Genomic DNA, 141,269 nt, shown 5'->3' with positions numbered 1-141,269 from the left:
TCCATACCAACATTCCAATCATGTATATTATCCCACCAAGTTTCGGTTGTATTTACTTAGCACTTCCAGTTCTTCCTGCTTATTACCCATACTTCTTGCATTTGTATATAGGCATCTATATAATGTTGGTGTGGATGGGTACAGCTTGCTCAGGAAGGATAGACAGGGGAAAAAGGGAGGTGGTGTTGCCTTATATATTAAAAATGTACACACTTGGACGGAGGTAGAGATGGACATAGGAGACGGAAGTGTTGAGAGTCTCTGGGTTAGGCTTAAAGGGGCAAAAAACAAGGGAGATGTCATGCTAGGAGTCTACTACAGGCCACCTAACCAGGTGGAAGAGGTGGATGAGGCTTTTTTTTTCAAGCAACTAACAAAATCATCCAAAGCCCAAGATTTGGTGGTGATGGGGGACTTCAACTATCCGGATATATGTTGGGAAAATAACACAGCGGGGCACAGACTATCCAACAAATTCTTGGACTGCATTGGAGACAACTTTTTATTTCAGAAGGTTGAAAAAGCTACTGGGGGGAAGCTGTTCTAGACTTGATTTTAACAAATAGGGAGGAACTCGTTGAGAATGTGAAAGTAGAAGGCAGCCTGGGTGAAAGTGATCATGAAATCATAGAGTTTGCAATTCTAACGAAGGGTAGAAGGGAGAACAGCAAAATAGAGACAATGGATTTCAGGAAGGCAGATTTTGGGAAGCTCAGAGAGCTGATAGGTAAGGTCCCATGGGAATCAAGACTCAGGGGAAAAACAACTGAGGAGAGTTGGCAGTTTTTCAAAGGGACACTATTAAGGGCCCAAAAGCAAGCTATTCCGCTGGTTAGGAAAGATAGAAAATGTGGCAAAAGACCACCTTGGCTTAACCACGAGATCTTGCACGATCTAAAAAATAAAAAGGAGTCATATAAAAAATGGAAACTAGGACAGATTACAAAGGATGAATATAGGCAAACAACACAGGAATGCAGGGGCAAGATTAGAAAGGCAAAGGCACAAAATGAGCTCAAACTAGCTACGGGAATAAAAGGAAACAAGAAGACTTTTTATCAATACATTAGAAGCAAGAGGAAGACCAAAGACAGGGTAGGCCCACTGCTTAGTGAAGAGGGAGAAACAGTAACAGGAAACTTGGAAATGGCAGAGATGCTTAATGACTTCTTTGTTTCGGTCTTCACCGAGAAGTCTGAAGGAATGCCTAACATAGTGAATGCTAATGGGAAGGGGGTAGGTTTAGCGGATAAAATAAAAAAAGAACAAGTTAAAAATCACTTAGAAAAGTTAGATGCCTGCAAGTCACCCGGGCCTGATGAAATGCATCCTAGAATACTCAAGGAGCTAATAGAGGAGGTATCTGAGCCTCTAGCTATTATCTTTGGAAAGTCATGGGAGACGGGAGAGATTCCAGAAGACTGGAAAAGGGCAAATATAGTGCCCATCTATAAAAAGGGAAATAAAAACAACCCAGGTAACTACAGACCAGTTAGTTTAACTTCTGTGCCAGGGAAGATAATGGAGCAAGTAATTAAGGAAATCATCTGCAAACACTTGGAAGGTGGTAAGGTGATAGGGAACAGCCAGCATGGATTTGTGAAGAACAAATCATGTCAAACCAATCTGATAGCTTTCTTTGATAGAATAACGAGCCTTGTGGATAAGGGTGAAGCGGTGGATGTGGTATACCTAGACTTTAGTAAGGCATTTGATACGGTCTCGCATGATATTCTTATCGATAAACTAGGCAAATACAAATTAGATGGGGCTACTATAAGGTGGGTGCATAACTGGCTGGATAACCGTACTCAGAGAGTTGTTATTAATGGTTCCCAATCCTGCTGGAAAGGCGTAACGAGTGGGGTTCCGCAGGGGTCTGTTTTGGGACCGGCTCTGTTCAATATCTTCATCAACGACTTAGATATTGGCATAGAAAGTACGCTTATTAAGTTTGCGGATGATACCAAACTGGGAGGGATTGCAACTACTTTGGAGGACAGGGTCATAATTCAAAATGATCTGGACAAATTGGAGAAATGGTCTGAGTTAAACAGGATGAAGTTTAACAAAGACAAATGCAAAGTGCTCCACTTAGGAAGGAAAAATCAATTTCACACATACAGAATGGGAAAAGACTGTCTAGGAAGGAGTATGGCAGAAAGGGATCTAGGGGTTATAGTGGACCACAAGCTAAATATGAGTCAACAGTGTGATGCTGTTGCAAAAAAAGCAAACATGATTCTGGGATGCATTAGCAGGTGTGTTGTGAGCAAGACACGAGAAGTCATTCTTCCGCTCTACTCTGCTCTGGTTAGGCCTCAGCTGGAGTATTGTGTCCAGTTCTGGGCGCCGCATTTTAAAAAAGATGTGGAGAAATTGGAAAGGGTCCAAAGAAGAGCAACAAGAATGATTAAAGGTCTTGAGAACATGACCTATGAAGGAAGGCTGAAAGAACTGGGTTTGTTTAGTTTGGAGAAGAGAAGACTGAGAGGGGACATGATAGCAGTTTTCAGGTATCTAAAAGGGTGTCATGAGGAGGAGGGAGAGAACTTGTTCACCTTAGCCTCTAAGGATAGAACCAGAAACAATGGGTTTAAACTGCAGCAAGGGAGGTCTAGGTTGGACATTAGGAAAAAGTTCCTAACTGTCAGGGTGGTTAAACACTGGAACAAATTGCCTAGGGAGGTTGTGGAATCTCCGTCTCTGGAGATATTTAAGAGTAGGTTAGATAAATGTCTATCAGGGATGGTCTAGACAGTATTTGGTCCTGCCATGCGGGCAGGGGACTGGACTCGATGACCTCTCGAGGTCCCTTCCAGTCCTATAATCTATGATTCTATCTAAGATAGTGATTTGCTCCTGCCTCTCAGTTTTGCCCTGACACTCCTTGCTCTCTGCCATTATAGCCCATGCTCTCTCCTATTTCCGACCCATCTATCAGGTCCCCATGTTTTCGAATTACCTGTGAGATTTGCTCACCTTTCCCCGTCGAACCTAGTTTAAAGCCCTCCTCAGTAGGTTAGCCAGTCTGTGTCCAAATAGGGGCTTTCTGCTCCTCGAAAAGTGAACGCCATATCTGCCTAGCAGTCCTTCCTGGAATAGCATCCCGTGGTTGAGGAAGCCAAAGTGCTCCTGGTGACACCATCTTCGCAGCCAGGCATTCACCTCCACGATGCACCTGTCTCTGCCCGGGCCCCTACCTTTGACAGGAAGGATCGAAGAGAATACCACCTGCACGCCAAACTCCTTCACCCGTACTCCCAGAGCCCTGTAGTCACTCTTGATCCACTCAATGTCACACCTCGCAGTATCATTTGTGCCCACATGGATGAGTAGCATGGGGTAGTAGTCAGAGGGTTGGATAATCCTCGACAATGCCTCCTTAACGTCTCGGGTACGGGCCCCCGGCAGGTAGCATTCCTCCAGAGATGAAATGTCAGGGCGACAGATGGTCGCCTCCGTTCCCCTCAGAAGACAGTCTCCAACCACCCCCACCATACGTTTCCTATTCTCAGTGGTGGCAGCAGACCTCCCAGCCTCAGGGGTACGAGGCTTCTCCTCCTCTGCTGTAGGGGGTGATTCTTTCTCTCCTGTATCAAGAAGAGCGTAATGGTTTCCTATTACCACGGCGGGAGGGTTTGGAGCAGGGGTGGAGCACTGCCTGCTGCCAGCAGTAACCAGCTGCCAGTGTCCACCCTGAGCCATCTCCTCCTCCACCAGTGGTGTGTCAGCAGTGCTGTGTACTGGAACAGCTACCTCAGCTATCTCCTCATGGACACTGTCCAGGAATTGCTCGTGGATTCAGATGTGTGCCACTGATGTAAACATATTAAGTGTGGGCCAGAAACAATCACTTGTAAATGGCCCTAGTTACTTGAAAGCCTTCCTGTGTATGCGTGGGCCAGCCCATGGGGAATTGAGATGAGGGGTCTTACAGTGACATGTGACCATGTCACCTGATAATAAAATCCATCTTAATTCTGGTACTTTTTCATTTCCATTTAGACAGCAGGGTGGAGACCCAGAGAGACAAAAGATTCCCGCCTTGTGCAAAAGCTATAAAAGGTGGTGGGAGCAGGGCAAAGGCGGCCAGTCATGAGAAAACCCCTGCTTACCACCTGAGATGTCTGCTGAAACTAACAAGGACTGTACCAGGGGAAGGATTGGGTCCAGACTAGGAAGGAGCCTAGCCTATAAAAGAAGCTTATTGGAACAGCTCTGAGAATGAGCTATTACCTGTAATTAGTTTCTTAATGTATTAGGCTTGCATGCTTTTGCTTTATTTTGCTTGGTGACTTACAGGCAATAGGAAATTCCTTTCTCACCTAGCTTATCTCCTCCTGGCCATTGTCGTCTTTAATTTCCCCTCACAGGAGATGCACATGGAGATGCAGCTGAGAACTGGTTGCAGAGAGCCCTAAGTTATCTCCACTGCTCAGTTCTTCTGTGCAGCGAGATGACATTGGAGGGATTCTGCAAACTCTGTGGCCCAAAAGGGGACTCAGGATCATGCTGCCCTCCACGTCCCTGTTTCCCTATCAGAAGACAACAATCTCTGGCTGGGTGTCGGGACTTTTCCCAGGATCTCAAGGGAGGAAGGCAGGGCAGCCGCATCCTATTTCCAGAAGAATGTGAAGAGAGGCCAATATCGGCTGAAGGCAGAGCTCAGCTCCATGAAACAACGGAGAGCTATAGGGCCCTGCTAGCTATTGTTGTGAACTGTTGTGTTACACAGCCAAACGACTGTTGGAGGGATTGACTCTCTGAAATAAATAGCCAGGCCTCTTTCCCAGAAGATGGTTAGTCCGCGTGTCTCCTGTTGTGTGGGAGGAGCATGGCACTAGGCTTTTCATCCCAATTCGAGATGGGACGAGGTTTTTATTTATTTTATTTTTTTTAAATCATGAAATTTTTTGTGAGATGAAAAATCTGTTCTCCAAACAGGCTCTGAAAATAAGTTTTGGGAAACCTAATGGACCGAAGTCCATCTCCACACCTGGCTAATGGGAGCGAGTGGCCCAGACAGGTCATCTCCTTTCCTAGGGGTGGCTCTGCGCCTCCACTCTGCTTTTCTGACCCTGACATCAGACATGATGCCTTGCCTCCATCTTTTCTTCAATCCTACTTCTTACCTCTGGAGGGACTACAAACACAAGCTCTACACAAAGGATGGGTCATCAGTTGAGGATGGGTCATCAGCCTTTTTATAGTCTTTGCCAGGTGTAAGAACACCCTTTGTCCTTACTGTGGAAAATTACAGCAAAATGGAGTCTGGAGTCACATGGGCCCGTTCCTGCATACTTTGTTGAGTCTCAAGGCATAGTTGCCTTCTCTCAATGGGTTCATTGTATAGCTGATGGTCCTTAATGGGCCATCAAGCAGGCTAGGCAGAGCTAACCCCAGCTTGTTTGGGATGTCACCCAGAAGCATAGCATAAGTTTGAAATACAGATATTATAGAGCCAATATTTACAACTTCAACTACAAAATTGATACACACATATAGACAGCATAATCATAACCAGCAAACCTTAACCTTGTCTAAGACACCTCATTTGACCCCCTTTATACAAGATTTGGTGCCACTACAGGACTTTGGTTGCAACCATGTTCTATATGGTCCCAGATTATGTCAATAACGTCACACCTTCCCACAGCATGGATAAATCCTTCTCCCAGCTCAGAGCCCCAGGGGAGGCAACGCGGACAGACTGAGATCTCTGCTGTGGTCCATTTCTAACGCTGCCACTGAAACTGCAGCCTGAGAAAACCACTGAGCCTCTTTCTTTGTCAGTTTCCCCAGCTCTACATTCTGTCATTTCCATCACACAGGGGGAGATCCTTGTGAAAGCTTCAGGCAAAGTGCATACATCAATGAAGTCTGCTAGGAATCTCATTACGCCAACCTCATTAACATGGGTGGTGTTCAGATCAGGTGGGGATGGGCACCAGAATTAACCCTGAGCGAGAAACGGAGAGAGTGCGCGTCTCACGAAAGAAGGGTCACAGCCAGACGGGTTTTAAAGGCCAGGGTTTTGGGTGAACAATACTCCGCATAATCCATGTTATGATTTTATTTTACCTGTATCCATTTATGTCCAATACTGCACCTTGAACTCTCTGCTCTATTAGAAGGTCGTATACTTGCTTTGGCTAGAGAGGAATTTAAGCGCTGTGAGTTAAGCGGAGCGGTGATCCCAGGTGTAACTGGTAAATTAGGGTGTGTTCTTTCCTTAAGGAGCAGTGAATCTGTGACCAGGGGCTGGATATTCCACACAGATGCTCGGGGGGAGGGAGTTGGGCCTGCAAGACCAAGAGGGGAGGGCGTTTGTTGCCGTGGCCAGTGGACTGGGGAGCTATTCGATTACTGGTACAGACAAGGCTCCCCCTCATAAGGGCAGGTGTAGCCAGGTGCCCAACAGCCCTGGAAAGTGTCACATGCTCCCATCGCAGCTCTGCTGATGCTCCTCAGATGCAATCTGCTGTCTCACACCGGGCTCCCCTGCACCCTACAGGCTGCTAATCTCCCCTCATTCCTGACCTGCTGGCCTTGTGCTTAGCAGCCTCCCCCAGAGTTTCCCCTCCTTTAACTCGGGGTGTGTGATGGGCACGCACGGGTACTGAGACCTCCAGCTGCACACACAACCCATTTCCTCCCCAGAGGGTTTCACAGGCAATAGGAAATTCCTCTTTCTCACCTAGCCGGCAGCTGGGGGCTGGGCAGAGGAAGGCAGGACCTGGTACCATCTGCCCTTCCCCTGGCCCTGCTGGCCATCCCTCCTGCTGCAGCAACTTGTGTGCATCAGTGCCATTCACCTGGCGACTAGCACAGCACTTCACATTCTGCACAGCCACCTCTCCTGGGACGGATCTGGGGGGATGGGGGAGCAGTGTCTCAGTCAGGGTGTGCCAGGGTTGCAGAGGGAGCTAAGGAGATGTAACATTGGCATAAGGGCCTGGCACAGTGTGCTGGGTGCAGGTGCTGTTGGGTGGGTCAGAGAACCCCACGCCCGTGGGCCGGGCAGCAAGCGCCATCTTGCAGCCGTGGCAGCGCTGCCCCAGCACAGCGGCTGTCGCGACCTCCAGCACCTCCAGCACCACATGCGGTGGAAAGGGCTCTGTTGCCATGGCAACACCACAGTACCCAGTGCTGGAAAGCTCCTTTACTGGAAGAGAGCGACGGGCTCATTGGGGTAGTGCCCAGGGCATGGTGCTCAGCTGCCAGGCTTCCTCCTCCCATTCCCTGCGGCCTGTCATCGTCCCAGGAGCTTTCAGGGCCAGGCGTGGATAGGGTAGGGACCCCCAACCAGCTGCAGGTAGAGATAGATTAAAGCCTGAAAAGCTGTCTCTGCATGGGGCATGACAGCTCCACGCAGCCTCGGGGCTCAGGCACTCAGCACCCTCTTAATCACAGTGAGCTTTGGGTCCCGAGCTCTGCCCAGCCCCTGCCGAAATCCTCCCTGAGGCTGAATGTCCCGGGGCCCTGAGCATGTGTGAGCTTTGTGAGCATGTGTGAGCATGTGTGAGGACTTCGCAGTGTCATTCTTCCGGGGGGGGGGGGGGGGAGGGGAAGCGTTGGGGGGCAGGCCTGCTTTTGTGGGAGTGCCTATTAATCAAAGGTGACCGCTCATTGAGATGAGGTGGAGGGTCTCAGGCCAAGCCATAGACACAACTGTCTCTCTGCCCAAATCCACCACCAAATGCCCCCCCCCACTTGGGCCGCCCCAGCAGAGAGGCCAGGGGCTGAATGGGCCACAGAGACGGAACTCCCTTCTCCGCCCTGCAGCTGCCCCTCTGGGGCAGGCCTGAGGCTCAGTGGTGGGCGATGGACCAGGGGAAGCTGGCCCTGCCAGTGCCCATGCTGGCCCTGATGTGTGAGTACAGGATTTCAGGCTCCCAGGGAGCAGGTAGTGCCAGTGGTGGGGGAGTCAGTGTTTCTGGCCAGTTTCCAAGGACGCAGATGACATTATCCAGCAATCCAGCTCTTCACAAGTATTCCAGCCCCACCTTTCCCTGACTAGCTGTGGGACTGGACCTCAATGGGCAGCTTTGCCCGAGAACATTTCCCAGGCTAGAAGCCCAGTTCCAGCCCTCCTGGCTGCTGGAGAAAGGTGGGTGCTGGGTTCTACCCCTATTTGGGGGCTCAGCATTTCACACCTATCAGATGAGCTGAAGTGCCACCCAGCCACTAATATTATAAGGATGAGGCCTTTGTCTGCAGCCACATTGTAAATCCTAAAGCCTAAAACCTTTGTCTGCAGCCAGATTAAAAGAGCAGCAGCCATTAGCCGAGAAGCAGGAAGTCGCATCCTCCCATTCACATGCCGGATCCTTGTAAACTCATTGCAGATGTGGGGTGGGTGGGGGTCAACTCCCCAGGCCAGTCCCAATCCCATCCCACCCCACGCAGCTGCTGGGTGTGTTTGAGGATCACTCTGGATTTACACTGGGGAAGTTGGGAAAGCAGGATCTGGTTCAAAGGGGACGCCTTAAACACCCCCCCTTGTCCTTGCAACACAATGAGCCCTGTGTAGTGCCCTTCAGCCAGGACTGAGCTGTGACTCATAGAAAGAGGGCTGTGTCCTGAGGCTTCTGGACACACACAGGCCCTGTCATCCATCCAGTGCCCAGCTTCCAACCTGGCATCACCACACTTCAGAGCGCACTGGGGCCTAACGCTACCAACCCGAGCCAAACAGCTCAGGCCAGGCCTAGAGCTCAGTCCTGTTGCGTGGGGGTGAAACTCTCTTGAGGTGCCCAGAACCTTGAGCCAATGTTCCCCCCTGCCTCAGCAAGAGAGAGCTTCGCTGGAGTTTAACCTGTGTGTCAGATCCCTGCCATGCCTGTCTCTCAACCTCCCCAGCAAACTCCTTGAGACTCTGCCAGACTTCACTGTGCCTTGCAGGGACCAGTCAGCAAAGCCCAGTGCCTGTAGGGTGACCAGACAGCAAGTGTGAAAAATCGGGATGGGGGGGGGGGGGTAATAGAAGCCTATATAAGAAAAAGACCCAAAAATCGGGACTGTCCCTATAAAATCGGGACATCTGGTCACCCTAAGTGCCTGAGCTCCTCCAAGATGTCTCTCTGCAGCGCCAGCCCCATCACTGGACACTCACAGGAATTCCCATTGCCGCTGCACAGCCTGTTAGTCTAGCTGAGAACCCATGTGGTACTTTAATACACAGCACTGCGACTGTTTATAGTAAAACTAAGATCACATTTATTAACCAAGGGCAGAGATTTCAGTCATACTGGGCTGGTTACAAACAAAACCAAAACAGCTCGCTTTCTAGCAACTGACCCTTAACTCCAGTGATGCCTCAGCAGCATTCTCACTCATCCAGCTACCAGCAACTCCAGCCCCTCAGGTGGGAGGATCCACCGTTCCCAGACCCAGGGGATGCTGATCCCTTTCTCCCCTCAGCGATGGACCCAAGGAGGCCCCTTCCTGCCCTTGTATTGCCTAGCAAACCTTTGAACTAGATCCTTTGAAAAGTAACCTCAGACAGAGCTCATCTCCCCTACAGCTTGTTCTTTGGGGTGCAGGCGCCAAACCCCTTTTTCAGCCTCTCGTCAATTGGCTTGATCACTTTTCTTATCTTAAATGCAAATGTCCCTTCACTGTTCTTTGCTGGTGACCAAACCCTGCTGTTTACTCATCCGCCTGTTAGATCAAGCCAGGCAGACAAGTAGATCCACATCCCTTTGTCTAGGCCAGGCTTGTTGATCAACTGTTGTAAGAAGATATTTCCACACATACATAAGTCTTTGTACACCCAGTGTACGTACACCATGCCATGCTATTCATGACTGGCGTGTGACCCATTCATATGATACCTTACCAGACACTGTCTGGCTATGTATTCTTAGGGTTACCATACGTCCGGATTTTCCCGGACATGTCCGGCTTTTGGGGGCTCAAATCCCCGTCCGGGGGGAAATCCCCAAAAGCCGGGCATGTCCGGGAAAATCGGGAGGGAGGGAGGGAGGGCTCGGCTGGGGCCTCTTTGTCTGGGGTCGGCGGTGCGGGCCGGGGCCGGTGCGGGGCCGGGGGCATGGTGCCGGGCCGGGAGCCGGGCCGGGCACGCGGTGCCGGGCCGGGGGCCAGGCCGGGCCAGGGTCGCAGTGCCGGGCCGGGCTGGGCGCGGGGCCGGGCCGGGAGCCGGGGGCGCGGTGCTGGGCCCCGGGCCCACGGGGCCGGGAGCCGGGCTGGGGTCGGGGAGCCGGGCCCGCGGGGCCGGGAGCTGGGCCGGAGTCGGGGAGCCAGGAGCCGGGCCGGGGTCGGGGAGCCGGGCCGGGGTCGGGGAGCCGGGAGCCGGGCCGGGGTCGGGGAGCCGGGGGCCGGGAGCCGGGGAGCCGGGGGCCGGGTCGCCGGGCCCGCGGGGTCGGGGAGCCGGGCCCGCGGGGTCGGGGAGCTGGGCCCGCGGGGTCGGGGAGCCGGTCCGGGCCCGCGGGGCCGGGAGCCGGTCCGGGGTTGCCGGGCCGGGAGCCGGGGCCGGCACCCCAGGGCCCGAGCCGACCCAGGCTGGAGCCGCCGGGGGGCCAGCCTGGGCCACGCCTCCTCCCCCCACACCCCCGTTACCTGCTTCAGGCTTCCCGCGAATCAAATGTTCGCGGGAAGCAGGGGAGGGGGCGGAGTTGGGGAGGGGGTGTGGGCGGGGCTGGGGGCAGGGCCGGGGCCCCATGGAGTGTCCTCCATTTGGAGGCACAAAATATGGTAACCCTATGTATTCTGACAGCAGTGAGCTGGGTGCGCCCTTTGCCTGCTGGCATAAAGGGGCTTCTAGAGGTGCAGTGAATCCAGGCAGTCAGGGAGCAAAGCCTGTGAAGGGCAGGGTCTTAAGAGCGGCTAAACCCGAATGGACCCAGGCCCCAAAACAGGGACACAGACATTGTGCTGTGTGGCCTCTGCCACTCCAACTGCACCTGTGCCACAGCTTGGCCCTGTGCACTGGGGCTGCACTCCTGTCACTGGTGGGGGCGGTGGCCCCTCTAGCCAAAGTGACTTGCACCAGCAGGAGCCCTCAGATTTCAAGCCGAAATAGTGTTACGCTGACAGTGGTGCAGCACATCCGCACATGGGGTGTGCGTGGGTGTAGCTACAGAAGCGCAAACACAGCCAGACCCATAGTCTCTGTGAGTCAGGCCAGATCCTCAAAGGTATTTAAGTGCCTAACGCCCATTGGGTGACGCACCTAAATACATTTGTGGATCTAGATCTTACTTCCTACCCGCTCTGCCAAACTCATCAGCCTTTCACCTGCATCCTTATCCCATTGCCACCTAGGCCAGAGCAGGGTGCCTGGTCTCTCAGGCTGCTCCAGGCATCAGATGTTGTCTCTCCATCACTGCAGGGAAAACAGGGACTCCTGAACTCCAGGTGCGGCAGAGCAGGGCCACGACTGCAGGAACAAAGCTCTCATGCAGGCCTCACTTCTCTCTTACAGTGTAGACAGACCCTCATTCAGACATGAGTCAGAAGAGTCAGGAGCCCCCATTACTGCCTGGGCACCCACATTGCATCTGCAGCCCTGAAGCCGAAATAGTGTTATGCTGACAGTGGTGCAGCACATCCGCACATGGGGTGTGCGTGGGTGTAGCTCTCATGCTGCTCCAGGCATCAGATGTTGCTCTCACACAAGAAGTCAGTGCCATGTCGCAGGCCATTGCTGTAGCCACTGGACCATGATATCTCCACCTGGCATTGCATCTCCAACACTGTATCTCACAGAACACATGTGCAGGGGGCTTCTAACCCAGCACTGGATTGGATTGAATTATTTGTTTGCAATTGAGCCCATTCGTCTGATTGGAAATCCCCATCAGATGTGCTAGTGAGAGTCACCAAAGTGTTTGGACTAACAATTCTCAGACCACCAGTTGTTGGTGAATTCTTTGTGACAATCCTTTGCTATTCCCTCGACATTAGCCTGCAAAGAGTTAGTGCTAAGAAGGAGCCAATTAATCTGATAGGCCATACCTGAGGGGAATTAAACTGGCTAAGCAGCCCCAGATTGGGAATAGAGCCCAGCTGAGAAGGAGCAGGCAGGGATATAATAAAGCCAGCCTGTTGGCAGCAGACAGGTAGAGGCCTGTAGCCATGTTCTGGGCTTTAGAGAGAAAGGTAGAAACCCTGGGAGAGAGAAGCTGGGGGACCCTACCCCTGAGGGAAGGGCATACTCAGAGGAGAAAAGTAGGAAGGAGCACAGGGAAATAGCAATAGGATCTGGGAACAAGCGGACTGTGTGTGCTGGAGTGAGGCCCCTCTGTGCAAGTTTCCTCCTGCAAGTTTCCCCCTTCTAAGCTATCCAAGTCCTGTAGGACACATCACTGGGCTTACTCCAACAGAGCCATGAAGTTACAGCCTGGGCTCCAGGGGTGAGGGGGAACATAGCAGCATTTTCTCTGGCTTGTTTCACCTGGGGCTATACCTCCCTGGGCCAGGCTTGGAGGGTAACAACATAACAGCAAGATCAGCTGTCTGACCAAAACGGTGCTACATCTTGATCATCTGCCCTGTGATTTCTACCCCATCAGCTCCAGGGCTGCAGATGCAGTGTGGGTGCCCAGGCAGTAATGGGGGCTCCTGACTCTTCTGCCTCATGTCTGAATGAAGGTCTGTCTACACTGCCATCAGAGATGTGACTGCAGCACGTGTAGCTAGAACCAAGCTAGCTTGGATCTAGGTAGCACTGGTAACACTAGTAGGGTTACCATATTTCAGCAAGCAAAAAAGAGGACGGGAGGAGCCCTGCCCTAGCCCCGCCCCTGCCCCTCCCACTTCCCGCCCCCCCAGAACCCCCAACCCTCCCCCCGTTCCTTGTCCCCTGACTGCCCCCTCCTGGGACCCCTGCCCCTAACTGCCCCCCAGGACTCCACTCCCTATCTAAGCCTCCCTGCCTCTTGTCCCCTGACTGCCCCAACCCTTATCCACACCCCCACCCCCAGACAGACCCCTGGGACTCCCACGCCCCATCCAACCACTCCCCACCCCCTGACAGCCCCCCCTGGGACTCCCACGCCCCATCCAACCACTCCCCACCCCCTGACAGCCCCCCCAGAACTCCCAACCCATCTAAACCCCTCTGCTCCCTGTCCCCTGACTGCTCCGATCCCTCTCCGCACTCCTGCCCCCTGACAGCCCCCCCCAGAACTCCCAACCCATCTAAACCCCTCTGCTCCCTGTCCCCTGACTGCTCCGATCCCTCTCCCCACTCCTGCCCCCTGACAGCTCCCCCCCAGAACTCCCAGCCCCCCACCCCCCCCGCTCCTTGTCCCCTGACTGCCCCCTCCTGGGACCCCTGCTCCTAACTGCCCTCCAGAACCCCACCCCCTACCTAAGACTCCCTGTTCCTTGTCCCCTAACTGCCCCCTCCTAAGACCCCCCCCAACTGCCCCCCAGGACCCTACCCCCTACCTGTACCCTGACTGCCCAAAACTTTCTCCACTCCCCCCAAAAAGCCCCCCCCGTTTCTTGACTGCCCCCTCCAGAACCTCCCTGCCCCTTCTCCTGCCCCCTGGCCCCCTTACCCTGCTGCTCAGAACAGGGTGTTGGGCTCTGTGCGAGCCGAGCCGGACACGTGGCTGCGCTCCCCAGCACAACAAAACCCGGCCCTTTGCCCTGCACAGTGCTGCTGGACCGGGCTGCAGGGGAGAGCTGCCGGCTCAGAATGCAGGGCGGATCCGGCTCCTCTACAGCTGCTCCGGAGTCCAGCCCGGGACTTTCCTGCAGCCCTCCCAGCTGCTCGCTCTGCTCTGCTGGGGGAGGGGGGAAATCCCGGACATTTTGAGTGCTTTACAAATTCCCCCTGGACGCTATTTTTAGAACAAAAAGGAGGACATGTCCGGGTAAATCCGGACGAATGGTAACCCTAAACACTAGCAGTGAAGTTATGGCAGCATGGGCTAGCCAACCAAGTACATACCCAGGGTCCCAGAAAGGCTGGGACAGCCTGTGGCTTTGGCTTCACTTCTCTTCTTGGAGCTGAGGTGAAAGATAGCTCAGGAATGTCTACAAGTGCTGCAGTCACCCCGCTGAGGCAGTGTAGACAGGCTCATCCCTGCTTTTGCTGGAGCCTCAGGTCATTATATGTAAGTGCCCTGACATTTTGCTGAAGCATCCAAACTTCTTATTGGCCTATTTGAGACGCTAAGTCCATGGCTCCAGCAAGGGACTCCTGTTGGCCAGTCAGACACAGTGTTAGGAGCTCCTAGCCCAGCTTCTCCTCCAACCCTGCGTTACAGGTCAAGTCTGCAGCATCCTCACGATGATGTGGCAACATGGTGTCGTGGCAGCAGAAGGCAGATCATGCCATGCCTGGAGGTAATAGCCCCACCAGGGATTTCCCTAGATCCCCCTGGGGTGGTGTTCCTCCCCCTGAATTTCCCCAACACCCCCCCAGTTTTGTGAACTAGTTACATGCAGTGTTGCCAATGTAATCATTGGTTGGAAATTTGAATTGAAATTGAAACATTAACACATACTTTGAAAACATATACAGTATATGAGAAAATACTTGTGTGAGGCAGTAGGGAGTGGGGTGGATTGACCTGGGAATGCCATTTAGTTTTACAGGACTGTCTGCATGGGGGATGGGAGAGCAGGGGATGATGTTAGGTGAGGGACAGCCAGGAAGGGGGGGTGGGGCGAGTCGACATCTTTGCCCGGGAAACTGGACAAAGGGAGAGGAGGAGAGAAGGTGGGGGAGAGCGCCTGCTGGAGGGGTTTTTGGTTTCAGTTTTGGGCTGGCTGGGAAGAGGCAGGGAACCCCCAAGTCTGGGGTCTAAGATCCTTGCCCCCCAGAGGGACCTGGCTGAGGGGTCCTGGTTGTACCTACAAGCCCTGCTTGGGACTGTGTTCCTGTCGTCTAATAAACCACCTGTTTTACTGGCTGGCTGAGAGTCACAGTGAATCGCAGGAAGTAGGGTGTGTGGGGCCCTGACTCCCCTACACTCCGTGATAACTTGTACCTGAGAAAGCATAATGGGTTTGAAAAGTATGAACAAAGTCTAGCTTCCTCATTCAGTTGTTATTTATGACAGTGTCATTTGTTTCGGCTATATTGGCCTACCTAATAATTTCAAATTATTTTTTATAAGCAAGGTCTGAACGAGCGCTCCCCTGACAGCTAGTGATGATTTGTTTCGGCTATATTGGCCTACCTAATAATTTCAAATTATTTTTTATAAGCAAGGTCTGAACGAGCTCTCCCCTGACAGCTAGTGATGAGCCAGTGGTGGGTGGAAAGCCTTCAGGACCAGACTGTATTTACATGAACACACCTACTCTGCCTAGGTATCCATGAGACAGAGCTGTGCTGCCCAAGTGATCGATTTTGGCTGTGTTGGGTTACAAATTACTTAAGTGAGGGTCATGAAATGTTATCCTTATTGTATGATTAAAGGGCAGCAGAACTGTACTTAGCCTGACTGAATGAGGGGGTCTCCCTCAGTGCTTAATTTGTGCTAGAGCTTTCCAGGGCTGAGCCCCAGCATTTCTAGGCTTGGAAGTTCATAAACCTGGGACCGCTGGGCTTGTCACATCAGTTATGAAAGTAATAAACTTGCTTGAGCCCCAGCACCTCTTTCGTTACAAATTAAGCACTGGTCACCCCCAACTGAACTGCACTCCCTAAGCAGGAGGTTTGGATGCGAGATGCCAGTGAAGAAAGAGAAGGTGGGGCACAGGTGTTTTGCTTGGTGGTGTGTGTTGCCCGAAATTGGGCCAGCTAGTAAGCTCAGGGAGGACTAATGACCCACCAGAGTTTGGCAGAAAGCAGCACGTTTATTATACTCATAGCTAAGCTCAAAAAAAGGGAGTGAGGGTTGAAAGGAGAGGTAGTTAGACGAACCATTCTCTGGTCTATCAGGGCATCCAATATCTCACCCACAGCTTGCTCTGCCTCAGGAGGCTACTTGTATTGTTTTTGGGGTGGCACCGGGGGACCCTGAATGACAATGGGGTCCCCCTTCCAGAGACCACAATCATATTTATCCTTAGCCCAGACCCCGGGAATCTGCTTTTTCCATTCATCTGTCTCTGGAACCTCCACAGCTGCCACCCCCAACATAGAGCGGGTTAGCACTCCAGAGACCCCTCCTTGTAGATCTTCTCCCCAATCCACTGTGGGGACCTGCCACACACAGCGAGTGGTACAATCTACCACCAAACGGAGCTCTCTGAGCTGATCAATCCCCAGAATAATTTAACCTGCCATCCGCAAATGAATGCAGGGGAGGTTAGCCACCTAGTTGCTGACAACAAGGTTCCTCTCTCCTCCTGGCCCTCATAAGCAGCCAGAACAATTGACCAAGCTTACACACATTCAGGGAGGGGGGAAAGGGTAAAAGCGAAACTGCTGCACCAGTATCCACCAGTGCCACACAGGGGGTACATATCATTCCTACCCTCGTTTGGACTACCCATTGCCACCTGTTCTCCGGGCATCCGTCCTCCTGCGTGCTCCCCTAGGGGACTTGCACTGGCCGATCCAAGCCAGCTGGTGCTGCTCCTGACGGGGCCGGGACACCCCTTTGCTCCCCTGCAGGAAGGGGTATCCCCAACTGCACGCACCGGAGCATCAGCTCCCCGGTGGGTTTCCCATGCCAATTGTCCATATCCTCCTCCTGTTCCAGCAAAACCCGCCAGAGGTTATTCCGCAGCCAGGACTGCCCTCTGCGGTTTCCAGACCGAGGGTCTGGTCTCCCAAGGTTTCTGTGGTCTACTGCTGCCACCTTAGAATCCTTGCCCACCAGTGGTTGTGACACAGGTGGGGCAATGAGAGCAGCCTGCCAGACTGGATCCAGCAGGGCTTCCACATCTGCGGGTTCCCCGGGTCTCCACCTCCCGATCGCCTGCTGTATGTGGACTGGGAGACCCTTGGCGATCAGCCTCAATTCCTCCGGAGGCAAGGCTATTTGAGCTATGGTCGGGGGAACCTGCCCTCCTGCTGTGGCAGCCACACCCCGGCCACACAAACATGCCAGGAGAACCATTCTCTCTATGAACCGGATGGGGTCTTCCCCAGGTATGCAGCAGCCGCTGAGACAAACTCTGCCAACAACGCGCGCCATCCCCGCCAACATATCAAAGATACGATTGTGTGCGGCATGACCAGCTTGCTGCTGAGCCGCCCCTGCTAACTCTCCTCCCAACCCGGACGTGGCTTTTAACACCCGTTGGGCCTCAGCTAGATTCAGTCCCTGATCCAAACACAGGTTCTCCATGTCCCGGGCCTACCCGCTGAACCCAGTGCAGTCCTGAGCACATGGCCCCTCGCCCAGACTGCCTAACCAGTGGTTCGCCGCATTGCATTTCATCGTGCCTCGGGAAGACTTACCTTCATCACACCGTCCATCGCTGTGCTGTGGGACAATCCCCAGAATAATTATCTTGAACAATCCTGACATCTCCAGTGCCTGTCCTGGAAGCGTGAGTATGCGAGTGTGAGTGTGACCCCCCCACCCTTCTTTTGAGCTTAGCTATCAGTGTAATAAACGTGCTGCTTTCTGCCAAACTCTGGTGGGTCATTAGTCCTCCCTAAGCTTACAAGCTGGCCCAATTTCGGGTAACAGTGTGGGCTCTGCCTAAGAGTCACAGGCACTATTTGACCTGCCCCTCTCTCCTGTTTAGAGAGAGAGCTGATTAGGCTTCATAAGTGACCACTAGAGCTGAAATCACTGATAATCAGGTCTGTGGAAGAGACAGCCCAGCCTGCACTAGCAGCGAGGTTCCCCCACTGAGAGCTGAAATCACTGAGAGCTGGGTGGAACCACGAGAGACCGACTCACAGAGGTCACAATGGCAGATGGCAGCAGAAGGTAACAGTGCAGGACCATTGGGGATAGAGTGGTAGAGTGAACGGAGGCACAACAAACAACAGCAGCCAGAGCATTGGACTATGTTTTAGTGACTTCACTACAGAATGTTAGATTTGTGACTAGTGCTAGTTGGAGTAGATGGCAGTACAAGCTGCAGAATCTTAAAAAGGCATTAAAAAGCCACAAATGTAATGGCTTTTTATATTCTTTTTTTCAGCAAGTGTCCAAAAGGACTGAATGTCTTGGAAACAAATAGAAGATACACTGGGATTGAAGTTCAAATTAGTCCAACCTGGAAAAACCTGCTGGCTTTCTCATGAGCAATTCTTGGCTGTTGTCTTAAAATTACTGCAATCATTATTACTGGCTTTGGAAAGTATCCACCAAGATAGGAGAGATCTAAGTAGTGAGGCTGGTGGACTACTTTTGTTACTAAGTTCAGAAAAGACTATCATGATTCTCTCTCTTGTAATTCTACTGTTGAAACCACTTGGGTCATTAACAGAGGTGAAAGTAAGCCGGTCCGATCCGGTACGGCGTACTGGCAAGAGCCAGTACACCGTGCCGGACTGCACCTGCTTCTGCGACAGGGATTTAAAGGGCTCTGGGCTCGCCGCTGCAGCAGGCGCTCCAGGCCCTTTAAATCCCGGCCGCAGCCCGGCAAGGCTCGGGGCTCAGGTGGGGATTCAAAAGGCCCGGAGCTCCCGCAGCTGCGGGGAGCCCAGAGCCCTTTAAATCCCACCTGCAGCTCCGGCGGCTGGGCGGGGGCTGGGATTTAAAGGGGTTGGGGCTCCCCACAGCGGCGGGAGCTCCGGGCCCTTTAAATCCCAGCCCCAGCCTGGCTGCCGGGCAGGGGCCGGGATATAAAGGGCTCGGGGCTCCCACTGCTGCAGGGAGCCCCGAGCCCTTTAATTTGCCCCTGAGCCCCGGGGGCTCCCAGCCACCTCTGCAGCTGGGAGCTCCGGATTGATTTAAAGGCCCTGGGGCTCCCAGCCACAGCCGGTGCCCCAGGCCCTTTAAATCTTGAGAGGGCCCGCCTCTTCCGGTTGAGGCCACGCCTCTTCCAGATGAGGCCACACCCCCTCAGGAAAGTAAGTTACTTTCACCCCTGGTCATTAAACGATGTCATCCAGGCATCTGCTACAACAGTAGTAGATCTTTGTCCAACAATAGAAGCTACCCTTGGATCAATAAGAGATATCCATTGAAAATGTACTGGAAGAAGCAAGGACTTCAGTCCCAAAGTTGACTAATGTTGACTCCTTAAGTGAAGAGGACAAGAAGTGCTTGTTAAGCCAGCGGAAAAAGTACACAGACTTGTTTCTTACAAATCTACAATAGCAATTTCTGGATTCTACTCAACCTCCACATAGCTTTTACAGATGCTTGTCTTATAAAGCAGTGAGGCACTACAATCAATAGGACTGCTATGTGATAAGGACAGAATAGAGAATTTTCAACACGGAGTGGAATAGCATATGATGAACAAATGAAGATTTAACTTCAACTTCTTTCTCATCACTAGGGGTTCGACCCAATCTTTGTGCTATGTTTCCTGGGATGAAAGAAGTAGGAATTCATCTCTTGCTACTCCCAGTTACAAAAGCTACAGCTGAGCATACTTTTTCCTCATTGAATAGAATTTTGTGTTCTGAAAGAAGTCGCCTTCTGCCTGATCATGAGCATATCATGAAGGATTGGAAGTAACGGACACACAAGAAGACACCAAAGAGTGCAGAATTACAACAAGAAACCAAGACAGATGTAGATGTAGTGCTTCATAGTAGGGTTGAGTAGCCAACTTTAATTTGTGTGATTATTTTAAAGCATGAGTTAAATCTAATAAAATGGTCATGAAACATTTTTCAGTTTTTACGATGGTGCCATACAGCCCACCTTTGCCCTCACGGTCTCAACCCTTGTCAGCCTTCAACCCCCCTCCCCAAATATTCCAACACCCCCCCCTAATATCAATTCTTGGGGAAAACACTGAGCCCCACATTCCAGGCATTCTGAACATTCCTGCTACGCCCAGTCCCAGTGGGGGACTTGGTCGCGTCGCTCCCACCCTGCAGATATTCTGCGCCACTTGCCAGGCCCCGGAGGCTCCAGGATAATCCCACATAACTTAGGGTGAGGGGAAGTCCTCGGGAGCTGCCAAGGGAGCCATGGATGTGGGATTGCACTGGGGTGGTGATGGGCTTTGAGGCATTTCTTAAGGGGAGTGAAGAACAATAGAGACAGAAAAGAAAGGGGAACACACTGGCCACCCTCAGTAAGACCCTTCCACCTGAGAGCAGCTGCCCAGTTACAAACCCTCCCCATTGCCACCCGAACCTGTTTTACCTGCAGATCCAGGACAGTGTCATATCAACTCTCTCCCCAAGGTGGCAGCAGCCTCCCAGGACTTCTGCTTGGAATTTGCCTCTGTCCATGACACTGGTAAGAACAAGATGCTCCCTGTGGGCGTAGGGCACCATGCCAGGCTGTATATATAGGGCATCTCAGAGCAAGTGACCTGAGCAGCGCACAGCCGTAGCCAGGGGCAGTAAATCAGCCCCTCTCTCTCCCCTGTTCGCCCTACATGACTCTCACAGGCCATTTCCCCTGGTTACAGGAACCGCTTTCCAATGGGAAATAAGGTTAAAAACCACTTGGCTGCTTGTTCTGCTTGGAAGCCCAGTTTGCCAGCAGTAGGCCGGGTAGTGCATTCTCAGCACACCCCAACCCAACCCTGCACCACGCTCCACATGAGAATAGGCCCAGCTGGGAGAGAGCAGGTGAGGTGACCCTGAGTTCCTCCAGCATCAGGGCTTATGCAGAGAGGGACCCTAGCTTCACTTTATCTAAAGTGGGACTGGGCTGTCACATCCTGAGTGTGAGCGATGACACCCGTAGCCTCTCATGGAGCTGAAGCACAGACAGGAATTTGTGGGGCATTGGGCTTTATTTTTTGCAGATGCAAACTCATGCTTTAGTCCAACCTGAGATTCCAGCCTCCCATTGCTATTCCCTGAGCTCCACAGCACCTGAACAGCCCAGCAGGGGAACTGGGACACTGGGATCTGGATCTAAATGTGTGTGTATACCCTGTTTCCCCGAAAATAAGACAGTGTCTTATATTAATTTTTGCTCCCAAAGATGCGCTAGGTCTTATTTTCAGGGGATGTCTTATTTTTCAGAAATGAAAAATGCCTTATTATCGGTGGATGCCTTATTATCGGGGAGGTCTTATTATCGGGGGGATGCCTTATATTACAACGAGAGGCAAAACTGTAAGTAGGCCTTATTTTCGGAGGATGTCTTATTTTCGGGGAAACAGGGTATATATGAATGAGTGTATATTCTACAGGTGCCTGACACTGTGTGTGTATGGGAGTGAATGGGTATATATAGAATCATAGGACTGGAAGAGATCTCGAGAAGTCATCTAGTACAGTCCCCTACACTCATGGCAGGACTAAGTATTATCTAGACCAGGGGTCTCAAACACGCGGCCCGCGGGGCTCTTGTGTGTGGCCCAGCAAGCTCCCCGCGCCCCCTTTCCCGCCCCTCCCCCGCCCCTCTGCCTACCCGTGGGATTGCCTCCTGACGCTGCGAGCCTCACACTGCTCTCTGAAGCAGCTGGCAGCACACCCCTTCCGGTGGCGAGGGGGAAGGCAGCAGAGGGCTCAGGCATTGCCTCCTTCGAGGCACCGCCCCCCACAGCTCCCATTGGCCAGGAACAGGGAACTGCGGCCAATGGGAGCTTCATGGGAGGTACCTGGAGGAGCGGCAAGAGCAGCACAAGCAGGGAACCCTGAGCCCCTCCCCTTCCCCCAGGGGCTGCAGGGACACGGTTGGAATGGAGCAGCGCAGAGCCGGGGGCCAAGACAGGCAGGGAGCCTGCCCTGGACCCAGTGAGCGCTGCTGCCACCCCGGAGCCGCTCTAGGTAAGCGGCACCAGGCTGGAGCTCACACCCTGAACTCCTCCTGCACCCCCAACTCCCTGCCCTGAGCCCCCTGCTGCATCCCACACCCCAACTCCCTGCCCTGAGCCCCCTGCCACATCCTGCACTGCTCCTGCACCCCAACTCCCTGCCCTGAGCCACCTGCTGCACCCTGCACCCCAACCCCCTGCAGCACCCCTCTTGTACCCCACACACCAACTCCCTGCCCTGAGCACCCTGCACACCTCCTGCACCTCAACTCCCTGCCCTCAGCCCCCGCTGCACCCTTTCTGCACCCCCTGGGGGCAGCGTTGGGGTGGGGACTTCAGGCAAGGGATTGGAATGGGGCAGGGAAGGGGTGGGAAGAGGTAGGGCAGGAGCGGGGCCTAATTGAAAGGGGTGGAGTGGGGGCGGGGCCAGAGACAGTGGGGGGGTGTCAGTGATGCAGCCCTCGGGCCAATGCACTAGTCCTCATGCGGCCCTTGGGGTCATCTGAGTTTGAGACCCCTGATCTAGACCATCCCTGACAGTGTTTGCCCTGCCTGCTGGGCTCTATTCCCAATAAAGATACTTTGTGTGTGTGTGGGTGTAGACAGCTAAGACCATGCATGCCAGGGTTCTCCTACTCATTCCGGCCAGGTCTGAGAACACCTGTTCCCTCCACACCCCAGCCTATGGACCAGGGAACACGATCAGGCAGGGTTAAACTTTCATTTACTGGTGCTTTTCTCTCTGTGTGTGTCCCAAACAGTGCATCTGAAGAACACGGCAGGCAGGCAGGCACCACAAGCAGAGTGTGCTCGCTGTACTGGGAGTCACCACAGGAGTGGGGGGAGGGGCTGCATGCATGTAAGAATGGGTCTGTATGCGCCCCTAGATGAATGTGTGGCTGTGTATGTGTGACGAAGTAGGACTGAAGCTCAACCCTGGCAAAGAGGTGGTGACCACGAGAAGGGCTGGCACACTAGGGGTTCTTCCTGGAAACCATGGGGGAGCTGAGAGCACACGGGCCTCTGAGTCCAAAGCAACTTGGGAACAGCGGAGTGATGGCCTATCACCATCTCCTTAAGAAGGATATTGTAATCTTGTGCAAAAAGAGAGGGTTACACCTTGGAAAGTTCACCAAGGCCCAGTTAATCGTGCAGCTGGAGGACGAAGACTGCTCTAAGGAGCAGATTCCTGACCCAGATGGGGCTACAAGAGGATCTGGGAGCAGCAGGAGCAGTAGCCAGGCATCCCTAAGAGTCTAGTCCCTAACCAGATGAGGGTTTTCACGATTGGGTTCCCCATCAGGGGATCGGAGACGGATGGAATTGGAGCTGAGTCCGAGAGAGCGAGAGGATGGTGAGAGACCGCAAAAGCCCAAGAAAGAGCTGCAGGAAAAGCAGCAGCAGCATGGACTGGCGATGGTGAGCGAAGAGGCATAGGGGGCTTCCCAGGGGTGAGTGGGGATAGACCCCAGGCTGCCAGTTCCGCAGGGAGTCTTGACACTAAATTGCTGCCCCTGGTTAAGGAGGGGGGGGATGTGGATGCCCACCACACGGCCTTCGAGCAGGCTGGCGATTTGAATCAGGGGGACCCTGTGCAAAAGCCCTGGTATCTAGCTCCCTTGCTGGGTCCCAAGGCCATAGACGCTGTCAGCCAGATGGGTGGGGTGGTGGACAGGCTCCCACTCCTGGCCCCAGCCTATATGTCGTCGTGGAGTCTCCTGGGCTCAGGCCTCTCGGACCCCCAGTGGGAGCAGAAGGTGGTGGTCAATGGCGGGGACATGCCTGGGGTGGCGAGACCCTGGGACAGAGAGAACTGTTGTCGGGCCCCAGGTGGTGCAGCCGTAGATGCTGAGGGGCTGTGTGACCTGGGTAAAGGTCCCCGGGATAAAGGCCCTCGCCCTGCCTATAGCCCAGATCCCTGTGCAGACACAGGAGGGGTCGGGCTGGCTGGTAGTTGGGGTTCTCCAGGATACTGGCTGTGAGGTCCTGTTGGGGGACGACTGTGTCTCTTTGGGACAGGATCCAGGCCCCGCTCCTGTAACGGCCAAGGATTTGAATTTGAATCCAGGGAACCAATTGGCTAAGATGGAAATGGTCAGTGAAAATGCAAATGACCTGGCTGGCAGGAGGGAGGGGCTGCTGGGTTCAGGATACCTGCCTACCTGTAACCAGACCCCTGGGGCTGAGTGGGAGGGAGAGATGCTACCAGCCCCCCTGCACGCCGGAGAGGGGGCTCAGGCTGGCGCTAATGCTGTAAGGAGAGCAGAGAGCTCGCTGCCTGCTCTCTGGTACAGCCAGGGCAGCGCTGAGCACGGTGGGAGCTGAGACCCCAGCTGAGTGCGGGGACACGCAGGCAGGGCAGGTCGGCTGCCAACCAGGTTTGCCTGGTCCAGACATGCTGCTGGGAAGTGATTACACAGCAGGGAGGAAGCTAACAGGGACAGGGCTCAGAGTAGTTGTGACCCCAGGCCCAGCCAGTGAGAGGGAGCAGGTCCCACTCCTTTCCCCAGCAGCTGAATTCCAGACCGAGCTGCAGAAGGATCCCTCCTTGGAGAAGCTGAGGGAACTTGTTGGCCACAGCGCTGCAAACCCCCTTGGGGAAGGCTGCAGGGACAGAGTCCTGAGGGAGAAGGGATTCCTGTACTGGGAATGGGCTCCCCAAGGGGAAGTAGAGCTGTGGGGAATCGGGAGGCAGCTGGTGGTGCCCCAGGAATCCACAGGGTTCTTCCCTTTTGAGCTGCTGTATGGAAGGAGAGTGAGGGGACCCCTGGACCTGGAAAGGGAGGATTGGGAGGAGAAGGGGGAAGATCCCCTGGTGGATCTCTTCCCTGAGGTGGGAGCCAATCTCCTCATCAGGTGTTCCGCATTCAGAGTCACTGGGGAAGCAGCCCAGAACCTGGAGAGAGAGGTCAAGGACATGCTGGATTTAGCTGTGATCCAGCAGTTCAACAGCCCATGGGCCTCACCCGAGGGGCTGGTCCCCAAGGAAGACAGGATGATCTGGTTCGGTGGGGACTATCGGAAGCTTAAAGCCATCACCGTGTCCGATGCCTACCCCATGCCTAGGCCTGGGGAGATTCTAGACAAGCTGAGGGGGATGGAGAACGTGGCCCTGGCGTACATCGATGACGTGTGTCTTTAGCCAGACCTGGGAGGAACACGTGTCCCAGGTGAAGAAGGGGCTGGGCTGCCTCAAGGAGGCAGGACTGACGGTAAAAGCCGAAAAATGCAAGGTGGAGATGATCAGAGATTGGCCCATTCCCCAGACCAAGAAACAAGTCCAGGCCTTTATCAGGATGGTGGGGTGCTACTGGAAGTTTATACTCCATGTTAGATCCCTAGCTGCCCCCATCCCTGAGCTATGTGAGAGGCAGGGCTGGCTTTACCAAGAGCGGGGCCCAACTCCTGGGGGCGGGGCTTGCTGCAAGCCCCGCCCCCAGGACCCGAGCCGCGCCGCCGGGGGGACCCGAGCCGCGCTGCCGGGGGGGCCGGGGCCGGGGGGACCCGAGCCGCGGCGCGGGGGCCGCGCCGGGGTTGGGGGGGGTCCCAGCCGCGCTGCAGAAGCCGCGCCGGGGGTGTGTGGGGGGGTCCCAGCCGCGCCGCAGAAGCCGCGCCGGGGGTGGGGGTGGGGGTCCTAGCCGCGCTGCGCCGCCGGGGGGCCGGGGGGACCTGAGCCGCGCCGTGCCGCCGGGGGGCCGGGGCCGGGGGGACCCGAGCCGCACCCCAGGAGCCGTGCTGGGGGGAATCCCAGCCGCGCCGCGGAAGCCGCGCCGGGGGGACCTGAGCCGCGCCGCGGGGGCCGCGCCGGGGGTGGGGGGGGCCCGAGCCGCACCGCGCCGCCAGGGGGCCAGGGGGACCCGAGCCGCGCCACCGGGGGGCCGGGGACGGGGGGACCCGAGCCGCACCGTGGGAGCCGCGCCGGGGGGAATCCCAGCCGCGCCGGGGGTGGGGGGGATCCCAGCCGCGCCGCGGAAGCCGCGCTGGGGGGGACGGGACCCGAGCCGTGCCGCGGACGGGGGGCCCCGAGCCGCGCCACCGGGGGGGCCGGGGCCGGGTGGACCCGAGCCGCGCCGCGCCGCGGGAGCCGCGCCGGGGGGAATCCCAGCCGCGCCGCGGAAGCCGCGCCAGGGGTGGGGCGGGATCCCAGCCGCGCCGCGGGGGGGACGGGGGGCCCCGAGCCACGGGGACTGGGCCGGGCTGGAGCCAAGCCGGGCCAGAGCCGCTGGGGCCTGCGGGATGGGCGCGCCTCCCCGGAGCCCTTCTCCCACCCCCACCCCAGCTTACCTCGTGCTGCTGGCCCGCCCCTGCTTCGTCTCAGACTTCCCGCGAATCTCTGATTCGAGGGAAGCAGGGGAGGGGGCGGGGCGTTCAAGGGAGGGGAGGAGGGGCTGGGGAAGTGAGCTGGGGGCGGAGCGGGGTTGATAGCTGCAGCGCGGGGCCCTCTTGGCGCGGGGCCCAATTCAGCCGAATCGGCTGAATCGGCCTAAAGCCAGCCCTGGTGAGAGGGGTAAGCCGACAAGGTGGTCTGGACAGAGCTGTGCCAGAGGGCTCTCTGTATACTGAAGGAGACTCTAATCCAGGGCCCAGTAAATCTGGTAAACTCAGACTTTGCCAAGCCTTTTGCAGTGTTCACCGACTCCTCAGACGCAGGGCTGGGCATGATGCTGATGCAAGCTGATGCTGGGGCGGGGGAGGAGACACCCCATCGGGTACCTGAGCAAGAAACTGCTGCCCTGGGAGCAGAACTATGTGGCCTCAGAGAAGAAATGCCTGGCCATGCTGCAAGCCCTTAAAAAGCTGCAGCTGTATCTATTTGGGCAGCGCTTTAGTGTGTATACTGATCACTCTCCTCCGACGTGATGGCGTCAAATGCAAGGGGCTGAGGCCAAGCTGCTGGGGACAGACACCCCGGCTCAGAGGGTGGCCAAGGTCAAGATGGGGGCTCTTAACCAAGAAAGCCCGAATTGCAGCCCTCCAAACTGCAGCACTGGAAAAAGACCCCAATCCCAGTTTAAACCCCAGGGATATTGGGGTGGCAAAAGGGTACGGGCCGCATAAACCTTCCCACATGCAGCCTGCAAGCGCCATCAAGCACAACAGACCCACGGGAGGGTGTGAAACTGGAATGCCCTGGTGTAACTCCCACCAAGGAATCGGAGAGATGATGGGGCATCCATGGGAACGTTGGTGGGTTCCAACTTACCCAGGTCACTGGCTAAAGTGACCTTGCTCAGTTCAGTCTCGAAGGGGGGAGAGACGTGATGAAATAGGACTGTTCTTAATGTTTCCTCTGAATACTGTGTGGGTGCCTCAGTTTCCCCTATGCATTTCTTAAGTCTCTAGGTGGTGGGATAAAGGCCAGTGTGCATAAATCACTGACACTCTGTCTCCCTGGAAACAAATGGCCAGGGCCCTTCCCCCCTGCAAGGAAATAACTAAAGGTGAACAAAGAGATCAGGTGACCTCCTGGCCCAGGGAAGAGACAAAGCCCAGAGAAGGAGGGGCTGGAGGGGGTTTCAGTTTGGAGCTGGCTGGGGACTAGGAAGGAGGGCAGAAGACTCTGGCTCGTGGGACCCCAGGATGGATCCGGCTGAGTGATCTTTGTACCTACAAGCTCTGTTTTTGACCGTGTTCCTGTCATCTAATAAACCTCTGTTTTACTGGCTGGCTAAGAGTCACGTCTGACTGCGAAGTGGGGGTGTGTGCAGGACCCTCTGGCTTCCCCAGGACCCCGCCTGGGCGGACTCGCTGTGGGAAGCGCACAGAGGGGCATATGCTGAATGCTCCAAGGAGAGACCCAGGAGGTGAAGCTGTGTGAGCTTCTTGCCCTGAAGACAGTCTGCTCTGAGGGAGAGGAGGCTCCCCAAAGTCCTGACTGGCTTTGTGGGGAGCAGTTCCAGAGCATCGCCCGGGACTCCATGACAGCATGTGAATGTGTGTTTGTACTGTGTATGTATTGGAGGGCGGGGGGGTGTTGAATGACTGAATATTTCTATGCCACTTAATGTGGATGGGGTTGGATATTGCTGTAAGTGTGTTAGTGTATGAGGGGGCCCTGTGTGTGAATGGGTATGTAGGGTGCATGTATGGCCATGTATTTAAGTGGGTATACATAGTAAATGTATAATGATGTGTGTGAATAGCTGCATAGGGAACATGGCTGGCTCTGGGTGTAGATTAATGGATTTCAAGGCCAAAAGGACCATTCGATCATCTAGTTTGACCTCCAGCATCACACAGGCCAGAGAATTGAACCCAGTTGTTCCTGTAAGGCTCCCCATAACTTGTGTTTGGCTAAAGGAGATCCTAAATCCTTGACAAAGCCCTGGCTGGGATAATTTAGTTGGGGATTAGTCCTGCTTTGAGCAGGGGGTTGGATTAGATGACCTCCTGAGGTCCCTTCCAACCCTGATATTCTATGATTCTAAAGAAAAGCTTCCAGGCTGGCTCTGAAGACAGCAGGAGCTGGAGAAAGCACCACTTCCCTAAAGAGTTTGTTGCAATGTTAATCACCCTCACTGTTAAAAAGTAGTGTCTTGTTTCTAATTTGAATTTGTCTGGCTTTAACTTTTAGCCATTAGTTCTTGTTCTGCCTTTTCCCACTCGCGTAAAGACCCCTTTAGCATGCAATGTATTCTCCTGACAAAGTTATTTATACACTATAGTCAAGTGATCTTGATCTTTTTAGATTGCTAATAGATTGAGCCTTTAAGTCGCTCACTGTCCAGCAGTTTCTCCAACCCTTGAATCATTTTTGTGGCTCTTCTCTGCACACCAGAACTGGACACAGCATTCCAGTTTCAGTCATGCCAGTGCCACATATAGAGGTAAAATTACCTCCTGCTCCTACTCCCCTATTTGTATATCCCAAGATCACTTTAGGACTCTGTGCCACAGCATCATGCTGGGAACTCGTATTCAGTTGCTTGTCTTGTATGACCCCTAAATCCTTTTCAGAGTCACTGCTTTCCAGCACACAGCCACTCATCCTGTAGGAATGGTTTCCATTCTTTGGTCCTGGAGGTTGGAGCTTGCATTTGGCTGTACCAAATTATCCAGAATGCTCTGTGCAACTGCGATGTCCTCATGATTATTCACTGCTCCACAGGGAGAGGAATACCTTAGTGGTTTGAGCATTGGCCTGCTAAACCCAGTGTTGTGAGTTCAATCCTTGAGGGGACCATTTAGGGATTTGGGGCAAAAATCTGTCTGGGGATTGGTCCTGGTTGGACTAGATGAGGTCCCTTCCAACCCTGATATTCTATGATTCCACCACTCTCTGTGTCAGCCACAAATGTTATTAGCAGAGATTGTACATTTACTTCCAGAATAGTCTTGGGCCTATACCTCTCCCTAGAAGCACCCTCATTTGATTATGATTCCTCATTGATAGCTCCTTTTTGAGATCTGTCCATTAGGCAGCTCTTAATCAATGTTACATGTGTTTTATTGCTAGTTTTTTAATCAAAATGTCATGCAGTACTAAGTCAAATACCTTGCAAAAGTCTAAGTACATTATATCTACTGGGTTACCTCTATCATCCAGACTTGTTATCGCATCACAGAATGAAATCAGGTTTGTTTGACAAGATGTATTCTCCATGAAACCATGCTAAGTGGCATTAATTATAGTCCCCTACTTTAATTCTTTATTGATTGGCTCTCATATCAGCTCTGCCATTATTTTGCCTGGGGCTGATGTCAGGCTAACTGTTCTATAGTTACGGGGGCCTCCTGCATGCTCCTTTTTAAATATTGACACAACGTAAGCACTTTTCCAGTTGTCTGGAATTTCCCCCCGTATTCCAAGTTTTATGAAAAATTAACATCGGGGGCCAGAGGTCTCCTCAGGCAAGCCTGTGAAAACTGTTTATCCCTAGCAGATATTGTTTAATATCCTCCTTAGTTACTAATGGACTCAAAAGTACATCATCATCCTCATGTGATATGAGTACATTATCCTCCTTCTTTCCGAATGCAGCACAGAAATATTTATTGAACTCTTCTGCCTTTTCTGCATCATTTGTACAGGCCCTAGCACAATGGCATCCTGACCCATGACCAGAGCTCCTAGCCACTATGGTAATACAAATAATTTGTTTATTATTATTGTTAACAATTTTACCATAATAATTGGCCTATACCATTTCTAGGATTTCTTTTGTTCTTGATATTCTTTTAAAAATCCTTCTTATTGTCCTTAACCCTGACAGCCATGGATTTTTCCCTGATATCTGTAGCTTCCCTTATCAATTTTCTAGACTGCATAACTTCCAGCTTATATTGATTGCCATCTACTTTTTGTTGTTGTTGTATATAGTTTTATATTCCTAATTGCTGCCTTCACTTCCCTCCCTAACCAGGATAGGCTTTTAAACAAAAGGTCATCTTCTTTCGTGATTATGAAATTATGGCTTTTTGGCCATCTAATAAGCCCCTCTTAAACAATTCGCCCTCCCAATTTTCATTCATATTTTTCTGTCTAAATATTTCCTCTCCGTCAATTTTGCTCCAAATTTTCCTCAGCATTGGTGCCTATAGTGGTTAGGACTGTCCTCTATTTTTACATAACAAATCTAATCATTGTACCTAAGTAACCATCAACTTTCAGCTCAGTGATCAGTTCATGCTTATCTCTCATAGGCCTGGTCTACACTATGAGTTTAATTCGAATTTAGCAGCGTTAAATCGAATTAACCCTGCACCCGTCCACACAATGAAGCCATTTCTTTCGAAATAAAGGGCTCTTAAAATCGATTTCTGTACTCCTCCCCGACGAGCGGAGTAGCGCTGAAATCGATATTGTCATTTCGAATTAGGGTTAGTGTGGCCGCAATTCGATGGTATTGGTCTCCGGGAGCTATCCCACAGTGCACCATTGTGACCGCTCTGGACAGCAATCTGAACTCGGATGCACTGGCCAGATAGACAGGAAAAGCCCCGCAAACATTTGAATTTTATTTCCTGTTTGCCCAGCACAGGAGAGTACAGGTGACCACAGAGAACTCATCAGCACAGGTAACCATGCAGGCCGATAATCGAAAAAGAGCACCAGCATGGACCGTACGGGAGGTACTGGATCTGATCGCTATATGGGGAGAGGATTCAGTGCTAGCAGAACTTCGTTCAAAAAGACGAAATGCCAAAACTTTTGAAAAAATCTCCAAGGGCATGATGGAGAGAGGCCACAATAGGGACTCGGAGCAGCGCCGCGTGAAAGTCAAGGAGCTCAGACAACAAAGGAGGCAAACAGTCGCTCTGGGTCAGAGCTGCAGACATGCCGCTTCTACACTGAGCTGCATGCAATTCTAGGGGGGGCCGCCATCACTACCCCACCTCTGACCGTGGATTCCGAGGCGGGGATAATCTCATCAGCCACACCTGAGGATTCTGCGGATGGGGAAGAGGAGGAGGAGGACGACGACGAGCTTGCGGAGAGCACACAGCACTCCATTCTCCGCAACAGCCAGGATCTTTTTCTCAGCCTGACTGAAGTACCCTCCCAAGCCAGTACCCAAGACCATGACCCCATGGAAGGGACCTCAGGTGAGTTTATCTTTTAAAATATAAAACTAAAAGCAAGCATTTTTTAATGATTAATTTGCCCTGAGGACTTGGGATGCATTCGTGGCCAGTACAGCTACTGGAAAAGTCTGTTAATGTGTCTGGGGATGGACCGGAAATCCTCCAGGGACATCTCCATGAAGCTCTCCTGGAGGTACTCCAAAAGCCTTTGCAGAAGGTTTCTGGGCAGTGCAGCCTTATTCCGTCCTCCATGGTAGGACACTTGACCATGCCATGCTAGTGGCAAGTAATCTGGTATCATTGCATGACAAAGCCTGGCAGCGTATGGTCCTGGTGTTTGCTGGCATTCAAGCAACATCCGTTCTTTATCTCACTGTGTAATCCTCAGGAGAGTGATATCGCTCATGGTAACCTGGTTGAAATACGGGAATTTAATTAAGGGGACAGAAGTGGCCGTTCCTACTGGGCTGTTTGCCTGTGGCTGAAAAGAAATCCTTCCCTGTAGTAAGCCAAGCACGGGGGGGGGGGGAGGGGGGAGAGAGAGGGGATTGGCGCTGAGCTTTTCACGTGTGGCTAGCAGGGATCTTCCCTGATACCAGCCACATGGTGGGAGGAGGGATAAAGCGATCATCCCAGAGAATTGGATGGGGGGGGGTTAGTTTGGTTTCTGCTGCTGAAGGTTAACAGGAAAACCGCAGCACTCAATGAGCTTTGCTTGGTATGTGGGAAAGGAGGGCGCAGAAGCCGAAAGACAATGGCTTACCATGGCCGCATGCAAGACGAATTCTGTTGCCTGGACCTGTGTCTGTGATCTCTAGCAGCAAAGCCACAGGCACTCCATATTAAGAGGCAAAATGCGACCTTGCACAGAAATCACATGTGCTATGTAATGTGAATAGTGTTAAGCAACAGAGGGTCCTGTGGCACCTTTGAGACTAACAGAAGTACTGGGAGCATAAGCTTTCGTGGGTAAGAACCTCACTTCTTCAGATGCAAGGCTCATAGTGAACAACACTATTCACGTATCCCTCTGATACGTGAATAGTGTTGTTCACCATGAAAGAGTACAAGCATTGTTCTGTAAAATGTGTCTTTTTAAAAAATTCTCTCCTTTTTTCCCTCCCTCCAGCAGCTGCAAATTTTTCAAGCCTCCCTCCTCTGTCCCGAAGGCTATCTCAGATAAGGCGTCGGAAAAAGAGGACGTGAGACGAGATGTTCACGGAAATCATGGAATCCACCCGCAATGAAAGAGCTCATCTGAATGAGTGGAAGGACATGGTTTCAAAGTATAGGAAAGATGCCAGTGAACGTGAGGACAGGAGGGACCAACGTGAGGAGAGAAGAGACGCTTGAGATGAGAGGTGGGGCAGGAAGATCAGAGGAGGCAGGATACAACGCTGGGGCTGCTGCGTGAGCAAACAGACATGCTCTGGCATCTGGTGGAGCTTCAGGAATGGCAGCAGGATCACAGACTGCCGCTGCAGCCCCTGTATAATCCCCCCTCCCCATGTTCCATAGCCTCCGTACACCCTCCCATTCCACCCCAGTGGACAGCCCAAGCAAAAGACTTTCATTATTTTAACCTTTTTTAGTGGTCTTTTCCTTCCCTCCAATCCTCCTCCCAAACCCCACCCAGGCTACCTTCTCAGTTCTCTCCCTCTTTTTATAATCCATTAATAAAGAATAAATGATTTTTAAACTATAGTGACTTTATTTCCTTTGAAAGCAAGCTGTGATCGAAGGGGGAGGGTGGGTTGCCTACAGAGAATGAGTCAATAAAGGGGGCGGGTTTTCATCAAGGAGAAACAAACAGAACTTTCACACGGTAGCCTGGGCAGTCATGAAACTGGTTTTCAAAGCTTCTCTGATGCGCCGCGCTTCCTGGTGTGCTCTTCTAACCGCCCTGGTGTCTGGCTGCACGTAATCAGCAGCCAGGCGATTTGCCTCAGCCTCCCACCCCGCCATAAAGGTCTCCCCCTTACTCTCACAGAGATTGTGGAGCACACAGCAAGCAGCAATAACAATGGGGATATTGGTTTGGCTGAGGTCTGAGCGAGACAGTAAAGTGTGCCAGCGACCTTTTAAACGGCCAAATGCACATTCCACCACCATTCTGCACTTGCTCAGCCTGTAGTTGAATAGCTCCTGACTCCTGTCCAGGCTGCCTGTGTATGGCTTCATGAGCCATAGTATTAAGGGTTAGGCTGGGTCCCCAAGAATAACTATTGGCATTTCAACATCCCCAACGGTTATTTTCTGGTCTGGGAAGTAAGTCCCTTGCTGCAGCCGTTTAAACAGAGTAGTGTTCCTGAAGACACGAGTGTTATGAACCCTTCCTGGCTAGCCCACGTTGATGTTGGTGAAACGTCCCCTGTGATCCACCAGTGCTTGCAGCACCACTGAAAATTAACCCTTGCGGTTTATGTACTGGGTACCCTGGTGCTCCGGTGCCAAGATAGGTATATGGATTCCATCTATCGCCCCACCACAGTTAGGGAATCCCATTGCAGCAAAGCCACCAACTATGGCCTGCACATTTCCCAGAGTTATTACCTTTCGTAGCAGCAGCTCAATGATTATTTTGGCTACTTGCATCACAGCAGCCCCCACAGTACATTTGCCCACTCCAAATTGATTCCCGACTGACCGGTAGCTGTCTGGCGTTGCAAGCTTCCACAGGGCTATCGCCACTTGCTTCTCAACTGTGAGGGCTGCTCTCATCCTGGTATTCTGGTGCTTCAGGGCAGGGGAAAGCAAGTCACAAAGTTCCATGAAAGTGCCCTTACGCATGCGAAAGTTTCGCAGCCACTGGGAATCATCCCACACCTGCAACACTATGCCGTCCCACCAGTCTGTGCTTGTTTCCCGGGCCCAGAATTGGCGTTCCACGGATAGAACCTGCTCCATCAACAACATGATCTCCAAAGCGCCGGGACCCACGGTTTGAGAGAAGTCTGTGTCCATGTCCATGTCCTCATCACTCTCGTTGCCGCTCTGCCATCGCTGCCTCCTCCTTGCCTCGCTTTTCTGGTCCTGGTTCAGCATAAACTGCATGATAATGCGTGTGGTGTTTACAATGTTCATGACTGCTGTCTTGAGCTGAGCGGGCTCCATGCTTGCCATGGTATGGCGTCTGCTGTGTTCACTCAGGAAAAAAGGCGCGAAATGGTTGTCTGCCATTGCTTTCATGGAGGGAGGGGTGAGGTTGTACCCAGAACAACCTCCGACAATGTTTTTTGCCCCATCAGGCACTGGGATCTCAACCCAGAATTCCAATGGGTGGGGGAGACTGCGGGAACTATGGGATATCTATGGGATAACTACCCACAGTGCAACGCTCCGGAAATTGATGCTAGCCCCGGTACATGGACGCACACCGCTGAATTAATGTGCTTAGTGTGGCTGCCTACATTCGACTTTATACAATCTGTTTCCAAAAATCGAATTCTGTAAATTTGAATTAATCCCTTAGTGTAGACATACCCATAGTGAGGTCCTATGGAGTTACCCCATGTTGGGTGCAATGAGTTTGGTGTTAGAAAATCATCTCTAATTTTTAGAAACTCCAATGATGTTTTACTACTGGCAGTGAGACCTCCAGCATGTCTCCCAGATTGGAATCATCCATGATAACAAAATTTCCAACCCATGCATTACAGATTGGTGCTTAAGGAACAACACATCCGGTCCTTTAGTTAGATTCAGTGGTCATTCCAATCCTGGCTTTTCAATAATGTCAATTATAGCCATTTTCCCTCAGCAATGATAATTTCCAATTATTCTTACCTGTTACCTAGACTCTTATCACTGTATATAAGCAATTAAACGATGTTCAGTATGTTCACAACACCCTGAGTTTGAGTTGCATTTGTTCCGCATTTGCCCCCTTAGCCTCCTTCTATTACATTGTTAGTTTAACACCCCCCAGCTAGTCTCCAGACAGAAGATTACATACACCCCCTTCTGAGATGCAGGCGGTCCTGTTCGTTCAGCCCCGTCCCACTGGAATATGCCCCAGTGTTCCACAAAACCAGAACTTTCACCTTCACAGCAGCCTCATGGCCAGTGGTTCACCTCCAGCATGTTCTGCCTTCTGCTCCTGGGATCAGAAGAATGACCAGGATCACTTGGACTTTCCTCTTCTTCAGCTCTCCTTTGGGATTCCTGCAGTCTTTGATATCTGTGGAGTTCCCTGTGATGCCCTCTTGCTGGTTCTAATGTGCATCACTTGCCAGCCACTTGCAGAAACCCACCCAATCTTGCAGTGACCTCTTGTGTCTTTACTCCAGGGAACAGCACATCCTGCTGCTGTCCTTGTGTCTCTTGCTGAATTCTCTGTCCATTTTTCTTAACACAGAGTCACCAAGGATTGCTTGTCTGCCTAGGGGGTTCCAGGATCTATCTTGGGCACCCTTGTGGTATGACAGAAGTAGCTGCCCTCTAAGCCCTGCAGTTCTCCATTCTCGGTCGCTGCCTCGCTGTGTGGCGGTGACTTCACACTTGCAGCCAAGTTCTCTTTCCTCTGGTGGTTACAAGCGGGCAGGGAGGGGCGGGGAAGTGGCTGGATGCCGGGAGGGTATGCCTGTTTGTATGTGAAGTGTGAACTCCCCATCTGTGCCTGGGGTTGGGGAAGAGACCCCGCTCAGCGCTGTTACAGTCACTTCCCTGCACAGTGAACGTGGTGGCACTCGCCGCCGCCGGGAGTCTGTCGATGCCAGGCATGGGGGAGGGTCCCATAGGCCCCTCTCTGCTACCATGCCAACCTGCCGGCCTGGCTCCGTTCAGAGCAGGAGGGACCGTGTCTTCCAGCAGCACCCGGAATGTCTAGCACGCAGCCTGGGGCTGCAGACTCGGGGCTGCTCGCTCGCCCACCTGCCCTGCCTCCTCCAGACCGGAGCCAGGCGGGCAAGGGTGGCTGTTTGCCCGGGGGGAGGGGCTGCCCCGGCCAAGGAGAGGCGAGCAGACGGCAGAGCTCAGCCCCATATATGTGCTGTGTGCCGAGGGAGCCCGGAACCGCTCTGCCTGTTGCCCACCCCTAGGGGGCGCTGCCCCGCTTCGTCGGCAGGGTAGTGCGGGGAGGCTCGGAGCAGGGCTTGCCCTGTGCCCCGGGAGCGCTGTCCTTCCCTGCTCCCGGGCGCCCAGCCAGCGGGACTCCCGGGCGGGGCTCTCCGGTTGGAGGCGCCTTCGCCAATCAGCTGCCCGGGTGGAGGAGCCGCTCCAGCGGCGGGGCTGGGCGTGTGCACTGGACTGAGCCGGAGCCGGGCGCTGATCAGCAGCTGTTGCTATTTTCCTCCCGTGGCGCTCGGGGAAGCAGCTGGGCGGCGCTGGGAGCGCACAGCCACTGGGGAGCTGCTGGGGGAGCGCAGCGGGCTCGGGCGCCCAGGCAGCCGCTCCGGGCGGTGGGTAAAACGCGGCGCCGTGGCCGGCTGGGTGCCCGCGATGGCCTCAGAGGAGTGCCGCTCACCCGTGGGGCTGGACTGCTGCAGCTGCTGCCTGGACCTGGCCAACCGCAGCGGCCTGGAGGAGGGGGCCGGGAGCGAGAACAACAACCTGGGCAGCCCCACGGTGAGCAACTTCCGGCAGCTGCGGGCGCAGCTAGTGTGCGAGAACCTGAACGCCGACAAGCTGAGCAGCATCATGCGGCAGGACTCGCTGGAGCCGGTGGTGCGGGACCCCTGCTACCTGCTCAACCAGGGCATCTGCAACAGCAACATCGACCAGACCCTGCTCTCCATCCTGCTCTTCTTTCACAGGTGGGGCCGAGCGGGGCGCGCCGCGGGTCCCCTTCCCTGCGCCGGGCAGGGCGAGCCGGGATCCCCTCTAGGCTCTTTGGCTGACCAGGGCGCACAGCTCCTCCCGGGGTGGGGCCCAAGGAAGCCCTGGGCCCACAGAGATTGGGAACCGGGGGCTTTGGTACATCTCCATGGCACGGTCTGCCTCGTTAGGTACCTGCCGACCTTTCTGAAAGTGCCTCTCGGTGGCCCGTGTCCGCTGAGCTTCCCGGATCGGGGGCGGGGCAGGAGCTGATCCAGCGTCCCAGCCTGCTCCCTCTAGCCTGGGCTTAGCACTGTGGAAATCACTTTGGGCCCCCCAAGCTCTCAGGAGTGGGGAGGCCGCTGCTCTGGCGAGCCCGGGAGGGGGCTGTGGCCCTGTGGGTGGCCGATCTGGGCCCAGGGGCGTGAGTTATTCACTCCGTGTTGTGAGTCGGCCCCGGTGGATGCCTGGCAGCCTGTCGGCTGGGAGCGCTGGGGCATTGCGTGTATGCGGGTGGCTTGCAGAGTCTCGGGCTGAGGTTACTGTCCGGCTCCCTCCTACGCACTGGACACCTGTGTGATTCCCGGGAAAATGGAGCGTCTGGCTCCAATCATGCGGCCAGGCCCTCCCTGCTGCTTGGAGCTGGGCTTGGCTCTCGGACCCGCCGCTCCATACAGGCGCTGGCTGTGACCGCCGCTAGCCCTATCCTAAACCTCCTCTGTGCCGCGCCTCACCACCTGCTAGGGGAGGGGGAATTAAGGCACACGGGGCCACAGCGGGAGTGAGTGGCAGAGCTGGGGAGAAAACCCAGGAGTCCAGGCTATCCGTTGCCTGCTCTGGCAGCTCCTGCAGCCTCTCTCTGTGCTCTCTCTGTTCTCTGATGAAGTGGGTTATATCCCAGGAAAGTTTATGCCCAAATACATTTGTTAATCTCTATGGTGCCACAAGGACTCTCCTTGTTTTCTCTGTGCTCCCTGATAAAACCGCCTTGGCCAGAGTGATATTTCTGGGTTTGAAAGGGGAATTCCCAGGTGGATGTGGGTCCAACTGTAGTAACTAAGCCAGCCCTGAACAAAGGTGTTTTACAGCCCGCCTGTGCGCTCCGGGGCACCGGCCTGTTGGTCTGTGATCAGGGCTCCTTGGCTGAGCAGAGATGGGGCTGACCAAGTCCCCTCTCTGTATGCATGTGGGTGCCTTGCACCCCTCCCCCCCCTACACAACAGCATCGCTGCCCCACCAGGGCAGTCGGATCATAACCCCAGGAGTTTCCTCTGGTCCCATTCACCCGAGAATTGGGTGGCACCTCTGGGTAGAGATGATCCTCAGAAACTGGCGAGAGAGAGAGGAAAATACCTGGGGGTGGTGGTGAGATATAAAGAGCTACACGTGACACCCAGCCCCGAGGGAGCAGTGGCTGTTTTGCAGGCTGTGTCTGGAGCAGTAGGGAAGGTGATCTGTCATGGGGAGGGGGGGGGTGGCATCCCCTGCTATCTGCCTCTGCCAGGGGTGGGGGGAAATGCGCACACACACAGCCATCTGCCCTGATTCAGCACTTCCTTTGCGGAGCATTAGCTCTTTAACCCTCCTGTGAGGGAGTTGGTTTCCTTTCTACAGTCTGAGGCACAGGTAGGGCCAGAATTTGTCCAAGCTTCCAGCTGGAGGCAAAGCTGGGCTGGTTCCATTAGGCCAGGCTGCTGTAACATTCCTGGGATCTCACCTGAAGGAAAGGGGAATCAGGGCTGAGGCGCCTGCTTTGCTGTGTCCCCAGGGGGTGTTTAGGGATGGACTGGTGGTGCTTGGTGCTGCAAGTTTGTGACGTGTTGGTGTGTGGGGGGCGTTACAGCTTCCCCTGGAACCCTTACAAGCCTGCTCACACCCTCGCTAGCAGCTGAGTTAATGGGGGCCTGGCTTTGTGTTCACTCTAGGGTCTGGGGGATGTTCCACACCCACAGCAACCTGCTGTGGGTAAGTCAGAGTTGAGCGATATGCACATCTGTGCTCCTGCACACCGGCATCTGGGTACCACCGCTCCCTGCCTCTGCAGCAACCTCCCCCTCATGCCTGCTTACATCTGCGTGCACGTGCATTCCTGCATGTACACTTACAGGTACACACACATGCAACCTGGCACAAACACGTGCATTCAGAGTTGCATGCTTACACAAACACATGTGTAAACTTGTACCTTCATATGCACATGCTTGCACGTGTTAATGTACATATGAGTACATTGTGGCACACACACCTGCACAACGTACGCAAGCAGCCATGTGCAAAGCTGCACGCACACATGCATGTTTCCACCCCAAACTAGGGTGCACGTGGCTCCCCATGTCTGTTGCCATCTTGCTGCTGCCTGGTGGAGTTGGCTGGGTTGGCAGCCAGTCAGAGACTGAAGCAGGCTGCTTGTTCAGAGCCACCCTAGTGGAGTCCCTCTTCCTGGGGCTTACATAAGTGGGGCTGGTGCTCAGGTGGCAAAGGCAGGAGCTGGGCCGGGAGCCAAGGCGAGAGGCATTCCTGCCCACATCCTAATGAGCATGCCTGTGGGAGGCAGGAGCTGCCTCTCCTCCATCACAAAACCAATCAAGAGGAAAACAGCAGGGAGAAGAGTGATTTCTCTCTCCCCAGGAAAACTGCCATCCCATAAACCTGTGGGCATCCTGGCCGGGGAAGGGAAATGAGACACCAAATCCATAGAGCACTGCCTGGGCTCCTGGTCCTGGTGGGGCTCAGTGTAGCCCCACTACGTAAGGAGCAGTGTCTGGCCAGTGCCAGCAGCTCTCGGCATCACACTGAATATTGCTTCTACTCACTCTGCTTCATGCTCACTGCTGTTCAGACAGGAAGATGGTTGGTGGTTACTACAGGACATGCCTAGGAGCAGGATTCTTGGGTTCCATTGCTGCTCACTTACCGGCAGCCTTGTCCCAGTTTCTTATCCTCGTGATACCTCAGCTTGCTCTTCTCTAACACTGGGACGATGATCTTGACTCCTCACCCAAGGGGCTGTGAGGCTCAGTTTGTTCCTGTCTGTGTGTAGCATGCGGATGGCAGGACAAAGCATTCCTAGAGTGCACTGCCTCTCTGACCAGGCCGTCTTTACCACTAACATGCCCTGCATCATTTGAGCCAAGAGGGCTCCCTGCTGCACACCACCCCATTGTTCTGTGGGCACCTGGGGTGATCGCTCTGCCTGTGCTTGAACAGGACAGGAACTGCCTGCATGGAGTTGAGGCCCAGTGCCTGGTGCATCGCCCTTGGGCATCTAAAACTGCGCAGAGGCCCAGCACCTTTGTTTGTGGCAGTTCTGCTTCAGCCTGAACTTTCTCCTCCTGGCTAATGAGCCCAGAGAACTGAGAGCCAGTTGCACGGCAGGGCTGCCTTGTGGGTGCTGGGCGAGGGCGCATCGATAAACTGTACTGCTAGGGACACACTAGAGTTGCGGGCCACCGTGTGGCATCTTTGGCTACACTCCCAAGAAGCACTGGATGGATTTATGGCCTTTGGTAATGAGGATTTATTCCCATCTCGGCAGGGGACAGGAAGGCCTGTCAGCAGCAGAACATTCAGGATGATCAGTAAGGTTTATGGATACACGACCCCTGCCCTTGGGTAAACTCAGGCAGGAGACAAGGCGGGTGGTGCTCGCTGCAGGCACAGGAGTCAGTCAAATTGGAGTGGAGAGGCCCGAGCAGTGGAACTGGGATCCAGATCATGGGGGAGGGGTTGGATCAGCCTGGGATGGAGAGAGCTCCTGCGACCATGTCTGGAGTGGGGCAGTTCAGTTCTAAGTGTCTGTTCCCATCCATGCTCAGGAGAGCCCCCTATGTACAGCGCTCCCAGTCTGGCCCTGGGATGGCTCTGCCCAGGCCCCTCAGCCCGGCTCCTTCTGGCATTGATTTCAGTGGAAGTTAGGGCCTCAATGAAATCTCTTTGAGCATTGGGGCCCACCAGCGTGGGAGGTGCTAGCCAGGCCTCATCGCTCTGTCCTGGGCGCGATGCTTCCCTGTGTGTTGCACAGCCCACTGCATGTGCACATCTTCCTCAGCTGCATAGCCTGGCTGCTGTGGCTGCCCTGGGGGGGAGGGTGGACATTCACACCTCTGCCAAGCAGATGGGAAACCTGGAGACTAAGCAGGGAGCCCTGATTTGTTTCACACCCATGTGCACAGATGTGTCAGTGAGGGCATGAGGCTGTTCCCTGGCCTGTGGCTCTGAGAGTGCAGGAGAAGAGCTCAGCAGCCAGTCGCCTCCCTGCTTGTGTAGCTCCCCGCAGTATCACTCATCCCAGACCCAGCTGAGTCTGACTGACTGTGCAGGCAGCAGCATGGGGGGGTGGAGGGGCAGCATCACCCCTTGAGACACTTATGACCACATGACTGGCGGTGGACAGTGGAGTCTCAGCCCAGCTCTGACCATTGGCTTTCTTTGAGTTGTTTCAGGTGGTTTGGGGTGAAGGGTTTAAGCTGGAGCCCAGGCGGCTGGGCGGCAGCATGGAGCTGGGAATTGGGTCCCCAGGCCAGCCCTAAGCCACATACGCTCTTGTTACAAGCCAAGCTAGTTTTTAGCACTTCTTCCCCCAGCCCCTCCGCACAGCATTGGGCTGCTGTGCCCCTTTTACAGGGGTGGGCAAGCTGACCTGAGACTGCCTCTGGCCCAGTGTGTGCCCCCACCAGCTCTGCACCTCTGGGGCTCAGGGACTCTGGCTCGCCTGATCGGCTTCCCCTGGCTATCGCAGAGTCCTGGATATGCTGTGCCTGGCTCCACTGTCTTGGCTTCTGGCTCCCAACCCAGAGCCAGGCCCTGGGCTTGGCTCTCTGAGGGTCCTGGATCCACTCAGAGCTGTTGCAACACCCTGTTCTCACTCCAGCTCCTTAGAGTAATTAATGCCACCTGGGCCTTTTGTAAGGCGCTAAGGGGAGAGAGCACAGAGGTTGCAATGCAGCAAGAAGGAAGCGGATGCCAGTTTGGGCACTGCAGGCTCACAGTGCAGGGAGGGGATGGTCCTTGGAGAGATGCCTATCCCAGCAGGATTGCGTGCTCAGCTCTGAGCGATATAGAACCCAAAGGATAATGAGAAATGTGAGGGAATTGAGAGACAAGCAACAAGAATGATCCAGGGGACAGAGGGACTGGAGCAGAAACCTGAAAAGAGCTAAATGCCTCAAACATGTCAAATCAGCCAGTGAGAGCCTGTGAGTGTCTTCAGAGAGGTGAAGTGTGTGAAGGTAGAGGTGCTGCCTGGTGAATCCATGGGGCTGTAATAGGATAAAACTGTGCAAAGGACATTGAGGCTGGGACCAGAGTTAGATTGTGGAACTGTCTCCCAAGATCAGGATGGAGGCCTCCTCCCTGAAGACAATACAAACTGCCCTGAACAGAGCCTGGATGATAGACAGCAGGAGCAAGATCTAACAGGACTTTGACATCTCTGAGCCTAGGTTGCAGCTAAGATATAATCAGTGTGTGGAGCCATTAGCCCTTAGATCACTGGCGTTTTCCAGCCCCCAAGCCCGCTGCTAGGTTAGGGGGCATTCAGTGCACGTCCACAGTCTCCAAAGGGCCGAACTGTCCATTCCTGCAGCAGCACATGGGGTGTGAGTGGACTGGGGTGTCAGGTGCTCCCCGATGTGCTCACTTGGTGACCAGCTTTTGCACCACTTGCTCCCATCCCTTTTCTGCAGCTTGGGTCCCACTGAGGGAAGGATGCAGGAAGAGATGGGCAGGGGTAGCAGCGTTTAAAGGGCAGCACAGACCTGTTAGGACTGGGACAGCTACAGAGAGCACATTCCAGTAGGGCAGTGGGGGGTTGGCTGTGTGGGTGGGGGGGAGAACATGTGTGTGGGGATGAGCTGGAGTCTGCTTTGTTCAGTGAGCGGCGGCTGTTCGTGTTTGCTACTGCACTACAGGAGTCTTGGTTGGCCTTGCCAAGAGACCGCAGGGAAGACCCTGCGCCTCCCTGCCCTGCTCCCTAAACCCAGCCCCCCTCCCGCCTCTGATCTGGCTCAGCCCCCGCTGGCTGCAGCAGCGTGGAGGGGATCGCAGGGGGTGGGGAACGGGTCTGGCTAGGGCAGTGCCCAGCCCTGCAGCCCCAGCAGCGCGGGCAGGGCTGGTTCGGCCAAAGAGATGCCAGCCCCTTTCCCCCGGCTCATGCCGGTGCCTCCTCTGCCCGGCCCAGCTCAGCTCTCGGGGTGCGCGGAGGGGTTGGGGCTGCTGGGGCGGGGCTCCGGGCACGTGGGGTGCCAGGCGCAGAGGCTGCTTATTCAATAGGGCGGCCCCTGCCGGAGCCGGGCGTTGATTGGTGGAGGCCGGGATGCCGGCTGGGGAGGGCGGCACGTGTACAGCATGCGGGGGTAGGGGAGGGGAGCGCTGAGGGGTGGGGCTGGCCTGTGACAGGCAGCTGGTGCTGGGGGAATGTCAACTCTGTGCTCCGCTCTGTACAGATCACTCTATAGCACTGTATGCCTAACAGCACACTGTGCATGCTGTGCACACCCCTCCACATGCTGCACACAGGAGAGCACACTGAACATTAACAGCACATCATGCACACAGCAAACTAAGCATGGCACATATAACACAAACCACAGTGCAAACACCCCTCCACACAACACATCATATAGCATCATACACTGTACATACTACAGGTTTCAGAGTAGCAGCCGTGTTATTCTGTATCCGCAAAAAGAACAGGAATACTTGTGGCACCTTCTTTTTGCGGATACAGACTAACACTGCTGCTACTCTGAAACCTGTCATTATGCAAGGCACTGCATTTAGCCGTATGGAGTGGAAATCCATCAACTTCATAAAATTTGTTAGTCTCTAAGGTGCCACAAGTACTCCTGTTCTTTTTGTACATACTACACTGCACACTACATACATTACACATGCTACCCATTACACATGCCACATTGCACAAAAGTGCACATTCTATGCTATACAGCCTATTACACACTGTGTGCCACAACATGCAGTGCCCCAGTGCACACCCAGCTCAATCCACTGTGCACACTAAATTATACCACCTACTGTACAGTATAAAACACTGCACCCAGATACAGGCACAACTCAGGATATGCCAAACACACAGCATAGTGTAAAAACTACACATACCATATTCTGCACCCACCATGCAACATGAGACACTGGACATGGGTGTAGAGAGACACCTGCACACACCTGGTATTTCAGTACATACCCTGCACTCTGTACAACAGACCAAAACCAGGCCTGCGTTCCACTAGCAGCCAATAGTCCTGTCATCGCAGCAGTTCCATATGTATGCATCTCATGGGGCTCACTCACCACTGGTGACACCTCTTGCTGGCCAAGCTCTGGTCAGGCATTGTGCCCTTCTCTGGTTGTGTCTCGTCCTCTTGTGCTGCGGCCCCTCTCGCTCCAGGAAAACCACAGAAAAACTCTCCTCCTTGTGACTTGGCCCTCCGGACGGGTCACCATACGTGTTCCCTCCTTCCAGGGTATCTTAACGAACAGGCTCAGGCAGTCTTCCTGCTCAGTGCCCCTTCGTCAACAACTGGTAGGGGGACCCAGGCCTGGTCCCGGCTCAGGGGCCCTCCCAGTGGCAGCCAGGATTTGAGCTACCCCAGACCTTGCTGCTTTTCCCCTGAGCCTTGCCTACCTCTCTGGCTCACCCCCTTCTCTGCACTCGCCAAGCCACACTCCCTCCTCCCAGGGACTGTAGTCTACTTGCCTCTAGCCCCAGGCATCCCTCTCTTCTCCCAGGGAGTGACTGGAGACTCCTTCCCTCTAGCCCCTTCTGTAGCCAGCTTTCTGGCTTGTATAGGCCCTGCCTATTCCCGCCCAGCTGAGCCTGTTCTTCAATCCCTGCTCCTTCCCCATGTGCAGCCTGGGCATTAATTGGCCCCGGTAGCCATCTTAGCCCCTTCAGGCCTTGCATGGGGCGAACACGCTGTCACAATGCACACTAGAGCAATGATGGCCCAAGGCACAGAGGAGGGTGTGTGTGGGGGGGTGGGGGGAGGGCATGAGAGATACCTGGCTAAGGAATCTGCTGCTTGCCCTTTAAATTGCCCAGACTCCTGCAGGGGGCACATAGTGCTTGCTCCATAGTCCCATTTTCCTGGCCAGCGCTCTCTGGCTGGAGATAGCCCCAACTCTGCCAGCTATGATGGGCAAGAGCCAGGCCCCTGGGTAACAGTGAAGAGCTGATCCTGGTTAGCTAGGGGTGTGCACTGGGGATGGCGGTTCCCTAGATATGGGTTCTGGTTTGGCCAATTATAGTAGGAGGACTCTCTGTCCCCTTGCTTAGATGGTTCTAACAATGCGTGATTCACCCTAGGGCTGGGATACACTCCCCAAACTGCAGGCTGTGTGCTAACGGCACACTGTGCGCACAGCCCCCTTCCCTCCAGTTGTGTTAATGTTACCAGGGCAAATAAAGCCACTTGCCCCCTGACACCTTGTGTCTGTGTGCCTTTCTGGGGCACTGAACCCATCGTGCTGTGAGGGGGAGTTCCCCGGAATAACCCGAGTTCCTGTAAGGAACCCCCCCTCCCAGCAGGCTGGGAGGAGTGTTAAAGGGCCGGCACTGTATTTGTTTTATACTTGGAAACCTTACAAAGGCCATTTGTCTCCCACCCTAGCCTGGCATTTTCCTCTGCCAGGATTCAGCTGGTTAGAATGCTGCACTCCTCCCAGCGTAACCCCAACCACCGGGAGTGTGGGGCCTGGGGATCCACGCAACAGCTCCCCCAGAGAACCCCACCAACCTCTGGCATGATAGCGGTCACCTAGTGCTGTATCCACTGTGGATCCCCCTGCAGAAGCAAGACCCAGGGCGTGCTGCCAGAAGGCAGAACGGCACAGACACCTGGGGGGAGGAACAATGCAGCTGTGTGCCCCTCCACACATGAGCTAATAAATGACCTTTGCACACAATCCAGGGGGGCCAGCGGGCTGCTATAAAGCTTTTATTGGCCCAGATCACCTGGAGGAGCTGTGAGCAAGCCATGCCAGCTAAAGTCACCCTGTCTATTTATGCCACCCCTATCAAGACTGTATCTGAGCACACACAGCCATTAACTAACTTATCACCATGCCACCCACGCAGCTTGCCCAAGGTTGCCCAAGGAGCCAGGAATTATCATCTCACAGCCTGTGCTGGCACCTTAGCCACAGGACAGCCTTGTTCTCAGGTGGCCACCCTGCCCCTCCCATGCTGGGTTCCTTGCGTGCAGTTGGGCATCGTGTATTTAGATGTGTATTGGGGGCGGGAAGGATGAGTACACCCTGTGTGTGGGCCCAGCACATGGAGGAAATACATTGAACTAAACTAATAGCCTCTCCCTGCACCACATTGCATGGGTAACCTAGTGACAGGCGAAAGGAGAGCCTGGCACTAGACTCTATCTGGCTGCAAACTTGGGCCCTGCTGTGTCCATGCCCTGCAGCTGGAAGGCTGGCCTTGGGGCTAAAGCACTGGGCTGCCATTCAAGAGCCCCAGGTGCAATTCTGGCTCTGCCACTGACTTCCCCAGTGTCTTTGGGCAAGTCACTTCCCCTCTCTGTGCTCAGCGCCCCATGTGTCGGACATGGGAAGAAGCTGCTTCCCCTGGTGGTGGGTGCTGCGGGCTGGTCAGTGATGTCTGTGGAGAGTTTGGTCATACAGCTATGGGGGTCACAGAAATGCCTAGAGGCTCATGCTGCTCTGTGGGAGCTTGGGGGGTCCCTTCCCCGGGTGATGAAGCTAAGCTATTCGGGGGGGGGGGGGAGGGAGGGGGGCTGCTATGGATTTTGGTCGTATCATCTCCAGGCACTTTGCCCGCACTAATGAACCTTGTCTCACCGGGTGGGCGACCTGTGGCTGACACTCGGTGTCTAGAGGTCCCAGGCCGACACCTGTCTTTGTCACTCACTTGCTGTGAGGCCATGGCTGAGTCACTTACAGCCCCTGCACTGTGGGCACCCCAGGGTAAAAGTGCTTTGAAATCCCTGGCTGGACAGGCCCCAGGTGTGTGTGTGGGGGGGGACATCATTCTGCTAAGGTTTCAGACAAGGAAATGGAGGCCCAGAGAGGAAATGACTACAGTGTGCATGGGGGAGTACAGTTGTGTTTACTTAACAGCTGCGGCAGAAATCCCATAGCAAATCTGCACTCGTTTGCCCATTGCCATAGTCTCTGCAGGCTGCCCCCCCCACCCCACAGCTGCAAGGACCCATGGAAGAGGGGAAACGGAGCTTTGTCAGGACTTGAGCCCTGAGACAGCAGCATGCTAAGGAACTGCAGGGAGCACTGTGCAGAGGGGGGGGAATCGTCTCTGCTGGCCCAACCCACCCCTGAGCAATGAGAGGTCCTGAACTGAGCTCCAGGGGAGCACAGGTCCCCCTTCAGCTGTGCCCAGAGCGTGCCAGAGGAAAGAGCCCCTCAGTCTGTCTGCATGTGCTGGAGACATCATGGGCCTAATTCTCCACTGCTTGCATCTCGTGTGTAGTGCCAAGTGGGTGTCCGTGCTCCACAAGGCTTCACACCTGCTTTACGATGGTGCAGGGCACTGGGGAATCCTGTGCAATACATCTAGGCCCCCCCGGCTCTCAGCCTCAGTGAAGATTAATAAGAACTAGTATTTCACTTTTCCATTCCAGTAGGGTCCAGCGGTCCCTCTCAGAATTGGGACCCCATGTGCTAGGCGCTGTACAAACACAGATGAAGCGCTGGCACAGACACTGCAGAGGTCCACCAGAGAGCATGCAGAGCCACCCAAATTACCACCCTGGCCCATTGTTCCTTTGGCCTTTCTCTGTCTAGTTTACAGGGTTTGTTGGGCTTGAAGAAAATGGTTCTGGGATGCAAATCTCGATGGCACAGCCTCTGCACCAGGTGACATTGGTGCAAAAGGAGATCTGCCCCTCCCCCAGATTTGCATGGATTGTGCAAATTTAGGACAAGCCCATGTGAATTTTGGGGGACATTTGTATACAGTCAAGCACTGGCCAGTTCGCTTTAGCTCTACCAAAAATATCCTGGAGGAAAGCGGAGCTGCCGAGGCCTCGCAGCATCAGGTTCACAACCAGAAGAGACTTTATGTATAGGGACTCTTTTGCTTGAAACTTTATTTGTCTATGCAGTCCCTTGGCAAGTCAGGGGTGGGCGGGCTAGAGCCAGGCACAGTGCAGATGCTGGTAATGTCAGCATCTGAGTCCCAGCAATACACCACAGGACTTGGCAGGTATGCTCCCTGCCTGGGTGCCCCCCCACCCCAGCTCTGACCTGCAGCTTCCATGCTATCCTAGCCCTGAGCTGTTTCCCCCCAGCTCTGCTGATGCACCTAAATCCTCACTTGCACCTCACGTCACCTACTAGTCCAGCCCTGGCTCCCCACATACAGCTTGGCTTACAACCCTCAGTCCTGAACTTCTATATCCCCTGCTACTACAGTTCTGGGCTCCCCCATGGAGCTCTGCTGATGCCTCTCAGTCCCAATTCCCACCCCCCCGGCCCACGCCAGTCCTCAGCAGAGGTTGCTTGCCCTGCTCAAGCGTGTGGACAAACAAACAGTTGTAAACTCAGGCGAATGGGATGACATTTGTCATCATTTGCAGAGGCTACAGCTGTGCTAAGTGTTGCTATTAGTGCAGGATTTCAATGCTTCCTATGTCCTGCCAATAGGGCCTGCAGCATGTTGGAACAGCCCTGCAATGTCTGGGACTGGTGGTGCTGTGAGAGCTTCCTAGGAGGGTGTGCCAACCCACAGCTCCACCTCAGCCCCGACAGGTCTATAACAACAACACCACTCGGCATATCCTCTCCATAGGTGGAAGTCCGCTGTGGGTCGCTGCCCCTTACAGAGGGGGAAACTGAGGCATGGGGCAGGCAAAGGGACACATGGAAGGTTGCGGGTCAGTGGTGGAGCCAGGAACAGAGCCCAGTAATGCCGACTACCAGCCTCTTGCTTTAACTGCTAGACCATGCCTGGAAAGCTTTTATTGCGATGCCACAAGAACCACCCTGCTGTGCCTACGGTGCAGCTTGGAAATCGCAACATGTTGCCCACCCACACAGCTGGGCCCCCTCAGCAGCAGCCCCCAGGGCAGGCCAGCATCCGGGGGATTAGGAATTGCACTGTCACTGAGGCTATGAATAGGGTCTAGCGCAAGCAGCGAGCGAGCCGTAGCAGCAGCTGAGCGGGGGATGTGGCTACAGATGGATCACATTGTGCTGGGGAGTGGGAAAGTGCCGCTCCATTTGGGATGGATGTGGCTGTTACAGGCGGCGAGCACTAGCTGACAAATTAGTGGTCATGTGTTAGCACTGCTTGTCACCCGTGACAGCCACTGCCACCGCCCCTGGTGCTCATCTGTTATCCTGTGAAAGAACCAGGCCTCAGGCTCACTTGGCAAGGGGAGAGGACTCTGCCCAGGAAGGCAGCGGGTGCTGGGTGTGCCGAGAACAGCTCATCTCTCTGACTTCCCGGGGACTTTGCAACTGTTTGGTTTGACCTGTGTTGGAGGCAGGCCCTGTGCAGTGGAGCTGGAGTGTGGATTGGGTACAGAGCCGCTTCTGGGTTTAGACATTGGCTCGGTTTCTTCTGCATGGGGGTGGAGGGTTGCTGCTGGATAGGCACAGGCTGCCCTGGTGTTGACTCCCACCTGGTACTGGGCAGGTAAGGTCCCAGATGGCATCTTTTTGCCTCTCCCTTCCGGGGATCCCCTCCCTGCACATGCACCCCGGGAACACCCTGGTTGCCATGGAGGAGAGCTGGCTGCACTCCCTGGATTTGGGGCCCGCTGCGCAGGGGCGATTGGCTGACCAGCTCTCGGAACAACAAAGGACCATTTGAACAGCACGGGCCATGGACCGAGTGTGGGAGCAAGGTGGGGGAGGGAGATGGAGAAACTGAGACAAGCTGGCAAATGTCAGGGCCTGGACAGGGAGTCCAGGGTGTTCTGGAGAGCAGCGTGGGCGGGGCAAACCCTGTCAGGCACAGGAGGGGAAGGGTGGGGGGAGGGCATTGGCTGGGGGCTCGGGAGACTTGGGGTTGATTCCTGGCTCTGCCCCCAGGCTCCCTGTGTGATCTTGAGCCCATTACCTATGTTGCTCTGGGCCTCAGTCCCATCTGTGCAAGGGGGAGAACGTGGCTTCCAATGCCCGGGGCTGGGTGACTGGGAATGTCTCCCATGGGCACCAAGTGTCCTCCAACGGCTCGAATCCTGCCCCTGCTCAGGTCCTTCAAGGGAGGCCCAGGACTTGCATGCCCAGGGTGTCCAGGCTGGGAGCGACTCACTTCCCCGTTTTCAAGGAGCACTTGCTGCCAGTGGCGGTACTGTACACATGTGTGCCCATGCGCTGCGCACGCATGCAGCCCTGGACACACAGTCACAAGTAGGCACGCCCGGGGGGCTGCTCCCCAAAGGACAGCATGCAGCCTGCTGTCCGAGGTTTTCCACCCAGCCGGTAGCCGTGGCGTGACCTGCACCTGTTCTGTCCCAGACACGTCAGGTCACGGGAAGCTGCTCTGGCAAGGCGCAGGCCTAGATGCACCAGAGATCTGAACGCATTGGCAAACCCTATGTGCCTATAGGAAACCCTTCCATGTTTGTTGAGGTTCCCCCTGACTAGTCAGCAGCAGGGTGCTAGTCAGTATGGTGCCTCCTCTGAGCAGCTCCGTAATGTCCATGAATGCTGCTGAAAGTCCCTGTTGTGACCATTGTAGCAATGCGCCTTAGGGCGCCAGCTTTCCTGCATGGGCTCTGATCACGGCTGTGACTTTTGGGGGTGTGTGGGTGTATGTGTGCATGCGTGCACTCGCTAGTGCTAACATGTGCAGGTGGAGTCTGTGGAAGGCAGAGCTGGGGGAACCGTTCTTAGTGACCAGTGGACAGGCTGAAGTTAGCTGCAAGCAGGTCACATGGTTTGTAAGTTTCTCCTCCCTTCTCAGCTAGGAGAGGAACAGGCTGTGTGGAGGAATTGCAGCCAGTGGCGTTTTGTGATGAGGCTGCTGGTTGTGGCTGGCTATATGATGTTGCTTCGGGCCCCAGGTGTGGACTAAGAAGCTCCCTGTCTCTCTTTGTAATCCACCTGCTCCTAGCCCATTGATAAACGTATTGTGTGAGGGCTTCTGATGGGGTCACCTGCAAACTTCTCTGCCCTGCTCTGGGGAACCCTCACTGTCTTCATGTGAATGTTTGTGAATGAATAAACACCAGGGTTTGGCAGGGCTCCTCACATGGCAATTCACAGATGCTTTGTGCTGCCTGCTCCAGGCTCTAGTGTAAGAGATACCTGTATGCAGGGTGCATGGTGTGTGCATGTGTCATTGTAGTTGTGGTGCTGGTGTGTTTATGTACATGCCATGTGAATGGTGGGTGTGTATGACAGAGACTGGTGTGCAGGGCACGTGTGTATAGTTGTGGTGGTGCTCATGCAGAAGTGTTGCTCTCCGTGAGGGGCGTAGTAGGTAATAAAAGGCCCAGGAGAACAGGCAGCTGTCTAGAGAACAAATGAGACCTTCCTTTATGAGTGTGTCCTAATCTGGAGATCAGAGGAGCTTCCACGGTGTTTGTTCATTAGTCATTGTTCCATGTCAGAGCAGGTGCTCAGAAAATTGCAAATCTAGCAACTTCCCACATTCACAAATCCAGCCCCAAGGAGCAGCTATGGATAGAAAACCAAAAGCTGATCCCTTCCTGTCCTATGTGCCTCCATCGTAAGCTGCTGCGCTAGCACATCTTATTGCCTTTCATTGGAGCAGGGGGGCTTGGGGTTCTGTAGCAAGTCCTCTTTCGGCAGGATTACCCTTTAATCCTGCCTTTATACAGCTTGTGATCTGTCTGGGTCATCACCCATCCTGGAGCCCGCGGGATGGCCCAGAGCTGCATACCTCCTGGGCTGCCGCCTCGCAGGACACACACACTGTGTGTGTGTGTGTGTGTGTGTGTACACGCAAGAGTTATTAAAAGGCTGCACGCTGTCCCCGGGCTGCAGCGAGCTGGTCGGCACGGAGGTATATTTGTGCAGGGTAGCATGCTGCTGGAAGTGGGACAGAAGTTTGTCATTCTCTCTCTCTCTATAAATATGTTTCAGGGGATTTTGCTGTCCCGGTAGATGATGACCCAGGGTGGGGCAGATAAGGGAAATGACTCCACCGGCAGCTGTGACCAGCACAAATCCTGGGGTCGCATGCTGAGCCCCTCCCTCAATTTTTTGCTCTGGGCAGACTCACACTGCGTTCAGTGAGTGTTTGAACCCGAGGAGGGATTCAGCATTTGCCCTTTGTTTGCGAGTTCCCCAGCCTTTTAAAACACTCTCTGCAGTGGGCAGTTGTCTCGCCTTCGACTGGCAACCCTGACCTTTACACAGAGGCCTGGACAATGCTAGCACCGTGCTCCCTTGCAAAGCAGGCCCAGAGTCCGTCTTGCTGTCTGGTGGAAGCCTGGAAAGCTGGTGCCCTCCTGCGTTCATGCTGTCGCAAGAGGGTGTCAGTGTCGCCAGGGCCGGCTCCAGGTTTTTTGCTGCCCCAAACAAACAAACAAAATAAATAAATAAATAAAAAAAGAGGGAAGGAGTGCCGCCGCTGCCGGGGGGGGGGGGGGGGAGGGAAAAGTGCCGCCCGCAAAGGGCCGGAATGCCTCCCCTTGAAAAGGGCTGCCCCAAGCACATGCTTGGAACGCTGGTGCCTAGAGCTGGCCCTGAGTGTCGTGCTCCATGGTTTGTGTTAAGTGTAGCATTCTCCCGGTAACCCTGTGAGTGGAGGGGAAGCTGTACCTGGGGTGCTCAGACACTGGGACACCCAGGGGTCACTTGGCAGCTGGATGCTCACCACTGGCACGAGGCTTAGAAATGCCAACACTCGTTAAAACCGTTAGTGTGATAGCCTGGCAGCGAATGTTTTAGAGCTTTTTAGGACATTGCTTGGGTTGGGGACCGGAGCTTTATGGGGCAGCAGGAACAGAGCTGCGATCCTCTCGTTCCAGAAGCTTGAGCAAGGAGAGACTCCCCGTTTGCAGCCAGGGCCTGACATGCGGTTGTGCAGAACTGATTGTACCCAGCAGAGGCCAGCGGTGCACACACCCTGTTGGCCCCATTGACACACCCTTGTCCAATACAATTGACCATTTATGGGAAGAAATGCGCCCGGCTGGGTGACATCTAGGAACATGATGCCGAACGGCTGGACGCAGTGCAAGGCAGCGGGGGCTGGCAGCCCGCTCCGTGTGCGCTGGCGTGGGCTTGGGCCATGGCTCTTTGCCAAGCTTGGGGCTTTCCAACAGACGCTGCGGGGCTGCAGGTACAAGCCTAGCAGACGGCTTATTGTGTTGTGTTGTTGTTAAATGTCGGCAAGGGAAGAGTTTTAACTCAATGTCCCAGCTTCAAAATACCCAGGATTCTTTGCAAAGGCCAAGCAGGATATTAATAACCGGCTCAGCCCTGGTGCATGCAAAAGGGAAGTTTGTGCATGTCCTTGGCTGACCTCCTGCAAGGAAACTCAGCTGAACGGGCCAGAACAATGCCTGCGGCTCTGTTGACAGATCACGGTGCCACCTCCAATTCTGGCCAAGCTTGCATAAGCGCCTCCAAAGGCTCAGCCTGGCGGAGCCCTCAGGTGCTGGGACGCATCTCTCAGCCTGGCCCAGACTGGGCTGGAGAGGTCCTGGGAACAGGCTTTCAGATGACAAGTGAGGCTTTGATGCTGCCTGGTGGCTGCCATATTGAATCAGACTGTCTCCAGCCAGTGTGGAGTCGCCATGTCCTGCATGCGCTGCTGCATGGGGGGAGCCGGAGCTGAGCCTCCTGCATGCGTCATTCCTTATTTGTCCCTGCTTCTCCCTGCACAGAGGGGATTGCAGGCCATGCTGGGTGACTCATCCCCATGCTGGCAGCGGCCCAGGAAGCAGTGAGCCAGACGTTATGCAACGGGAGGACTCGTTAACAACACACCACTGGAAATACACTGCTCATGAAGCGGCATGCTCTGCCCTCGCACCTGCTGTGAGCCCTTCCATCCTGCTGGCCGCTATGTGCCAAGGCACACCACCTGATGCTTGGAGAGCCTCCAGGATTTGGAATCAGTGTGCTTAGCCGCCCAGGGGGTGGGTCTCTTCCAGCAGGACTGTGCCAATGAGAGTAGTGGGCATGGGGGTGGGCGCAGGGAGGGCATTCCTGGGCACCCTGATTAGCACTCTCTCTGCTTGGTGTGCAGCCTGTGAGGGCCCCAGTGAAACACGTCTGGTAGTGGGCCAACGTCCTGGTCTGAATGAGTGTCTGCTGGTTCTGGAGAGCAGGGGGCAGTTCCCAAACAAGAGGCCCAGGCTGGGATTCAGGGGTTTCAGCGGGTGTGGGGAGCCAAGGCTGGAATAGTGGGGCTGGAGAGGGAGCTGTGGGGTTCAGGGGCAGTGACAGAGCTGTGTATATGAGGCACCCAGGGCTGGAATAGTAAGGGGTGGGGGCTGTAGGTTAGGATTGAGAGGTGTCAGCAGACCAGTGGGGGAGCCTAGGGCTGGAGGAGCAGGGACTACAGGGCACCAGCAGAGCTGTCTGCTTTTCCATCCCTTTCCTTGTACAGTCTGGTGCTGCTGCCCCTGTCTCACAGGCACCGATCTTTGCCAGACTGACTAAGCACGAAGAACCCCAGAGCCGCACGAAGCTGGTGCTTTGTGCTTGGCCATAACCTTTGAAGCGTTGACAGAGGAAAGAAAAGAGATGGAATTCAAGGATTTGCTTGAAAGCTGGCTGGCGTGGGCTGGGAACGCAGCAACCTGGGTTTGATCAGTGGGTTTCAGTTCCCTGTTCTCTCCCCACGCTGGCAGCTTCCTGGCCTCTCTCCTCTCATTATATAACATGCTACCCTTCAATTAACAGCACGGCTGCTCCCCGCACACTGCAGAGTAGCGGCTGCCAGCGCTAAGCATGGCTCTGAGCCTTTGGCTTCCTAGTGCAAACTGCCTGGTGGTTCCTTCCTGGGGCACCAAGGGTCCTGCCTGGGGAATGGCTTCCTCTGGGGCAAACCAAACAGTTGAGAACTGGCCCTCTGCCTCAGCCAAAGGGCCTCAGGCTGCTTGGCTGGCATCTGCTCTGGCCTAGCCCGGGGGCAACACGGGCGTTTCACCATCACCGAGTGGGGCAGGGACCTGCCTGGGAATCGCTGGGCCTGGTGAGCAGCATGGACAGTGTTGGGCGTTTGGGATTTGATCTAGTTAATGGCAGGGGACAGCGTTCGTTCCTCATCCAACCCTCTTCTAACATGTGGCTGCCTCCCTGGAGCTGACCATGCCAGGGGAAGGTGGGTCAGACCAGCCCCCCCAGTATGGCTCCCCTGCCACTGCCCCAACTGAGAACCCCTGCTCAGTGCTCTGGGAAAAGGGCCCCGCCAGTGCGGCGAGTCACTCGCTGAGCATCTGCTCCCATTTGTGCTCCAGCATCCCACTGGGAACAAGCAAACACCTTGGATCCTAGGAAAGTGACTTTCCGTGGCCCCCTTGGGCTGCAGGGAGCTCAGGCCTGGGACGTCCTTGGGAGAAGTGCCCACCAAGCTCTTTAACCCAGGCTTAGCTTAATTTAATTTCCTCCCCATGTTGCTGCCCAGCTGTTATTTGCATAAGGCCCTACCCCTGATGCAGGGCCGGCTCCAGGCACCAGCTTCTCAAGCAGGTGCTTGGGGCGGCCGCTCCAGAGAGGGGCGGCACATCCAGGTATTCGGTGGCAATTCGGCGGACGGTCCCTCACTCCACCTGAGAGCGAAGGACCTCCCGCCGAATTGCCGCCGCAGATCGCGATCGCGGCTTTTTTGTTTTGTTTTGGCTGCTTGGGGCGACCAAAACCCTGGAGCCGGCCCTGCCCTGATGGGTCGTGGCCAGTAGGGACTGAACCTGGGACCTCCGGATTGGAGTGCAGGAGGCAGAGAGGGTGGGCTGGGGAAAGGCCCCATGTCGGTGCTTGACACTCTTGTGTGGAGCAGCCCTGACCTTCCCTGTTCTCATTACATGAGATGACCTGGGTCCAGTGCACCGCTATCCAGGACAATGATCTTCGAATGCAGCTGGTTCTGTGCCAAGAGTGAGATGCCCGGAGTGGTGAGGAGGGTTCTGGACAGGGTGATCCTAGGAATCTAGGGCTCACCATGCTCCGACAGGCAGCTGGGCATTGTGGCTGGCAGCTGGGGGGGGGGGGGCAGGGCATGCTGGGGGTCCTGGCTGAACAGTCTTGGCCCTGGGATCCCATGGGCCGTGGCCATGCTGCCAGCAGGGCTGGGAGCCCCACTGCTGACTGGCTTGGGGGGATATGCCCCATCGTGCTCTGGCACCATTAGCCAGTGCTGCAGTGCCTGGAGGGGAGCCGCCTGCATGGGACACCGGGGACCTGCTGAGTAGGGCTCACTCGTGTGTCTGACCCCTGGTCCCTTCGCCTGTTGCCTGTTTTAGTCCCCAGGGCTCCAGCCAGGCTCCGGAGAGGCCCCGGCAGCAGGGATCCTTTCCCAGAGCTCCTGGCTCTGTCCCACTTCATCCTGCCAGGCTCTTTCTTGAAGCCCTGGGAGGAGGTTCCGATTCTGTCTGAGTTTGGGCCAAAGGGTCAGGTCGGTTCTGATCAGAGCCCCAGGAGTTTGCAGCGTTCTGGTCTGGGGTCCCAGTGTGGCCCAGTATAGAGATTTTGGTATCAAGTTGTGATCCGGATCTGAACCACCCCATGGGCTGGGGTCTGGCACTCTGCTGCAGGCTCATCTCCTGGCCGGGCCAGTTGGCCTGTTTTTAGGGACTTAGTTGGAGTCAGGGGCCTAGGTGTCAATGGGCCTTGGAGGATCTGGGTCTAGATGCCACACCCCTCACCCTGGGGTGCATGCCCAGGACTAACCCTCTGCCATGGGACTCAGCAGCCTCTCCCCGTGTGGGATCCCTGATCCTAGGCCCAGCTCTCACATAGCAGAACGGGATCCAGTTGCCTTGGGAGTCCAGTAGATGCAGGCTCAGGCAGGCGTGAAACGGTTGTGTGCTAGTAGGGACATTAACATGCACAGCAGGTCCTTCCGTCCCCACCAGGACACAGTATCCGGGGAGGGGCTGAGGTATGGGGGCTTCCTAGTTACAGCACCAAGAAAAGGGAAAGAGCTTGGCAGGGGAGCGGGGGTGCTGTGGGGGAGGGCTCCGGCTGGCAGAGCCCTCTGGAGACCTACCCCCGGAACCTGCACCTCTCCCAGCCATTGGGGCAACAGGGACCCCCCTGCCCAGCAGGGGGCAGCGTGTGCATGGGAGGAGGGCAGGGGGGCCGCTGGGAAAGTGGAAAGCCAGAGCAAAGCCGCAGCTCTGTGCAGGCCTGTTCTGCACGCACATGCCAGAAAACACAGAACTGGGAGTACTGCCAACTGCTTTATCAAAGGAAGCAGCCTGCCCAACAGCTGGAGAGGGGAGCCTGCCAGCTGTCTCGCTCCCCCTCCCACAGCCTTTCAAACACAACAGGTTGGAGAAGCCCCGGGTCTGCGGTTGGGGCCAGCCCCTTGCGATCTGCTGAGGCCGTTAGTGAGAGTGAGGCTGCCAGACTAGCAGCCCCCGCCAGCCCTGCCAGCCACAGAGCTGCTTCTGTTCTGCTGGGTGCGGGGGCCCTTGGGCAGCCTCCCAAGGCGCATGGATGCTCTCCGGGGAGTTGCTAGACCCCTTGCCTACAGCAGTGTCTGTTGCTTCAGCCATTGCACGGGTGGGGGGCAGTGTCATTTCTCCTCCCGCAACCCCGTACAAAGAGCTACTGAGAGCTCCTTAGCTGGATGGGTTTGCTGGTTTGTGCCACAGCTGCTTCATCACGGCTGTAAGAGATGTTGGGTAATTAGTTAATTAATTTCAATTTGTTTCTCGAATCCCTGGAGGACAAAAAAGCATCACAACCTGGGTTACGGGCACTAGCTCTCCCCAGGGCTCCTCTGGGTTGGAGAGGCTCCTGGCCCCTCTGCAACTCTCAGCAGGAGTGCTGGGGGTCGGGGGGCTCAGAGTCCCCAGCCCTGCCCCTTTGCCTATATTCCCACTGAGCTCCTGCCGTCTCCCACAGCTGGAGGCAGCTGTGCAGCACAGCCATGGGGAAGAGTGAGCAGAATTTCCAGGGTCTGGTGAGACTTGGACACACAACTGACACAAGTCTCAGCCCGGAGTCTTCCCAGTCACCAGGGCAGATGGGGTGCTGCGAGCCTGTGGCAAATGCAAAGCGCCCCCTCACATCTCACCAGGCTGTTGTGGGCTCCAGGGTCGCTGCCAGTGCCAGGGGTTGTGTGGATACAAATAGCTGGAGGCATTTTTGAAAATCCCACACTTATCCGGCCCAGGCCTATCTGCAGCTTCAGGTGCTTAGATCCCTTTAGAAGTGTGGCCCTAAGTGCCTTGCATTAACAGCACCAGGTTCTGCATGGAAGTTGCGCCCCACGTGGACACTGTGCGTCTAGGGAGTTTCACTTCCCCACTCTCAGGCATTAGCACAGAGCCACAGGTCCAGCTGCAACACTGCCAGAGGTTTTCATTTGTGGGGGCTCTGGGCTGGAAGTGGGGTTTGGACAGGGTCGGGCTCCGCCCCGCTGCAGGGATAGGAACATCTCTGGAATTCAGCTCCTGGCTGGAGTTGCGGGAGGATCAGGATCAGGCCCTGAATTTGGCAGAGACGTGAGGGATTCAGCCGTGGTCTACACTAGGAATTTACATCAGTGTAGCTACGTCTCTCAGGGGAGTGAAAAATCCACACACGCACCCCGAGAAACAGCCTGTACCCACAGCACTAGGGCAATGGAATAATTCTTCCATCAACCCGGGTACCGCCTCTCGGAGAGGTGGAATATCTACATTGCTGGGAAGACCCCTCCTGTCACACAGGTAGTGTCTACACTGAAGCACTGCAGCCACTGTAACATTTTAAGGGTAGATGAACCCTCATTCTCACACGGGAATTGTCAGCTGGATCTCTAGCCTAGTGTCCTGCTCTGACAGTGCCCATCTCCAGCTGCTTCAGAGGAAGGTACCTGATGCCCGGCATTGGGCCGTTGTGGGAGAAGTTGCCCCAGGCCAAGTTCCCTCTGGCCCCCTGTGGGTACGGGTCTGTCTGTCTTGAAGCAGGACAATTTGATCCCTCCCTAGGCTCTTGTTGCTGGAATCCTTCCTGTTGCGGCCCCACTGCGGGCAGGTGGGCAGGAGCCAGCCTCAGGTTGGTGCTTGCGGCTGTGGCTGGGGAGCCCTGAGACCCATTGGCTGTGGGTAACACATGGCTGGTGAGTGGAGATACCAAGCCTGGCTTGGCTCCTGCACCAGCCCCTCTGATACCTGCTGGGAAGCAGTCACAGCAGGCTGAGCACCAAGCAGTGCCAGATCCTCGGTAAACAGCCCCTCCAGGACATAGCGGCCCTTCAGATGAGGAAACGACAGACAGCCAGCTGGCATCCCGGTGTTCTCCCAGCATCTGGCACCATCAGGCCATGCACCACGCTCCTCTGCTCAGGCCTGGGCACCGAGCACACAGCGCACACTTGCGCTGCAGGGGAAACCAGGCTGCTGTTGTGCTTGGGGTGAGCTTGGCACCTCGCTCTCCTTCATGCTGGCAACAAACCTGGGCCCTGTCCTGCTGGCTGCTGACGGTGGCCCAGCCTGGTGCAGGGTGTGGGAGTGGTGGTACTGCTGGGAGAGCAGGCTCCCCCATGCAGTCTGGGCCTGTGGGAATCAGATGTTTGGGAAGTTCCGGGACAGGGGGCTTGTATCTGAGTGGGACGTCATGGCCTCGGAACGGCGAGCTGATCCGCCGTTTGGAATCCTTGTCCTTCCAGATCACGCACCCTAGGACCCCGGGAGCTGCTTTGCCCAGGGGGGCTCCTGCTGGCTGGGCCCTGCTCAGCCCCGTCCACTGACCAGCTCTCTCGGGACACCCTTGAGGTGGGGATGGAAGAATTGTCTAGTGGTTATAAAAGGAGGCTGGGAGTCAGGACTCCTGGGCTCCATTTCATGCTCTGCTGCAGTGTGGAGTCTTGGGCGAGTCATGATTCAGCCCAGGTTAGCGGGTGCCTGTACATGGGTCTAAGTGCGAGGGAGGCAGAGGGTGTGATGTTTGCATGGGGGGCTGAAGGGGATGGTGAAGCAGCGAAAGCAGCTGGCAGAAGGGGTTAGATGCACTCTGGAACCTCCCATGCTTTACTGATCCTTTCTGCACATCCCTTGGCAATGTCATCTCCCCTGGGCACTGTTAGATTTCCTCAGGCAGCCTGCGTGCCTCCACTCCCCCATCCCCTCTGCCTCTCGTGGGGGTTCCCAGGGGGACATCAATGATGGGCCGAAATTCCACTCTTTCAATTTGCTCTCCGTCCTGGTTGCATTGCTGCAGGACTCTCTGGGCAGCATGGCCCGTGCAGCCTGGACAGGCCCCAGAGGCGGCCTGCCCTGTCACATGGGGGGATCCTTCCCTGCAGTGCTGATGTTCCCCTTGATGCCTGGGGAATGGGATAATGGCATGACCAGTCAGGTGTTTTATCCGTGGTAAGGCAGACCCTTCCCCGCCCCCCCCCCCCCCCCCCCCCCCGCTGCATGGCATAGGCTAGTCTCGGCTGGGTCAGGGTTCTGTATGCATTTGTGGCAATTTTCACCTCCTCGCTGCTGGTACAGCCTGTGCTGGGACCAGGGACCAGAGAAGGCAGGTCAACTTCTGTCCGCTCCTACACGCTTTCTAGGATTCAGCAGCAATGTTCCTTAGCTCTGTCTTATCCCATTGCTCCTAGTTCCATCCCCACAGATCGCTCTGAACAGCCCTCCTTGGGCTTCCTCCCTGCCCTGCATGGCCAGGAGCTGAGTTGTCCCCTTGTCAGCACTGAATTCCAGCACCCGCTGGCTCGCCCACTTTCCTGCAGCCCTTGCGGCACTGCCCCACGTGTGTGGGGACTGCAGCCTCCTCTGGGCCTGGCACGTTCCCAGCACGTTCTGGCTGCTGCAATCTTCATTCATTACTAGCTAATAATACCACCTTATCCCCTCTGTGACTCCTGGGGGGGATTCGTTGCTGGGCTGAGCAGGTCGTGCTCCAGTGACTTGCTGGCAGCAGGCCCGCTTACGGGGTGTGTTATGGTTGCCCACAGCCCCTAAGGCGGGGGGCATCATGCTGGGTGCTGCATAGGTCTGGGGAGAGAGACATTCTGCCCAGGGAGCTTCCACTCTAATAATGAGATGGAGGAAAGTTTATTGGCCCCGTTTTACAGCCCAGCGAGCTCAAGTGACTTCCCCAGGGCCATAAAGGAAATCTGCACCAGATGGAGGGCCTGAACCCAGTGCCCAGGTCCCACCAGCTTTATTAACTCCCACCCTCCACTGCCATCTTGTTCTCTGCCTGCCCTGAGCTCTCCAGCCCGCTCTGGCCAGCCAGGCTCCAGGCTGCACCATTTCAGGCCGTTAAAGGGGAAGTTTTCTTTGGTGACTTTCCACTCCCCTCCTCTGTGACCCTTTTAAGCTGGAGATTTTGCCTTGCTGAGCAGCCAGCATTGCTTAGCTTAAATTCTTTCCTTTATTGCTCTCCAGTGGCTCAGAGGAAATGCAATAAACGTTTCTCATGTCTTAGCCCCTCTGGAGGACCTTCCTGCCATTGAACCGAGCCCTAGGAGGGGAACAAACCAGAGCTGCTACCATGAAGCGCTTAAAAGGGCCTCAAGGCAGTGAGGATGCCTGCTTAGTGCATCCTTCGCCCTGTGGAAAGTTACCATGTCTCCCGGCAGATCCCTCAAGATATCCATAGATCTTGGGGGAGTTGCAGGGTGAGGGCACGGCGTCCTGGGCCTTTTCCATGGAGGGCAGAGAAGTGCTCCTGCGCTTGCTGCATTAGAGGCATGCGTGCGTGTGTATGTCTGTGTACAGCTAACTCAGCCTGAGGTTTGGGGTTTATCTGTATTATTTTCTCTTACAAGCGAAGCGCGTGGTCTCGGCAGCCGCCTCTCAGATCTGGCTCATTAGGGAGGCCTTTTCTATTCTGGCGAGAATGACAATCAGCGTCAGGCTTTCGTTCTATTCCATCTCAGCTGGTGTTATTGTTCCCAGAATAACTGCAAAGTGCCCCAAATGAGTGTGAACGGGCCTCGGCTGACAAATCCAGTCAGGTTTGACACTGCAGACGTGGGTGTGAATTTGTGTTAGCTTCACAAAGTGTTTGCAAAGTGACTTCTAGCTCATCTGTCTGTCCTGCCTCATCTAATCTGTCACCATGGCACCTCGGCGCTGATAACGCAGGCTGGGTGCACTCTGTGGGAAATGTGCCAGCAACCTGCTGCTCACCAGACAGAACCAATTCCACAGCCACTCGCTTTTTAGGGAGAGGAAAGCAAGGGGTCCCCATAACCTGCAGAGAGGCAGTGCCCTCTGTGCCCCCTTGCCAGCGATTGCTGTACCACAGGAGCATGCGGTCTTTGCTGGGAAAGCTGCTGCCCTATGGGGGAAGAGAGGGGGACAGATTCCCAGGCACAGTGGGCAACATGGGGCATGCGTGGCCAGCTGTCCCCTTGTCTGTGGCAGGAAGTAGACATCTGTGCCTCAAGGCAAGGACTTTGCACTGGGTGTATTTCCCACAGGGGCCTCTTTGCACGGACCCATACAGCACCAGTGCATCAGACTCACCATATATCATAGTGTGTAACTACAGCTAGGTGTCCATGGGACTTTTCCTAACAAATGAGTGACTGCTTAGGAATGGCATGGCTCCCCATCCAAAATGTCACAGCTGCAGCCAAGGCACAACTCAGGCGCTGCTGTTCCCACAGCATGCCTGTTTGCCCTGGAGCTCAAGGAAAATCGCTATTAGCTCTCGGCAGTACAGGTGCTATGACACACACTCAAACCGTTCTAAGAACAGGAGTACTTGTGGCACCGTAGAGACTAACAAATTTATTTGAGCATAAGCTTTCGTGGGCTACAGCCTACTTACGCATCCGAAGAAGTGGGCTGTAGTCCACGAAAGCTTATGCTCTAATAAATGTTAGTCTCTAAGGTGCCACAAGTACTCCTGTTCTTTTTACTATAAGGAGAGTGATCAGCTAAGGTGAGCTTTTATCAGCAGGAGAGAAAAAAAACTGTTTAGTGATATTGAAAATGGCCCATTTCCAGCAATTGACAAGGAGATATGTGGGGGGGGGGGGGGGAATAAATAGTTTTACTTTGTGTAATTGCTCATCCACTCCCAGTCTTTGTTCAAGCCTAATTTAATGGTGTCCAATTTGCAAATTAATTCCAATTCAGCAGTCTCTCATTGGAGTCTGTTTTTAAAGTTTTTTTGTTGTAATATTGCGACTTTTAGGTCTGTAATCGAGTGGCCAAGGAGATAGAAGTGTCCTCCAACTGGTTTTTGAATGTTATAATTCTTGATGTCTGATTTGTGTCCATTTATTCTTTTACATAGAGACTGTCCGGTTTGGCCAATGTACATGGTAGAGGGGCATTGCTGGCACATGATGGCATATATCACATTGGTAGATGTGCAGGTGAATGAGCCTCTGATAATGTAGCTGATGTGATTAGGTCCTATGATGGTATCCCCTGAATAGATATGTGGACAGAGTTGGCAATGGGCTTTGTTGCAAGGATAGGTTCCTGGGTTAGTGTTTTTGTTGTGTGGTGTGTGGTTGCTGGTGAGCATTTGCTTTGGGTTTTGGGGCTGTCTGTAAGCAACGACTGGCCTGTCTCCCAAGATCTGTGAGAGTGATGGATCGTCCTTCAGGATAGGTTGTAGATCCTCGATGATGCTCTGGAGAGGTTTTCAGGTTGGGGGCTGAAGGTGATGGCTAGTGGAGTTCTGTTACTTTCTTTGTTGGGCCTGTCCTGTAGTAGGTGACTTCTGGGTACTCGTCTGGCTCTGTCAATCTGTTTTTTCACTTCAGCAGGTGGGTATTGTAGTTGTAAGAACGCTTGATAGAGATCTTGTAGGTGTTTGTCTCTGTCTGAGGGGTTGGAGCAAATGCGATTGTATCGTAGAGCTTGGCTGTAGACAATGGATCAAGTGGTGTGGTCTGGATGAAAGCTGGAGGCATGTAGGTAAGTATAGCAGTCAGTAGGTTTCCAGTATAGGGTGGTGTTTATGTGGCCATCGTTTATTAGTACTGTAGTGTCCAGGAAGTGGATCTCTTGTGTGGACTGGTCCAGGCTGAGGTTGATGGTGGGGTGGAAATTGTTGAAATCATGATGGAATTCCTCAAGGGCTTCTTTTCCATGGGTCCAGATGATGAAGATGTCAGTGTAGCGCAAGTAGAGTAGGGGCGTTAGGGGACGAGAGCTGAGGAAGCGTTGTTCTAAGTCGGCCATAAAAATGTTGGCATACTGTGGGGCCATGCAGGTACCCAGAGCAGTGCTGCTGATTTGAAGGTACACATTGTCCCCAAATGTGAAATTGTAACTTTGTCCTCACCCATAACTAAGTTCACCCACCAGGTTTGCTGTGACATTATCGGGAATACTGTTCCTGACGGCTTGTAGTCCATCTTTGTGTGGAATGTTGGTGTAGAGGGCTTCTACATCCATAGTGGCTAGGATGGTGTTTTCAGGAAGATCACTAGTGGATTGTAGTTTCCTCAGGAAGTCAGTGGTGTCTTGAAGATAGCTAGGAGTGCTGGTAGCGTAGGGGCTGAGGAGGGAGTCTACGTAGCCAGACAATCCTGCTGTCAGGGTGCCAATGTCTGAGATGATGGGGCGTCCAGGATTTCCAGGTTTATGGATCTTGGGTAGCAGATAGAATACCCCCTGCTTGGGGTTCTAGGAGTGTGTCTGTGCGGATTTGCTCTTGTGCTTTTTCAGGCAGTTTCTTTAGTAGATGGTGTAGTTTCTTTAGGTAAACCTCAGTGGGATCAGAGGGTAATGGCTTGTAGAATGTGGTGTTGGAGAGCTGCCTAGCAGGCTCTTGTTCATATTCCGACCTATTCATGATGACAACAGTACCTCCTTTGTCAGCCTTTTTGATTATGATGTCAGAGTTGTTTCTGAGGCTCTGGATGGCACTGTGTTCTGCATGGCTGAGGGTATGGGGCAGGTGATGCTGTTTTTCCACAATTTCAGCCCGTACACGTCGGCAGAAGCACTCTATGTAGAAGTCCAGTCTGTGTTTCGACCTTCAGGAGGAGTCCACCCAGAATCCTTCTTTTTGTAGTGTTGGTAGGAAGGTTTCTGTGGGTTAGTATGTTGTTCAGAGGTGTTTTGGAAATATTCCTTGAGTCGGAGACGTCGAAAATAGGATTCTAGGTTCACCACAGAATTGTATCTTGTTCATGGGGGTGGAGGGGCAGAAGGAGAGGCCCCGAGATAGGACTGATTCTTCTGCTGGGCTAAGAGTATAGCTGGACAGATTAACAATATTGCTGGGTGGGTTAAAGGAACCACTGTTGTGGCCCCTTGTGGCATGTAGTAGTTTAGATAGTTTAGTCTCCTTTTTGTTTTGTAGAGAAGCAAAATGTGTGTTGTAAATGGCTTGTCTAGTTTTTGTAATGGCAGCAGCTCTTAGCACCCAGCCACCCAGGACAGTGGTGCTCTTCTCCTTTACCGACACCCCTGGCGCTGCCCAGGACGTGGTGTCAACTGGCTCCTGAGAAGCTGACAGGAGAAGGCTAGAGGACAGCAGGGACCAGCCTCTGGCTGTCTTAGGAGCAGCAGGGTTTGATCCCAGCCGTGTCCTGGGAGGAGGGCGCTTCCAGGGTGCAGAGCAGAGACTCACAAGGGGGGTGAGGAAGGGCCCCCAGCCTCCTCGCTCTCCTTCCCCTGTCTCTGCCCTCTCGAGGCATCAGCTGCCATGCTGGGATGGGAGCTCTCCTGGCATCAGGGTTACCCGCTCAGGGCCACACCTCCCCCGGGCATGAGGACCCAGCAGTGCCTCAGCACCGATCCAAGCCCTGGTTCCTTTCTCTCTGATCGCAGGGCCCCAGGCTAGGAACACTGGGAAGAGGCGGCTGGAAAGCAAGAGAGAAGGCGACTGTCCTCTTGCTCCAAGGCCAGAGCTGGGGGCCAGGAAGGGCTTCCTTATGTGCGAGGCGCAGTTGAGGGTTTCTGGATGTTGCACACCCTCTTCTGAAGCACCCGGCACAGTCGGGCTGGGGCTAGCTGAGCCAGCTCCTAGCTAGTGCAATCTGGCCCCTCTCCCTGGGACTGCACAGTCCTGCCTGGCAGCGGCAGATGCTGTGCCCCACTGCCAGGCAGGGTCTCGGCATGATGTGTCAGGGAGCAACTGACCTCACCTGCCTCTCTCTCTCTCTCTCTCTCTCTCTCTGCTCGTACCCTGCTGCACAAACACAGCCTGACAGGTGCCGTTCTGTAACCTCTCCCCGTGCCATCGCTGCCCTACGCGGGTCATGGGCCAGGCTGTCCCAGCAAGGCTTGTGAGCACGCTGCGTTTGTCAGTTCTCAGACATTTCCCACCTCCACTCCCCAGGTCACCTGGGGGCTCCATGAGAGGGGAGCTGGGGCTGGGAAAACCTCCCCATTGGCTACCCCACAAGGCTTCTGGGGCTGGGAGAGGTGTGTGTGGGGGGGTGGTAGGCCCCTCACCCTTCCACCTGGCTTTCTCATCCCTCTAAGACACCCCTGCCTCAAAGCCTTCTCTGTCCTATGGAAGATTCATATTCACCAATAAGGACAAATGCAAAGTACCCCACGTAGGAAAGAGGAGAGAGGGATAGCTCAGTGGTTTGAGCATTGCCCTGCTAAACCCAGCGTTGTGAGTTCAATTCTTGAGAGAGCCATGCTTTGAGCAAGGGATTGGACTAGATGGCTTCCTGAGGTCCCTTCCAACCCTGATATTCTATGATTCTATGAATAATCAGTTGCACACATATAACATGGGAAATGTCTTCGTAGGAAGGAGTACTGCGGAGAGGGATCTGAGGGTCCGAGTGGATCGCAAACTAAATATGAGTCAACAGTGCAACACTTGCAAAAAAAAAAAAAAAAAGCAAACCATTCTGTATTAGTTGGAGTGTTGTAACTGTAAACAAGACAGGAGAAGTAATTCTTCTGCTCTACTCCACGATGGTTAGGCCTCAAATAGAGTATTGTGTCCAGCTTTGGGCACCGCACTTCAGGAAAGATGTGAACAAATTGGAGAAAGTGCAGAGCAGAACAACAAAAATGATGAAAGATCTAGAAAACATGGCCTCTGAGGAAAGCTTGCAAAAACTGGGTTTGTTTAGTCCGGAGAATAGAAGACTGAGGGGGGACATAAGTCTTCAAGTGAGTAAAAGGTTATTATAGAGAGGAGGGTGATAAATTGTTCTCCTTAACCTCTGAGGACCGGACAAGAAGCAATGGGCTTAAATTGCAGGGAGGGAGGTTTAGGTTGGACATTAGTTAAAACTGTCGGGGTGATTAAGCACTAGAACAAATTGCCTAAGGAAGTTGTGAATTTCTGTCACTGGAGGTTGTTAAGAGCAGGTTAGACAAACACCCCCCAGGGATGGTCTAGATAATACTTAGCCCTGTCTCCCTGCAGGGGACTGGACTAGATGACCTATCGAGGTCCCTTCCAGTCCTACAGTTCTGTGATTCTATGCTGCAGCTGCCAGAGAGTGAATCAAATACAATGTATAGCACGGGTAGGCAACCTATGGCATACGTGCCGAAGGCGACACGCAAGCTGATTTTCAGTGGCACTCACACTGCCTGGGTTCTGGCCACTGGTCCGGGGGGCTCTGCATTTTAATTTAATTTTAAATGAAGCTTATTATACATTTTAAAAACTTTATTTACTTTACATACAACAATAATTTAGTTATATATTATAGATTTATAGAAAGAGACCTTCTAAAAATGTTAAAATGTATGACTGGCACACGAAACTTTAAATCAGAGTGAATAAATGAAGACTCGGCACACCACTTCTGAAAGGTTGCCGACCCCTGATGTATAGTGTCATTCCTGCAAATATGGCCAGGGGTTACCTGTCTGACTGCAGCCTAGCTAGACGCAGGACGTCGACTCCCCGCGTTCCCAGGGAGTTCTCAACCCCTGCTAGGCTCCAGGCCCCGCCTCACCTCTTCCTGCCCCCGCCCTGCCCCCTCCCCTTGCCTCTTCCTGCCCCTGCTCCTTCTTCTTCCCCCCAGCGCCTCCTGCATGCCATTGAACAGCTGATCATGGCGGATGGAAGGTCTGGGGGAAGAGGGGGGGAAGGAGCTGATCCGCAGGGCTGCCAGTGGGTGCTGACCACCCACTATTTTTTTTTTCCGTGGGTGCTCCAGATCCAGAGCACCCACAGAGTCAGTGTCTATGTGGGACACAGTATCATGGCAGTTAGACCGGGGGCTTGTAGTCAGGACTCCTGGGTTCTATCACTGGTTCTGGGAGGAGAGTGGGGTCTAGTTGTTAGAGCCAGGGGGTGGGTGCCAAGACTTCGGAGTTCTACTCCCAGATCTAGGAGGGAGTGGGGTGTGGTGGGTTAGAGCAGGCGGAGCTGGAAGTCAGAACTCCTGGCTTCTATTTCTGGCTCTGCCACTGAATCTGTGTGACCTCGAGGAGGTCACGGTACCTTTCTGTGCCTCAGTTTTCCCATCAGTAACATGGAGCTAGAGACGATCCCCCTTTGCAGTATTGGTTCTGCACTCATACAGGGAGTCTCTGCTGGGGCCCGGGGGGTGGGGGTGTCAATGGGAGCTGCAATAGGATGGATTTGGGCAGAATGACTTAGTGTGGGTGCTCTGAGACTCAGAATGGGATGTGGTTGTTCTCGTTGCAGGATCTGCCTGGCTTTGTGCTCTTGTTCCATTGCTGGCCAGGGAGGGTTCCCAGCCATCCCGAACTCTGTGAGATCAGCCTCGCTGCCCTGCAATGCCAAGCCCTCTTGGGAGGGGGCAGGTGCTGCGTGCTGCCCACAGGAGCAGGCAGCCTATTGCTGCTCATCACAGCCTCCCGGCCCTCCTCTGAGTCACCCCCTCCCCTGAGCCAGCTGGTCAGAATCAAGAGTGGGGGGGCCCCTTGGTGTGAGAAGCACAGGCTGCGTGGCCGGGTCTGTACTATAGTGCTTTGAAGTGTGCCCCTGGCATGACCTGGCTGCGAAGTGCCTGACTTTGCAGCCTCTATGATATTCTGCCAGCAGGGGCAGCTCTTGGGAGTTGTTTTTTGAAAGTAGTTTCCTTGGGCTGGGTTTGGGGTTAAAAATAAAAATACAAATTGTGCCCCATACAAGACCCAGCCTGGGGGGACCAGCCAGGCATTGACCTGCCTGCCCCACCAGCTGCTGGCAAAGCTACAAGCCGCTGAAAGCCAGGGTCATGTTGGGAGGTGCCAGGGAACCTAATACTCTGCACCACTGTCCTGGGTGGCTGGGTGCTAAGAGCTGCTGCCATTGGCTCCAGGGGAGCTGAGGACACTCAGTCCCGGGTGGGGAATCCGAAAGATCTCTCCACAGTCCAAGAATCGCTCCCTGCACCAGGTGTCAAGACAGCCCCATTGAGATCCCTGTGGAGGGGTGTTCACAGCAAGCAGGGCAGCCCAGTTGAGGGCAAGGTCATGGGGCGTGGCGGTGAAGCTGGTGGCCCCCCTGAGGGCACCTTATGTAACCTCCAGGATGTTCATGGCTGAGGGCTCAGATGTGCTCCAAGGAGCTGCGTCTCGGGGTTGTGTAACCAGGAGCGCTGCATTCCCTGTGATGGCGGCTCCGGCCCAGCAGCAGTGCTGGCCCGCAATCCGCAGAGGAGGGGCTGCAGCTGGCAGAGGCAGAATCTCCCACGTGCGGCACTTGATGAATGTGGCTCAGAGGTCTGGGGGACGGACACCCGCCCCGGCTGGTATTATCCTAGCATGCCATGCTCCCACTAGCCCAGGCCAAAGCCAGACCCTTTTGTTACTGTCCATCCCTGAACACAAAAACGACCGTACTGCGTCAGACCAAAGATCTATCTAGCCCCGGGGTTCCCAAACTGGGGGTCAGGACCCCTCAGGGGGTTGCAAGGTCATTACATGTGGGGTCGCGAGCTGTCAACCTTCACCCCAAACCCCACTTGCCTCCAGCATTTACAATGGTGTTAAATTAAACATACTGTTTAATATATTTATTAGGGGTGTCGCACTCTGAGGCTTGCAATGTGAAAGGGGGTCGCCAGTAAAAAAGTTTGAGAGCCACTGATCTCGCCCAATATCCTGTCTTCTTACAGCAGACAGTTCCAGGTGCTTCAGAGCACATGAATAGAACAGGCAATCAAGTGATCCATCCCCTGTCCTCCACTCCCAGCTTCTGGCACTCCGAGGCTAGGGACACCCAGAGCATGGGGCTGCATCCCTGCCCATCCTGGCTAATAGCCATTGCTGGCCCTATCCTCCAGGAACTTATCTAATTTTTTTTTTTTTAACCAGTTGTAGTTTTGGCCTCACAACGTCCCCTGGCAGCGAGTTCCACGTGGGGACTGTGCGTGGGATGAAGCACTTCCTCTCACTTGTTTGAAGCCGCTGCCTATTAATCTCATCTGGTGACCCCTGTGGGCAGCAGTGGATCCTTGGAGTTGCCGGCTCCCTATTCAGAGCTTCACCCCGTTAGTAACAGAGGCTTTTTCTGCCTGATCCCTCTCCCCAGGGCCAATCTCACCTTGCTCAGGGCCCCTTTCCTGCAACCGCTGGGGCGGGGGATACCTCTCTCCTCCACCAGCACTATTTGCAGGGCAGGTGGTTCCCGGGGTTTTCTGGCGGGGGGGCAGTGATGCCTGGGGTTTGCCTTGTGCGGGGGGAGGGGAGCAGGTTTCTGTGCAGTGATCACTCCTTTGTTGGCTCATTAGTCATAGCCCCCTGCCTGTGTCAGGGCTTGATGGATAGCTGGTCCGGGGTGGTCCCTGCTCCCAGATGGCACCCGGTGCTCATTAACAGTGATTCATTTCACTAGAGTGACTGGCATTGATATCGAGGTGTTTACACTGACACTGTCCCTGACGGCGATGCCTTTACACACAACAGGAGCAGGGCAAATAAGAGGGGAATGCAGGTGGCCGGGTGACCAGCCCAGCTGGGGGCATAGAACAGGGGCGACCATACCCAGCAGTGGCCAGGCTGAGCTTCTGTGAATTGTTGGCCTGCTTTTCCTGCACAGCCTGGGAGCGGAGTCTTGGCTTAGCAGTGTGGGGTGAGGGGGAGAGATGGTGGCTCCTAGGAGCTAGAGGAAGGAGGCAGGTCGGGGAGGCCTCTTAATCAAACCCTTGGAGAGGGCTGGGATTTGGAGATGAGAGAGGGCTGAGACTGGGGCTGGTTCCCCCCATCCAGGCCCCCAGTGTTGGGCTGGGCTGGGCATGGCATCCCCAGGGCACCAGCCGCAACGCTTGCCTCCCACTGGGGCAGGCCTGAAACACTTGGATTTCATGGGCCAGGGGAGCATGCAGCTCATTCTCAGGGCAGCAGCTGGGATGGAAAGAAATGTGGGACTGGCCAAGCCCCTGGGCTTGGTAACACATCTCAGTGCTGGGGCCCCCGAGCCCCAAGTTTCAGTGTTCACATCCCAGACTGCTTCTCAGCTGCCGTGCTGTTTCAGTCCCCTGAGCAGCAGGGCCTAGTGGATAGAGCAGTGGGACCCAGGAGACATGGATTCTATTTTAGCTCTGCTGCTTGGAGTGAGTCACTTTGCCTCACCCAGGGGCTCGGACGGTGCCTCAGTTTCCCCGTCTGTCACATGGGGATAATGATCCTGGCCTCCTTTGTAAAGTGCGTTGAGATATCCTGATGCCAGGGTTGATGGTTACAGGTGCAGTGTCCCTGTGGGCACCGTGGGTGGGTCTGGGTGAGGGGGTCTGTCTGGGGAGGTGACATTGACTCCCATTGCTTGCTCTGGTCCCACCGTGGCAGGCAGGGAGTCCATGGACGGCAGTGGCGCTTGCTCCCTTCCTGGAGCTTCCTGTGTTAGGAAGATGCTATGTCGGGCTCCCCTCTTGTTCTCTGCCCTGATCACAGCACAGGGAAACTGTGCAGGGCACAGGCTCTATTATCCAGCCATGAATAACCAGCATCACAAGCTCCTTCCCAGGGTGCCCAGGCTGTGGACAGCAGCAGCTGAGCAGCTATTTAGTTCTACCCTATGGAACGGGGCTACACAAGATTCTTCCTGTTAATTAGCACGTAGGAGGAATGGGCAGTTTAAAACATTTGCTGCTGAATCCCCCACCCCCGAACCCCAGGAGTGGGCCAGGGCAGGGCAAGCAGAACCTCCCTGAAGGGTACTCTCCACTTCTCCAGGGTCCCTTTGTGGGTCCCCCTGAGCCCACTGGCACTGCCCCATACTCAGCCACAAAAGTGCTCTCAGTCTGGGTCCCAGTCTCTCCGTGATGACCAGGTGTGGGGCACACAGTCAGCAGCTTCCCCAGGCTGGATCCACTAGGAGGCTCCACGGGTAAAGGGGTGGGGTTCCCCAGCCCCCATTCAGGTTGGATCACCAGTACGACGGGCTGGTATTTACATCGTCCGGGGGTCGGCGTGACAGGCTGTAGGTAGATGGATTGTAGCTCCCTTTGGATTAGGCTGGGAAAGCTCAGGTGGGGATCTCAGGCCAGTAGCAGGGCCGGGAGTAGAACCCAGGTCGCCGGACGCCCCGTTTGGTGCTCTAATCACTAGGCTGCACTGCCTCTAGTAGAGTAGATGGGATTTGCATTTGTAACCACTTGCATACAAAGCACAACCCTTTCCACTGCTCCAAATAGCAACAGCCCCAGACACCCATGTAGACAGGAGCAGTGACACCCCCCCCCGGGTACCCCCACCTCCACGAATAGTGACCCCGATGTCCTGGTGTGCACACAGCAGCCTGGTGCATACATCGGTGCAGCCTGTGGGCTGGGAGTTCCCCCCCCCGCCCCCCATCTAGTGGGTGAAAGAACACCCCCTTCCCCCGCCCTTTGGCAGCTCTGACTTCCCCCACCCCCCAAGCAGTGCAGGGCATGTCCACCCTGCCCCAGCAGGGTGGTACTCGTGCTGGTGCCTGTGGAATCCTCCTGGCGCTAGCGGCTGGGTGTATTGGCGCCGAACCTGGCCGCCATGCTGTGTTTGGCCTGGACAGCCCAGCCGACAGACCGAGGATCATGCCACTAGCCTGCAGGGCAACCCCAGCCAAAGGCCCAATAAAGCTTGTTTTAAATGAAAACAAATGTTATTGACATTTTCGCTAGCGTGGCCCCATGAGGCTGGACCGGAAGCCCAGCTCCCAGCACGTGCCATGGCCTCCAGAGCAGCCCAGGACTGGGCAGAGAGCCCGGGCACCTGGGGAACAGGAGGGCTGCTGGGATCTATTTACTGAACTGTTGTCACAAAGCTCCAGTCTGCTGGGGAAAGTGTTTGAGGGGGCAGAACTCATCTGAGTTCCGCACCAGCCTCCCTGCTCTGCCCCGTCTGCGCAGGCTGCGTCGGAAACAACAGGCCGCTCACCTCCCTGCTTACACAGGCAGCTCGTTCACGTTCCCTGCCACGTGGCCAACCAAACAAGCCACCAGACGTGTGGCATGGCCCGAATCCCAGAGCCAGGGTTGACGAGGAGGGGGGAAGACGGTACAAATTACCGTGGTCCGGAAGGGGGCCCAGGGCCCGGCTTTCCCCCCTTCTCGTCGGCCCTGTTTAGCCGGTCCGCCCTTGCTGGGGAGACCTGCACGAGAGGTGCTCAGGGTAGGAAAAGCCACATGGCTTTTCTACAGGAGACTGAGTAACCTCTGCAGCTCCCCCTCCCCGTCCGCCCCCGATCCTCAGCTGCTTTAGAAGGTAGCTCAGGATCGCTATCCCCCACGTTACAAATGGGAACGGTGAGACACACAGAAAGGAAGGGACTTGGCTAAGGTCCGTGGCGGAGTCAGGACTAGAACCCAGGTGTTCCAGTTCCCAGCAGTGCCGAGTGCACTATCAGGAAGCAAAGTTTCTGGTCTGTTCTTGCTGTGGCCAAGTGGTGTTGTCCGTCCTTAGCGCACGTCTTTCTTGTTACTGCGTTCAGGCCGCCAGCCCGGCCTGTCACAGCAGCACCGCTCGTGAGTCCAGCGGCGTCCGTCGCCAGCCACGCTGCTCGTCTGGACGAAGTGTCACGCCCAGCAGACCCCATCTGGACGGTGAGGGGTGCCTGAACTGCATGTTCCTGCGGCAGGGCGGGGATGGCCAGAGGCCACCAGTGTCCTCCGAGGCATCTGGCTGGAGCAGGAGCAGAAGGCCAGAAAACCCCCTGAGAACTTGTTCCAGGGAGGGGGCAAGGCCTCAGCTAGAGAAGCCAGATGGGGGGCACGTCTCTAACCAGATCTCATGAGCTTCCCCCATCACTGGGTGTGACGAATTGGAACTGTTCTTAATGTGGTCTGTGAATGCTGAGAAGGGAGTGTGGCTAGGATGGTCTGCATTGGGGGATGGGAGACTGGCCGAGGGAGAATACCTGAGCATGTAACATGAGAACCCAGGAAGGGGTTAGAGGTCAGGTGACACCTTTGCCCGGAAACGGAACAAAGGGGAGAGGGAGTTTCAGAGCTGGCTGGTAGAATGGCTGGGAGGCAGACAGGACTCTGACCTCCCAAGTGGGCTACGGTGCCCTGGGACCCCAAGATGTACCTAACTGGGGGGGTCCTGTTGTCTGTGCCTGCAAGACCTATCTTGGACTGTGTTCCTGTCGTCTAAATAATCCTTCTGATTTACTGGCTGGCTGAGTCATGGTGAATTGCAGGGCCTGGTGTCCCCCCACACTCCATGACAACTGGTGGCAGGAGTGGGATCTACTGCACCCCATGGACGGCGCTTCCTGCAGTAAGTGACTGGGGAGCAGTAAAACGAAGGGGGATCGACGGGGACCAGGTGGGCTGAAGAGTCAGAGAGAGACGGTTCAGGGGGCAATAAACCCCTGGGAGTGTGTGACCAGTGAGAAGGACTCTTGCAATAACAGGGTCCCCCAGGGGATCGAAGTGAGCAGTCTCGGGGCGGAGGAGTCTGCTGCTCGACCCTGGCAGAGAGGTGTTGACCTGAAGAAGGGCTGGCACACTAGGGGTCTCCCCGGAAACGGTGGAAAGATGAGAGCACAGGCCGGCGAGTGGCCAACAGGAAGATGTATGCTAAACGCCTTAAGAGCGACCTGGTGGAGCTGTGCAGGCAGAGAGGGCTGCGCATTGGGAGGTCCACCAAAGAACAGCTAATTGCCCAGCTGGAGCGGAGGGATCACTTGGATGAACTGAGCCCTGTGCCTGAGGGAGGCCGCCTGGCGGATGCAGCGTGGGCCCCGGGGCTTGATCTGGCTGGGAGGGGGCAGACTGCTGTCGAGGACATCCCGAGACCCTGCCTCCCTATACCTAGGGGAGGGGTTGGGGAAAGCCCAGCGAATACTGAGGGCAACCTGACCCCAGCAGCCAGCAGGGGATCGTCCCGGTGGAGCTCCCTGTCCCTGGAACGGATGCGGCTGGAATGTGAATGGGAGATGAGACGGGAAGAGCTTGAGTTAAGGAAGCAAGAACTGAAGCAGGAGCAGAAGAGAAGGAGAAACAACATCAGCATGAGCGGGACCAACGTCAGCATGAACTGGAACTGGCCAGGCTGAGGAGCAGTGGGGCCCCGGCTGCGGTGAGTAAGGGGGGACCCAAGACTGCAAAGAGCTTTGATAAGTGCTTCCTGGCCCAGCGTAAGGAGGGGGAGGACATGGATACCTTCCTGATGGCCTTTGAGAATACCTGCAAGCTGCTCCAGGTTGACCCTGCAGACAGGCTCCAGTTTCTCATCCCCTCACTGGACTCCACAGCCAGGGAGGTGTACAGCCGACTGAAAGGGGCGGAGACAGGGGACTACGAACTGTTCAAAAAGGCCCTGCTCCGCGAGTTTGGGCTGACCCCTGAGATGTACCGGAAAAGGTTCCGGAGTCAGCCTCAGGCTCAGGGACAGACTGAGCAGACCCAATCCAGAGTGTTGACTGGGTAAAAATCCAGCCGGACGAGGGGCAGCGTTCCCAGGCAAGGGGGCTGACAGCGTACCACCTGCTAAGGAGGGAGGAGAGCTCCAGGCCAGCTCCTCTGGAGAACTGGATGCTCCAGACTCAGGGTTTTGGGTTTACAGGGTGGACGTGGGGCGGTCCCTGCGGAGCGAGTATCTTGTTCCCCTGGAGGTGGATGGGAGGAAGGTCAATGGATACTGGGGTACAGGCGCAGAGGTGACACTGGCCCGGCCCAAGATGGTGGCCCCAGATCAGGTGGTGCCCAACACCTACCTGACCCTGACAGGGGTGGGCGGGACCCCAGTCAAAGTGCTCATGGCGAGGGTACACCTGAAGTGGGGGGGCCAAGGAGGGCCCCAAGGATGTGGGGGTACATCCGTATTTGCCCACTGAGGTGTTGATGGGGGTGGGGACCTGGAGGACTGGCCAAGCAACCCCCAGGGCGCCCTGGTCGTGACACATAGTCATAGCGGGCGAGGGGCACTGCTCCCTGACCTTGGGGAGGGTACCTTGCCCGAGGCGCAGGACCCTAAGCCGGTGGGGAGGGAACACCCAGGGACACAGCTCAGAGAGGCTGCGGCCTCAGACTCAGCCAGCGAGAGAGAGCAGGTGGCCATCCCTGTCCCAGCTGCTGAGTTCCAGGCCGAGTTGCAGAAAGATCCCTCCTTGCAGAAGATAAGGGACCTGGTCAACCTCAGTGCGGTACAGACCATGGGGAGAGGTGGCCGGAAAAGGTTCCTGTGGGAGAATGGGCTCCCCCAGGGAAAATGGAGTCAGAGGGAATCAGGAGGCAGCTGGTGGTACCCCAGAAGTATTGCTGCCAGCTGCTGTACTGGGCCCATAATATTCCCCTCTCAGGGTACCAGGGAACCTGACGTACCCAGCAGAGGCTGCTACGAAACTTTTACTGGCCTGGGGTCTTTATTACTGTCTGACAGTACTGCTGATCCTGTGACCCCTGTCAGAGGGTGAGGAAGGCCTGGGAAAACGGCTTTAGGACCCTTGGCCAGCATAGAGGAGCCTTTCCAGAGGGTGGTCAAGGTCAAAAGGGGGGCTCTGAACCAAGAGAGCCCGAATCACCGACCTCCAGACTGGAACGCTGGGAGAAGACCCCAGCCCAGTTGGAACCCCAGAGGTATTGGGGTGGGAAAAGGGCATGGGCCGCATAAATGCTCCCACATGTGAGCTACGAGTGTCATCGAACACCCCTGACCTAAGGGGGGGTGTGAAACTGGAAGGGCCTGGTGTAATTCTCACCAAGGAATGGGAGGGATGTTGGGGCATACGTGGGAACGTGGGTAGGTTCGAACTTCCCCGGGTCACTGGCTGAAGTGACCCAGCTCAGTTCCGTCTCGAAGGGAGGAGAGATGTGACGAATTGGGACTGTTCTTAATGTGGTCTGTGAATGCTGAGAAGGGAGTGTGGCTAGGATGGTCTGCATTGGGGGATGGGAGACTGGCCGAGGGAGAATACCTGAGCATGTAACATGAGAACCCAGGAAGGGGTTAGAGGCCAGGTGATACCTTTGCCCGGAAACGGAACAAAAAGGAGAGGGAGTTTCAGAGCTGGCTGGTGGAATGGCTGGGAGGCAGACAGGACTCTGACCTCCCAAGGGGGCTATCGTGCCCTGGGACCCCAAGATGTACCTAACTGGGGGGGTCCTGTTGTCTGTGCCTGCAAGACCTATCTTGGACTGTGTTCCTGTTGTCTAAATAAACCTTCTGCTTTACTGGCTGGCTGAGAATCAGGTGCAGGAGCAGAGGTAGTCTTGGTACATTAGGTGGCAGCTCCCAACGGGGTTTCTGTGATCCAACCTGTGACGAACTGGGACTGTTCTTACTGTGGTCTTTGAATGCTGACAGGAGAGTTTCAGGAGCTGGCTGGGGGAGCTGGCTGGGAGGGAGACGGGACTCTGACCTCGCAAGGGGGCTGGGGCAACCTGGGACCCCAAGATGGACCTAACTGAGGGGGGGTCTTGTTGTCTGTGCCTGCAAGACCTGTCTTGGACTGTATTCCTGTCATCTAAATAAACCTTCTGCTTTACTGGCTGGCTGAGAGTCATGGTGAATTGCAGGAAGCCGGGGGTGCAGGGCCTGGTGTCCCCCCACATTCCATGACACTGGGTTACAGCAGAGACGAGCACGAACCAAACCCCGAGCTGGGGGAGGCTCCAACTTGGGGATGGGGAAAGCAGATTGAAACACCCAGCGCACGTAGTAGTGCCGGGTTCCCTCCCCCCCCCCATGGCACCCAGGGGTGCCCCGTTTAACTAAAGGGATGGTTCCAGTTAACATATACTCACCCGTACAAGCTGAACTGTTATGAGCCAGGTTTAACCCGACATTGGACCAGCATCACAGTGCTTTGCTCTGGTTTTGTTAAATCGGTCTCACTGTTAAGTAAGCTGTGTGTGCGGACCGGGCCTGGGACACTTTGGCTTCCTGGAGTGGCTGGTTCTCTGGCCTGAGCCTTACAGTGAGCATAAAACCAATGGGGCAAGTGCAGCAGCAGCTTTCTGAGCCTGCGGCTCTCCCAAGAGCAGGGCACTCTGCTGTGCCCAAGAGCATGGGGCCCAGGGACCTGTAGCAGAGAAAGCTGTGAAACAGACCTCTCCTAACCTCGGAGAGGCCGAAGTGGGCTCCTGAAATGGACATTGATTGGATTCTTCTCAGTCACAGCCAATGCCCGGATCAGGGTGTGCCACCGGGGAAGACCCCAGAAGGATGTGTCCGTGAGGTACTCGCTGTTTGCCGCCCCGTGGTGGGCTAGTGGAGCTGGCGATGGTACATCAATGACGGTGCCTACCAGGGAACATTGCACTGTGTGCGATGTCTGGATACATGGGTGAAAGGCAGCAGGATGGTGACTCCAACGCTGGGGACAAAAAGGGTAGGGGTGGATGGGGTGCTTAGTTCTGGGAGGGCATCATGACGGACGTGACTCTGAGCTGGGACTGGGGCTGGCTTTTCTGCCACCCAGAACCCTGTGCTCCTCAGCTTTGGCCCGGGATCGATTCTGACTGGCTGACTGCAACGTCCCTAATCCCTGGGGTGTTAACGGAACCCGGGAGGCCAGCCTGTCCTCCACTGCTGATGTCGGTCGGCTGACACAGGAGCCAGCTTAGGTTGTCTACGAAGCGTGGAAGCCAGGGGCAGAAAAGAATCAAATATTCTTGTGCGGGGGGGGCGGGAGTGTTAAAGGCTCTGGGGCAGTGTGTGTGTAAGACCCTGCCTTCCTGTGGTGCCTAGGCCTGGTCACTACAGCAGGCTGCTGTAGGCAGAGACCGTCTTCTCCCTGAGCCAGAGTAGAGGCGGCCTGTGGTTTTGGTGCTGGCCCCGCTGGGCAGGTGGCTCACTGCACGGGAAGGGGGGATGTGATGGCAGAGGGCTGCATGGCCCAGAGTGATAGGGCAGTGGCAGTGGAGTTGCGCCAGCATATGTCAGAGGTGACACCCGTGCCCTGCCCTCCCACTGGCAAAGCTGCTTTTGCTGGGTTTCCTGGCTGCTTTCTTTCATGCTGGGAATGTTTTTCTTTTTCTTGGGTGCCAAATGATCTTGTGACAGGGAAAAGCCAAGAAATGTAACTGGTGCATGACAAGCTTGGTAAAATGGGCGCCAGTAAACAGTCCACATTTTAATAGGGCTAAATGTACATGTGTATGTCTGGGAACAAAGAATGTCAGCCATACTTACAGGGGCTCCCCCAAACTCAGCCTCCTCCCCCACAGACAGACGGGTAGAGTGGCCATATTTTGGGAGGGTGCTAGGCAGTCTGGGATTTGTGTGTGGTGGGGGAGCACTCAGACCCATATAATGCAGTGCAGATGCTGTTGGTACCCAGGGTCCAACAATTCCCAACCTGGGGTTACAAATGAGTGTAGACGCTCAAGCTCTAGGTTACCAAACCCAGGGTCTGTCAACTCGAGTTCTCCTAACCCGAGGCTCACACTGCAGAGTAGACAGACCTGTAAATGCCCATGCATTCTCCCTGCCTCACCCCCAAGCTGCTGCAGTGGGCCCTGTCCCCACTCCAAGGCAAGGCTAAGGAGGGATCATAGAAGAGGCCTGGCCCCCAGGAATACTGGAGGAGACAGAGCAGACTGGGGTTTCAGAGGTCAGTTCCCTGCAAAGGACGGGGCAATCCACAGGCTCCAGCAGCTTTACCTCTTCCATTCTGCTTTCAGATCACATGCAACCAAACCAAAACATCAGCCTGAACTAGGGTGACCAGGTGTCCGGTTTTCGACCGGAACACTATGTTGAAAAGGGACCTTGGTGGCTCCGGTCAGCACTGCTGACCGGGCCGTTAAAAGTCCGGTCAGCGGTGCTGCGGTGCTAAGGCAGGCTAGTCCCTACCTGTCCTGGCTGGCACAGTGCTGCGCCCTGGAAGCGGCCAGCAGGTCCAACTTGTAGTCATAGAGCTCCGCATGCTGCCCCCACCCCAAGCACTGGCTCCGAGCTGGTGGGGGAGTGCCTGTGGGTGAGAGCGGCACGTTGAGCCTCCTGGGCCCCCCACCTAGGACCCAGACCTGCTGGTGGCTTCCGGGGTGCGCAGGACAGGCAGGCAGCCTGCCTTAGACCCCCTGCTGTGCCGCTGCTGGGAGCCGCCCGAGGTAAGCCCATGCCCCTACCCCGAGCCCCAGTCTCCTGCCCCAGCCCTGAGCCCCCCCAAACCCCTCATCCCTGACCCCATCCCAGAGCCCTCACCTCCAGTCCAGAGTTTGTACCCCCTCCTGCATCCCAATCCCCTGCCTCAACACATAGCCCCCTCCTGCACTCCAAATTGCTCAGCCCCACCCCCCCAGCCTGGGGGCTGAGCACCCCCCTCCTGCACCCCAAACCCCTCATTCCCAGCCCCAGCCCAGAGCCTGCACCTCCAGCCAGAGCCCTCACCTCCTCCCACACCCCAACTCCCTGTCCCAGCCTGGAGCCCCCTCCCACACCCTGAACTCATTATTTCTGGCTCCACCCCAGAGCCAGCACCCCCAGCCCAGAGCCCTCACCCCCTCCTGCACCCCAAACCCCTGCCAAAGCCCAGTGAAAGTGAGTGAGGGTTGGGGAGAGTAAGCCACTGAGGGAGGGGGAATGTAGTGAGTGGGGGGCAGGGCCTCAGGGAAGGGCCGGGGCTGGGGTGGGGCCTTGGGGAAGGGGCCGGGGCTAGTTTTGTGTGACTAGGAAGTTGGCAACCCTACCTGGCCCGCCCGCCAGGAGCTAATGGAGCCAATTATTAACATGCCACAGTAAGGCCGACGAGGGTGGAGGGCAGGGAAGATGAGCTGATCTCCACTGATTAGAGGGGGATTCTGGGCATCCGGCAGTGATTCCCATCTCTGAACCCCAGTGGCCTCTGGTCCCTGACCATCTCCTGTAGAGGGGGATCGGCTGCCTGCAGCCTCTTTGCTGCTCGTTACTGGGTTATTTCTGCCAGCACAGGGACGCTACCAGGGACACCCTGGGCATCTCAAGGAGCAGAGAGCCAGGGCCCTGCTTGGCTTGGGTTAGCTATCTCTGTTCCTACTGCAGGGCTGGTCCTCGGGTGCTTATGGCATGTCCTCTGACCTGTGCTATATGGGAGCTCAGTTAGTGTTCACAGTGGTCCCGCCTGGCCCTAGAATTGAGGTGACCGTGGGGCAGACCATCTTTCTGGTGCATGGGCAGGTGGCCCGTTCCTGTATCTGGAATCCAGCGCTCCTTCCTGGCATTCTTGTCTTGAGATTTCTTCTCTGCTGGTTTCTCGTCCTAGAGCTCCGTGGTAACTGCTGCCATTGTCTTTGATTTAAGGAGCATGTGCAACATGGACATTGAATTTGTGCTCCTCTGCCTATACATCTCTGAACAGCTGGCAAAGCCATTCCAGCCCGGGGAGGGTGCTGCGATCCCCTGACAGTGCTAAGGGTGGGTCACTTGAGGGTGGGTAACTCCTATGGCTATTTTGTTAACATTGGTTATGCCTTTTTGGCTAACCCATTTGACTGTGCATGGTTAGGGCTTGATGGGGGTGGGGGGGACGAGAGGGGGCTTGAACTGATATAGCAAAAAGATATGCTGTGATTGAGAGCCATTATCTGTTACAATTTACCATTTACGGTGCTAGTTGATGAAAATATCCCTGCAGAGAAGTCCTCTAATAAGTGGCAATCATTCCTGTTTAATGTGCATAGATCTGTGTCACCTTGGCACCAAGGGTGATCGGGAATTGTATGTGGTAAGAACATAAGAACGGCCATGCTGGGTCAGACCAAAGGTCCATCCAGTCCAGTATCCTGTCTTCCGACAATGGCCAATGCCAGGTTCCCCAGAGGGAGTGAACTTAACAGGTAACGATCAAGTGATCTCTCTCCTGCCATCCATCTCCACCCTCTGACAAACAGAGGCTAGGGACACCATTCCTTACCCATCCTGGCTAATAGCCATTAATGGACTTAATCTCCATGAATTTATCTAGTTCTTCTTAAAACCCTGTTACAGTCCTAGCCTTCACAACCTCCTCAGGCAAGGAGTTCCACAGGTTGACTGTGCGCTGTGTGAAGAAGAACTTCCTTTTATTTGTTTTAAACCTGCTGCCCATTAATTTCATTTGGTGGCCCCTAGTTCTTATATTATGGTGGTAAATAACTTTTCCTTATTCACTTTCTCCACACCACTTATGATTTTATATACCTCTATCATATCCCCCTTAGTCTCCTCTTTTCCAAGCTGAAAAGTCCTAGCCTCTTGAATCTCTCCTAATATGGGACCCATTCCAAACCCCTAATCATTTTAGTTACCCTTCTCTGAACCTTTTCTAATGCCAGTATATCTTTTTTGAGATGAGAAGACCACATCTGTACGCAGTATTCGAGATGTGGGCATACCATGGATTTATATAAGGGCAATAAGATATTCACTGGTTCCTTTGCATTTGGGTTCCTGCCTTGAGTACAGATTTCACACTTGGATACTTTATCTTCAATAGCGGCATTCATGATGGGCTAGCATAGGGTCTGTTCTTCCACTTCCCAATTAAACGTTGTGGACTCTGATCGGCATTTCTGCGTGCTAGTCTGACATAGTGACCTCTGTGCAGAACCCCGTCATGTACAGTCATTTCCGCTGGATAGTCCCAGGAAGATCCAGGTGTCTGGGTTTCTTCTGCTGACCATCCTGGTCCATCCAGAATTCCTTTCTCTAGCTGTCGGTAGGGTGGAGCATTTTGTGTTCTTCTTTGAGTGTGTCATATTTAGCTTGGGGAATGGATCACACTTGAGCCAAGCCAGCGTTTCTAGGTGCACGTGAAGCATGTCACCAGGAGAAGCTCCTTGCCGGGCCAGTATTTCACATGGTGTAATGAGCATTGTCTGAGTTTTGCACAACAGTTTCCGTGTCCCCGCGTCTAAAGGTTTAGGGTCTTGTGGGTGCACCGGCTCCACCTCCCTGCCATCTAGTGTTTAGGCCTGACACTGCACGCAAGTCCTGTCTTGTTTCCCCTCACCCAGGTATAGAGAGGTGCAAACCAGCCCCCCTGAGCATTAGAGCACCCTTCAGGACCTCACATATTGATGACAAGATTAACATAAGCCAAAGGCAGACTGTGTTCAGGCCCATCTCAGGGGCAGTCCAATACCGCGTGGTGCTTCAGCCATTGGCACTCCAGGCCAAGACCCAAGTCAGAGGCCAGGACCCCTAGGCTGCTCCACTCCCTTCCCCTGAAGAACAGCCTCTGCTTCCTCCTTTCAGGATATTCCCGGTCCTGTCACATGGTCCTTCTCTTGGGAGCCTCCTAGTTCCTTTCCCTGGCCTACTCCTGGGACCACTCTCACTCCAGGGTGGCCCCCGCCAACCCCTTCTCCTCAGAGGCCGCTTCTTCCAGGGGTCTGAGCTCGGGCAGCCTGTGTATAGGTAGCAGGTTTCTTCTGGGCCAATCTGTTACCTCAGGATCTGTGGGGGCAGCTCGGCCTTGACCCCCTTCGGAGGGCTGTGGGCCCCAGGACCAGTCTGTTGCTACCTTGAGCCATTTCTGCCCATGCACAGATTCCAGAAGCTGCTCCCAGCAGACCTGGAGCCAGCCTTTTCTTCTCGTCCTGGGGCATTTTAGTCAGTTCTTTGGATGCCCCTGCCACTGGCTGGCCTCAGCGCAGAGAACACCACCTCCTTCAGTTTCTTTGCAGTGCCACTGGCTTCCAGGGACGTCCAGGCTTGCAGCTGTCTTTCCTTGCAGGATCCCTTCCAGGGCGACCAGAGATTCAGTAATGAGGGGCTGAGACCCAGGAGTGCTGGGAAGGGACTGAGCTTGATCTCCTGGCCCCAGGCCCCTGATGTGGGTCAGGGTCACCTGGCAAGAGTCAAGAGCTTTTACAGGTGCAGACTGAGCAAAGCCATGGGACCCCCATGTGTGCCGTCAGGGTGGTGGAGGGATGTCTGACTGGGAGGCCAGATGATCCCTTCCATTCTCTCCTGCCATGATATGTCTCTGCTGCTAGGGACCTGCCAGGATGTTCCTGGGGCTGGGGTCCAAGGGCTAGACCCAGGCAGTCCCAGGTTCAGGGTGACCACTGGGGGTTAGTCGATAGGGACAGAATTAGTGCCCACAGTTGTCCGAATGGCCTGGTAATGCATTAGCATACAGGAGTCCATCTGAGAGGAACAGAGTGGTCTAGTGGTAAGAGCAGGGGTCTAGGTGGCCTGGGTTCCATTCTTAGCTCTGGGAATTGACTTGGATCTAATAGTTAGAGCAGGGTGCTGTGAGTCAAGACTCCTGGGTTCTTTTCCTAGCTCTAGGAGGGGTGTGTGGTTGGGTGATGAGAGAAAGGGTTGACCTAGGTAACCTGGCTTCTATTCCCTGTCCTGGGAGGCAGTGTTTGCCACTGCTTAGAGCAGGGCACTTGGGCTTTATTCTCAGCTTTGCGGCTGGCTCACTCCTCTACTCTTTGCCTCAGTTTCCCCATTTATAATGTAGGGATTATGATCCCAGTTCCACTTTGTAAGGTGTAGTGTGACCCTTGGGTGGAAGGTGTTCGAGTGATTATTCCATCCTGTGTCAGTGCACAGCTCCCCAGGGAGGAGAAGGGGCCAGCGAGACAGATCCTGGATCCTGCTGCATCCCAGACTGCCCTCTAGAAAGGCTGCATCTTGAATGCACCATGACTAGCCACTGGGTGCCCTTGGCTCAGCTCAGCATGCAAGTTCATCTGGGAATGACTGTGACCAAGCGCTGGGTCTGGAGGCTCCAGTGGCAGATGCTGGCCTGGGAAGGGAGGCAGGGCACAGAAGCTGGGAATAATCCCTAGCTCTCAGGCTGGGGGTGCCCTGAGATTGATACCTATCCTGGAGAATGGCAGGCCAGGCGATCTCGGTGATCTGCCAGGAGGCACCAAGAATCCAGTCAGCGGCAGCAGGGCTGCTCTGGGGAGGATTAGGCTGGGGCAGGGCAGTTCGTCTGCCATGCGGCCTGCTGCCTGTCAGAGCTTTCCAGCCTAGGCCCCCGACACTGCAGAGAGCCCTTTGCTGGGCCTAGGCTCCCACGCCCCCTGGCCCGGGCTTAACCGGCCTGTAGGTACCTCCCCAGCTTACACAGGGCTCTGGCCTGGAGGGCGTGTGCACAGAGAGCAGAATCAAGGGCCCTCTGAGCATCCCAATCACTGGTGCTTTGGCTGTGTCAGCTGGTGGGGGGCAGTGCTAGGGGGCGGCTCTCTGAGCCATGGCAGAACTGCACGAGTGACAGGGGAATGCCAGGTTCTCCTTGTGGTGGCCTGGGGCCTGCTCTCTTGGTCATGGCGGAGCAGCAGGAGTGACCGGGCAATGCCAGGTTCTCCTTGGGGCAGTGCCATGGGACAGCCTGGGGCCTGCTCTCTGGGCCATGGGGGAGCTGGGAGGGCAGCGGGAGTTAGTGATGAGGGGGTGGCACTATGAGGCCTGGTCTCCAGGCTTTGCCAGAGCCAGCTGGTTTTTGCCCCAGCTCTGCAGAGGGCGGCTGCCAAACCCCACATGGTGCTGAGGGCACCATGTTCCCAGTCACAACCAGGTCTTCCTGGCCCACTCCAAGCAGGGCCCTAGATCAGCGCCTACACCTGCTGTCTTTTCCCCAATAACTGCCCCACCCTCTGGAATCCAAACAGCAGCCAGCACCCGCGCCGGCCCAGCAGGCTGTGCTCACCAGCTGAGTCACCCAGATAAAGAGTCCCCATGTCCAGGAGCCGCAGGGCTGCCCTTCCACACAAGGGAGATAGCGCCCGGGTCCTCCATGCACTGCCCACGTGGACGCTTATCTCAGCATTCACCTCTGCCCACGTGAGTGTGAACCGGGGTGGGGGCTGTGCTGCACTACTGCTGGTGTGTGTGGTGCTTTACTGAACCCACGAGATGTGGCCCTGGTTCCACTGCCTTTCCTGCTCCTAGTGACCTGCTGGGGCTGGGGGGGGGGGGGGTCCTCTGGTGGCTGTGGTGGGGACAAGACCCTGAGCAGCTCAGGCTGGCTGGCAGTTCTAGTTTATTAGTAGAAGGCTGGCCCTGGCTCCCTGGGTGTCTGTGCAGTGCCTGGCACCACGGGGCCTGCTCTGAGCTATTAGGGGGATCCCACAGACATGGGGATAGAGGCACAGCCCTCCTCTGAAGTGCAGATACCCTAGCAGGGGCCGAAGGCTGACGTCAGCCGCTCAGAACCGCTCTAGGAAAACCCACCCATGTGCTAGCACGCAGATGCCTTCCGGAGTACCTGAGGAGGCTGGTTCCTGTTGGCTGGGCGTGGTGTGGAACAGGGAAAGTAGAGGAGTGTCCCTGGGCGCCAGGAGGGTAGAGATCCAGGAGCAGAGCTCACGTTTTCAGGAGGATGGGCTCCTGCATTTGTATATTGCTGCTCGGGTCACTGGGTGCTGCTGGGTGCCAGAGAGCGGAGAGAAGGGAGCTAACACAGCACTATGGAGTGCATGAGCAAACACATCCAAGTATGCAAATGTCTGAGCCAAAAGCGGCTCTCTCTCCCAGCGAAAGCTGGGCTGGGAACAGCCAGCAGGCCCAGCTTGAGGGACCTCACAGAGAATTGCTGTCTGTCTCGTGAGAGGCCGAGTACCTTGGGCCAGGGACCACGCCTTGCTTGGTGTCTCTGAGCCCAGTCAGCACTTTGCTCAGCATTGGTGGGGGTGGGGGCCCGCAAGGACACTGGGATGCAGTGTGCATTATAAACAACCCCATGTCCAGTGAGAGCTCCAATTGGGGCCTGCAGTGCAAGGAGCCCCTGTGCTGCTGATAGACTGTGTAAATGTCATGCACACGCACAACGCTGAGCCATAACTCTGCTTCTCCCACTCAACAGCCACGCCAGCTGACACACAGGTGGTAGTAGCAGTAGTAGGCCTCTTATCCTGGGTGTGGGCCCAGCCCACTAGATGGCAGCATCGCACTCTCAGCCACAGACCCACAAAGCCAGGACATTACACACTATACCTGCACAGAGCACGCTACCTGGCGGGCCCCCCGCTCTAGCACTGCCCCGAGCTCAGTAGCTCTGCACCCGTGTTCAATATACACCCACGATTCGCTGCCATGATGCAAGTGCCCGTTCTGCAGGAGGAGGGACCCCATCTCTCCCCTGGCACTCATGGTACACATCTGGTCATGGTACCCACTCAGCCCTCTAGCGTGTGCAGTTTCGGTACTCCTGGGGAAAACACACCTGTACCAAGCGCACATGATGGCCACCAAGGCTATGATCCGGTTATGCAGCCCAGAGCAGTCTGGCACAAAAGCTGCTGCCCACAGGGGCAATAACATCTGCAAACACTTGGAAGGTGGTAAGGTGATAGGGAACAGCCAGCATGGATTTGTAAAGAACAAATCATGTCAAACCAATCTGATAGCTTTCTTCGATAGGATAACGAGTCTTGTGGATAAGGGAGAAGCTGTGGATGTGGTATACCTAGACTTTAGTAAGGCATTTGATACGGTCTCGCATGATATTCTTATCGATAAACTAGGCAAATATAATTTAGATGGGGCTACTATAAGGTGGGTGCATAACTGGCTGGATAACCGTACTCAGAGAGTTATTAATGGTTCCCACTCCTGCTGGAAAGGCATAACAAGTGGGGTTCCACAGGGGTCTGTTTTGGGACCGGCTCTGTTCAATATCTTCATTAACGACTTAGATATTGGCATAGAAAGTATGCTTATTAAGTTTGCGGATGATACCAAACTGGGAGGGATTGCAACTGCTTTGGAGGACAGTGTCATAATTCAAAATGATCTGGACAAATTGGAGAAATGGTCTGAGTTAAACAGGATGAAGTTTAACAAAGACAAATGCAAAGTGCTCCACTTAGGGGAAAAAAAAAATCAGTTTCACACATACAGAATGGGAAGAGACTGTCTAGGAAGGAGTATGGCAGAAAGGGATCTAGGGGTTATAGTGGACCACAAGCTAAATATGAGTCAACAGTGTGATGCTGTTGCAAAAAAAGCAAACGTGATTCTGGGATGTATTAACAGGTGTGTTGTGAGCAAGACATGAGAAGTCATTCTTCCGCTCTACTCTGCTCTGGTTAGGCCTCAGCTGGAGTATTGTGTCCAGTTCTGGGCACCGCATTTCAAGAAAGATGTGGAGAAATTGGAAAGGGTCCAGAGAAGAGCAACAAGAATGCTTAAAGGTCTTGAGAACATGACCTATGAAGGAAGGCTGAAAGAATTGGGTTTGTTTAGTTTGGAAGAGAAGACTGAGAGGGGACATGATAGCAGTTTTCAGGTATCTAAAACGGTGTCATAAGGAGGAGGGAGAAAACTTGTTCACCTTAGCCTCTAAGGATAGAACAAGAAGCAATGGGCTTAAACTGCAGCAAGGGAGGCCTAGGTTGGACATTAGGAAAAAGTTCCTAACTGTCAGGGTGGTTAAACACTGGAATAAATTGCTTAGGGAGGTTGTGGAATCTCCATCTCTGGAGATATTTAAGAGTAGGTTAGATAAATGTCTATCAGGGATGGTCTAGACAGTATTTGGTCCTGCCATGCAGGCAGGGGACTGGACTTGATGACCTCTCGAGGTCCCTTCCAGTCCTTGAATCTATAAACCCTTGTTGCATCCCTTTGGGGGAGCAGCATCTTCCTAAGGCCCTTCCTCTTAGGCACCTTCGGCTTGCACATGCAGCTACCAGACGCCAGGGGGCGCCCTGCACCTGCGAGGAAGGGAGGGAACCACCAGCAGACGCCATTGGAAGCTGTTGGGAGTCGAAAGTCAAAACATGTTTTGGTGGAAGCTTATGTAACTCTGGTTAAGAAGCGACCTACTTCTGGGGTGCTGTAGCTCCTGGGCGCAGCCTCGAACCTGCCATAATTTGGGCGTTATTCGCGAGAATTGTTTTGTTTCACATGCACATTTTTACACTCGCTTTGGCAGCCGGGTTTGGCGCCCTTGCAAGCCGGGGGAAAAGGCTAAAAGCTGTTTTATTTTCGCGATCAACAAGACGACGGCCCGGGGCCGGGTTCCTTTGCTTTGCATGTCGCCCCTTGAACCGGGTGTGACTGAAATATTGCAAGCTGCAGAAATCTCGGGGTGGGGGTTGGTATTGGAATGCCGGACACTTGCATGTCCAATGACGCAATGTTTTTGCAACATGCAAAACGACCCTCACCATCCGTGTAGACGGTGTGTATTGGGGGTAAAAGCCTGGGGGTGGTTAGTAGCGCCGGGGGTCTACACACACCAGGTTCCAGCAGAGAACTAGGCTGCTAGCAAAGCTCTTGCAGGGGGGGAGGGGGCGGGCGGAGCTCTCCAGGGCATGTGTGTAGGAAAAATTCTGCACCGCGGAGTTAACCCCCCCGGGCCCCTGTACCCTCTCCCGACACACTGTTTGCAAAGCGGGGGGCACGGAAAGCGCTGAGATCCCTGCGCTCGCCCCAGGGTTCAGGGCGGGGACATGGCAGAGCCGCAGCCTCCCCACGCCCCACCCAGCCGCAGCCTGACACCATGTGACGCCAGCAGGAGCCTCCTATATAAGGCGGCGGCGCTCGGACAGACCCCCACTGGTGGCTAGATCCCGGCCTGTGACTGTAGTGTGCTCGTCCGGTCCCTGCCCGCCCACCTGCCCTGCGTCTTGCGCCCGGCCCATGGTCGGCTCTGTTAGCCCACTGCGCGCCCTGCCGATCCCGAGCGACGAGAGCCCGCTAGCCCTGCGCGCCGCGGCCCTGGCCATGAGCACCGAGCTCTACCAGTCCGCCATGGAGGTGGCCGTGTACCAGCTGCACAACTTCTCCATTTCCTTCTTCTCCTCGCTGCTCGGCGGGGACGTGGTCTCCGTCAAGTTGGACAACAGGTAGCGCCCGGGCCGTGCTGGGGGGCTCCACGCGGGGGGCGCCGGGCTGGGGGGAGCTGTCCGGAGCGGGGCTCGCTGCTAACCGGCCGCCCCTTTCTTGTGTCTTTCAGCGCCTCCGGAGCCAGCGTGGTGGCGATCGACAACAAGATCGAGCAGGCGATGGTGAGCATGGGCGGGGTCACTCCGCGGGTAGGGTCCTCCTGGGCTGATGCATTAGGGCTCGCGCCTGCCCCCTTCCCCGGGATCGCTGCGGGGCGCACGCCGTCTTCGTCTTCCGCTGGCGAAGCTCACTGACCGCTGCAGCGCGCCGGGCGGGTCGGGGGATCCCAAAGCGCAGGCGGGACCCCCGGGTGTCCCGTTGCCCGGAGCCCCAAGCCCGCGCCCTGCAGCCAGAGAGGCAGGACACAGCACCCCCCGTGCCCCTAGAGTGCCTGGGACCCACACCCCTCGCTTGGGAGCTGGCAGGGGCCCTCCTGGGAAAGCAACAAAGTTCTTCTCCCAGCGCGGCTTCGAGGCTTCACTCCAGCCATGCCAAGGGCTGTGGCACATCAAACTCCAAAATTGTTTTTCCTCTTGTGGGGGAAAGAGCGCAGTGATCTTGCCCTGGGTTAGAGGGAGGGTGCTTGGTAGCAGATCGGAGCTCCGGTGTGGCTGCTGAGCCCTGCTGGGAAGGGCAGAGAGCTGAGCTCAGAGACCTGCAGAATGGCACCAGGGAGTTGTTACAAATCTGCTGTACAGTATGGGCTGCATGGTGACTGGTTTGCAGTGTCCCTGGCAGATGTGCCCCTTGCTAAACTGTGCTAATAGCATCCCCTGCATCCTGTACATGAGAGCCCTTTAGCCAGAACCCCACAACCACTGCCCCTGCTCCAGCCAGACAGCTGGATTCAGCTGCTGGGAGCTCAGGCTAGCTCTGAGCATTGATGACAGCAGCACAGAGCCCAGCTGGTCGTGGGCTGCAGCCAGAGTCGATAGCTGAGCCTGGGAGTTGTGGCAGAATGGTTTGGTAACAGCATGCCTTTGGTTCATCTCTTGTAGGATCTAGTGAAAAACCACTTGATGTATGCTGTGCGGGAGGAGGTGGAGATCCTCAAAGAGCAGATCAAAGAACTGGTGGAGAAGAACTCCCAGCTGGAGCGAGAGAACAGCCTCTTGAAAACGCTGGCCAGCCCTGAGCAGCTGGAGAAATTCCAGTCCCGGCTGCCTGCAGAGGTGCTATCTGCAGAGGAGCAGGGCGGGGCGGCTACCCCGGCCCAGCACACCAGGGGCTCTGCGGTGTAAGGTGGCTCTGTCCTTGGAGTGGGCAGAGCCACTGAACTCTTTCTACTTAATCTCCTTAAAAGTTGTTTCCTTCCTCATCTCATGTGGAGAACTTCCCAAGCTAGCGAGAGCTACGAGATGTGCCAGGGGCGCTGCCCCAGCTGCTGGGACACTGACTGGCTCTGAAGGAGTGAGGTGTCATGTTAGGACACTGCACAGCCAGACGACCCCCAACAGGGGCCTCTTTGCATGTCCTTAAGAGTGCAGGGGCTGCAAAACGGGTCATGTGCCCTCGCTGCACCGTTCAGCTGGGCTCCTGTTGCACTTGACAAAGACTGATCCTTGGAGGAAGCCAGTTGTTGTTGAAGAGAGATACAATCTGCCCCTCCTGCCACCCTGGAATGGGCCTGGGGCAGGAACCAAAAACTGACCCCGTCAGCACCTTTGTTTTGGCGTCTGTGGACAGTGCATGGCTTGTGTAGACCACAGGTTGGGGATTACAAGGAAAGCTTTGTTTCGTTAGTGCAGGGATTTTTATATCCTTAACTGCATCTAAGGAACGTATACACGCAACCAGTGCTGGGGATGGCTACAGAAGCCTGGGCTCTTGCGGGGGCTCTATGGATGCTGCTGCCCATAGCTGTATGCCTGGGGCCAGCTGGGGATTCAGCCGAGCGTGGAGGTGGGACGTTTGGATGCTGTTTGGAAATGGGTGACTGGAGCTCTCTCACTGTGGGATAGATTTTTATACATAGCTCGGTCTGTGTACAGAGCCCCCCCGGGAGGGAGATTCCCCCTCCTCCAGCCTGCCCAGTGCAGGGCCACAGGATACCCACAGCAGAGATTTTATAATGAAACATGCCAATGAGACCTGCCTGCCGTGGACGGGGCGGCACGATCCCTCGGGGGTGAGAGCCGAGGTTATTTGCTCCGTGAGCGTTTCCCCCCTCCCCCCCGCCGACAGAGCTCTCGCGGAGCAGACTGGGCATTGCTCTCGACATTGGACTGTCAGAGCATTAATGTGACTGTGTGAATCTAGCTAGAAATGGCAATAAACTCTACTTTTGATATAGACGCAGAGAGGTATGTCTTTGTAATGGGAGAGGGGCAGTGTGGAGGGGAGGGTCTGGGTAGTGGGAAGGGTGGGGGTGGGATGGTGTTGATGGGAGAGGATCAGTGCCTGTGGGGGGGGGCTGGGGGAGGGGAGAGGATAGGTGCTTGGGGATGGGGGGGGGGGCAAACTCCAAAAGCTTTGGTGGGATGTGGGCTGAGGTTCAGACTCCGCAGGGAGGGACTGTCCAGCCCCTGTGTGCTTTGACCTGAGAGAGGCCAACTGGTGACATCTGTGGTGTGGTTCTGTCAGGGAGCTCCCCCTGCCCACACCCACACATTCCTCTGCTGCTCTCCAGTGAGATGCAGCATGCTGTGCTGGGATGCAGTGTCTTCAACTGGTCACTCTGGAAGCTCCTTTCGTGCTGGATGCTGCTGGCTTCCAACGTGAAGCCCCTGAGTCGGGGAGGGGGTGTGTGAATAGAGGAGTCAGTGATCCCAGCCCCCTCTGCATTTCAGCCTAATGGGCTGAGACTTGGACCCTTGCGGGGCCTATCCCCATTGCAGCCTGCAAGATGAGAGCAGGGGGTGAGCGCTGGCACCACCAGGGTGGGCAGCACAACTACTCGAGCCAAGGGGGCCTGGAGTATGTGGCGGTGGGGGAGGGGGGCAGGTGTGCAGGGGCATTGGGTGCTGGGCTGTTACAAAAGGGAGATGCGGGGTCTGCAGCCCCCTAGGGTTCCAGCCCTAGGCTCCCACACAGCTTTGACGGTGCCCTCAGCCCCGTGCTGTCCCAGGCCTGGGCTCCCAAATCTTCGAGCCCACAGAAGGGGACTGGTGCCCCTGGAGGAAGATCTTTCAGACGGTGCAGTCACATACCAGAGGAGCAGCGGCCCTCTCCCAAGCTGCTGGGCTGGGCTGTGGGTGCTGCATGGAGCTGGCGTCCGTGAGAGGAGACGAGCGCTGTATGAGGGCACAATGAGAGGGTCACAGCTCCTGGGGTGAAGAACATCCCCATATCATCCCTCACTGACGCTCCTCTCTAGCCGTGAGTGTCAGCGGATGCTGCTGGGACAAACCTGGGGGAGCCTCACCAGGATGGGCCCCGCTGGGAAGAAAGCAAAAAGACCGTTGTGAGCAGGTTGGAAAGGGCTGGACCGTCCCTGCGCTGGAGCCAGGAGCCCAGGGAGGGCAGCAATCGGGGGGTACCAGGGGGGGCAGGGATCAGGATGCAGAGAGACTCAAGCTGATTGGGAGGTGCCCCCTGGGGCAAGCTCTGAGGGATCCCATTCTCAAGGGAACAACCCTGTCCTGGTCCCTGGGAGCCAAATGAGCAGCCAGAGCTTTGCCATTTCCAGAGACCACCCCACAACGGGCAAAGCACCCCTTCCCGTCGGTCCCCAGTGGGGGAAGGGCACCTGGCAGAGACACTGACCCCTCTGCCTCTGTTCCCAGCATCCCAGCCTCCAGTGCAGCCTCTGACCTATCTGGGGTGACAGTGCCCCAGGTCCTGCAGGAGGCTGGCTTAGCAGTGTGGTGCCCACCCCTCCTCCTCCACCCGCTGCCCAGCTTCCCAGCCCATGCCCAGCTGGCACTTACCACGCTGCCCAGGGAGCTGCCCAGAAAGGGGCTCTCCAGCCCCAGCCACCTTCCCGCACAGCTGCTCTCAGCTTCAGGGCGCAAGCCGGCTCTGCCTAACCAGGTCTGTTCGATCCCATCCCCACCCACTGTCACTCCTGATTAGGGGCCTGGGTCTCCCCACTGGCATCACTCCAGGGCAGGACTGGGCTGCAGCATCCTGCCAGGCTGTCACCCAGTTGCCCCTGTCTGCACTTTATCCCCGCCCATGCTGAGCCAAGCCCCCTACGCCATGCACACGGGGACCTGCCAGGCTGCAGCCACATATGGTGCCCAGAGGCTGCAGCTGTCTGTGTGGCCGGTGGCAGCCGTCCCTGCATGGCTGGAGGAAATGCTTTGGGCACCTTTGAGAGAGCGGCTCCAGGGTAACAAATGCAGGCATGGCCTCCTCTGTGCTCAGTGGGGCTGGGCTGCGGGGACACCTGGAGCGATGGGTCATGGAAAGAGGCAAGGCGTGGGGTGGTGAGGCTGGGCTGGGGTAGGGGGTGAGCTCCCCAGGGAATGGCAAGCAGAGAGAACAAGGGGGTGCTCTGCTGCTCCCCAGGAGGTCACCTCCCGACGCCTACGCTTGGGCTACTCCCCTGGGCCCTCAGCCAATGGGCCCCTGAGCCCTTTTCCTGCCACGGCGTCGCATTTGGAGCTTGTGTGCCGGTGCTTGTCCACTAGGCCCCCTAAATCCTTCCCAGTCACTGCTCTCCTTGCCCCCAGCCTGAGGGTGCAGCCTGCGCTCCTCGGTGCATGACCTGGTGTTGCATTTTGTTTGACTGGGCCCAGCTGCTCAGCAGGGCTGGCTCCAGGCACCAGCCCACCAAGCTTGTGCTTGGGGCGGCACCTGGAGGGGGGCGGCGCGGTGCTACGGCTCCGGCCGCCGGGGAGAGCGGAGCCGCAGTGGGTTTGCCGCCCTCCCCCGGCGCTCTGGCCGCTGGGGAGAGCAGGGCCGGACTGGGCTCTCCGCCCTCCCCCCGGCGCTCTGGCCGCCGGGGAGAGCGGAGCCCCGGCCGGGCTCTCTGCTCTCCTCCCGGGGCTCCGGCCGCCAGCGGAGGGGCGGCGGGCTCGCTGCCCTCCCCCCGGCGCTGGGGTGGGGGGAGCGGGAGGCTTTTTTGCCGCCCCCCCTGCTGCTCAGTGATCCTGCACCTGCTATACGACTCAGTGCTCGTTACCGCGCTGCCCAGCTTCGTGTCAGCTGCAAATGGTCCATGTTGGCACTGTTGACGTCATTAAGCCTCACCCTAGGTAACTCGGGAGGGTGGAAGGCCACAAAGTGTCAATGAAGCCTTCCTGCACTAGGCCTAAGTGAACCAAACTCTATCCTTCCATGTTTAAACTCTAATCAACCTCAAAAGCCAGGTGCAATTGGAATATGTAAGCAACCAGTTATCTGTGTGCAACCTCCTGCTCAAGCGGTAATAATGAGGCCTGCATGTTTCTGGCTGAAGGGAAAAAGGACAAGATAATGGTTTAAAGAAGTTATTAACAAGCTAGGCTTATAGCTGCCAAGAATGACTTAACTATTACCAGGGACGGGAGGGGTAGAGGGCGGAATGGGGGGGAGAAAGAGAGGGCTAGAGAGGAAAGGGGGGGGGGGGTGAGGCTTAACTGCAAAATGTATAAAAGAAGAAAAACTGTTCCTGTTAATGTGCTTGATTTGAGACTTGCCAGTCTCCTTGCACCGCTTTGGGATCCCAAATAAACTTTGTTTGCTTCTCCACCTGGTGTGTTTATTGACGCGAAGCACACGGGGCAACGAACCCGCTGTTGCTTTGCCTCGGGCACTCTGTGCTGGCAACAGCACTGAACACAGAACGGAGCCCTATGTGCCCCACTTCAACACCGCAGTTCGTGATGGTTCTGCAGTGAGAATTACGTGGTGAGAGCTGTCAGATCCCCAGTTCTTATCATTACCCCACATGGTTTTAGTGCGAACCCGCAGTGCTAGTTTTGTAAGCCAACCATTGTGCGGTACTAAATCAAACATGTTACAAAAGTCAAGTCCAGCTACATAGTCCGAATGCATCCCAGACAGACAGCAGGTCAGTTTGACAACTCGCCGCAAAATCCTGGTCCAGCATTAAGGCTTTTTTGATTGAATCCTGTATCAGCTTTGCCATGATTTTGCCTGGGTCTGATGTCCCCTCCACGACTGTAACGGGAGGAGGGGTAACGCAGGTGGGAGTCACAGTCCCATGGGGAACAGCCCCTGAAATGCCCCACAAGGCTTGAACCCTGGTTGTGCTCACCCTACCGAATGGCTGATGAAGAGTTGCAGGCATGTGGCTCATGCACCCTCCTGCCCTGGGGTTCAGCACATGGGCAAGACAGGCTGTGTCTGCTGGAGCTGGGTTTGCAGGTGCTCAAGCAGAAGGGTCAGGCCATGCCAGCTCCCATGGCTCAGAGTGTTCCCGGCTCCAGCTGGGTCTGGCACCAGGGCCCATAGCCAGGCTGAGCCCCCCCAGCTAAACTCCCCTGGCTCACAGCTTCCCAGCGCCCTGGCTCCAGGCCTGCAGCCCCTCGAAGGGCGTGGCGCTGGGAGGCAGCACATGCTCAGCCCTGCACCTGGCAGGAGGTGCTGGACAATGCAGCTGCAAATGGGGAACCCAGCACAGTTGGGATGCTGCTCCCCAAGCAGCTGGTGAGCAGCTAGGGTGACCAGATGTCCCGATTTTATAGGGACAGTCCTGATATTTGGGGTTTTGTCTTATATAGGAGCCTATTATCCCCTACCTCCTGTCCCGATTTTTCAAACTTGCTATCTGGTCACCCTATGAGCAGCCAGCCCTGCTCGTCCGGGCAGGCTCCCCTTCCCCTGCACAGGCAGGGGCTTCACCTCACTCACGCTGCAGGACAGAGGCATCTTTTCCTTCCAGCCAATCCCACGTTCCCCTTTCCCTGTCCATGCTTGAGCGCTGGACACCCGCCACCCCATCCCAGCCTACAGGAGCCAGCACACCCCTACTCAGGCAGGAGGCTGACAGCCCAGCCCTGGGTCAGGCAATTTACAGCTGCCCCAAAAGTGAGGAGTCCAATGGCAGGGAACCGTAGAGTCCTTGGCCCATGAATACCAATTGTGCGCGCTGGGCACTGCCTGAGGGCTGAGTGCAATACAGCATAAGGGCACGTGGGCCCAGAGAGTCCCTTGCAGACTAATGTGAAAACGCAGCACAATGCGGGAGTGGGAGGCGTCAGTCATAGCTTGGGCAAGGCCCAGGACTAGACGGGGGGTGGGCTGTGGGCCAAGACTTGAGGGGCATCAGCAGAGGCTAGAACTGTGTGTGGAGCCCAGTGCAGGGATAGCAGAGGGGTTGAGGGGCATTGGCAGAGCTGGGGGGTGCCCAGGGGTGGGTGGGCACTAGGAATTAGAATTACATCCATTGTTTTAAACAGAGGAACTATTCGAAGGCCACGTTTCCGAGGCTGGCTGGGGATTCACCTGTGGGGCTGGCAGTGCCCAGACTTGGGGGTGCTGGTAGGTGGCTGGGCTCCTGATGGCACCTGGCAGCCTCTCCTGTTGCTGTTGGGCTCTGATGCTGCATCCAGCACAGCTGGGCCCAGGGGAGGTTTCAGAGCCAGCCCTGGGGAGTCAGTGACGTCAGGAGGGGAAGTGGCAGAAGAGCCACAGAGCTCCAAGAACATCAGTTCCCTGGGCAACGCTGGGTAAACAGACAAACTCAGGCCCAGCCGCGGGCATGGGGGAGGGGAGCTGCGCTTGCTGCTGCTTTGGAGGGGACACTCTCCACCCGCCGCTGCTCATGGTTCTGCAGTGCCCAGGCGCCACACGCCAATGCAGCCTCTTGCCTGCTGCCCCCTGGCTGGTGCATCCCCGCCCCCACTGATGCCAGCACACACATGCTGGTACACGCACTGTGCACACAGAGGCGTGCTAAGATGCGGGTGCATTGCTTTGAAGGGGTGTGAAGAAGTGGGACTGTTCTTAATGTTTTCTCTGAATACTGTGTGAGCGCCTCAGTTTCCCCTATGCATTTCTTAAGTCTCTAGAGGGTGAGATTGTTGCAGAGCAAAGGGCCAGTGTGCATAAATGGCCGGCACTCTGTCTTCTGGCAACTAATGGCCGGGGCCTTTCCTCCCTGCAAAGGTGTTGGAGAACAAAGAGCTCAGGTGACCTCCTGGCCCAGGAAAGAGACAAAGGCCAGAAAGGAGGGGTTGGAGAGTTTCACTTTGGAGCTGGCTGGGGATGTGGAGTGAAGTGCAGATGTGGGTGTCTGGCTCACTACCCCCCAAAATGGACCTGGCTGAGGGGTCCTGTTCTCTGTACCTACAAGCTCTGTTTTAGACTGTGTTCCTGTCATCTAATAAACCTCTGCTTTACTGGCTGGCTAAGAGTCACATCTGACTGCAAAGTTGGGGTGCAGGACCCTCTGGCTTCCCCAGGACCCCGCCTGGGCGGACTCGCTGTGGGAAGCGCACGGCGGGGCAGAGGATGCTGAATGCTCAAAGGTCAGACCCAGGAAGGTGAAGCCGTGTGAGCTTCTTGCCCGGAAGACAGCCTGCTCACAGAGAGGAGACTTCACCAGAGTCCTTGACTGGCTTTGTAGGGAGCAGTTCCAGAGCATCGCCCAGGGACTCCGTGACAACTGGTGGCAGCGGTGGGATGTACTGCACCCCGTGAATGGAGCTTCTTGCAGTAAGTGACTGGGGAGCAGTAAAATGAAATGGAATTGATGAGGACCAGGCGTGCTGAATGCTCTGAGAGGGACAGTTCCAGGGGGCGATTAACCCCTGGGAATGTGTGACCAGCGAGAAGGATTGTTGGAGTAACGGGGTCCCCCTGAGGACTGCAGTGAGCAGTCTCAGGGGCGGTGGAGCCTGCAGCTTGACCCTGGGAGAGAGAAGGACTTTTGCAGTAACAGGGTTCCCCTGGGGATTGCATTGAGTGGTCCCAGGGGTGGAGGAGTCTGCAGCTTGACCCTGGCAAAGAGGTGATGACCTCGAGAAGGGCTGGCACCCTAGGGGTCTTCCTGGAAACCGTGGGGGAGCAAAGAGCACACAGGCTTGTGAGTCCAAAGCAACTTGGGAACAGTGAAGTGACGGCCTATCTCCTCAAGAAGGACATTGTAATTCTGTGCAAAAAGAGAGGGTCACACATTGGGGAGTTCACCAAGGCACAGTTAATCATGCAGCTAGAGGACGAGGACTGCTCTAAGGAGCAGATTCCTGACCCGGATGGGGCTACAAGAGGATCTGGGACCAGCTGTAGCTAGGCATCCCCAAGAGTCTGGTCCCCAACCAGACCGGGGTCTTCATGATCGGGTTCCCCATCAGGGGATCGTAGATGGATGGGATTGGAGCTGAGTCTGAGAGAGTGAGAGAACTGTGAGAGACAGCAAGAGCCTGGGAAAGCGCTGCAGGAGAAGCAGCAGCAGCATGGACTGGCGATGGTGGAGTGGAGAGGCATAGGGGATTTCCTAGGGGTGAGTGGGGATAGACCCCGGGCTGCCAGTTCCGCAGGGAACCTCGATACTAAATTGCTGCCCCTGGTTAAGGAGCGGGAGGGGGGAATGTGGATGCCCACCACACTGCCTTCAAGCAGGCTGGCAATTTGAACCAGTGGGACCCTGCGGAAAAGCCCTGGTATCTAGCTCCCTTGCTGGGACCCAAGGCCATAGATGTTGTCAGCCAGATGGGTGGGGTGGTGGACAGGCTCCCACTCCTGGCCCCGGCCTATATGTCTGCGTGGAGTCTCCTGGGCTCAGGCCCCTCGGACCTCCAGTGGGAGCGGAAGCTGGTGGTCAATGGGGAGACCTGCCTGGGGTGGCGAGACCCTGGGACAGAGAGAACTGTTGTCGGGCCCCGGGTGGTGCAGCCTCAGATGCTGAGGGGCTGTGTGACCTGGGTGAAGGTCCCCGGGATGGAACCATTCACCCTGCCTATGGCCCGGATCCCTGTGCAGCACAGGAGGGGTCGGGCCAGCTGGTAGTTGGGGCTCTCCAGGATATCAGCTGTGAGACCCTGTTGGGGGATGACTGTGTCTCTTTGGGACAGGATCCAGACCCTGCTCCTGTAACGGCTGAGGATTTAAATTTGAATCCAGGGAACCAATTGGCTAAGATGGAAATGGTCAGTGAAAATGCAAACGATCTGGCTGGCAGGGGGAGGAACTTCTAGGCTCAGAATACCTGCCTACCTGTAACCAGACCCCTGGGGCTGAGTGGGACAGAGAGATGCTCCCTGCCCCTCTGCACACCGGAGAGGGGGCTCACGATGGCTCTAATGCTGTAAGGAGAGCAGAGAGCTCTGCCTGCCCTCACTGGGACAGCAAGGGCAGTGCTGAGCATGGTGGGAGCTGAGACCCCAGCTGAGTGGTGGGACACACAGGCAGGGCAGGTCGGCTGCCAACCAGGTTTGCCTGGTCCAAATGTGCTGCTGGGAAGTGATCCCACGGCAGGAAGGGAGCTACCAGGGACAGGGCTCAGCGGGGCTGTGACCACACCCAGGGCTGGTGTTAGGCTAATTCCACCAATTCTCCTGAATCGGGCCCCGTGCCTAAGAGGGCCCCGCGCCCAGTGGCAGGGCTGCCGGGGTGGGGGCAAGTGGCCAAGAGTCCCTTCCCTGGCTAGAGGCTCCTTTTTAATTTTTATTCACCCGGCAGCGCTCCGGGTCTTCGGCGGCACTTCGGCGGCGGGTCCTTCACTCGCTCCGGGTCTTCGGCAGCACTTCGACAGCACTTCGGCAGCAGGTCCTTCAGTGCCACCAAAAACCCGGAGTGAGTGAAGGACAAACCGCCGAAGACTAGGAGCGCTGCCTGGTGAGTACAAGCCCGTGTTTTTTTACGTGTTTTTTTTTTTTAGTCATCCCTGCCGGGGCCCCGTCGAAACTGTTCGAATCGGGCCCCGCACTTCCTAAAGCCGGCCCTGCTCCAGGCCCAGCCAGTGAGAGGGAACAGGTCCCACTCCCTTCCCCAGCAGCTGAATTCCAGACCAAGCTGCAGAGGAATCCCTCCTTGGAGCCACTGAGGGAACTTGCTGGCCACTAGGGTGACCAGATGTTCTGATTTTATAGGGACAGTCCTGATTTTTGGGTCTTTTTCTTATATAAGCTCCTATTACCCCCCACACCCGTCCCAATTTTTCACGCTTGCTGTCTGGTCACTCTACTGGCCACAGCGCTGCAAACCCCCTTGGGGAAGGCTGCAGGAACAGAGTCCTGTGGGAGAAGGAATTCCTATACCGGGAATTGGCTCCCCAAGGGGAAGTAGAACTGTGGGGAATCGGGAGGCAGCTGGTGGTGCCCCAGGAATCCACAGCGTTCGTCCCTTTCGAGCTGCTGTATGGAAGGAGAGTGAGGGGACCCCTGGACCTGAAAAGGTGGATCTCTTCCCTGAGGTGGGAGCCAATCTCCTCATCAGGTGTTCCCCGTTCAGAGTCACTGGGGAAGCAGCCCAGAACCTGGAGAGAGAGGTCAAGGACATGCTGGATTTAGCCGTGATCCAGCCGTTCAACAGCCCACGGGCCTCACCCGAGGGGCTGGTCCCCAAGGAAGACAGGATGATCTGGTTCGGTGGGGACTATCGGAAGCTTAAAGCCATCACCGTGTCCGATGCCTACCCCATGCCTAGGCCTGGGGAGATTCTAGACAAGCTGAGGGGGATGGAGAACGTGGCCCTGGTGTACATCGATGACGTGTGTCTTTAGCCAGACTTGGGAGGAACATGTGTCCCAGGTGAAGAAGGGGCTGGGCTGCCTCAAGGAGGCAGGACTGACGGTAAAAGCCGAAAAATGCAAGGTGGAGATGATCAGAGATTGGCCCATTCCGCAGACCAAGAAACAAGTCCAGGCCTTTATCAGGATGGTGGGGTGCTACCGGAGTTTTGTACCCCAAGTTAGCTTCCTAGCTGCCCCCATCCCTGAGCTATGTGAGAAGGTTAAGCCAGACGAGGTGGTCTGGACTGAGCAGTTCCAGAGGGCTCTCTGTATACTTAAGGAGGCTCTAATCGAGGGCCCGGTAAATCTGGTAAACCCAGACTTCGCCAAGCCCTTTGCAGTGTTCACTGACGCCTCAGATGCAGGACTGGGCACAGTGCTGATGCAAGCCGATGCTAAGCTGGGGAGACACCCCATCGGGTACCTGAGCAAGAAACTGCTGCCCCGGGAGCAGAACTATGCGGCTTCAGAGAAGAAATACTGTCCATGGTACAGACCCTTAGAAAGCTGCAGCTGTATCTATTTGGGCGGTGCTTTACTGTGTATACTGACCACTCTCCTCCGATGTGGTGGCATCAAATGCAAGGGGCTGAGGCCGAGCTGCGGGTGATAGAAACACATGGTCAGAGGGTGGACAAGGTCAAGATGGGGGCTCTCAACCAAGAGAGCCCGAATTGCAGCCCTCCAAACTGGAGCGCTGGGAAAAGATCCAATACCAGTTTAAACCCCGGGGTTTTGGGGTGGCAAAAGGGTACGGGCTGCATAAACCTTCCCACATGCAGTCTGCAAGCGCCATCAAGCACAACAGACCTACCTGAGGGCGTGAAACTGGAATGTCCTGGTGTAACTCCCACCAAGGAATGGGAGAGATGATGGGGCATCCATGGGAATGTTGGTGGGTTCGAACTTCCACAGGTCACCAGCTAAAGTGACCTTGCTCAGTTCGGTCTTGAAGGGGGGAGAGATGTGACGAAGTGGGACAGTTCTTAATGTTTCCTCTGAATATTGTAGGGGTGCCTCAGTTTCCCCTATGCATTTCTTAAGTCTCTAGGTGGTGGGATAAAGGCCAGTGTGCATAAATGGCCGACACTCTGTCTCCTGGCAACTAATGGCTGGGGCCCTTCCCCCCTGCAAGGTGATAGCTAAAGATGTTGGAGAACAAAGGAATCAGGTGACCTTCTGGCCTGGGAAAGGAAAAAGCCCAGAGGAGGAGGGGCTGGAGGGCGAGTCAGTTTGGAGCTGGCTGGGGACGTGGAGTGAGTGCAGATGTGGGTGTCTGGCTCACTTCCCTCCAAAATGGACCCGGCTGAGGGGTCCTGTTCTCTGTACCTACAAGCTCTGTTTTAGACCGTGTTCCTGTCATCTAATGAACCTCTGTTTTACTGGCTGGCTAAGAGTCACGTCTGACTACGAAGTTGGGGTGCAGGACCTTCTGGCTTCCCCAGGACCCCGCCTGGGTGGACTCGCTGTGGGAAGTGCACGGCGGGGCAGAGGATGCTGAATGCTCCAAGGTCAGACCCAGGAAGGTGGAAGCTGTTTGAGCTTCTTGCCCTGGAGACTTCACCAGAGTCCTTGACTGGCTTCATAGGGAGCAGTTCCAGAGCATCGCCCAGGGACTTCGTGACACCATCCATACACATCTCCACTGTCTGTCCATCCACACACCCCCCACACAGTCCGTCTGGCCATCCATACCCACACTGTCCATCTGTCCATCTACACACACACTCACTGTCTGTCCATCCATACATATCCACACTGTCTGTTCATACACACACACACACACACACACACACTCACTGTCCGTCTGTCCCTACACACTCCTCCATTGTCCAACTGTCCATTGCTCACCCCCTCGCCCCTGCTGTCTGTCTGTCCATCCACAGACATACACCCCCCCCACACACACACACAGTGAAGCCATGTGGTTGCGGGGGATCAGTTCAGACACCACACTCACGCCATCACATTTCTCTCCATCTGCCAGCACTCACTTCTTTACCGCTGCTGCCTGTGCCCCCAACTTCTCCCTGCGCCCTGTGTCCCTCCCCACCTCCCATGCCCTGTGCACTAGCTGTTCCTCTGACTGCAGGTCCTGACCCCCCCCCCCCGCCCTCCCCGCTGGGTGTTCCCAGGGCAGCAGCATCACCAGGCAGATGCTGGCAGGACAGGACAGCCACAGGAATGCCCTCATTGGTATTGCCAGCTGAGCCCAGCCAGCTACCTGGCTTGATGCTGCCTGACCCCGCCTTGCTGCTGCCTGCATGTGTCCCCCCATGTGGCTGGTGGCTCTGCCCAGCTCTGGCCGCACAGCGCTCCTGGCTCAGCCCCAGCAATGTGGCTGCTGCTTCACTGTGTGGCAGGAGATGGGTAAGCGGCTGCCAGGCTCTTAGAGGCAGCATCACTGATCTGGGGCCTAGCTCAGCCCTGCCTGCCACAGATGGAGTGCTAGCCCACAGCCCTAGAGCTGGGGCAATGGGCTTCTCCCAGGAGGCCTGGTTAGCTGGGTGAATGTTCTTGGGGTGGGTCACGCTAGCTCTCCTATAGCCCCAGTGCAGTCAGCTGGCGAGGGCTGCTTGTGGGCAGGTTAACCTCTTCCTCTGAGGTGTCTGACCCGGGGCTCTGCCGGAGCCAGCCTAACAGGCTAGTGGGACAGGCCACCTGGCCCAGCGAGGAAGCCCTGGGCTGCACGCAGATGGGGCCTAGCTACTAGCTGAGTCTCTGAGGGGATGCGCCGGGGGGCTGCCACCCCCAAAGCCACTCTGGCTCCGTCCCTTGGCCACCGCCAGCCCATCCAGCAGGGCAGGCCGCTTCCAGCGCAGCCTACATCTCCTCCCAACAGTAGCCCCATGCGGGCACCTGCTGTCCCCAGGTGCCAGCAGGAGGATTTCCTAGCTGCCCTGCCCGCTTGGGAAGCTGGATGCTGGTCCCATCCTCCAGGGTCTCTGGGGCCACAGTGGGGCATAGGCATGGGGGAGGGCCTGGCCAGGGACTCCCTAGTGAGTGGGGGAGAGGGCAGGGGCTTGCCAATGGTACAACATGGACCATAAGACTGCCCAGGCTGGCCCCAGAGCTGTCAGCCTGCCCCAGATCGCACCTGTCTTTGAGTGGACTCAGAGGAGCATTGGGGGCGGGGTTTGCAGGGGAACCTGCTCACCCCAGGGGATGGCTCCAGCAGAACAGCCTGCGGGGGACTCTGTAGCGCTGCAAGGCTCTTCCCGCCTGTGCCAGCCCAGCCCATCTTCCTGCCCCCTTTCTGCCCTGGAGACCCTGGGCTCTGGTGGTTTAGTGCTGCCCTCCGCAGAGGCTGAGATACCAGCAGGGCACGAAGGGTTAACCTGCCGGCTCGGGGATGCTCAGAAGTGGCTTGATTTAGAAAACACAAGATCCCCAGAGCCTGGGCAACATTCTCCAGCACTGCCCAGCTCGTGCTTTGGGCATCGGCTTTCCCAGCCTGCAGGGCCTTTGCCCCCACCACTGTCCCATTCACAGACCCATTGGAGACATCTGTCTATGCAGCCCCAAAAAACGACATCTGCCCTGTTACCAAGGGACCGAGTTGTCCTGGCGTGCTAGGCTAGGTAGGGTTAATGGCTGTCCCTGTGTCATTCACCAGCCCAGGCTGCAGACAACTGTTCCTCCCAGTACCCAGGCAGCATCCAGGCCCCGAAGGGTTAATCTGCTGTATCTGGATTCTCAGAAATGGCTTGTTTGTGAGAACACATGTACATGCAGCTTGGTTGCTATTTTCCAGGCGTGGCGTGACTTGGTGCCAGCCAATGGCTCATGGTGCAGCAATCTCGTGACCCTCCTGCTGGCTGCACATGTCCCCCCATGAGGGTGCCGCCTGTGTGTAGCCTAGTGCTGGCAGCTGGGCTGGCTCAGCCCCAGGAACACCACCAGGGCTGGCAGCAGGAAATGAGCGAGCTCAGAGACAGCCAAATGAAACAAAGTCAGATGCCTAACCCAGTGCAGCCTGGCGCTGTGCTCCCAGCCCTGCTGCACAGCTCCTGCCAGGGGCCCAGCCCTTGCTCAGTGTCCTGGCTGTTTCTAGGCCCTCAGGGGTTAAGCGGCTGCATCTGATGTGACCTGTTTGTGGAAATGAGAAGTACCCGTAGCATTGGCGCGAGATTTTCCAGGCATGACATAACATGGTACCATGCCTGGCACATCAACCACCCTCCCTGCTGGCTGCACATGTCCCCCCATGAGGGTGCAGCCCACGTGGTGCTCCACACTGGCTGCTCTGCCTGGCTCAGCCCCATGGGCGGGCCACTGAGGGTGTTTTCAATTCCAAGTCACGCTAAGTGCCTGGCTCAGGGCATGGGTGAGGGAGCTGGAAGGAGCTAAGCTGGGTTGTTAGCTGGGACACCTCCCCCCGCACCAGTCCCTACACGCGCAGACATCCCCCATCCCTGTCTGGCCACTTTATAACGCATCAAGCGCTGGGTTCTCCCTGCAGGCACTCCCCCAAGGCCCCCATGCCAGCATTCCCCACTCACCCCAGGGCCAGCATATCACACCCACCTTGCACGGGCAGGGCAAGGGTCAAGACAAGTGGGGATCAGGCCCGTGATGTACAGGGCATCTCCTCTGCCACAAGTGAAACGCAGCCACATCTAGGGGAGTGCTACGGGCAGGGATGCCTGGCACACAATTGGCACATTCGAGGTGGAATGCTGGCACAAGCTCCATGCCTGCTCTCCAGATGGCTTCCCTGAAGGGGTCTTGAAGGCTGTGCTTCCAGCCAAACCCAGCTCTGCCCCTGCTCCAGGGATTCTGGCTCAGGGGTGGCTCCATGATGGGAAGAGGCCTGTTCCTCTGCCCTCAGCCTGAGAGCTCCTGGGAGAGATTGATGCCCTGAGAGCTCTTCCAGGCAGCAGGCAAGGTCAGCCCCTCACCCACCTCAACCCCCAGCCGGAGCCGGGGCAGGGCCCTGGGCCAGTGCTCGGGCACTTTGGGAGGGCAAGTGCTAGTGTAGGGCGAGGGGTGGGGCCAGGACTGGCATAGCAGGGGGGCTGTGGGTCGGGAGCGAGGGGCAGAGCTGGAGGAGCCCAGGGCTAGAATAGCAGTGAGGCTGCGGGTCGGGATGGACGGGCACGGCAGAGCAGGGTGGGCTCTTGGCACTGAGCAGGACTTGGCTGCAGCCCAAGGAATGCTGAGAGAGAGCCCGGGGGTCATGAACAGAGCAGCCAGAGCAGGACCCCAGCCAGGCTAGCAGCTACAGACCCTATCATGCCGCATGGGCAGGAGAACAGCAGGGAGGGGCTGGGACATGCTAGGGGTTCTGCCCATCCCAGGGCCCTGGATATAGCCCCTCCCCCACCCAGGTACCCCAGGCTGTGAGGCCCAGCAGCCTACAGAACATCCCCGGGACCAGGGGGCAGGTTCAGCAGCAGCCAGTGGCAGGAGCAGGGAGCAACTCGGCCTGAACCTGCCCCTGGCACACTGTGATATTTAACAGGGTGGGGCAACACACCAGCATCTAGAATGACACCGGTCTGGCTCCGCTCCCGAGACAGGGCCCAGCCCAGACACAAATGTGCCCCAGAGCCAGAGCTGGGGGCTGGCTCAGGGCATTAGAGAGAAGAGCCGAATCTCCTGCTGTCCAGGGGTTCCGACCCACAGGGCCAGCCCCCATATGCCCCCGATTCACCTCGTAGCTGCGGGCACACATGGGAGGCAGCTGCCTGGCCCAGTGCTCACCTGACGCACCCGCTGAGTGCACATGTCCCGGTGTGCCAATGGAACGGGAGGCACCACTGCCAGGGCCAGGGGATGGGCTAATGGAGATACACACACCCCTACTCCCTATCTCTGCTCCCAGGCCTTGGTCTGCCATTGCAGTTGCTCAGTGGATCTGAGACAGGTGCTCCTAGGGGCAGGAGCTGCCTCTGCTCCAGTCTCCGATGCACTGAGCATCACCTGGACTGGGCCTGGATGCAGCCCCAGGGATACACCTGGCAGGGTTCGCTCAGGGCATTGCAGCCTGGCCCAATGGGATCAATACATGGCAGGGGGCGGTTACACCTGGGACACGCCCCTGAGCTCAACACACTGCATGGGGGCCAGTTACACCTGGGACATGCTGTGACGTTATTGACATCAACTGTGACCATATAGATCATTGTTGCAACCAAGGTCCTATAGTTGCACCAAATCTTGTACAAAGGAGGTCAAGTAAGGCGTCTATAGAAAGGTTGTAATTTGCTGGTTATGATTATGCTGTCTGTATGTGTGTATCATTTTTGTATTTGAAGTTATGAATATTGGCTATGTACTTGTGTCACAGAGTGTGGGGGAGTCAGGGCCCTGCACCCCTCTTCCTGAGATTCACCGTGACTCTCAGCCAGCCAGTAAAACAGAAGGTTTATTAGATGACAGGAACACAGTCCCAAGCAGAGCGTGTAGGTACAACCAGAACCCCTCAATCAAGTCCTTCTGGGGGATTTAGGGAGCTTAGACCCCCAGCTTGGAGTTCCCTGCGTTGCACCACCCAGCCCAAGACTGAAAAAAAACCCTCCTCCAGCAGCTCTCTCCCCCCCCGCTCCCCAGCTCCTCTCTTTTGTTCAGTCTCCCGGCCAGAAGGTGTCACTTCTCCCAACCCCCCTCCTGGCTCAGGTTACCGCTTAGATAGCTTCCTTCAAGGGAAGGCCCCCCATCCCCAATGTAACTCCCCTGCAACATTCCCAGGTCAAATCCCCCCCGCTCCCTGCTCCGTCACAACTTGTATCTCAACATGTTTAATTCTAGGTAGCAACAGTGAAGCATTTGGTCAGCTTCTTGAGAAAGGACTATTCTCAGTAATTGCCCAATCAAGAAACACTTAAATGACAGTGGATTTTGGGAGACGCGAATCCACATCTGAGCTTTCCTGAGAACGTTTAAATTAACATGTAAACAATGGCGTCGGCTTGCAAAAAGCTGAATCATTCATGGACATGTGACTTGCTCAGGTGGCTAGAAACTCCATCTTGTTGCTGTGACTTTGCACAGAAGAACAAAGGGGTTTTCCCCCTCAAGAGAGAGAATATAAAAGGCCCTGGAAGCCTCTCCATTTTGTCTTCAGCTGGCTCAAGAGATGGCCTCTCCATCCCAAATTGATGCCTGAAAGAAACTGGGACAAAGGACTGTAACTACGGGGGTGTGAGTGATTGCTGGATCCAGACCATAAATCACAACATTGGTCTGAAAAGGATTGGGCCCAGACTAGGAAAGACTCTAGTCTGTGAAAGAAGCTTATTGGAACATCTCTGAAGGTGAGATTTACCTGTATTCAGTTTCTTACTGTATTAGGCTTAGACTTGCGTGTTTTGTTTTATTTTGCTTGGTGACTTACTTTGTTCTGTCTATTATTACTTGTAACCACTTAAATCCTACTTTCTGTATTTAATAAAATCACTTGTTACTTATTAATTAACTCAGAGTATGTATTAATACCTGGGGGAGCAAACAACTGTGCATATCTCTCTATTAGTGTTATAGAGGGTGAACAATTTATGAGTTTACCCTGCATAAGCTTTATACAGGGTAAAAGGGATTTATTTGGGTTTAGACCCCATTGGGGAGTTGGGCATCTGAGTGCTAAAGACAAGCAGACTTCTGTGAGCTGTTTTCAGGTAAACCTGCAGATTTGGGGCAAGTAATTCAGACCCTGGGTCTTTGTTGGAGCAAACGGGAGTGTCTGGCTCAGCAACAGGAGCAGAGGTAGTCATGGTACATTAGGTGGCAGCTCCCAACGGGGTTTCTGTGATCCAACCTGTGACGAACTGGGACTGTTCTTACTGTGGTCTTTGAATGCTGACAGGAGAGTTTCAGGAGCTGGCTGGGGGAGCTGGCTGGGAGGGAGACGGGACTCTGACCTCGCAAGGGGGCTGGGGCAACCTGGGACCCCAAGATGGACCTAACTGAGGGGGGTCTTGTTGTCTGTGCCTGCAAGACCTGTCTTGGACTGTATTCCTGTCATCTAAATAAACCTTCTGCTTTACTGGCTGGCTGAGAGTCATGGTGAATTGCAGGAAGCCGGGGGTGCAGGGCCTTGTGTCCCCCCACACTCCGTGACAACTGGTGGCAGCGGTGAGATCTACTGCACCCCGTGGACGGTGCTTCCTGCAGTAAGTGACTGGGGAGCAGTAAAACGAAGGGGGATTGATGGGGACCAGGCATGCTGAAGAGTCAGAGAGAGACGGTTATCACTCCTGGGAGTGTGTGACCAGCGAGAAGGACTTTTGCAGTAACAGGATCCCCAACTGGGGAGCAGTAAAACGAAGGGGGATTGACGGGGACCAGAGATGCTGAAGAGTCAGAGAGAGATGGTTATCACCCCTGGGAGTGTGTGACTAGCGAGAAGGACTTTTGGAGTAACAGGGTCCCCCGGGGGATCGCAGTGAGTGGTCCCAGGGCGGTGGGATCTACTGCGCCCCGTGGACGGCGCTTCCTGCAGTAAGTGACTGGGGAGCAGTAAAATGAGGGGGGATTGACAGGGACCAGGCATGCTGAAGAGTCAGAGAGAGACGGTTATCACCCCTGGGAGTGTGTGACCAGCGAGAAGGACTTTTGCAGTAACAGGGTCCCCTGGGAGATCCCCCACACTCCGTGACACAACCCGTCACAACTACCTCTGGGCCCGTTTTCTCTGCCAGTTTGGGCCTCCAGAACTCTGTCTTGTTGAGCCAGATACACTAATCTGCTGCAACTCAGACCGAGGGTCTGACCCATGCCCCCAAAGCTGCAGACTTAACTGAAAATGCACAAATCTATGGCTAATCAAATTGAATACAGATAATCTCACCCTCAGAGATGCTTCAGTAAGTTTTTTTCTTAGACTGGACACCGTCCAGGCCTGGGCACAATTCTTTCCCCTGGTTCAGCTCTTGTTCCAGCTCAGGTGCTAGCTAGGGGATTCTTCATGATGGCTCCTCTCTCTCCTTTGTTCTGTTCCTTCCACTCCTTTATATATCTTTTGCATAAGGCGGGAACCCTTTGTCCCTCTGGGTTTCCACCCCCCATCACTGGAAAAGCACCAGGTTAAAGATGGATTCCAGTTCAGGTGACATGATCACATGTCACTGCAAGACTTCATTACCCACTTGCCAGCACACAGGTGTACAGGAAGACTCACAGGTAAAACACAGCCATCTGCAGACAATGGTCCTGGTTAATGGGAGTCATCAAGATTCCAAACCACCATTAATGGTCCACACTTTGCATAATTACAATAGGCCCTCGGAGTTATATTTCATATTCCTAGTTTCAGATACAAGAGTGGTACTTTTATACAAATACGATGATCACACTCAGTAGATTATAAGCTTTGTAATGATACCTTACAAGAGACCTTTTGCATGAAGCATATCCCAGTTACATTATATTCACTTATTATCATATTTTTATAAAACCATATAGACTGCACAATGTCACAGTAGTCTCAGCACATCAGGTAACAGTCCCAAGGGGGAGTCTCTGTGACCGAACCCATCACACATGCCCCCGGGATCAATACACGGCAGGGGGTGGTTACACCTGGGACACACACCCAGGATGACTACATGGCTGGGGGCGGTTACACCTGGGACACGCCCCCAGGACCAATACATGGCAGGGGGCAGTTACACCTGGGAGATGTCTCCGGAATCAATACATGGCAGGGGACAGTTATACCTGGGACATGCCTGCAGGATCAATACCTGGCAGGGCGCCAGGGACCTCCACCCCCCAGGATCAATACATGGCAGGGGATGGTTATACCTGGGACATGCCTCCAGGATCAATACATGGCGGGGGACGGATAGATCTGGGACATGCCCCCGGGATCAATACATGGTGGGGGGCGTTTATACCTGGCACACAAAGACCCCAGGATCAATACACAGAGAGGGTTTACCCCAGTTCCCTGCATACCTCCGGCGCTGTAACACATTGCTGTTCCCGGTTCCACCAGCTCCCAGGTGCCAGTGCTTGGAGCTGCAAGCTGTGCCGCTCGCCAGGTACACGCAGTCCTTGCAATGAGCTGTTGCTTTCATAATGTGTTTTGTGTCCCTGTTTTATAACCACTGGTAACCAGTCCAGCCTGTGCACTGGCCGCCCCACATCCCTGCACTGCAGGAACCTTCTCCCAGCCCGTCCTGCTTGCGGGAGTGCTGAGTATACCGCCAGCAGGCAACTGCGCCGGCAGAAAGGCTAATCCTGAATGAGGAGCTCCCAGAGGGAATCTGGGCCACGTAATGGCACAATGCCCTGGCAGAGCGTCGCTCTCAATCAATCATCCATCCCCACCCCGCTCTGAGCTAGACCATGTCCTTATCACCATACTACAGGGGGAAACTGAAGCAGGGGACAGGCGTACGCATTGTTGGCTGGTCAGGGAGCTAGCCTGGGACTTGGGAGATCCAGGTTCAGATCCCTGCCCTGACAGCAATTTCCTGAGTGAGCTTGGGAAAATCCTTTAAGCAAAGCCACCCTAAGATATTTAGGTACCTATTGAAATCAGTGGGAGTTTTAGGAGTTTAATACCTTTGTGGATCTGGGCCTTAGCCTCTCTGTTTCCGCATAGAGTATGTGTTGTCTGGTCAGGTTTCCAGGACAGCTACTCCCCGCAGGCAGAGCGCAAGAGCACTAGGCATGATGCGAATGATCCCACCCCTGCAAGCGCAGGCTGCATCATCACTGGGTTTACTGTTATCTCGCCTGGTTCCTGTGCTGCTGGCGCCGGGGTCCCCACTGCTGCAGATGTGTTTGGCTAAAGCCAGAGCTGATCTTGCGAGGGGAGGGGTGAGTCCTGTTCCAGCAAGGTGGGGGACTCCCCATGCTGGGGCGGAGCATTCACCACTACATTGTGTGACTACTGGCTGAGCAGTTTGAGGTCCCCAGTGTTGTGCCTCACACCCAGGCCGCAGAGTCTGCCTCCCTCAGGAAGTGAAAAAACAACAACACTGTTACTATGCAGTGCGCCCACAGGCAGAGCCTGGCTCCCAGCACTGCACATAGCTAGGAGTGGCTGGCTGCTCTGTTGTCACAACATGGTGACCGGGCGTTTCAGGGCGTCCTCACTCTCAGAAGCAGTAGCCTTCAGTGGACATGGCGCCATGCTGAGAGGCAGGAGGCCTGGGTGACAGTCCTGATGGTGACGTTGGGCAAGTCCCTACATGCTCTGTGCCTCAGTTTCTCCATCTGAACCATGACGCTGATGCTACTGACCTACCTTTGTAAGTGCCTGAGGCTGGAGAGCACTACCCCTGTGTTAAATGCAGCCCTCTCTTTCTCTCCTTAGGAACTCCCTCTCTCTGCTCCGCTTTCTCCTGCTGGGCCCTGGGCTGATCTCTGGTGTCGGTCTTTAGCCCAGATCCTCAATGGGACTGGGGGCCTAACTCTGGCTGATTTCATTGGGAGTTAGCCCCTAAATACCTTTGAGGGTCAGAGTGTTTGTGTCAAGTCCCTTCCGCTGAGGCGTGGGATTGTTATTTCCTTGCTACAGTCCCAGATGGGTACTGGGCACTACACATCCCAGTGTAAACACACCAAAGAGTTCGCACTGTGCAGCCGAGAGAAGGGCTGCAACTAACAGCATGTGATCAAGGGGGAAGAGGTGTTATCATGACGGTTCCACATCTCTTGCCTCGTCTGTGTACTTGTCCAGGATGAGGAGGACACAAAGGTCTCCAGACCTCTTGGAAGATGCTGGGAGGCGGGAGCTCCTGGTGAGAGCTCTGCCCCCCAGGTCTCATTCCTATAGGGGGCTGTGTGTCCCCGCAGCATGGCATGGCCTGGGGCTTGCTCTCTGTACAGGTCTTTACAAGACCTTGGTGCAGCTCATGTTTATGACTGGCTTGCAGACAGGAAATGTACATTCTAGGCAGGTGTAGGTCTCTGCCATGAGTCAAGCATTCACCATCCAAGGGTTCCCAGGTACTGAGGCAGCAACAAGAAACTTCAAAGCACTAGTGAGCCAGAAGGAAACCTGGCATCTCCTAGGAGCAACCATGGATTCCAACCATGTCAGCAGACTGGCCAAATCAATTCCCCAGCACGGACAGGTCCCCATGGGGCAGGTCTGGGATTTAGTGCCTGGTTCCTTTACACAGAGCAGAAGAGATCCCCGGAGGTGAGCCAGGGGCTGAAATTGCTGGTCTGTAAGGAACTGGTGCTGGCGAAGAGCAAGCGTTGCTGTTTCATCTGCCCTACCAAGCCCTGATTGTATGTTGGGGAGAATGATCCCATCAGCTGCCTAGAGAGGGTTGCACTGTAGCAAGCCCTGTGGATTCACTTGCAATACCAATCACAGATTAGATCATGACTGGGAGAGAGCTGAAGCAGTCCCACGTCCCCCTTGTCTGCTTGCTATTTGCAGTTCTCTGACTGCAAGACCTGATATCATCATTTTCAACTGGTTTCTTGTCAGTTTCATTGTCTCTGTCTCTGACCTTGTTTGTGCAGATGCTAAATCTGGGGGCCAAAGTGGAGCTGAAATTGCGGGTTAATTCCAGCAGGTTTGTGGACAGCCCTGAGTTCCTTGGTGGCAAGGGGCTAGAGGCAGCTACCGTGCCAGAATGATGGTCCTCCTGCTGCAAACTGGCCTCTCTAAGGCGTCTGGGCTAGTTAGTGCACTCCACCACCCTCACACACACAGCTTTATTAATACATGCCAGCTACAGCACACACAGTTCAGGTACTCACTGGGGCTCTCCGCCAGATGCTCAAAGGTATTTAGGTGCCTTAAGACGTAACTAGGCACATAACCTCCATTTGACTTCAATAGTACCAGGCTGCACATAAAGATGCTGTGCCAAAAGAATCAAAGTATTGGTTACTAGGGTGCCCGGGCTCTGCCTACCAGTGTATGCCCCCCACTCCCGGGCACATTAGCTGTGTTCTTTGCATGTGGAGGACATTTCACATCTCGCTAGTTGCATTGTTTTAGTTGCTGCTACATACCCAATACACCTGCCTGCTCAGGAAGCATTGCATGTTGGGACCTGTGGGGTGTGAATCTGCTCTGTCCCTTGTGCCAGGGCTTGTGTCGACCACCCTGTGACAGACCAGGTTGCAGAGCATCAGACATGCACTGGCCACCCCTGCTCCATGTCCTCATTTCCTAGCCTTGCTCCTGCCGGTGCATTCTGAATCCCCATGGCTGCCCAGCTCACAGGACGGGGACATGATGGGCTATTTGCAGACAGAGCCAGAGCCTTGGGAAAACACACGATGCCAGTGCAGGGCCAGCTGGTTACATCTAAATTTTACACCCACTTCTCACTGCTGCCAGGGGACAAAAATCAGGGCCTCTCATCCCTCTGTCCCCCATTTGAGCACTGGGCTGAATTAGATGCTATCACATGAACCCCTATACCCCGAATGAGAGCTGGGAGGCTGGCTACCTCTCTCTCTCACCCAGAGATCTTGCTACAACTTTATCCTCATCTCCAGCCAGTCCTTTAACAGAGGGTGACTGCTCCCTGCCCCAAATGACAGGCTCTTGGGGTGATCTGGGTGGAGAAGAGGAGATGGACGATTGCATGAATTCAGATCCTCAGTGGAGTGAAGAGCTCTAGGGAAGCATGGATCTGTGGGTCTGTCTCTTCCTCTGAGTACTGTCTGTGTCCTGCCCCCACCCTGCCAGTGTTAGGGGCCGGCAGAGCTGTGCAGGCATGGATATGTGTGTGCGTGTCCCAGAGATGAGCGGCGAAGGGCCCAGGCTGAGGAGGATGCAAGAATGTCAGATGGTTCAGCAGCCAACTCTCAGCTCATCAGGGAGGGCAGGTAGCAAGAGCCAGCAGAGCTGGGGCACCCAGAGATTAGCCACGACAGAGAGGCTGTTTGTGTGCCAGTGTGTGTGTGTGTGGGGGGGGGGGGGGGGGCAGGGATTGTTCTCAGTGCAATGCTGGCCAGTGCCAAGCTGCTACAAACGGACTCCGGTTGTGTGTGTTTCACAAAGGTCCTGATTTGGCCAGGCTAAGCGGAGTCGGTCCCTGCAGTCAGTGCAATCACATGGTGGTGGCGCTAGCCCATTTGGAGAACCATAGAACCATGGGGTTAGAAGGCACTGCAAGGGTCAGCAGCTAGTCCACCCCCCTGGCCAGATGCAGGATTTCATTACAGCCCATGCTGGCACCGACTGAGGACTGTGGATCTCTCCGATCCAGTCCAAGCACAGCCAGCTGGGCACAGCCTATATGCAGCCTAGCAGCCCCTCTGGGATAAGCAGTTCCCCTGCTGCAAGAGGCTCTGCCGAGTACATGCCAGTCTCAGCCCCACGACTTGGGATGTACAGACTGTGTCCAGCTGGTCTGAGGAATAATCCTGCCGGGGGACAGAGAGAAGGTGGCTGGGATTCCAGCACTGTAGTTCAGTGGAGGTTTCCTGACAATGCCACCGTAAACTGCAGGAATAAGTCCTGAGCTGCTTAGGGGCAGAAGTGATTGTTCAATCACAGCCTCAGGAACCTCCATCGACCCCCTCACTGCATCTCTCTTTCTCCTTCTCTTCATTAAAACTCTCTTTATTTCTTGCTCTCCACCGTGTTCCAGTGCAGGCAGAGCCCTGCCAAAACAACCCAGTGGGCTGTATGCCTCTGTGCAGACAGCCCTGCCTCACACTGCATTCATCTGCCCCTGCGAGGGATGCACATGGAGAGAAATTCTTCTCGGGGGCCCAGTTTGCATTTGGAGCCCACGCGCGAGGGAGGATAATCACACATGTCCGGGAGTGAGTGGGATCCCAGCGTTATTGGTGGTGGCTGCCAAAATAACAACAAAAACTGCTGCCAAGTTTGGCAAACAAATCTTTGGGATTTTGGCCCAGGCTGGTCCAGAGACCAGTGGGGCCTGGCCCTGGGAGAATCTCTGTGCTCCAGCTGCAGCATCATCACTCCCAGGCACAAGGAGCCTAGCTCTCTCCCCCTAGTTGCTGGACCCCTGCTGGCCTGATGCTGTGTGTGTATGCGCAGCGGGGAATGAGGGGGTGGAAGGTCTCTGTGACCCCCTACCCCCCCAGACACCCAGGGTTGTCCTTCATTCCAAGACAGAAGCTTCCTCCCCCTGAGAATCGTCCATGGGCCCCATTGCTGCTGTCCTGCTGGCTAGCAGAGCCCCATGGAGGTGGGTCTGCAAGGGGTGGAGCCTGTTGTGTCATCCCCACCCCCGTTATGTCCCACCTCCCACTCCCTTTGTTTAATAACACCACAGTTGATTTCCCTGGTTCCAAAGCAAGCAAACAAACAGGTCAGCATCTAGCCACAGGACTAACGCTCCCCACCCCCAGTTGCTGGCTGGGAGCCTGGCACAATCCAGCAGTGGCTGCTGAACCCACCAGGGGAACGGGAGCATTCAGAGCCATGGGGCAGGATGTGCATTGCCCTTTGTCTCCAGGTCCCTCCGAGTCTCAGCTCCAGGCTCTGGCAGGGCTGGGTTTGAGCCCAGGGCCGGGTTAGACGCCGGCCGGCCGGATGAGTGTTTTTTCCTGTATGTGTCTGGCAGGACTTTGTTTTGCCAAGTGATTAGTAAACAGATAAGAGGCAGGTGCCTGCATCACTGGTCCTGGCCGAATGACCCCAGCCTGCCCTCCCACCCACCTCTGCCGGGTCCCCAGATCCTAGGCTGGGACCCTGTGCTCAGCAGGCCGAGCCCAGGGGGTACCTGGGGAACGAGGGGGGGGAGGGGGGGTGAAGCTGGGGACCACTTTGTCCACACATAAGGAATGGGATGGGTCAAATCCGAGCCCCAGAGCCAACCCTCAGCAGGACAGTGATGTTTGGACCCAAATCTGGGCCAGAAGTTCACAACAGGCTCCTGGCTCCGTACAAGGCTGAGCCCAACCCAGACCTGAGCACCCAGACTCTGGCCTGTCTGGGGCTGCGGTAAACTCTGGGGCTTGCTCTCATCCCAAGTGTGCCAGGATGGGCCCATCCCTGCTCTGGTGCCCTGTGCCCAGCCAGGCCCATCCCTGTGCTGGTGTCCTGTGCCAGGCCAGGCCATCCCTGTGCAGTGGTGCAGCCCTGACTATATCTTGGGAAGGGGACCCTGCCTCTATAAAGAGGAGGCATCAAAGCAAAGGGACCTTTGTAGACCTTGTGCATGTCAGCCAGCTGCGAGGTGCCCACGTGTGGCAGGGGCCAGGCAGTGGCGCTGCCTGTGTGCCAGCCCGAGTACTGTGTGCTGTATGTGATCACAGCACTGCCAGGGCAGCATTTGTCTGAGCCCATGTTCCCCCTGGCTCTGGAAGCTGGCCCCAGGCCGAGGTTTGGAGGGAGCAGGAAGTTTGCACTGTTCCTTGCCAGCAGACAGGAAGCCAGCGTCAGAGCAGAGCTGTGCAGAGCAGGGCCGGGAGGGCCTGAGGCTCCTTGGTGCCAGGGTGAGAGTCCTATTGTTGGCCCTGCAGCCTGAGCCTCGCTGGAGGGACAGCGCTTCCAGCATGGAGGGACCCCAGTCACTCAGCCCTGCTGGGAACAACAGCGCCCAGGCAGGGATCACTGGGATTGCAGGAATGACACTCAGGAGACAGAACAGGGACAAGAGGCCGCCCCCGCCCCAGCCTCCTTCCCCAGTGCCCCCCCTTGTGCCAGGGGCAGCATGAGCTGCCGGCCCAGAATGTCAGGCGGGAGCATCCCGGGTCTGTTCCCTGGGCAGTGTCAGGGTGCAGCAGAACACCTGGGGTGTGGCTCAAGGGGCAGGGGAGAGCTCTTCTGTGGGCCTGACTGGCAGGGCCCTGGCACCTTTAGGAGGGAATGGAACTAACTGGTGACCTCCAACTAGGCACTGGTCAGCTCCCTGGTCCCAGCTGGGGCCAGCCCAGCTCCCTTGGGGCCCAGCTGGGGGCTTCCAAGGGCGAGGGGGCTCTGACTCAGAGAGGGGTGCTGCCTGGAGCAGAGGCTTGGCCGGAGCACCTGGGGAGCCCAGGTGGAGGCCGAAGTAGAAACGAGTTGTGGGAGTTGCCCAGGGAGGACTGAGGGCTCCCTGGCGTGGGAAGCAGAGAAGTGGTGCTGAGAAAGGGAATAGGGCTCAAGGGAACAGCTCCAGAGCCTACTGACCAGGCTAGCCGGGGAGAGCCTGGATAGACTTCATGAGATGAGCCCAGGTTGGGGGGATCCGACGGGTGTGGGGCTGTGATTTAACCCAGGACAGGCACGGCTGGTTGTCCACATTCCTTCCATTATCAGGGGAGGGGGGACCCTGGGCCCCCCCACACAGGGGGAGAGCTGGGTGAGCAGGCAGCAAAGGACAAGGAGTGTGGGAGCCCTGGGCGTGGTGACTGGGCCATTTCCTGGGGCTGGGCTGAAACCTGCATGGAGATAAGGGATCAGACAGCAGGGATGGGCATTGTGGGACGAGTTCTTTGGAGAGTGAGGGGAAGAGGGACCCCTTGTGTTGCCCTTGGGGATGGGGCTCCTTCACACAACCCCCCTTCAGCTCTCAGGCAGCAAGGCCCTGCGCTCCCCGTCAACCTGGGGCTGCAGCCAGGTGCTGCTCTGTGGAAGGCATTGCTGATGGATGCCGTTCCCAGAGGGGGCACCGGGCCAGGGCCAGGTCCTGAGTCAGGGCTGAGCCACATAGTGCTGAGCTAGCCATCAGCTGGTTGGACTGGTGGGTGCAGATCTTCAGGTCCTGTTGTCCCCTGGGCCGCTGCGTGGTTTGGGAGCCAAGGGGCAATGTCACATTGGCACCTGAGCTACAGTGGCTGGGCAAAGGGCTTCCCAACCTGGGCAGAACCCAGCCTCGGTTCTGTATGCGGGAAAGCGTGGGACTCCCTGTCCCAGGCTCCTGCTCCATTGGACTAGAGGGGGTGGCTGATGGAGCCTGTCTGAGGCACTGCCTCAGGTTACCCTGTAGTGACCCATGCTGAGTGGGGCATGGTTGGGAGCAAATGGGATTCTCAGGGTCCCAACCCCTTCTATGCTGTCCAGACTCCAGGGATGGCCCCTGTTGCCTTGCAGCTCAGAGCAGGGTTTGCAGCTCTTGTGCAGAGTCATTTGTTCCAGTTCAGAACTCCACGCCCTGGCAGGGCGGCTGCTCTCAGAAATGGCCCAGGTACAAGCTGTCTGCAGCCAGCCCAGCCCCTTTCAACACCACTGTGACTCACCAGTGTTCCCTGCTGCCGGCCCGAGGCAGCTCCCATGCAGCGCCAGCCTCTGGCAGGGCCCGTGTCAGATCTGCCAGCGAGTCCTGGCCTTGCCCAGCATCCCAGCACATGCTCCAGATAGGGAGGAGAACTCGGCTGAGCATAGTCCCACCCCAGAGCAGCTGCTTCTTCAGCATCACTGTTTAATAACACTCTTTGCATTGCACCTTCAGAGCCTCTTCCCCTCCAGGACGTTAAGGACCTGAACCACGCCTTGCGAGTAGGGCAGGCGAGGGGGTGGAACTGAGCCACGCCTTGTGAGTAGGGCAGGCGAGGGGGTGGAACTGAGCCACGCCTTGCGAGCAGGGCAGGAGAGGGGGTGGAACTGAGCCACGCCTTGCGAGCAGGGCAGGAGAGGGGGTGGAACTGAGCCACGCCTTGCGAGCAGGGCAGGAGCTGGGGTGGAACTCAGCTGTGCCGTGCCGTGCGGGGCAGGAGAGGGGGTTGCCGGCCTGGCGGAAATTCTGAGATTTGGGAATCCGGTTTCATACTGAATCAGGATGAAAAGATGAAATCTCAGAAGTTTTTGCAAAATAAAATATTTGCTGTGACCTCCTAGGAAGGTTTTGTTTTCCCAGCTTCCCACTGGGGACTTGACTAAATGGCTACATTCCTGCCAACTGATTTAGTTTTGTCTCATCAGCATTTTCCACTGGAAAACTCTCCTCTTGGAAATTTTTAAATCAGTTCTATGCACAGCTCGCTGGGAGGTGCTGCTGTCCCCCATTTGTACATGGTGGAAGGGGGGGGGGCAAGGTCACAGGTCAATAGCAGAGCTGGGAGTAGCATCCAGGAGTCCTGGCACCCAGCCTACTGCTCTAACCACTAACCCACACTCCCTCCCAGAGCTAGGAACAGAACCCAGGAGTCCGGGCTCCCAGCCCCCTGTTGTAACCACTAGCCAGTACTTCCCTTCAAGCACAGAGTTCCACACACATGTTGTGACAAGGACACATGGATATTGAAGTCATGCCACATCTCCCTGTGCTGGGACACCTATCAGCACTGTCAGGGGGCTCCGCGTGGTACAGGACTCAGAAAATCATACCCTTGCCCCTCCCACTCCACTCCTCCACTGAAAATCCACACTAGAGGAATCTTGGTAACAAATGCGGCCATTGTGCCCAGGCATGACCCCTCTAGGTCCAGGCCAATAACACCTTCCTTGCAGTGCGGGATGGGGCTGTGAGGGTTAACTGATTCAGGTTGGTAAAGTTGGGGGACTTCAACTCCCCACATATAAACAGATCCAATGGGACAATGGTGAGAGATGCACATTCTTGATATGGTCTGTGAGTGCTCCTGAGGACCACTCGCTCTCAAGCAGCCCAGAGGAGAGACATCTTGGGACTCAGTCTTAAGTAACACATAGGTATTTAGGTGCCTAACTCCTTTGGTATTCAGGCACCTAACTCCCATGTGCCTAACCCCTTTGAGGACATGGGTCATGGTGACTGAACTTTAGGAAGGGAGATTTCAATGCGATGAGGAGGTGGGTCAAAAAGGCCCTGATGATAAAAGCAGAGGAAGTAAAATCTTTGGACGGTTCTAAGAGAAACACTTGAGTCCCCGAAGACACGTGTACTGCTGAACAAAAAGGAACCAGGAGGAAAGGGAGGGAACCATTCTGGCTAAGTACTAGATGGCAGAAGCTTTGGGAACCAAAGAGAAACCCTTCCATAAATGGATATCTGACCCCAGTGAAGCCAACAAATAGCTATACACAACAGCGGCTGATATGTAAAATGGAAAGGGCCAAATAGAGCCTGAAGAGCAAATAGCTATAGGTGTAAAAACAAAGAAGGGATTCTTTCAGTCTTTCGGAAGCAGGAAGCCTGGGAAAGAATTGGTGGGTCTGTGGGATGAGCAGGGACTAAAGGACCCAGCTAAGGATACAGATATTGCTGGGATGATAAATGATTTCTTTTAGTCAGTCTTCACTGTTGGGAAGACTGATGCAAAGACATCACTGTTGGAAAGCTCCCCACCCTGGATCTGCTCTTTCCTGGTAATGAAGAGGTTCTCTCTCAGCCTGAGGTGGCAGAAGAAGAGATGCTGGAGCAAACTGATTATTTAAAAAGCACGAATCACCACCAGCTCCAGAGGGGCTACATACAAAGGTTGCAAAGGAGCTTATGGATGGACAGCTGAGCTGCTAGAAACGATATGCCATTACTAAAAACCGTCGCTCTTCCAGGAGGATTGAAGGTTAGCAAATGCTTTAAAAAGGCTCTAGGGGTCTTCTGTAAGCCTTATATCTGTACCTGGAAAAATGGGTAAATAAACCATTCAAAACAATAATAAAGCACCTGGAAGATAATGATCTCCTAGGCTTTCTGCAAAGGAAACATGTCTCACTGATTTCCTAGAATCTTTTGAATGTTTGCATCTTTTGCAGATGACACTAAACTGGGAGGGGTGGTAGATACGCTGGAGGGTAGGGATAGCATACAGAGGGACCTAGACAAATTAGAGAATTGGGCCAAAAGAAATCTGATGAGGTTCAACAAGGACAAGTGCAGAGTCCTGCACTTAGGATGGAAGAATCCCATGCACTGCTACAGACTAGGGACCGAATGGCTAGGCAGCAGTTCTACAGAAAAGGACCTAGGGGTTACAGTGGATGAGAAGCTGGATATGAGTCGACAGTGTGCCCTTGTTGCCAAGAAGGCTAACGGCATTTTGGGCTGTATAAAGTAGGGACATTGCCAGCAGATCGAGGGATGTGATCATTCCCCTCTATTCGACATTGGTGAGGCCTCAACTGGAGTACTGTGTCCAGTTTTGGGCCCCACACTATAAGAAGGATGTGGAAAAATTGGAAAGAGTCCAGCGGAGGGCAACAAAAATGATTAGGGGGCTGGAGCACATGACTTATGAGGAGAGGCTGAGGGAACTGGGATTGTTTAGTCTGAAGAAGAGAACAATGAGAGGGGATTTGCTAGCTGCTTTCAACTACCTGAAAGGGGGTGTGACGGAGCAGGGCAGATTTGACCTGGGAATGTTGCAGGGGGGTGCAGTGGGGATGGGGGACTTCCCTTGAAGGAAGTTACCTGAGCTGTAACCTGAGCCAGGAGGGGGTGGGGAGCATTAACACCTTCTGCCCGGGAGACTGAACAAAGGAGAGGAGGAGCTGGGGGGAGGGGGAAGAGAGGAGCTGCAGGAGGAGTTTTGGTTTGGTTTCAGTTTGGGCTGGGTGGTGCAACGCAGGGAACCCTAAGCTGGGGTCTAAGCTCCCTGAACCTCCCAGAGGGACCTAATTGAGGGGGTCTGGTCGTACCTACACGCTCTGCTTGAGACTGTGTTCCTGTCCTTAAATAAACCTTCTGCTTTACTGGCTGGTTGAGAGTCACAGTGAATCTCAGGAAGAGGGGTGCAGGGCCCTGACTCCCCCACACTCCGCGACAGGGGGTTCCAAAGAGGATGGAGCTCAGCTGTTCTCAGTGGTGGCAGATGACAGAACAAGGAGTAATGGTCTCAAGTTGTAGTTTTAGGTTTAGGTTGGATATTAGGAAAAACCTTTTCACTGGGAGGGTGGTGAAGCACTGGAATGGGTTACCTAGTGTGACAAAGTTCCTCCTCTATCTTGGTGGGTCCTGTGCTTATTGGCGGATTTTCTTGTCTCAGAGAATCACCATGTGGGTTGGGGAACAGCCCAGAGACCTTCTCCTCTGGAAGAACCCACAGTCCAGGTCAATTGGGAGGTTTGGGGGGAACCCAGGCCCACCCTCTACTCCAGCCCAGGGCCCTATGGACTGCAGCTGTCTATAGTGCCTCCTGTAACAGCTGCATGACAGCTACAACTCCCTGGGCTACTTCCCCATGGCCTCCTCCAAACACCTTCCTTATTCTCACCACAGGACCTTCCTCCTGGTGTCTGATAACGCTAGTGCTCCTCAGTCCTCCAGCAGCACACCCTCTCACTCTCAGCTCCTTGCGCCTCTTGCTCCCAGCTCCTCACACTCTCACCACAAACTGAAGTGAGCTCCTTTTTAAAACCCAGGTGCCCTGATTAGCCTGCCTTAATTGATTCTAGCAGCTTCTTCTTAATTGGCTCCAGGTGTCCTAATTAGCCTGCCTGCCTTAACTGGTTCTAGCAGGTTCGTGATTACTCTAGTGCAGCTCCTGCTCTGGTCACTCAGGGAACAAAAAACTACTCATCCAGTGACCAGTATATTTGCCCTCTACCAGACTCCTGTACCCCACTGGTCTGGGTCTGTCACATATCCCTTCCCCCTGCTCAACGCCAAGGGGTTGGGCAGCTTGGGACACCAGACAGTGCACACGTGACAAGCCATCGTGTTGCCATGACAGCTCGCCTGAAGGTATCAAGGACTGCCTCCACCTTCTCCAGGTGGGTTTCCCAGTCTGGGGTATGAATGACCACATCGTCCAAGTAGGCAGCAGCATAACTGTTATGCGGGCGTAATAGCTTGTCCATGAGGCGCTGGAAGGTAGCTGGGGACCCATGTAGTCCAAAAGGGAGGACAGTATATTGAAAAAGACCCTCTGGTGTAGAGAATGCAGTCTTTTCCTTTGCGTCTTCTGCAAGGGGAATCTGCCAGTACCCCTTTGTCAAGTCTAGGGTAGTCAAGTACCGGGCATTACCCAGACGGTCCAGTAGCTCATCTATGCGAGGTATGGGGTATGCGTCGAACTGGGATACTTCGTTTAGTCGTCGGAAGTCGTTGCAAAATCTTGTGGTGCCATCAGGTTTGGGCACCAGCACTGACTGTGGGATTCTTCTATGATCCCCAACTCCAGCATTTTTTTTACTTCTGCTTTTATTTCCTCCCTTTTTGCCGCTGGCACCCGATAGGGCCTCATTGTTACTCTTGCCCCAAGGTTCGTGATGATGTGGTTATATGTCTCGGTTGTTCGACCCGGTTTTGTCGAGAACACATCTTGGTTCCGGAAGATCATCTCAGACACCTCATTCTTCTGGTCTGGTGTTAAATCAGGAGACACTCTCACCTGTTTGGAAGGCTTGTTTTCCTGGGTTAGGTCTTTTTGGACTGTTGTGCATGCCTCTTGTGCATCCCAGGGTTTCAGAAGGTTAACGTGATAAATCTGTTCTTGTTTTCTGTGTCCTGGTTGCCGCACCTTGTAGGTTACTTCTCCCACGGGTTCAACCACCTCATAGGGCCCCTGCCATTGGGCCAGAAGCTTGCTTTCTGCCGTGGGTACCAACACCATAACCCGATCCCCTGGTTGGAACTGTCGCACTTTTGCCTGGCGATTGTAATGGGGTCGCTGGGCCTCCTGTGCCTTCTCCAAATGTTCCCGTACAATGGGGTAACCCGGGCTATCCGGTCTCGCATCTGCAATACATGCTCTATTATATTTCTCCCCTCATTGGGTTCCTCTTCCCAGATCTCTTTGGCAATATCTAGTATGCCACGGGGGTGACGCCCGTATAATAACTCGAAGGGGGAAAACCCAGTTGAGGCCTGTGGTACCTCCCTGATAGCGAACATAAGGTAGGGTAGTAGGGTGTCCCAATCATTCCCGTCCCGACTTACCACCTTCCTTATCATAGCCTTGAGGGTTCGGTTAAACCTTTCTACCAACCCATCAGTCTGTGGATGGTAGACTGAAGTTCTCAGGGTATGTATATGGAGCAGTGTACAGAGGTCCTTCATTAGCTTCGACATAAATGGGGTTCCTTGGTCGATTAATATCTCCTTCGGTAGCCCCATTCGGGCAAAGATCCCCACCAGCTCTTTGGCTATAGTTTTAGAAGCCGTGTTCCGCAGGGGGACGGCTTCTGGGTTGCGAGTAGCATAGTCCAAAACAACAAGTATATATTGGTGGCCCCGAGCCATCTTCTCCAGGGGTCCCACTAGGTCCATGGCTATTCGCTCAAAGGGGACCTCTATGATGGGAAGGGGTACTAAAGGTGCCCTCAAGTGGGGACGGGGACTGTGCAGCTGACACTCCAGGCAGGAGGCACAGTACCTCCGCACTTCTTCATGTACTCCGGGCCAGAAGAACCGTCGTAGGACTCATGCCAGGGTCTTCTCTACCCCCAAATGCCCCCCAAAAAGATGACTATGAGCAAGACTTAATACAGCGTTCTGGTGTTTTTGAGGTACTAGGATCTGCTGTACCTTCTGCCCCTGTACTAGTGCAACCCGGTATAAGAGATCCTTCTTCATTATGAAGTAGGGTCCTGGTCCCTGGGTTTTTCCTTCCACGGGGACCCCATCTATTTCAGTCACCTCCTTCCTAATGTTGTCATACCTTGGGTCTTCTGCCTGGTCCCATCCAAAATTTCCTCTCATGGGGCTAATCTGCCCAAGATCTAGGGGCCCAGTCTCTGTTGCCTCTACTGGTTCAGAAGCATTAGGGTGGGGGTCAGACTCAGGTGTTTCTCCCTCTTGCGTGGCCTTCTTTTCAGCTGCGCGGGTCCACCTACCTACAAGAGCGACGCTCTGGCTTTGGGTCAGTATTCGGGTTCCCAAGGCCTTAGCTGCCCTTCTTTCCCTTTTTGTCTTTCTACCCTGTCTGGGAGTGGAAAACAAATCTGGGGACATTTCAGAGAAGATTGGGGGTTGACAGTCTGCTGTGGATGCCTCACCAATTTTAGGGTCCCCATCTTTCTCCAATCCCCCTACTGGGAGTAAGTTTCCAAACCCTGGGAAGTCCCTCCCTATGAGCACTGGGTATGGGAGTTTAGGGACTACACCTGCTGCTACCTCAGTAGTGTTCCCTTGGCTCTTGATTTTTACTGGGATGGTGGGGTAGTAACTAACTGTCCCATGGACACATGTTATCCCCGTACATTTAGCCTGCAGCAGCTGACTACGCTTCACGAGCTTCCCTGAGATAAGCGTGATAGCACTCCCCGAATCAACCAGTGCCGTGGTCCCTACCCCATTTAGTTTCACTGGTCTGGTATACATATGTGGGGTTAGTGAGACCCCCACAAGGTGGATTAGGGAGCATGGATCTGCCCACTTCCCCAGGTTACACTGCATTGGCTCCTCAGCATTGGGACACTGTGCAGCTATTTGTCTCCACTCCCCGCAGGCATAACATCTGTATGGAGCCCTAGGCGTTCCCCAGTCTCTTGGTTTGAGCAGTCTAACATCACGATCCTCTTCTCCTTCAGTGCTCCGACTCTTTGTGGCCTCTGATGGGCCTTCAGCCTCTCTCTTTTTCCACCTGGGCCCTCCTGGTGGCCCAGTCACCCGAACTTTAGGGCTTGGTGCTGCTAGTTTAACCCGGGGTGCCTCTTCCTTAACTGGTTGGGTCAGCTCCCTCGCTGTCCTTCGCCTCTCTACTAGGGCAACAACCTCGTCATAGGTGGCGGGTTCGTTCTGGTTTACCCAGGCATGAAGGTCTGGCAGTAATCCCCTCATGTATCGGTCGATGACCAGAACCTCTAGTATCTCTTCCGGACTCCGGGACTCTGTTTGCAACCACTTTCATGTGAGATGGATGAGGTTATACAATTGGGACCGCGGGGTTTTGTCTTCCTGGTACCTCCAACCGTGATACCGCTGGGCCCGCACTGCGGTCGTTACCCCAGATCTGGCCAGGATCTCTGCTTTCAGCTGGGGGTAGTCTGCTGCAGCCTCTTCAGGCAGATCATGGTAGGCCTTCTGGGCCTCCCCACACAGGAATGGGGCAAGGATGCCAGACCACTGATCTCGAGGCCAGGCCTCCTGTAGGGCTGTCCTCTCAAAGGCCAGAAGGTATGCCTCTACATCATCCTCCCGCGTCATTTTCTGCAGCCAATGGCTGGCCCGTATGAGCCGTGTCCCATCATGGCCGCGGTTCAGCTCTGTAAGGGTCTTTACCTGGTTTACCAGTTCCCGCAACATAGCTCGGTCTTGGGCAGCCTGGTACATCAGCAGGTGATTAGTCTCTTGCTGCAGCCGCACACTGCCTCCTGTTGGGCAGCTGCCTGGACACAGGTAGCCTCCTGCTGGGCCACTGTGGCTTGTATCAGTGCCCGCACTACATCATCCACTGTGATGAAAAAAATAAATAAACCCTCTCCTTTTTTTTAAAAAATCACCCTCCTTCTTCCGTTGCGCTGTGCACTCCAAGATCCCACTTCTGACACCAGTGTGACAAAGTTCCTCCTCTATCTTGGTGGGTCCTGCGCTTATTGGCGGATTTTCTTGTCTCAGAGAATCACCATGTGGGTTGGGGAACAGCCCAGAGACCTTCTCCTCTGGAAGAACCCACAGTCCAGGTCAATTGGGAGGTTTGGGGGGAACCCGGGCCCACCCTCTACTCCGGGTTCCAGCCCAGGGCCCTATGGACTGCAGCTGTCTATAGTGCCTCCTGTAACAGCTGCATGACAGCTACAACTCCCTGGGCTACTTCCCCATGGCCTCCTCCAAACACCTTCCTTATTCTCACCACAGGACCTTCCTCCTGGTGTCTGATAACGCTTGTGCTCCTCAGTCCTCCAGCAGCACACCCTCTCACTCTCAGCTCCTTGCGCCTCTTGCTCCCAGCTCCTCACACTCTCACCACAAACTGAAGTGAGCTCCTTTTTAAAACCCAGGTGCCCTGATTAGCCTGCCTTAATTGATTCTAGCAGCTTCTTCTTAATTGGCTCCAGGTGTCCTAATTAGCCTGCCTGCCTTAACTGGTTCTAGCAGGTTCATGATTACTCTAGTGCAGCTCCTGCTCTGGTCACTCAGGGAACAGAAAACTACTCATCCAGTGACCAGTATATTTGCCCTCTACCAGACTCCTGTATCCCACTGGTCTGGGTCTGTCACACTAGGGAGGTGGTGGAATCTCCTTCCTTAGAGGTTTTTAAGGTCAGGCTTGACAAAGCCCTGGCTGGGATGATTTAGTTGGGGATTGGTCCTGCTTTGAGCAGGAGGTTGGATTAGATGACCTCCCGAGGTCCCTTCCAACCCTGATATTCTATGATTCTATGTGTCAGTAAAGTGTGGATAAAAGAGAACCAGGCGATGTAATTTATTTAGGCTCAAGGTCTGGCACAAAAGGCTACTAAAGAAGCTAAGTTGTCATGGGGTGAGAGGCAAAGTATTTTGTCATAAATCAAAACCTGGCTAGGAGACAGAAAGCAGAGAGCACAATTAAATGGTTTGCCTCAAGGTTCCATATGATCTCCCATGTGTTTTATATATTTATTAATGAACTGGAAAGGTGGGGAGAAGTGAAGCAGCAAAATTTGCAGATGACACAAAGTGATTTAGGTTACTCAGAACTGGAGAGGGCTGTGAAGAACTTCAGAGAAACCCAAACATGCCTGGGGAATGTGCAACATGCTGGCAGAAGAAGTTCAGTGTTGACAAATGCAAAGTAATGCACATTGGAGGGGAAAAAATAAACTGCTCACCCACCAGGGTTCTAAATTAACTGTATTGACTCAAGAAAGGTACCCGGCCGGGCATCACTGTAAACAACTCAATGGAGACCTCTGCTGTATGCCCAGCTGCAGGTAAAAAGGCAAACAAGATGTTAGGATGCATGAGGAATGGGATGGAGAATAATACAGGAAATATTATAATGTTTTATATGAATCAGTGGTGCAAGGATGGGTCACCCAATCTTAAGCAGGATAGTGCAGAACTGGATGGGGGTCAGAGAAGGGTGATGATTAAGGGCCTGGAAAAACTCTCGTATGATGAGAGATTGAACAGACTGCGGTTGTTACCTTAGAGAGGAGATGGATAAGAGGAGACATGATAAAAGTATATAAATAATGACTGGGCTAGAGAAGGGAGGTGGGAAGCATCGGTTCTCCCCAGCTCCCAACACTAGAACAAGGAGACATTCAATTAAATTACAAGGGGGGAAATACACAGCTGATCTGAGGAAATACATTTCCACACTGTGTGATTAAACTGTGGAACTCACTGCCACAGGACATTGCCGAGGTCAAAAACATACAAGATTCAAAAGAGGATTGGCCATTTCTATGGACAAGAACAGCCAGAAATACCCACATTGATGACAACAGAAATGTCGGAAGGGGAGAATGACCCTTATGTTTCAGGGTTTAATCCAGTCTCAGACTATTAGAGACCTGGGTGAGATCAGGGGAGGGAAGGGGCAGGTGACCCACACTTGCTAAAACAGGGTTCTTATACCTTTCTCTGAAGCATTTGGTGCTGGGCCCTGGCAGAGACGGGGGACTGGACTGGATGGACCTTGGTTCTGATCCAGCCTGGCAATTCTTGTGTTCCTGTGCTGAACTGCTGGGAGCTGGCTGCCTGGGTGATGTGGCAGGTTGCCCCAGGAATTGTTCACATCTTTGTCTCTCCATTCCCAAGAGCCCTCAGGGAGTCACAGCCCTGTGGTAGGGGTGCTACAAAGTCCCAGCTGTGCAGCACAGGCACATGTTAGAGCTGTTCTAACAGCCTCCTGAGCTGGGCAATGGACCCAGATCCAGTCTGGTGCCTTATTCCCAAGACCCTCCATCCCCGGCTTTGCCTTATGTATGTTCTGGGGCTCACAGCCCTGCCCTCCTTTGGAGTGATGGGCTGACATCACAGCCAGCGCCTCCAAACGCTGCCCGTAACAATTTCCCAAGCTCAGTTCCCAGAATTCACGCTCCATTCCTCGCAATACCAAACATGAACTGCAGCCTTCCCGAGAAGCAATCGATAATTAACAGAGAGCATGTTACCTAACCAGCAATCAAGATTCAAGACAAATCAGAAGGAAACTTCCCTTATGCAAACATAAGCAGCTCCAGCCGGCCTTGGGACTCTTTATGACTTTGTGAGAAGACTGAGCCATGAGGAAGGCATATTACACCTCCCCCCCATGTACCTTCCAGGATTTGACGTGCTCTTTGCAGCTGAAGGGCAATAAATGAAGATGATTCTGCAAACTATGGAAACCCAACATACAACTCATGGTGCAAGGGGCACTGGCGCGATTATGCCAGGGAGGAATTTGGCCTGGGCATTACAGCCTTGACATTAAGAAGAACCTTCTATTAGATGCTGCTGTACACAGGCCCCTGGGAAATGGCCCCTTTGGGCAGCTGCCTAGTGCCTGTCTGAATTTTGGATGGAAATGCCCATCGAATTTCACCTGGGGATTGGAAAATTCCCCTGGCCTGGAGGAGGTGTTTCCCAGACAGGGCAGCACATGTTTGCTCTTGCCGTTTGTTGGTACTATTTATTATCAATGTTGCGATGGCACTAGAGACCCCTGCTCTGAAGTGGTGCCTGACTCACCGCTCTGACGCAGCCACGGCATCATCTGAGGGAGAGTTTGTTCTGCAGAGGTTTTTGTACTGCGCTGATCCCTGCTGCAGCCGAGCATCTTGTTGTGACTAGCATTGGCCATGGACTTGTTCTCTTAGCCTCTCCCCGGGGAGAAGTGCTTTGTTTGAGTTTTTCTGTAGCCCCTATATTCCCATGTCTATATTAGAGGAGGCACGGTAAAGATATTCCTGCACGTGGAAGTTGGGGAGGCGTGTGATGGCCAGTAGCTCCTGGGAAAGTTCGTTCGACAGTCTCAGACCAGCCCCTGAGAAAGCTCTGACTGCATCATGACTTGGGTGGAGCCAGGCATGCTAGCAGTGGGGCCTACACATGGGCATAGCACTGTGGAGACAGTATCTATGAGGGTTTCCCACGTTAATTTCCAAGTATTGTTTTCCACCTCTAGTATTTAATTATCCCATGATCCTTTGCAGCCTATAGTGACAGACATGCTCAGGTAGACATGCTCAGCAGACCTTGGAGAGCTTCCATCAAATCCCCATGCCAAGCTGGTGCACTGACGGGAGCTCCTTGCCCTGCTGTGAGATCAGGCATCACAGTCCCATGATGGGGCTGACCTGGCTCTGTGTAATGGGCCCGGGAAGGCTGTCATGGTGTCCAGCTAAGGCATTATCTGCATTCCTGCCAGCTGTGTTTGTTTATGTGGGTGTGGCTAGGGTTGGGTGAAGCTCAGGTCCACATTTCAGTGCAGACCAACTGCCACACAAGGAGTAAAACCCATGCACCAGAGGGACACGCCCGGCCTGCTCTGTCTGCCCAGGTTCTGATGAAGCTGCCCAGCACATGGTGTCTGAGTGGCTTCCACAACAAGCACGCACCCTGCTCGCTCCCTGCCCCTGCCCCCGGCCCTGCACGCCCAGGGTTGTGCGGAGGTGGTGGCGCTATCGGTATGTGTTTGGGGGCAGCAGGGAGAGCCACGCCAGAGAGACAGGTTCTGCCTTTAGCGGGGCACTACAGGCCCAGGGTCCGGCCACTGGGGAAGGCCCATTTACTGTGGATATGCCTCTCCCCTTGTTTGTCCACAGCCTCAGTCATTTCCCAGGGGCCATGCTGGTGGAAGGAGGGCATCTCTCAGAGAGCTGGAGACAGTGCAAACCAGAGGAGTGCTCCTGAGCGGGCCCGTGTGCTCAGTGTGGGTGTGGGGAACGGAGGGTCCCAGTAACCCGTGTCAGTGAGCAGGCAAGCACGCTCCACACGCTACAGCAGCCCAGGGCGCTGGGCTCCGTTTAGATGCCAGGGGATGCTTCAGGATGCAGGGAGAGGCCAATGGGAACTCCCTGGGCCGGGAATGGGAGACGCTTGAAGGCTGACTCTGGAACAAGCAGCAGTCCCAGACTGGCAGGCAACCTTTATCCTCATCTGAGAGCCCAGGCAGCTGCACTGACTGGCACTGCTCCTAAGGAGACTGGGAGAGGCTGTTCCTTGGAGTCAGGTGGGATAGTTATCTGCAGTGAATTGCCTTGTCTAGATCACAGTGATTAGGGATGGGTGAGCGCTCTGCAGCCCCCCAGAGCTGTGTCCCTCCAGTCTAGTCCTGAGTACCCCACCCATGAGCAGCAGGATCCAAGCTTCCCACTGTCCTTAGTGATGGGGGAAGGGTCCTGAAAGCTTTGCGCAGCCTTGTTATGAAGGACCCAGCAATGGGGCAGCTAGCACTGAGAGGGGCAGCTGGCCCAGCTGCTAGGGGCTGTGGTGGACCCTAGGACACCCCCCGGCTCTAGGCCCAGCTCTGCCCGCTGCCTGCTGGCCACCCTTGGACAAGTCCCATCCCCCCTGTGCCTCACTTTCCCCTCCTGCTCGGGTCTAATTAGACTCAGAACAGCCTCTCCCCAACAGGGCCGGCTCCAGAGTTTTGGCTGCCCCAAGCAGCCAAACAAAACAAACAAACAAAAAAAAATCGCGATCGCGATCTGCAGTGGCAATTTAGCGGGAGGTCCTTCGCTCCGAGCAGGAGTGAGGAACCGTCCGCTGAATTGCCGCCGAACAGCTGGATGTGCCGCCCTCTCCGAAGTGGCCTCCCCAAGCACCTGCTTGGTAAGCTGGTGCCTGGAGCTGGCCCTGCTCCCCAATCCCCATGAGGCAGTGCTCCGTGTGCTGTCACTAATGAGGCAGGGGACTGGGCAGCCAAGGAAGGGGGAGGGGGATGTTCATGGGACTAGCTGGGACGTCAGTGTTTTCCCACCCATGCTGTGGCTTTCAGCTGCTTTGGCATATTTCAGGTGTGGCCCTGGGGCCTGGCTCATCAGACCGTGGGGACAGGGGTTACTCAGTCCTGTTAGCTCTCCCCAGCAGAGGGGATGTAATGTGTCAGTCACCGGCCGGTCATCAATTGTGGGTGACCAACAGCACAGAGCAGGGGCACATGGGGCAGAGGGGAACTGCGGCTGCAGCTTTGCCAACTCTCGTTATTTACCTTCATTATCTGGCCTCCCACAACACAGGGCTGGGACCTTTGGACTGGCTCCGATCACTGGCTCTGAGTCCTTCTGCTGGGGGAGCCGGTCGCGTACCCAGAGCCCCGCTGGTCATGGAGACACTTGGGAGTGCAGGGCAGGATCTCAGGGACTGACAATTAAGGGCAGTCAGGCTGGTCTGACAGCTCTGGGGACTGGAGGTCTCCACACACCCCAGGGCAGGGACAACACAGGCAGCATAGTATAGGCTCCCTAAGCTGCCCTGCCTGGAGCACCCGTCCTGAGTAGCACGGCCCATGTATGTCTAGGGGCAGGAGGAGATCCATCTACTGGACTTTAGCAATTACAAACGGGCTGTGCGAACGGGGACATGACACCCCAGCAGCTCTGGCTCCAAGCGAAACCCAGGGTCACAGAACGACTGGGGATTGCTCAGTGCAAGCTGGGGAAACCCACTGGCATGGGGCCGTGATTTCCCAGCATGCACTGCAGACAGTGGAGGCTTGGCCACGAGAGAGCATGGTGTGCAATTCACCACGTGCGTGCTGGCTGGCCAGCGCTGGCCTGAGGACATGGGCCACTGCTGTGTCACCCAAAAGGTGAGCAGTCAGTTGGGGCTGTTACTGCACACAAACCCAGCACAGCCACCTCACTGCTGGCTGTGTGCAGGTGGGGTCAGCTCTTGTCAAGGGAAGAGCTAAGAGCCTGGCTAAGCCTGGCCAGCACCTGGGTTGTCATCTACACCTGAGCACAGTGGCAGTAAAACGTCACAATCCAGGATGAGAACTTCCTGCATTGCTGGGCACAGTGGAAGTGATGGTGCCAGGTGCCAGGCAGGGGTGGGTCAGGCACAGTTTGGCCATTTGTCCCCTTTACCAATTTTGTTAACACTCCTTAATCCTGACCTGCAGCCCCTGCTATCCCAGCCTTGAGCTCCCCAGACCCAGCTCTGCAGATGCCCTGTTATCCTGACCCCATCCCCCACCGCTCCATTCTGGGATTTTCCCAACTGACAGTTGCCCAGAACCATGTGATCACATACCAGACAGGACTAGGATGGAACTCAGAGACATCCCAGGAACTGCCTGTCCCTCTGCATGGTGCCTGCCTGCCTGCCTGGGACACTGCCTAGTGCCAGGAACACACCCCGCTGGCAGCCAACCTTGGTTCACCCCCTCGGAAGTCCCTCAGACCACCCCACCAGTGGCTGTGTAGGCCAAACCACCCTTGCTGTAGGCTCATGTATTCATATGCAGGCTTCCAGTTCCCCTGCCCCTGCCTTAGAGTCTCAGTCCAGTGTCATAGTCCCTTCCCTGTCCTCGTCCGCCAGCCCAGCCTCTGTGTCCACCCTCCTCATTCTGTAGAGCAGGGGTGGCCAACCTGTGGCTCCGGAGCCGCATGCAGCTCTTCAGAGGTTAATATGCGTCTCCTTGCATAGGCGCTGACTCTGGGGCTTGAGAAGGGCCAGCTCCAGGGTTTTGGCCGCCCCAAGCAGGCAAAAAAAAAAAAAAGCTGCGATTGCGATCACGATCTGCGGCGGCAATTTGGTGGGAGGTCCTTCACTCCGAGCCGGAGTGAGGGACCGTCCGCCGAATTGCCGCCGAATAATTGACCTAATTTAACCTGCTCCACCCCATCACAGCTCGGAGATGGGTTTTCACCATTGGTTGCTTTCATCTTTATATGTATGTTTGCAAATGTGAGGGGTCAGAGTTAAGGCTGGACAGTGCCGGGAGTCAGGGGAGGTGACGGGTTGATCACTCCTTTACATCTTTGTTTTCAGATGTGCATGGTTCAACGCACAGGTAAAGATGGTGTCATTTTGGGGGTAGCGGAGGGGTTGGTGGCTGGCTGGACTCCATTGACAACTTGCAGCCTTAGTTCGTTCTTCACACAGTTTTTCTTTGGGGATTTCCCAGCTATTAGAAGGGTGCCCAGAGGGTATAAGCAGGCTTGGCATGTATGGGAAATGGCCTTCCCAGAGCTTATGAAGCCCATGGGAGCAGGCCTCCCCTTCTACGGACCTGAGCAGGTCCACCCCAGGGAGGTGGCTGGGAGCTGACATGGTCGGGACGTCAAAGGAGGGGAGTGGAGAGGGGGAAGCTTTTGCCCACATGGAAAACCCTACAGGCAGTGACATAACGGGCCCAATTCTTCCTTCCTTCCCCTGCACCTGAGCAGCCACTCACACCAGTGCAGAGGGAGCATGAACAGCGCCATGCTGATGTGATTTCCTCACTGGGCCGAGAGAGAGACGCCCTCTACCTGTTCACTTTATAGAGGATAGCCCTCCACCCCCACCCCAAGCTCTTCCTAAGAAATAGCCTTAATTCCTCCATTGATCTCCATTACCACACAATCCCCTCTGCACAAGACAAAACTCGTCTGGAGAGGGCTGGCCAAGGACTAGCAAGCACTATGGGCACTAATGAACTTTCCAAACAGCCAGCCCTGCCTAGGGAAGCATTTCAACCCCATAACTTTCAGGTGCCGCTTTTTGATTTTTTCCCAAACTTCCCAAAAAAATTCCACCCTGGGCTGAGCTTTGGGGTGTGATGGCTCAGGGGATCCGTCTCCTTTCGGAGCCGTGGGGGTTCAACCTTCACTGTGCAGAGGCTCCTGCTGCTCCATAATCCTGGAGTTACACCCAGGGTGGATTTGGCCTGATAAATTTTACAAGGAGTCGTTTCTTCAGCGGGAGTCCAAATGTTGCCAGCCACCGTGGAATTTGCTCATGAAAAGCTCCCCAGGATCCCAGGCATATGTGTGTGTGTGGGGAGCTGCTTTCTATCTGGTCTGAAAGCGACACCTCCAGCAGCCCAGCGGGGAATAGCGGGAAGTGGGTGCCCAGGACTGACACTGGTTGTAGAGTGGGGAGTGCCACCTCGTGATGGGGAGGGACTTGCCCTTGCCCCCTGGTCACTAACAACATCCCAAAGGAATGTTCTGTATCAAATATTAGCTTGGGTGTGACGCAGTTTTTGCCCCTGGCTGCACAGGTCAGTCAGTGCCATGGGAAAATTCCCAGTGAGTTGCCTGCCAGGCCTGGGGTGGGGTGGCATGTGGAGGGTGAGATGGGATCGATATATCAGTACAGCAGAGGGGGAAATTTGGGTGGCCCTTTGCCAGCTCTTGTTTGTTCACTCTCCAGCAGCCGAGACCTCTGGACCGTGGAGCCCTCATGCCAGTGCACCTGTGCTTGGAGGTTGGGGCTTTCACGTCACCAGTTGTTTCACTAAGGCAAACGGCAAGGGACGCTGGGGTCAAACATTCACATCCATCCTTCCTCCTGTCCCCACCATTGACTAGACCTGACCCTGACTGGTGGCAATTTGACATGGGCACTGCTCAGTGCCAGAAGCTGGCGTGGTGGGCAACGCTTGTGGTGCTCCCTCTGCATCCTCCATCGCTAGAAAACGTGTCCCTGCATTGCTACAGGTGAAAGTCCCCCCTGTGCACAGAGCCAGAACCACCCGCCCCATGCCACCCCCCCAGGGCTGGCAGGCTGCATCCTTCTGCACACATTTATAAAGTCTGGCAGCTGAGAGCTCCTTCTAGCCAGCAGCCGTTTCCTCCCTAGGAGGTTCCCAATTAAACCAATTTCTTGGACGGCTCCAGCGATGCAGGACTACCCAGCTCACTGCCTTGTTGTTCTCATGCTCTGTGCTGGAAGGAGCGCAGCACTTCAGGACTCCTTGCTCCCTCCATACAGGGCAGCACCTGCCTTCTTATGTAAGCCCGTGGCCCGATCCCCCCATGGGGGAGCCCTGCTGGCCGTCCTGCTGCTCTGGACGGCTGAGGATTTCCTGCTCAGAACAGATCGCAGCAGGGGCTGGAGTACCAAGGGACTATCCCGCCCTGTGAGACAAAAACAAGCTGCCACCATGCTGTGATCTGAGCCAGAGGCACCTTTGAACACACTAGGCAGGCAGCCCGCTGGTGCCAGACCGCTGTGCCCAGGAGATGTGGCTGCAAAGCGAACTGGCATATCAAAGCCCCTCTGATATCAGCTTCCCCCTACCACATTCCAGGCTCAAATGGAGGGGATTTGGCTGCGTAAAGTTCTGACAGAGGCCTGCCAGGCCCCCCTTTCCATCCCCAGGAACGCTGGGGCAAACACAGAGTGACCCTGCTCCCCAGAGCTCCTTGCTGCTCTGGGACTGCACTGCATTGGGACTGCACTGCATCGGCCTGGTGGGACAGCAGCATTGTCAGTGCTCTGACACAGGGGTTTGATGTTTGCTGTGGTTCTCTGGCACTGTGAATAGCTGTCTCTTCTGCAGCTGTTTGACCCAACACTTCCGCTGCCCTGGGTAGTGACTAGCACAGGCTAGGAGCTCGAGCCAGCAGAAACCACAGGGTCTGTCTATGTCCAGCAGCCTCAGTAAACAACCCCCTTTCTATTCATTACTGCCTGGTCCCGTGTCATCCCAGTGATGAGAGCTGAGAGGCTTAATTGTGGCTGTTGGGTTTAGTGTGCGGGTGCTGGGTGATACTGGTGGCCTGTGATATCCAGGAGATATGACTGGATCATAGAACCATAGTAGGGCTGGAAGGGACCCTGAGAAGTCTTCGAGTCCAGCCCCCAGCACTGGGGCAGGATGAAGGGAACCTAGACCAGCCCAGGCAGGGTTTGTCCAACCTGCTCTTAAAAACCTTCAGTGATGGGGATCCCACAGCCTCCCTTGGAAGCCTGTTCCAGAGCTTAACTACCCTGAGTGTTTTCCTAGTATCTAACCTAAATCTCCCTTGCTGCAGATTAAGCCCATTGCTGCTTCAGCAGACATGGAGAACAATTGATCACTGTCCTATACATAACAGTCCTTAAGAGATTTGAAGTCTGTGATCAGGTCCCCCCTTAGTCTTCTTTTCTCCAGACTAAACAGGCCCAATTTTTTAGCCTTCCCTCATAGGTCAGGTTTTCTGAACCTTTCATCATCTTTGTTTCCCTCCTCTGGACTCCCTCCAATTTGTCCACATCTTTCCTAACGTGCAGCGCCCAGAACTGGACACAACACTCCAGCTGAGGCCTTCCCAGTGCCAAGTAGAGCAACAGTTACCTCCATGTCCACCCCAGAATGATATTGGCCTTTTTTGCAACTGCATCAACTTGTTGAACCATGTTCAATTTGGGATCCACTACAATCCCCAGATCCTTTTCAGCAGAACTACCATCTAGCCAGTTATTCCCTGTTTTGTATTTGTGCCCCTGATTTTTCCTTACTAAGTGAAGTACTTTGCACATCTTTATTGAATTTCATCTTATTCATTTCAGACCAATTCTCCAACTTGTTACGGTCATTTTGAATTCTAATCCTGTTCTCCAAAGTGGTTGCAACCCCACCCAGCTTGGTGTCCTCTGAAAAACGTCTAAGTGTTCTCTCCACTCCATGATACAAGTCATTCATGAAAAAATGACCAGTACCAGTCCCAGGACCAACCCTGTAGCACCCCACTAGAGACATCTTCCCAGTTTGACAGCGAACCATTGAGAACTCCCTGAGGCTGGTCTTTCAACCAGGTGTGCAGCCCATCTTACAATAATTTCACCTAGACCATGCGTCCCTTGCGTTTGTGTGAGAATGTCAGGTGGAGCTGCGTCAAGAGCCCTCCGGAGATGATCTGGGGGTTCCTCTGGCCTTAATCTCTATGACCCCGGGAAAGAAGCTGCCCCCTGGCAGCTATGTAACTGATACAGGCTGCACCCCTGGCTAATGAGATACATCACAACCCAGGGGTCTCACAGTCCCAGTGGTCTCACAGCCCCAGGGATCTCTTTTTGCACCAAATGTGTCATGTGATGCTTGCCTGGTGAGGCTGGATAATGGCCATTCATGTGCTGGGCTGCACTGATGCTTTCTGGGGCCTCCAGGCATGACTGAGTTTCCCAGGATGCCGTGCCTGAAGCCAGACATCCCCAAAAAGCCTGTCAATTGCATCCGGCTGTACATAGTGGACGTGGGCTCTGGACTGGTGTTTCCAAGGGATGGACTGGAAAAACCCAGGGTCTGGTAGAGGAAAAATACCTCTGAAAGGGCACAGACAGCATTTTCTAGGTGCCCTTCTCCCCTCTCCGAAAGCTCTGGCCCTGTTCCTCCGCTCCCTGCTGAACAATGCCATGGGGGCAGCCTGGCTGCACAGCACTCCTGGGCTTTTGGCAGCGGGGCAGGCTGACATGGTCTGACACTCATGCCAGGGTATTGGTTCTAGGCACTTGAGCTGGGCCACTCCATGAGCTCTGCCTGCATCCGGCAGCTCCAGATCTGATGACTGAGCTGGCTCCATGGTGGCTGTATTGAATCACTCTCCCTTCAGCCCATCATGAGGGCAGATCATCTCCTCGGGCCCTTGCTGAAAAGAACACAGGATACAGTATCCCTATGAATGAGCCCTAGGCAGATCTGGCTGCACAGCCACCTCCCTGCCTGGGCTTTACTGACTGCTGGGCAAAGGGCTTGGAGACTCCAGGGGACACCTGCCAGGCAGCAAACTAACTTCATCAGAAAGGCGAAGGTGGGATCCCACCAGCCTGGCCCAAGGGCAGCTCCCTGGGGGAGCCCAGGCTTCCTTCCTAGGAATGGGGTGTGGCCCTGGACAGGGCTTCCCTTCACATCCTCTTAGAAGGGGCAAAGAGAATGAGCTTTCTGTCTCTTGTGCCCTTTCCAGAGCATCCTGGCTGCTGTGAGGAGCGCAGATCTCTTCTGGTCGGCCCATTCCCGCTCATCCTTTTTTAGGTCTTCCTTCTCTGTGACTAACTCCTCCTGGCCCTTCAGAGCTCTCCCGATTTAGCAGGAGCATAAAACTGACCCAGTTCTTGTCAGTTTCATGCTGCCCCCCACTTCTGATTATAAAGAAGAAACTAGCAAGTAGCTTGTTAATTTCAGTCTGCTGAGTCTTCTTGACAAAGTGCTGAGCAGCAGCAGGGGCAGGTTAGCTGCCTGCTGCAGGCTCGGGAAGATGCTGCTGCCCTGGTCACATTAAGGTCACAACTGGAAACCACAACCCAAAGGGCTAGGAATGCCCTTCATTGAAAAAATGAAAATCTCTTTGACAGAAATTGACCTAGTCCCTCCCCTCCCTCAGTAGATCCTTTTATCTACCCGGTAAGTGGGTAAGTGGAATTTTTATGCCCTGCCTTATAGTACGATAGGTGCTAGAGAGCTTAGATTCAGCAGTGATGGGTGAGATAGATTGATAGATCGATCGATCGATCGATCCCTGGATGAAAGGCGCAATAGACGTGCAAAGATTACTCTGCTGTAGAGTGTCATGCCCATCACATGCCCGAAGCCCTGGCATTACAAGCTGGGCAGAAAGTGCCCAGTTTTCAGACTGCCAAGGTCCTCTCGGTTCTCTGCAGTCATGATCCCTCCAGCTTTGTTGTTCTGTAGCTTATAACTTTTTAAGGAAGAGGGAAGCGATGTTAATGTAGGATTTGGCTTTATAGCCAGAGAAATTCCTTCCCCACTGCCAGATGCTGGTTCTGACGGACAGATTATTAGGGAATTATCAGTCTGAAAGATAATCAGGTCTATTCTGGGGGCTGACGACTGATGGTGATAACTCCCAATGGCTGATTAGCATGAGAGCTTCTCCAAGGCGGTGTTTCTCATCTTGCGGCTGATCTCGCTGTGATGGAGTGGATGGGAGCGGGGTGGGGTGGGGGGTGGGTTCACCGGAAGTGAGTTACACCTCGTCTCTGCCAAGGATGGCTCAAGCCAGCAAGGGACATTGGAGTAAAGGACACATATTGTTTCCATCCCACTGGCTTGTTTTCACTCTGTGCCAA

The 141,269-nt window shown here is 55.2% G+C and overlaps 1 protein-coding gene and 1 long non-coding RNA gene across 4 annotated transcripts; both read left to right on the top strand.

Moving 5' to 3' along the window:
* Positions 1 to 21,583: 21,583 nt before the first annotated feature.
* LOC135973371 (uncharacterized) lies at positions 21,584 to 32,968 on the top strand. Of its 2 annotated transcripts, none has more exons than XR_010590177.1 (3): positions 21,584 to 21,754; positions 30,718 to 31,287; positions 32,396 to 32,968. It is a non-coding gene; the product is annotated as an uncharacterized LOC135973371 (long non-coding RNA). The 2 variants fall into 2 exon arrangements; XR_010590178.1 differs by having other exon boundaries at positions 21,592 to 21,754; positions 30,723 to 31,287.
* Positions 32,969 to 36,382: 3,414 nt separating this feature from the next.
* On the top strand, positions 36,383 to 92,452 carry TSC22D3 (TSC22 domain family member 3). Of its 2 annotated transcripts, none has more exons than XM_008175623.4 (3): positions 36,383 to 37,019; positions 90,229 to 90,280; positions 91,157 to 92,452. In XM_008175623.4, the coding sequence occupies exons 1-3, from the start codon at positions 36,706 to 36,708 to the stop codon at positions 91,397 to 91,399; spliced, it is 609 nt and encodes a 202-aa protein (XP_008173845.1). In that variant the 5' UTR covers positions 36,383 to 36,705; the 3' UTR covers positions 91,400 to 92,452. The 2 variants fall into 2 exon arrangements, with proteins under 2 accessions (XP_008173845.1, XP_005311538.2); XM_005311481.5 differs by lacking the exon at positions 36,383 to 37,019 and adding an exon at positions 81,910 to 90,118.
* The last annotated feature ends 48,817 nt before the right edge of the window (positions 92,453 to 141,269 follow it).

The sequence above is a fragment of the Chrysemys picta genome, chromosome 9 (assembly GCF_011386835.1).
Source record: "Chrysemys picta bellii isolate R12L10 chromosome 9, ASM1138683v2, whole genome shotgun sequence".
NCBI lineage: Eukaryota > Metazoa > Chordata > Testudines > Emydidae > Chrysemys > Chrysemys picta.
Note: the sequence above shows the minus strand (reverse complement) of the source record. Positions and strands in the feature narration are given on the sequence as shown.

Excerpts from the sequence above, each read along its gene's own strand:
- TSC22D3 (XM_008175623.4), top strand. The coding sequence starts at position 36,706 with ATGGCCTCAGAGGAGTGCCGCTCACCCGTGGGGCTGGACTGCTGCAGC. Across the intron at positions 37,020-90,228 it reads ATCCTGCTCTTCTTTCACAG|CGCCTCCGGAGCCAGCGTGG; the intron begins GTGGGGCCGAGC and ends TGTGTCTTTCAG. Across the intron at positions 90,281-91,156 it reads ACAAGATCGAGCAGGCGATG|GATCTAGTGAAAAACCACTT; the intron begins GTGAGCATGGGC and ends CATCTCTTGTAG.